Genomic DNA, 123417 nt, shown 5'->3' with positions numbered 1-123417 from the left:
GCGGGGCTTCTCATGTTGAGTTTCAGATCTTTTTTCTTCCAGTTCGATTTGTATGCATTCAAATTTTATCACGTTGTTTTTAAAGGGGTTGGGACACCAAGCTTTGAGGATTTATAAGCATTATGAGTTCTCTGTGTATGAGAGGTCGCCCACAGCAAAAATCTGCACACAACAAACCTTTTACAAACGCGTTAAATGCTCTGTCGCCCGATCGAGATACATTGTTAGCACCATTTAATTTAATGACGTATGAAGCTCGTAAGTGTATCAGTGAATACCAGTGACGTCACATCACAATAACGTGACGTAGTATCAACGACGCAACGACGCGCGACAACTGCCAGCTTCTGCTTTGGTGGTCGATAGGCTGATCGGCAGGCGTCTCCGCTGGTAGATCGGCATCGGCACCAGAACGAAACCATCTCACCAATGAGACTTCAATCTGACTAGATTTGCTTTGTACTTTATTGGAAATGCAAATAAGCGAATCAAGACCATTTCATATGCTCGCGTTTTCACACTCAGCGGAAGAGGGGAAAGAAATGCAACATTTCGGCATCTGAAACTGTTTTGATAGACTAAGCATTTATCACGAACATTCACCAATTGGGCAAGTAAGCCCAATTTGTACAACCAAAACTAAATAACAGCAAATAAATGATATTCTTTCTGCAGCCTTTTCAGTGCTCTTTCCTATTTAGAAAGAAGCCATTCATCAGTTTGCACAAATTTTCATGTTTCTTTAAGGGATTCATATTTTTATGTTTTTTTTTCGGTTTTTATGCCTCAGGGGACAAAAAATGAGAAAAAAAGTTTTTTTTTTTCAAAATTTTCTGCTTTTTTTTTTTTTTCCGAGCCCTCCCAGCAGACGACGCGTCGCACTCTTTCGTGCCTACCGCATACTCATGAAGCCGCGCTCGGTGCCGTCATATCCGGCTCTGGAAGCTTCAAAAGACAGGAATAATAACTTAAGCATGCGTGTGCTCATTAACGTAAAAAAAAAAAAAAAAAACTGCGTGCGTTAAACGAGCCAGCTCACTCTTATGAACCATTTGCCTCAGTACAGCGGCTAGGAAACTGTTCATTAATTATGCTTTGAAATTAGTAGCGAACTTGAAGTAGAAACGGTATTTCAGTAAACTTATTGGGCTCGCTTCCTTACTAAAAAATAAGTAGACTGCGAGTTTTCTGCAACTTCTCGGAACGTCGTTGCGCACAGAGCTATAATGCAATGGGCGTCACTGCGTGTGTAACTGTTCGGGTGTACTCCGTTTTACACACTTTTTTGGTTCGGGTTTATTTCGTTTACACAGTAGTCCAATAGCTTTATTTTGGAGAAAAAGGGAGTTTCTCAGCAACTCTGCGTTACCAACGCATATGTATCTTCCAACAACTACAAAAAAAGAAAAAGATGATGCTATACAAGCTCACGGGTAATGTTTTCTCACTTTTTCATTCTTTATTTGCTTTATATTGTTTTCCTTATAACCTCCCGGGCAATAATGTCACCAGTAAGCTTGGATGCCGCCTCTTGCAACTGTGCGCGTTCAGCGGAACTTGTTTGCATTCGATGCAATGCCGCGAGACTCCTCTGTAAAAGAATGGCTCAATAGCGTTTCACACATGGTTGTCTTTACACTTTTTTTTATGGTACAAATTTTTTTTTGTTTTTTTTTTAATTTTTATACACCAATATTTAGCATAGGCAAATATTGACTTTCTATTTCCATCATTCCGACATATTTGCGCCCTCATCTTTTTCTAATGTTTCATTTTTCATTTATATCAATTAACTGATCAATTGCGCGGACTAAATTTTCATAATAAGCATTATCAAGCATTGCCTTTTCATTCTAGCATTTTGACCATTGAAATTCCACGCGTTATATTGCAATCCTGATCTGTTCGGGGAAAGTAAGGGGGCGCGAAACGGTAGTAACCTTTTCATTAGGCATCCACAATAGAAGGAATGGCTACATAGTAATAGCGTTCTTGATATTGTTACGTGGCGGCAAGTCGATGACAACAGGAGAACAGAGGACAGAAATATGCCCGATGGTCGTGAGATGACGTTTAATGAATCTGTGTGCGGGCCTAGCACGCGCGCTCCTACCCGCGCCACTGCCCTCTTCTTCCTCCTTCGTCCGTAACAATATTGTGCTCATGAAATAGCATATGTTCAAACAAAAGTCAACCTGGGCAAGCGAACGGCTCTTTAAGCAGACAGAAATCACTTCGCATTGTCGGGTGCTTTTCGTTGCCATGAAAATTCTGCGCCCGATCATATCAGACCATAGCTTCCTTCTGTTGCTAGTAGAGAGATTTAGCTTACCGTGATCCGCGAACCGCCACCGCGCGTTCCACTGCGCATGCCCATATCCCCTTTATGTCGATAGATGGCGCCACATACTTGATGTCGGCACAGACCTGCCGCGCCGGGACCAATCAGCTTGTGCGCCCCGCTCACGCGCGGTAGAGGGTCACGGTGGCGGATCGCGGATCACGCTAAGCTAAATCTCTCTATTATCGTCACCGCGAGGAACTGAAAATAACTTTTTCCCTTCCTCCACACCGTTCCGGCAGCCGAAAGCACAACAGCCCGGCCCAGCCGCATGTGACGCGTATGCTTCAAAATTTGAGTCCAGAGATGTAATTCTTGCGTCTGCTTAAACATTAAGTACTGCATATACACTCCTAAAAATGCAATAGAGGCGTTTGAAGTACTTTTTGCTGAACTAATCGGCCAATATCGTGCTCGCAAGCGCAGATCGCCGTGCATTTCAGCGGCGCAGCGAGCACTGCTGGACCCTTTGGGCGGAGCTTGACGGCGAAGAGGCCACGCGCAGCCAGCCGGCCTATCGGATGGAGGGACGACTGGATCAAGACCTGTCGCTACCTAGGGAGGGGGGGGGGGGAGGGTACACGCAGCGGTGAATGGTGGCAGCAGGAGCGCGCGCTGCCCCTGTTGCGGAAGTAGTTACGAGGGACAACGCCGACGGCGACGACGACGCAAAACACAGAAACGGGCGCCAAAGAGCTGCGCTCTAAAACGGTGGATTAGCTGCGGCCAGGCAAGGTCCGGTAGCAGGAAGCGTCGGGCCGCGGATGCTCACTGCAGGGCTGTTGTGGTGCCGCGGATCACGGCGATCTTGGACCACACGTCTTCGGGGCCGCCACCGCGTTCTCCGCGTCCGACATCCCTCTTGATGCTCACTTGCCGACCACTGCCCTGGATGACCGTACCCTAGCCATGTCCGCCAGCACAGATTTTTCTAAACCAACTGCCCGGCTCGCGTTTCCGTTGCCGCCACCTCCTCGCTGTAAACAAAGAAGTCAAAGTAAAAGTGATAAAAAGCAGAAAAACAAGGCAACGGAAAAGGAACGCAAGAAAGTCTTGGTCCCAACAAGGAGCGTATATGCGGAAGGTGTCTTGACTTCAACCCAAAGTACCCTGTTCCCTGAAGTGGTGATTGTCGCTGTCGGCGCTAATATGGTGAGAGCCTGCAAGTGCCTCGAATTTCCCGCTCCCGCAGGAGGTCGAAATCGGCCCCGCCTGCGCCTGGGTCCACTCAGCCGCAAAAGTGAATGAAAGAAATGACAGGCACGAACTTTGTGACACTAATCCTCCTGGGCCACCAGCATAGAGGACAACCGCGGAAATGCCTTCCCCAACGGTCCGCTTTGTTCTGAGGTCATCAAGAACCAGAAAATTAGAAGAAACACCGGGCTGGTAGTCGACCGAGTTGGCTGGGCCACGTCAGACCACCATGTTACGGCCAACGCCTAATCTTGGCGAAAGCTGGTTCTTCCGAGTGTGCTTCTTTTGAAGTTTTCCTTTATCTTACTTTGAAAAATGATCGATGGGAAATTATTTCCACGTGTTCAGTGAAAACCTGAAAACGGATGTTCTTAAAGATGTAAAAAGGCTTTATTTTTTATTTGGGGTGGGGGGGGGGGGGGGGTATGGCGACTGCCCCCCTCCGACCGCTACTGCCCTTTGCCGAACATCACTTGCTTTATCGGTAAAAATGAACTTTTTTTCTCATGGCCCCGTGCCTCCGTTTTGCTTTCGCAGACACCCTCATGTCTTTGTCTTTGCTGCTGAGTACGTGATATACCTGGTGAAAGAGCAGTGCTCCCATTTCCAAGCGAATTCATTTGGCGAGTTTTCACGACCGCGTTTCACCGGGTTCCGTTGCTAATTAATGGGGCATATAAGGTCTTCTCCTTAAAAGTGCACATGCCATCAGTAACTAACTGCGGGCCGTTCGTTGGGCTTACCTTCTGTAGCGGTTTAACCGGCCGCGGCAGCTCAGTGGTTGGGCGCCTGACTGCTCAGCCCGAGGACGCGGGTTGAGCCGCAATAACGGCGTGGCCACGTTCTGACGTTCTCCAGAAGGTGAAATGCAAGTTGCCCGTCGACGGTTCAAATCTAATTAGTACTCGTTAAAAAACCCTAGGTAGTCAAAATAAATCGAGAAATCTCCACTATAACTTCTCTTTTTCTCTTCCTTTATCTTATTCCGTGTGCTATGTGATGTCATTGCACGTTAAAAAACCAGGTTGGTCGAAATTGCCCGGATTCTTTTACTACGGCGTCCCTCATACCCTGAGTCATTTAAGGAGTTACAAACCAAACCATCTTTCTAGCCGAATTCCCTAAGGCTCTGTTGAGGTGTCGACCGAGAAATGAGACAGTTACTGCGCCTGTCAACAAAGCCCGTTTCCTTTGCACAGCTTTGAAGCTCTGCGATTTGAACTCCAGTCCTTGCATGTCCCGGAGTCACATGCGATTACACATGTAAAGCTTGCGCACTTTTCAGGACGGGAGTACAAGCACCTCACGCGAAACAACCATGCGGTCTGAAAGAATTATCCATGGTGGCCAACAGGATAGGCCCAGGGTCGGAAAAGGACGTGCGCTTACCCCAATGGTACAGTGAGTGGTCATCGCTAGCTAGCTCGCAGTATATGATTGCCTAAATGATGGCGCAATGTATAACAAGTTTGGCGATTGTAGTGGTGAGACCACGGTTATGACCAATAAACAACTAGAATGCGTAATGGTGTGTTTGACCACTGCGTTTATTGGCTCTTTGTCGCTTCACTTTCTTGAATCGTGGTGATGCCCGATTGTGGTCAGAAAAATGCGTGCTGGTGCGCGAGATCACTTTCACATGGCACTGCCTGCTGAAAAGCATATCGATGTAAAGTTTTCATGATGTCAGTTGCGGCGGATTGGTTTCAGTAGATACTTCTGTTCCATGACGTAGACTCTGGTTCTCAGCAAAGACGATGGGCGACAATAAACACTACGAAAATTTTCTGAAAAGGATTTCGAGGCGGTTGGCGGTGGCTTGTTCCTGACGACGGCGAACACAGGATCAGGCGCCAAGTGCGGGCTGCGGATAGGGGTTTGTCACTTGAACGTGGGTGATACTGTGACTGTGCACGGTACACATGCTGACGCTTACGAATACGTGAAGGTGAACTACAAGAAAACCCGGCGGTGTAAAACAAAAATCTATTTGGGGTTACGCAGTCTCGTTACCTTTACGGTTTCGCGCGCTGCTTTCACCGTGTCAGTAAAAAAAAAAAAAAAAAAAAAAAAATGGAAGTCGCACTGTGCAATAAAATGCACAGCATACACTGTATTTTAACGAAGCTATACCTACTACACGAACGTACACCAATTCAGAAAACGCACGCCTGCGTACCCCGGCACCGGCAGATATATATATATATATATATATATATATATATATATATATATATATATATATATATATATAGAGAGAGAGAGAGAGAGAGAGAGAGAAAGAAAGCTTTATATAATGCAAAAAAGAAAAATAATAATGTAGAGCTCCCGTGGTTGGGTCCTCACCATTGCGGCAGATGATACCACTCATAGCACTTGCTGAAGGGACGCTGGTGGCTAAGTGCTATTTGCAGCGAAATCTTCGCGACTTCCCGAAACACCAAAAAGGACATCTACCAAGACTAAAACATTCCAACTTTAAAGCGCAAGATGACACTGCATGTCCTCGTGGATGCGGTTTGGAAGGCGCAGGCAGCTACGGCGTTTTGCAGAGTGAAGTTGCGTCTCTTGAAGTTTAATAGGGTCTTCTAGGACAACAAGTGAGACGAATGAAGCGATGAGGTTGAATCCCCTTTAGAGAGAGAGAGTGAACGCGCCTCCACTGAAGGCATATACAGGCGCGTATATTTTCGATGACTGGCGCGAGAGAACTTTAAATCAAACCTTTACAGCTCTGCTAGGCAATTTTTTCCTTTTTTTTTTCTCCAACGATCCATCCTCTAAGTGTTCACGGTGTCCTCCAGCCCGGACGTGCCACCTGACGACTGCACGACAGCGAGCCAGAGGCTGTACTACGGGCGTTTACTGCTTTTCACTCTACTGCGGGAGACCGAACACGGCTGTCGCCGCGGCGTTCACCTCGCCCCCGCCGTTCAGAGGTGTACTGTTTACTCCTTACGTGCGCCTTTCACTTAACTGCTCGAGTTCAACGTGGAGGTCTTACATTGATACATTGCGTTCACATGCTCGTTAATACACTCGTCACAAGGCAACGCTCCGCCTCTTTATATTTTATGAAGACAAAGCATTGGGGTCAGAGGGACTTCGTGTCATGAACGTACCGTCCATGACACGAAGTCGTACTACGTACTACACTACCGAAGTGCCGCTCTCATGCTAAACTATAACAGCATGCTCGCTCGACGTAATTGTTAGGATCACCATGTAATACAGCGTTCCAGCAGTCTTCCATGTGCTACTCTGGTTGGTCGAAGTGGATGAACTGGAGCACTATCACGCCGTACGTCACGATGGCGCCTAGCACACGGAACACGAAACCGCGCGTCAGGACGAACACCTTCCAGGCTGTCAGCTGGGCATACGGTCTCGAGAAGCGGGCCAACAGCGAAAGGGCACGCAGATGGGTCTCAGATGACTCGGCGTCTTCAGCTTCTAGCGTCAGTATCTCGACCTCGGGCAGAGCTAGCTCCGCCTCCTCGTTGACTGCAGCTGCTGACGCCGAGAAAAGGACAAAAAAGGCCACGCCGAAGCCAAACCTGATGTAGACCGCACAGCGCCGAAACCAGTGCACTCGGTTCGCTGGGCTTGAAAAGTTGTTGAGGTTGTGGTCGAAGAAGTTGTACAAATTGGTGCAGATGTCCGCCACGCAGGCAACGCAGATCCAGAAGACCATGGGCGAGAAGACTTCTTCAAAGCGCGCGGTCGCTTGTGCCAGCCGCGAGTGCAGGTGCTGCACGCGACGTAGTTCGCTGATAAACCCACCCGAGTGGTTTACGAAGCGATGGCGATACCACTGGAGGGACAACCTAAAGTCCCGCATCCGTGCTTTGAAAAGAGCACAGCAGATCGCGTACGTCATAGCCGCGTTCAAGATGTAAATGTCCGCGCTGATGGCGTACACGACCGATTCGGCTGCCCACAGTACGTCCGCTACTGCTGGCTGCAGCAGGCTGGAATTCAAGCCAAACCACATCTCGGCGAAATACGCTTCACGTGCCTTGACATTCATGTCTGGCAAAGAGCTGTGGGTGGCCGCGAACAGAACGTTGCAAAGCGAGAATACTCGGGCCATCCACCGGAGCGCATTTATTTTCCATGGCTGCAGGCTAGGAGGACCTAACTGCGGAAGGCCGCGGAATAGGGAAGCCAGCTGGTCCTTTGTCGCTGATACTTGGGCGTCACGTTGGATCATCAGCGCTGCGATAACGACACTGCACCCGATGCACAGGCATGCAAGTGCTCGACGTATGGAGGAGTGTTCCCTGTTCATGAGCACGGAGATGAAAAAAAGAGCAGTGTGGTACGCTAAGACAACGGTTAGCAGGCAAGCTATCACGTATGCCCTGACTTTTCGTTTGCACCGAGGGGAGGTCCGGCGATCGGACGTGAATCGCCTGAATCGCTGTATCTTGGCGGAGTTGCTGGCTATCGACTTCAGCAGCCGGTCAAAGCCAGATGGTAGAACAGGCCGTCCCTCAATGTGAGGGATAATTCTCGCTCCTCGCTGCTTCATATCTGCTTTCGGAGTCACTTCTTGGCTTGTATCTCGAATTATTGGTCTGCTTAAATTTCTAAACGCATGTAACGAAAGCTACTTCGCATGCTGCTGCCCACGAAACGTCTACGAACGTAGTCTGAACACGCACGGAGTGTAAGCTCGGTCGGCGGCTACAGCAACGCCCTCTTGTTGCCTGAGCTTGCATCTGTGAGCAGGCAGTCAGCCAAAGGCTGACAAGGGGGTGGAGTAGCCGTAATGACGTGTGTTGCGAACAGTGCGGATCGATGTCGATAAGTTATTAAGATTGCCGACCCATATTGATTAGCGCATGCGAGACGAGAGCAGCGCTAACATATGTCAGTGTATGCTGCTAGACCCGCGATGATTGCGGCCTATAGTTCCGTAAGCGGAGGGCTGGGAACTTCGCACAGTAAAAAAAATAAATAAAAAAAAATAAAAAAAAGTTCTGGACGTTGGTGGAGCAGTAATAACAAAAATCGATTCCGGTCGCTCTTTTTATTCAAAGTCGGGCGATGTTACGAAGTGCTTCATGAACGAGGCGGCATCAATAGGAGGTGAATATCAGAAACCTCAGACTGCTGGGCGCGGTTATGATGTGATGCCGAAAGTAAGCGGGTGGGACAGACGTATTGAAAGGAGGGGGAATTTGCGGTACTGCCGCTTGCTTGAGGAAGTTTGTGAATTCATGATTATCGGCTGGGTGCCCTTTAGGCCTAAAGGTGAAATGTAATTAAGATACTGCACGACGCAGCACAGACAAGTTGCTGGTGTGCCGAAAAGCACGTAGTATTTTTTTATTATTGCGTTTAAGCAGTCAATGGCAGTCGCGGCTGCCTCTACACACTTTTTGTGCGCATGCTTGCCCATTTGTTACGGATTTCTCTCTTGACTCGGAGCCATCGAGGCACCTTACTAATGTTGATAAGCTGGCCGCGGTTTTTTCTGTTTGAGTTCAGAGTTCGGCTGTCACCACCGAGAAATTAACAAGGCCTGTGCATGGCCTTTTTTCCTAGCAGCGAACGTCACGACTGCGGATGGCGATAAGGGTTCAACAAATGAAACTGCGCGCCGGGGCATGAGTAAAATGGCGAGGGGACACCACGTGACTCGGCTTAGGTCCGCCCTGGCAGTTTCATTTGCTGCCTTTTATCGCCCATCCACAGTCGTGACCTATAGGCTCCTGGGGTCCGCTGGTCTTGTTAAGATTACTGTGGTGATGGTTCAGCCAGCATTGACTGCCCGTCCCAGAAAGGGCGGTTTTCAGGCTTCTTGCATGGCCTTACCCGACGCAGGTGCCAGTTGAATACGCTGGGGTCTGGTTGAATGCTCTGTTTGATTTTACCATCGCACATAGAAGTTGTTTGACATCCTGCGCATCGTCATTACTGGCAGCGGAGTTGTTTCTGCCACCGTGGCGTAGAGCCTAATTCACTTAATTCACATATGCTGCAGTCCTGTGATGTCTTTTTACAGCAGCTGTGCCGATAGTCATCGGTTCGCCGGACCGCAGTACAAAACGAACGGCGTATTCTTGCTGTTCAGCGCATATGTAATGGAGAGCTGGAAATATAGGGAATTGCCCCTATAAGGCCAATTATGTGCGCTTATTTGTTGTCATTATCTTGAAGGATCGGCACGAATCGATGTAACGCGTCTATCCCAGAAAAGGTTCAACTTCACACTACTATGACGATGCTGAATTGGTTGAGTTGAAGCATCTTCATAGCCACAATAACGCACATGCAGGTAAGGACGAAACTTAAAAAAAAAAAAAAAAGAAGCTTCCCCAACTCGCCTGTTTCAGCATCCGCACTTAGTTCCTTTCTTACAACGATCTCTTTTCAGCATTCGTGTGTGCTGTTTCTTCCTAGCTGTTCAAGCTGAATCGCAAGTTTAAAGCAAAGCGCACGGCGTGCTGGCTAGCTTGAACCGGCATGCGCTCTGCTCCGTAATGATCCTAATGTACCAGACGCTTGAGGAGTTGTGAAGTAGGTACCTTACAGGGCACAATCGCTATTCCAATTGCCACGACCTCATCGCACATTCGTTCACTGCGTGCGCCGAGGCTGTAAAATGAGTCTTATATAAGTACTGGATTTCTGTTTGCCCCAGCCTATCGCATTGAGTTAGCTGCATTAGGCGAGTGTCGGTGCACCTCACTATTGCTCTGCAAACGAAGGAAGCCGATCCCCTACCACTGCGGCATGGATCGAACTTTTTTGATAGCAGGAGGACACGTCGGCTCGGACCTTTGGGGAGAGGCAGAGATGCAGGCTGGCGTACCGCTGGCGATGCCAGATTCCCGATCGAAATCCCAACACAGAGGGCAGCATTTGGCTGGCACTGACTGTCAATGGTGTCGCAGTATTACTGCGACAACGGGCGCGACCACTTTTACTTTTCTTTTTTCTTTCTTCTCTCAGGGTGGGCGATCATGATCAGGGTCGGAATTTTCCTCCCTCGCTCTAGACGATTCCGCGAGGGATCAAACTCCCTAAACATTTCAGATTTCTTTATTTTCTACACACGCATTATTAGGTAGGCAAATCGGTTTCGCTTTCTGAGCGCGCCAATATTTCGGGAGAAAAAAAAAAAAGATTCACAGTGTCGTGGCAGGGGCGACTTTTTGGCGCCTATCAACCTTGCAGAGACGTACGGATAGATATGCAAGCCATGGTGGATATATTTTATTATATTACATGTTGGGTAGTATATCTTCATTATTATAAGTTGGAAGTAATATATTACAACATTCTATTCAAGGACGACCTCAAAGATGCTGTGTGAAATCAGAAAATTAAATTCAAAACTTTTGCTCCAACGTGTTCCCACGGGTGGCACTCCGAGCTGTTAACCGTACCCGGGGATGAAGGCGCCACCGTCTCCTGCTAATGTAACAGGCGTGTGTTGGTTTATAAAAAAATGCAGTTAGGTATGATATCTCTTGACGGCACATGTGCTGTTCTCGGCATTTGGGAAAACTTTAGAACAGCGGGCGTATTACGTATTGTTTGCTGCTTCCCTCAGCCTTCTCTTCTGCCGATGCTTGAGAAGCTGCAGGTCGGAGCTTTGGTTGCACTGTTGGAAGCAGTATAATGGAGCATGTTCTTTCGTATCCTTTTTCGTTTCCGTGTATATGCTTTTTCAGAAAGTGTAAGAAAAATTAGACTGGATCTTCTGCTCTCATTTTTGAGAAATATTGCCGATTTTAGAATCAGGACAGTGTTTCTTGTGTTTCCATTTTCTGTGTGACAATGGAAGTTTCTTCACTCTTAGCGCCTAGTTGCCGATTCATTCTTCAAGTTTCAAGCCTCGTGGTCGCATAGAAAAAAAGGTTTTGAAGATAGCCTCACTTGAGACCTGCGTCGTTTTTGAAATTCCTTATGATGCGGCAACCTAAGAATCGCAGGAATAAGCCTGATGGACTTGCCTTTACCGTTAGCATGCAAAATATGTTTATCATGACTTGTATGTCTCTATCCGTACGTCACTGCAAAAGTTCTAAGCACTCCTGTGCTCGAAAATGCTGCTTCTGCCAAGAGGACATTTTTTTTTTATCCCTGCATATTAGTGCTCTCTCAAAACGAAATTCATTATTTGAGTCCTGAAACTGTGTGCGTCAGATGATGATGATGATGGTGATAATAATAATAATAATAATAATAATAATAATAATAATAATAATAATAATAATAATAATAATAATAATAATAATAATAATAATAATAATCTGAAATATTTAGGCACTTGATTCCTCGTGCAATTACCCTTCTGTCATATTGGAAGGCGGGCACCAGCGTTGCACGCTTAGCTGGATATGTATACATCAACACTCTCCGTATCTTCCTGTTGTTGGCGTCTGCGGCTAGCATGTGCGGGCCAATCGGTCAGAGCTTCCTCTGCAAGTGCAGTACCATCTGCGCCTTATAAAAAGAAGGTTAGCGCTCCGCATGCTCTCCATAGTCGAGAGCATGACTTTAGGGACACCACAAATGGTTCGCTTGTCCTTCTGTTTGAGCGAGCGGCGTTTTCCCTCTGGCTGTTCGATAGAATCGAGGTGCATAGAGCTGATATCTGTATGCAGTGCTACAAAAGAAGGCCATGAGATTAACTCTAGTTCACACAAATGTTTCCATAGAAACAAGCCACCAAGCAAAGAAACCATTTTAAGAGTTCAGTAACTCTGATTGAAATCATTCTTTGGTACCATCCCTGTAGTCAATACGTTCGTTCCTTCACATTAAACTTCTAAATTGCGAGGTTCGCGCCAAACATGTGTTTTTTTTTTTTTTGTTTCTGGGAGTGCCGACTGTGCAGTGTTGGACGCCGCAGGTATATGTGAGCAACATTTTTCAGATGTTCAGATGTTCTTCGCTTCAGCATTCTAAATGACCACGCGTGCTGGCGGCTGGACTGAAGAGATCCTGGTTTGGCCTGGCCATCCCAAACTCCCCACTCCTTGCTCGCCTGCGGCGCACTCGTGATCTTGGTAGTACTGACGTAGACCGTATACTGGCTCGCTCCGCTCTTCACTGTTCACGAGGCTACGACGGAGGCAAGGCATGGGATGGGGGTATTGACACAATCCGGCGTCCCGTGCCTCTGAAGAGAGTTAAGTCACTTTGGAGGGGATTCCCAACATGGAATAACGAACAGATCAAGAGTAATGTGTAAGGTGTATCAAAATGCTTTATTTTACACATGGAAACATGATACATAGTCGGTACATGATATGATAATATCTCTCAATCTCACTCTATCGGAGGATGGCCAAAAATAGTCATTTAGGTAGCACAAGGCAAAGATCGACACATGCGTGGTGAAAAAAGTAGCGCACAAAGCGCTAGGCCTGCGATTCACAGACCCCCACGTACGGGAGTAGTACACATGCATCCTACGCGTATCGCACACACACCGAGCTCAGAACAAACTCCGAACTTCATGTCCATCACATACATTAGCTGAACGCTCTCACGAAAGTCTGGTCCATCAGTACATCATTCTACTCTAGGGGCCAAAAAATTACATGGCGGGTGTTTATAACATATGTACCGCCTCCTCTAAACAGTGAACCAAAATCGCTCGTTAACAACAGTGCGGTGTCCTGCAAAGAAGCGCAAATCTAAAAGCACCGCGCACAGCATCACGACGTTACGTGCCCGTCAAAACACCGCCTCTTCTTTCGAATCTGCCGCCACCGCTCGCTGGCCGGCTAATCATGTCCAAGATTATAGGCGAGGCTCACAGGTGTAACTATCGGATTGTCGCTGATCGACCAGACCGTGATGATTGATTTGAAGCGCTGATTTTGCCTAACTGTGGCGGCCTATATAAATATTTTATTGGTCTGCTTTAAGTATTTATACAGATAGGCATATCATCATCAGCCACATGGAATGTTGAATGAGATATCACGCCCATAATCACACAAGTGAGTCGCTAAGGGTTCACTTTTTATAGACACGGCAAAAATAACCTTTACATGGGTAAAGAGTGATTAAAACGAGTATTAAGTAAATGACGAAAAGGCAGACAAGTTACAGGCAATAACAAAAAGCCTAGGTTCCTCCCAATATCACAGGTCTCCAACCAAGCCTGCAACCGATCGACCAACAAACGAGTAGAGACTGGTTGATAGTAATATATGTTTAGTTATTTACTATGCTCCCCAATGAAGTTAAATGACGACATAACGGTTGGCGGGGGGCGAGGAGGAGGAGGGTGGCTGCGTTGAGGTAGCTTACAGGTTCATAAAAGAAATAGGAGGTAATGAACAATCTACAAAAAGAAAGCGCGGAACGTATTTTCAAACATTTCCAAACAATTCAAAGAACTACTAATGTTTTCGTATTGTTATTATTTTCGAATCAGCGTCTCTGCGAAAGAAACCGACAGTCCTGATGAGTGCTCCTGCACGACACTACACAATATTGTATAACTTGCATAACGCCACGGTTGTGACGCGTTGCATTCGCCGCGTTGTGCTCTCTTCTGCCCGTGAAAATTTACGTGGCCAATCTTCGCGTATAACAGAGCGCAACTTGAGGACATTAACCCTCAGTTTATGAGTTCGTGGATATCACCAGCTCAACGCAGGAACTATAATTAGGTCAGACTGAAGTTGTATTCGAAAACAAAAATGGCGTGTACATTATTAAACCCGCTATCAGTTTGAATGGGCTGCCATTTGTGCTGTGCCTGGATAGCTGCAGTTTAAGCTCACTTGTGCTCGGCGACAGTATATTTCGTTATGAGCGACTTTATCAGCGAAGAACAATGGTGAAGTCAACGTTACGTGGGCACCATACGTGTATCCACCCGCAAGGGCACGTTGAACCCTCGAATCCAACCCGACGCCTTGAGGCACAGTTCATGGCCTTTTTGTGATTTCCACATCGTGCGAGTGAAATGGTGCAGGCAGCGAAGAAGGGCTCTAAAATTCTCAATATTTTTCTGCGTGCGCCTTCTGGTCGATATGTTAAATAACAATGCTCCCTATAAACTCGTTTCTCGTTCATTAACTAAGCATACCTATTGTATCAGGACAGAGAACCGAACATGAACTCTGACTATACGCAGCCGAACAAGACAGCGGGTTAGAAGAAGCCTTTTAAAAGTACGCGAAGGCGCGCGCCAGGAGAAAATAAGGAGATCGGGGACTTGATTAAAAAAATACATATAATTCAACAACAATCGCGAGATGAAACCCTCCAGGTCTAAAAATAACTGTCTCATTTCGAAAAATGAGACTTGACTTATATTAATTCTCAAACAGAAAAAAGAAAGAAAAAGGATTAGCGCTGATGACGACAAAAGCTGCAACGTCATACCGTACTGGTAGCTGCAACTGATGCTGGATGGCGTATGAATAGAAGCTTGTGGTCATCCAGGGATTGTATGCTGTGAAGGTTTACTAGCTGAACATGCAGTATCATGTGCGCTGTGCCACCAGTTGCAGCCACAGTAGACAAGCGGGAAGCTTGAATCCTTAAAGTGCAGCCTTGAACATGGGGTGGAGGTGGCTAAATCTCAGGTTGCTGGCCAACGTTTCGACAAGGCGACTTTCCTCTCCGTACCGATGATCTTTGCACTCTGATGCAGGAATCTCTGCTTAACTTCACACGTTTCTATAATGCATGATTTAAACTGTTCCTAACGCGTTGATAACAGCACGATCTCTACATTTTTTTGTACCCGCATTCAGTGATGGGCTGAGATAGTCGCCACTTGGTATCATGGAGTCCACACTGCTTTCTTGATTAGCTCCGGCAGAGGTGGCTACCAACGGGAGGAGCCGTCGTAATAATCAGGCAACAGCGGCGTAACATATGCGTCATGTGTAATAAGGGAAAGTCAACAACGGCAAGGAGACCCTTAGTGAGCACTTCCTCGTGTGTCGTGCCACACAGGCTCATTCTTTTAGCTAAGACGTCGAAGAGCACAGGAATAGGTTAGAAATGCCGCGTTTTCTACAAGAGAAAGTGTTACGATAGGTATTCGGTCCCAGCGTGGTGAGCAGACTGTGGCTGACGTTCCCAGACTGAACTTTCTCGGTTTCACAGCAAAACGCACGCCGGTACGCAGCGACGAGAGGTCATTGTCCGGTCACTGACCTAATCTCAGCATGGACTTCGTCCAGTACGTTAATAGCTTAGACGTTGATAGACGTTATCGTGGGAGGAAGTATGAGGGGCGTAAAGGGGATAAAAACGGCGTCAGGCTACGAATGTGTCCGTAAATAGATGTGTGAATATCAAGTTACGTAACGTACATGCCACCTACGTTCGTATCAATGTCCGAGTGATGTCCGCAGGAGAAATGCTGTATCTCGGAGCCATTTGTGAGAACAAAGATAAGCACATTTTCTCTGGCTTGACGAATGAATAAACACGCGGGGTGGTCGAAGAACACATCCGTTGTTTTGACTATCGTCTACTGATGTGTACCGTAGTCTTGAAGAACGTCTTAGAGTACACGTCTGAAAAACATCGGGGACTGCTGCCTCGTGTAGATTTGTGGCGCTGTAAGGGCGAGGAGGAAGAGACGGTGGTGGCTCACGCTGGAAGGAAAGGCGCGGAAACGACAGAGATGGGATGAGGAAAAAAGCTAACAATACGATCGGAGGCTTGGCAGTCAATATGGTTCGGTGTGACAACAAGGAAAAAGCACTGTGAGTGCGTGCCATGTTCATGCGATTAGAAAGGTTGTAGGAAGTGGCGCAGCGCGCACTAGAGCACTGGCGCTTTGTTCAAAGGCTCACGCTCCGCTTCTGGTCCAGAATAGAAGGGCGAATATTACGTGAGAACGATGCACGACGAGTAATTGTATGGATAAGTGGAATGGGAGATGTTTCGCGTGGAATATAACGGAAGGGATATATAAAGGAAATTCGCAGAACCCGGCGCATGCCATTTGGGGCTGTCTGTACTACGATATGGTAATGCGCTCGAGGAAGTCTCTCACGGAGCATTGTACTGAAAGATTCGGACATGTTAGGGCAGGGGGTGAAGTGATGGCGGAAACTGACAGGAATGGCTCTTAGACGAATACAACATGTTATAGGTTTGCTTTGACGGTGGCATGTTCAGCAGCTCAGCATCTGGCGAAACGAAAAGAAGAGAAATGAAAAAAAAAAAAAAAAGTCCCAGAGAACAATCACTGCTGTCAGAGGTTCAACACTCAATTCTTCAGCGTTATATTTCTAGCAGTAGTATTTCGCTGATACCGCAGAATAAGAACAAACGTCTTTTTTTTTTTGCAGTTGTCGAGTTTTTGGTAAAAACATTTCTTAAGTTCTTCCAGGGGAGCTGTAACACACCTCCACCTCTTTCTATCCCGGAGAGGTACAACCTATTTGTGTGACGCGGTATGGTGAAAGCTGCGAAGCCTTTTCACAGACAGACGGGGCTATTTGAAATACAGCATGCAGCGGATTCCTTAATTGCTGCTCTCTCGGAGTACTCGTTTACGTGGAGTAACACGCACACAGTGACGTTGCGACTGCTTGGTATATACAATGTGTAGGAAGCGGAACTTACGTCATACGTCATTTTGTGCTGGAACTGTATACGAAAGATGAACGTTTCAGGCAAAGAGATTTTTTTTTCTTTTTTTTTTTTTTAGTACAGCTTGACTACGACTACAATGGCATCTTACGAACAGTGTAAACAAGGAGCCGAAACACAACGCGAGCACAAGACGTAACAACAACTACGGACTTGTCACTACACGTTTCGCTCCGGCAAGCACCGAATAACTGTATCACTTACACAAGGCAGGCTGAGAGACTCTATCGAAAGATGCGAAGGCTGCGTGTGTGTAACATATCCTCTCATTCATTCGCTATCTAAGAATCTATCAGCGCGTACATATACACAAGGACCTGTCAGACCACCATGGTTTTCTTTCTTTCTTTCTTTCTTTCTTTCTTTCTTTCTTTCTTTCTTTCTTTCTTTCTTTCTTTCTTTCTTTCTTTCTTTCTTTCTTTCTTTCTTTCTTTCGAGATCCACTGTAATTTCTTTCTTTCCTAATTTCTCTCCTTCTTTCTTTCTTTCTTTCTTTCGAGATCCACTGTAATTTCTTTCTTTCCTAATTTCTCTCCTTCTTTCTTTCTTTCCTAATTTCTTTCTTTCTTTCTTTCTTTCTTTCTTTCTTTCTCTCTTTCTTTCTTCTCTCTTTCTTTCTTTCTTTCCTTCTTTCCTTCTTTCCTTCTTTCCTTCCTTCCTTCCTTCCTTCCTTCCTTCCTTCCTTCCTTCCTTCCTTTCTTTCTTTCTTTCTTTCTTTCTTTCTTTCTTTCTTTCTTTCTTTCTTTCTTTCTTTCTTTCTTTCTTTCCTTCTTTCCTTCTTTCCTTCTTTCTTTCTTTCTTTCCTTCTTTCCTTCTTTCCTTCTTTCCTTCTTTCTTTCTTTCTTTCTTTCTTTCCTTCCTTCCTTCCTTCCTTCCTTCTTTCTTTCTTTCTTTCTTTCTTTCTTTCTTTCTTTCTTTCTTTCCTTCTTTCTTTCTTTCTTTCTTTCTCACAAGCCAAATATCACAAAAGCGCCATTCATTCGTAGTGCGACGCAAGTAGTTAATTCCAAGAAAAAAAACAAACAAAAACGCTCATAGTCGTGGTTTGTGTCGCGTGTAAAAAGGGGCGAAGTCGCCGTGTCTTAGCGAAGGAGACGCCTCTCGCTGGCATTCGCCAACGAATGAATTAATGCAACTCCAGCAATGGCTGCGAGTAGTGAACGGGCAGGGTTGAAGACACACAGGCTTGCGCGTCTTGACTGCAGCTGCCATTTGCGAGACGAACGGGAGTATTCACGCGGCATGCAAAGGAAGCTTGGATCCAGCCGCCGAAATTAAGCCCCACACGGGTAACCGATCTGCCACTTCTATAGCGACAGACTTCCCCTCCGCAGGCAGGTGTCAAAACGGGGTCGCTGACACTCGCAGGAGTTAGTATGGCTACCGCTACTGAGCGCAATACGCTCTGCCATTTTCTCGAGCTCAGAATAGGACCCTGTCCCTTCATTTAGGCAGTTTTTTTTTTTGTTCCATTATGTCATGCCGTTCTTGCGGGAAGAGACGGCTCTGCTGTATTACCGAAGCCGTAGCTGTGGAAACTTCGTCACATACGGCACGCCGCGTTCAAGAAAGTTCAATGCATCATACATCGCGCAGTGTTGCGGGCTGTTCACCGGAGCTCGCGCTAACCTATTTAAAAAATTAGGCCTAACTGTCGGAAACGAAACGTAATTGCCAGGAACAATACCTTGTGCGTCAGGTTACGAATTGAGCAAATAAAATTTGAGTAAAATATGGTGGCGTTTCGTAAAATAGGGTATATTGAGTACGTAAAAACTAAAAAGACACAAATAAATAACAACACGCACAACACAATGTGAGCATAATCATTCGGCAAATACTTGCTCAGTTCTCCGAGAGTGTGAACTGAATAAATAGTTTCTGATGCCCCGGAAACGAGATTCAGTGAGTATTCCTCGGCGTTGCTTAAACGCCGAGTGCGCTTCTCTCTGCGTCTGAGTTTGTAAAATTTCGAGCGGCTTCTAATGCTAACGCATATCTTTCTACATAATTGCTCCTGCCGATAAATTTTAAGCAATGCGGCCATTAAAGCCGTAGTCTTTTTGTGAAAGAGCCAACGTTCTCAGCGAATCAAAGCCGCAAAAATTCATAATAATTAATCAGCACAAAGTGCATCTGCAGCATGTTCTCACAGTTGTTGGCTTTAAGTATAGATCACCTCTGTGACCTAACTCCAAAACGTGCCGAGCGCAGCAACACAAAGCTACCTACGTTCTTGCTGATGCTCGTCGGCTTTAAAAAAAGAAAACAGATCACTAATCTTGCACTTAAACTAATAAGGACAGAGATCAGCGAAACTATAGCGGTTGGCAGACACGCCTTGCTTCTCACGGTGTGATAATATCGGAAAAACTTGCGGCATCGAACAAGTTTTCACCCAACGTCTGCCGTCTCAAAGGGAAGGGTGTGTTGTGCCTCTGGCATATGAGGACACTGCTCTGGCTAACTGCCGCATGACGACGGAACAAAACAGTCAATTGGCGGAAACAGATAAGGGCACGGGGCAGACTGCCTTGCAAGAAGGTTGAGTTCGGCTGACGCGTACGGGTCCGGCGCCGCTCTAGAAACCATGTACTCGCCGCATAGGCCCGAATCACAGCACACGCGGTGGATCCGCAGAGTGCTGCAAAGCACGAAAGCTTAATCCGCGGTGGCTTCTCGGAGCGTATATGCGTTGCTTCTAGTGCGCGTGTTTCTTGGAATGAAGGGTTTGCGCTCGACGCCGGCGCTCTTGAGGGAGGCCTCACGCCCTGCGGCGGCACAGTCGGTGCACGCATGCACGGGATGCGCTTGGACCCGCGCGCACACCTGAGCGTGCGCAAGCAGGCGAGAATGCTGCAACGAGGGTTGAAGCTCTTCAGTTGACCCTGTGGCGTGCCCTCCATGCCAGAGGGAACCTCAGCTGGCGTCATACGATCGTCCCCTGACCGGTCGACGAGGGAGTCGCTGCCGTCACGTGGACACTGCACTCGGACTGCTGTAAGAGAAGGAAGGAGTGCAAGTCCATCAGATACAGCTTCGAGATATATATATATATATATATATATATATATATATATATATATATATATATATATATATATATATATATATATATATATATATATATATATATATTTGCATACCGAGAGTATATATATATATATTTGCATACCGAGAGTCTTCTCAAGCAGCACCAAACTGATGATTTGATTAAGACAGTGTTGTTTGTGGTCTTGTTACAAAGTTAAAATGATTGATATTGGTGAACAAGAGACTAATTAGCACTCCTTCGCCATTGGCTGTTTTAGAGGCGCTCAAACATTCAAGGGCATAAGATCGTCGTTTGAACATGTCAACGCTTTCTGACGCCTACTAGCCTCGTCGACCGGCTCTGTCACCACACATTCATGCAGCTAGCGAAAAGCACTGCTACAGGAGTTGACGAAGTAAAAAACAACGCAAGCTCTGATCGTTTCACCTAGCCATTTCCGTATGCCTGCGAGGGAACCAAATGGCCGAGGCCGCTACTATTTTAGTTAACCCTCCCAAGCTTGTACAGCCACATCCTTTAACCAGGCCGCTCGAGGGTCTCATTTTGGAGCTGTATATCATGCGCCGACAGTTTTACGTTTCGTTTTTGCGTAACGTGCAGTCGGTACGCAAGTTAAATATTGCAAAATGAATGCCTGAAGGGAAGAAACCGCCCCGGTGTTCGTGAAGTCTCGCATATTGCAACTTGCTGGCTAAAGCGAGAAAAATAATTAAGAAAAAAAAAAAAAACAGAGAGGAAAGAAGTAAGCTGTATACGTCTAGGGCTCCTGCATGGTGTCCGCCGATAATTATTTATTCAGCGTGACCTGTCCGCTGCTACAGGCGCAGATAACTGATGCATTGCATTAAAACCGAAGCCTACATAAACCTTTCAGTGCTGCGAATAGAAATTGCGCTAAGCAAGGGACAGGACTTGAAGAAAGCTGCGCTCAGGTTATATACGCATCCTATCACAACGTAAAAAGGTCATATTTCGACAAACGGGGACAAAGCCCGTAAATTCCATTTTGGATTTTCCTTGAAATTCTCGCTTTCCACGTCAGAGAGAAACCAAGCACCGAGGGCGAGGAGTCTAACCGAGCTGAAACTTTTTTTGGAAAAAGCGGGAGATCTCAAATACAATAAATAAACAACAAATCATATCTTATAGCAGTATGTCCTTTCGTTTACCGCCTGCCACTCCGTCAGTGGCGCAGGGTGAACAGTATGCCGGGCCAGTGAACTTAGAAGTCTTTTTTGGTGTGTGTGAAAAAGTATCTGAAAAAGTCTCGAGGAAAAAAGTCAGCCCTCGGGCATTTTCGCATTTCACCTCCATAAAAATTCTTCCGCCGTTGCCGCAATACGGTGCCGTGGCATCAGGCTCAGTACACCGAAGTCAGTAAGTCACCGTAACGGATGAAAAGCTGGTACTGATAAAGGTATGACCCGTTATTAATTTCATTGCGATACAAAGGCACGTCGACGTCATGACCACGTTGTTAAAGGGCATTGGCTCCGAACCCCAGGGGACGCAATCATTGAATATCCACCGGCAGTGAGCTAAATTTTCTTTTCATGCCATGCTGACGCAAGCAAGCAGGGAACCGCGTCGAAAAAGGCAGTGATACGCCATGAATAGAGAGTCATACAACCACCTCGACCGCTGTGTCCTGCGGCGGCGGCTTTGGCGGGGTGAGGCCGCCGTTCTCCTGGACGGGCAGCGAGTCCGCCTTGTGCGCGCTGAAGTTGAGGCGGAACGAGGGAGTCTTGGAGCGGCCGCTGCCGCGCGACGACGGATTCTCCCGGCGGCTGGGCCGCGGTGTCTTGATGCGCACTGAGCCGTGCTTGAGGAAGATGCGCTTGCCCGAGATGGGGCTCGGCCGGATGAGGAAGCTGCGCACACGAAGGGCGCGTGAAGGGGGTTATGCTGACAAATGGAAGACAGGAAAGTACACTATAAACGCAAAGTGGGCAAGATGAGTCTACCTGCACCAATATAGTTATATGCGAAGAGCAGTTAGATTACGTGGAGACTCGGCTGATATTGCTTTGTCGATAGCCTCCAAGAGAGTAACGGTTGTTATAAGGGACAAATGTTTGCGGCAGCGCGGTTTTCTAAGGACTAACCATTCCAGCCCAGAAGTTGTGTTGAACATTTTTCAATCAGGAAGATTTTTTATGAACGTATTTTTATTCCTTTCATATCGTAAGATTGAAGGATATCAATCAATGTATCCGTATATCCTCCCTCGGGACGCTTGTAGCTTTCTCATATTTATTGTCAAAAAACGCAGCCCATTGGTTTTCAGTGCCGCTTTTAGATACTCGGTGCGAGCGCAGGACAAACTTTTGAAAGGAAGATTTTGCTGCAGTTGAGAAGGCCAGATCCTTCCTGTAATTGTATTATAACAAAATACTTTATTATTCCAGAAGTCCCTCAGAATTAAAAGTTGGTTGGTTTGTGGGGTTTAACGTCCCAAAGCGACTCAGGCTATGAGAGACGCCGTAGTGGAGGACTCCGGAAATTTCGACCACCTGGGGTTCTTTAACGTGCACTGACATCGCACAGCACACGGGCGCCTTGCTTTTCGCCTCCACCGAAAAGCGGCCGCCGAGGAGAATTAAAAGTGATGTCGAAGAAAGCTGCACTTAAGTTCAAGGTAACCCGGCCGGCTAATTCCATCACATAGAAGTAAAATTATGGTGGAATATAATGGTGCCAGAGGTTACAGAGTATCGAAAGGCAACGAACGTTGGATGGTGGTGCAAGTCAGCGTGCCGATTTTCAAGGGAAGGAAGAAGCTTCCGTAATTCTCGGCAAGCACTTTATGCCTCACTGCATCTGACTGTCGCTAGTTCTATTTCGGCAGTGGCGTGGCTCACGACATCAAAGTGAAGTGCAGCACCGACGTGCTCATAAAAAATGCCAAATGGAGGCAAACAAGAAAAGACAGCCAGGAGGATAGTAAAATGAAAGAGTATGACTCAGCAATGAAGGCACAACAAATTATCCATCCCTGTCTGACAACGCGAAGAGGGACGCTGATTAACACAATTGGTTGCAACCACGGATCCAAGGTCACATGGGGATCCATGGTCAGATGGGGTGCAAGGCAAATATGCCGCCTTTTTCCAATGTAATTGTAAAGCTAGGCCCTTAGTTTCCTGTGACCTAGCACTTGCCTTTGAATGTAGTTAGTGTCTTCCAAAAAGGCGCGGCAATGAAGGGCAGCGACATACCGCTTCAACGCCGATTTGTGCGTTGCGTGTTGCGATGGAGATTTACTGCTTTTAAACTCGAAGGTAAACCAAGGTATATATACAGTGGTAGCGAAGGCTGGGCCCAAAAACGGTCTAGCGCGACAGCAGCACAGCCACTTTGGGGGGGCCGAAACACTTAGATAATGAAATTCAAAAGCACAAATAAAAACGCTATAAAACAACATAAAGAAATAAATATTTTAATGCCACGTTTTATAAAATAGGTAAACTATTTTAGCAAAACATTACTTCGCATTTTTAATTTTTTGCAACGTTCTTGTTACGCCCCCTGTTGATGAGTGTGCGGTGCATTTGCAGCTTGACTTTGCAGGCCTTGTTTCGGCACCCGGCCCATAGAGAAAGAGATTGGTAAAGAGCGGTCACTCGGCGAAAACTGGCCCCAGGAAATGACGCGCGACTTTTTGCGCTGCCGCCGATTGATGGATGGCGGCACCAACGTGCGCATGCGCGGGCGCGCGCGCGACGGCACTCGCTGCAGCGGTAGCCCGCCGGAGCAGACGACAAGAAGTTGCCGAAGGGAGCGGTTGTGTGCTCGTGCCTCGCCGCGCTTGTGCGGCACAGACCTCTCGTGGGCTGCTGCGCGGAACGACAGCGGTTGGAAACGACGGCAAGGTGAGCAACGTTTTTTGCTTAACTACGCTGCATTTCAAGCAGTTTACGCTGACCGTGCTGGCCGGTGCCAATAAGTTTCGCAGCTCGTGAACAGGCGCGCCGGCTGTTCAGGCGCAGTTCGTTACGCCGTAACTCTGGCGGTTCCCAACCACGGCGAGGTGTAATATGTTGTGTTCCCGGGAAGCAGCTTCATTTCGAACAGTTTAGCTCGTCACGCGTGACAAAGTGGCATGTGAAGGCACCAAGGCACGCCGTTGCGCCAAAATGGCGTGTTCGCCGGGCCGGTGCGGCCATGCTGACGCAGTTTGCCGAACGGCTTTAGTTTTGTTAAGTGTCGCGCTTAGCAGAGCAACGGTAAAGTGAGAAACGTTTCATTCTTGACTTTCTTGTTAAACTGCGCAGTATTTCAGGCACTTTAGCTCAGTACGGTGGTCTGCGCTTCACAAAGTCGCACGTGAAGGGCAGCCAACAGGCATGACAAGGCGCTCGCCAATATGGCTCGCCGGCCGCGATGACATGTGACATGGCGTGAGGTTTTGCGAACGGCTAGTTTTGCGTGGTGTCGCGTTTAACTGGGCAACCGCAAGGTGAAACATGTTTCGTTCTTGTAAAACTGCGAGGCATTTCGGGCAGTTTAGCTCAGCATGGTGGTCTGCGCTTCACAAAGTCGCGTATGAAAGGCAAGCCAACATGGCGTGCTCGCCGGCCGCGGTGAGGCCAGGCCGCGGTTTTGCGAACGGCTAGTTTTGCGTGGTGTCGCGTTACATTTAACGGGACAACGTTAAAGTGAAAAATGTTTTATTATGCGGCAAGCTTCATTGCTTCAGCTGTTCAGTGCTCTTGAGGAATATTGTAAGATTAGTGGCTGTTATTTTACGCTCTGTAGAAATGCATTTTCAGATAAGTTAGGTTCGCCTGCATTTCCTGACCTCTACGTTGCAAGAGTAGCTTTTGTATCCATTTTACGAATCGCAGCTTTTCTGTTCTGGACCATAACTGCTGCTCACCAAGTTTTCAGTACCCACCCACATGCACAGATGTGTGCGCGGTGCAGTGGCCTTACATTTCATTGCAACCTTCTGCATCATGTTCATTCCTTTTCCAACAGCACTGCATGGACCCACGGACTGCAGCCGAAGCACGGCAGATGCGACGAGTGAATGGTGTGGCCTTCCCTCAAGCGTCAGTACTCCTCTCTGCCCTGGACAATACAAGTTACCCTTGCTAAGGTAGCCACTACTGGGACTGTGTAGTTTATGTATAATGCCTGTTTTGTTACATATCATTTGCAATAATTCGGAAATCAGTTATGCTATTCTTTGTCTCTACCCAAGTAATGTTTCTCACCTTGTGTATTTTTATTTTTCTGTATTGTGCACATCGCCTAATGTGTGTCAAGTATTGTCAATGCATCCGTCTACATCTGTTGCATCTCTTGTGTTTTATATGCAGCAAAATAAATTCATTTCACAAAGCACTCGGCGTCTTTTCTGCAATACTGTTTTGCAAAGGCTGTGGCGCAGCTGCGGTGATGGCCAGTTTAGAGAACTGGGAATCTATTTTTCCTGTTGTTATGCATGCTGGAAATAAATAGAAACACTAGCAGGTTATTTAAAACCAAAATAAAGCGCCAAAAGGGCAGGGAAGGGCGCAGGGCATGGCTAGCATTCAAATCGCGCGCCTTTCAGCAAGACCGGAAGTAGTTGCCGCCGGCCGCTTGGTGCACTACAGTCAAATGGGCCGCTGGGCCCTATGGGAGTGTCCGCTCTTTACCAATCTCTCTCTCTATGCCCGGCCACAGTGGCCGCGGGAGCTCACGAAGCGGTTTCTTATCGCCAGTCTCGAAATGCCCCTTTTGCGAAGTTTTCGTCGTCCTTGCGCGTCGCGTCTCTGTCACCGTTTTGTAAAATTTGCACCCTGCCGCACCGCTGCGGCAGTTTTCTCGGTTTTGGTCGTTTCCTTCGACGTGCGGCCAGTGCGAAGTCTTTTTCCGTCTTTGCACGCTTCGCGCTGTTCTTTTGAAGCGCTTAGCGCTTTATTTCAAGATTAGCTTACGGCGTGTGAAGAAACGATGCGCCGTGGCTCATTGCGACAGCATGGACAGTGCCGTCGGTGTCAAGCTACACCGCTTCCCGCTGGACTTTCACAGGTGAGCTCTTGTCAGTGTCGTCTGCTACAAGGCGTCTGCTCTAGGTATGCTCCGAATGCTTTCGTTGGGCTGTTCGCTTCTGTTTCTGTAACCAGTTCGTGCGCACGTGGCTTCATTTTTTCGGGGATATTTATGTACTACACTACAGGGCACACACTAAGTGCTGAGCTGTGCGAAAGAGGCCCACCATTTGTTTGATTTATGGTGAGTTTCATGCAGCCGGCTATCACCAGCGTCAACTTGATACCGGGCTCTCAGGAGCAACCACGCGCATGCCACTGACCGGAAGGCCAATTTAAAACCAATTGTGCTGCCTGACAAGTCTGAGCACAACACTGTTTAGTTTTCCAACACCGCGAAGCCAATTTGACCCTCGCAACTGGTAGTATAAAAATTCAGCCACGTGTATATGCGCGGCCTTGAGGGTGCTTTAACTGAATTCACTCAACAGGAGTTACTGCCTGTCTTCTTATTGCTATTCTGCATATGCATGACCGTTAGGGTAACTTTAAACGCACTTCATTCTCGTCAATCTTAACCATAGAAAAGTATAGCTACCCGCATGCCATGAGGACGAGCGTACGTAACCGCACTCTTAAGCGCTGAGAGCTTGGGGCGAGCATTTACTACCATAGTTCAGATATAATGGAAATATAATGTACTGCAGTTAGCATTGACAGGAATAATGACGCATTGGCGTTTGGATTATGCAGTATTCCTTACGGCGCAATTGTGAATAACGTGCACGTTGCATCACGTCCAGGTGCCGAGCGTGGGTGCAGTTCTACCACAACGTCAGCCTGGAGAAGACACCATGGCAGCTGCGAGACTTGCGGGTTTGTTCCAAGCACTTCGAACCGTCTGCGTATCTGTCGTCAAAAAGGCTGCGACCCGAGTTGATGCGCCTACTTATGTCATGTCATATTTGCCTTAATTGAAGCTGTCTTAGCACTGTCTTCTATGCTTTTCAATTTCCTACCTGGCAGCGTTCGTGGAACTGCAGGGCTTTTTTCTATCAGCACTGTGACCATTAAGATGAATAGCCAGCTTAAAGAAACTACTTCCTGAGCTGCCTGTGACGTGTATTTTTTGTTGGTGTGCTTTATCACTGTATTTGTTTGGTTGCTGTAATAAACCATGCATATGAAAACCATACTTGCCGTACACTGTATTGCAAACTGTGCACTTGGGCCTGTGCTTTGTGCATCATACCTTGTACTCAAAAGTACTAGCACCAGTATTTCCACCAAGGTTTCCACTACGAATCATGCATGATTGCATTCTTAGCCAGCCAAGGTAAGCCAGCGTCTGAAAGTGTTGCTGCCTTTCTATGCTGCCTTCTTTGCCAGTAACTTTCATTGGGTTCCGAATTGCACATTAGCAAGGCCATAACTAGCAGGACCTCGAGCACATTTGACTGGCAAAGGTTGGTGCGCACTGAAAGGCAACCTTCATGAGATACCTGCTTGAAAAGGCGGGTTCTATAAAAAAACCACTTTAAAATTCGCGCTAAAAACATACGTATGCGTGACGTCATTCAACGTCACTCATACGTAGTTGCCCCCCAATATGGCGGTGCCCATTAAACTTCGAAGAGGAGGAGGAGGAGGAGAGAAAGATAAAGGAAACGCATAGTCGACTTTGTGATGCAGTGGGAATGTTAAAAGAATGGCAAAGTAGGAACGTGCTTTAGAATGTACAGTGATAGAAAAGTTTACCGGAGGCGAACACGCGCCAAGAACGTATTTTTTGTGTTTCCTCACTAGCCAGTCAAGCGGTATACGTTCCAGTAGATGGAGCGCGTATTCCCAGGTATGCATTTGTGCTTTTTCATTGACCTGCTTTTTCTGACGACGCAGAAATATAAATACAGCAATATTAGAAGAGTTGGAAAGCACGTTCAGAAACCACAATTCCATTTATTTGCGAAGCCCGCGAAATGCACAAACAACCATGCGAATAAGCTCATTCGCGCGTCACGATTGTGCTGCTTTCAAGTGTGGTTTGAGTGAACAAAATCAGCTACGGCTATGGCTGTATGGCCCCGTTTGCAGTGGAAGGCCGATATGTCTGCGGTGGTTTTTACGCCCGCGTGAGCCAGTCGGCGCATGTGACGGTGCAAGTTTCAGCCAGTGCGACGAGCTGGCTAAGCAAGCAACCGCCACCACCAACTTAGCCTAACGCTGGAACGGGGTCGTCGAGTCGCGGCCGCAGGTGATTTTGGTTCACTCAATCCACGGTTGAGAGCAGCACAATCTTGGTGGGTGAATGCGCTTGTCACATGATTTTTTTTTTTTGCGGACTTTTTTGAACTCGAAAAAAAGATACACCTGCGACTTTTTTTTTTATCGCAAATAAATGGAATAGGGGTTTCTGAAGGCACTCTCCAAGTTTACAAATCACATATATGTCTCAAGTCAACATTCCTTAAACTGGAATTAACCCAATTAACTAATGAATTATTTTCGAAACAAAAATTGCCTGCGGTATGCAAGACGGCTGGCAGGTGTATGAAACTGGTTTCCCTGAACTACATCTAAATATTTACCTTTAACGCTTGGCAGAAGTTATATGGTCCCCTAATATGTAATAACGTTAGCTCTTGGGCCAGTTGGTGCGTGCGTGTGTGTGTGTGTGTATGTGTGTGTCAAATGAAATTATGTAATTTGATTGGTTATTACTGGGATTGAGTGACTGGCGACTATTATGAATTATTGATGTTTCTTTGGTGAATGGCGCTGTCAAGGCCAGAGGTCAATTTTTGGGCGACGCCGGGTTTTTGTACCGATGTGGCATGTGATGCTTCCGCGTTAAAATGTTTTTCTGCGAACCCGTATTCCACAAACGTTTTTTCATAACCGCATACAACAGGAAAACAAATTAGAAGAGGGCTTTCCAGGAGCCCTCTCTTCGCGTTCCGGGGAACACAAGTGCATTGAGCTTCCAAGAGAACTTGCTGTTTCCACTCTCCTTCTGACGATCCACAACTTTTCCGCTCAGCCGTGACCTATAGAACCTCACATGGCCAAGCATGACAGCTCGATACTCCCAGTAAAGCCGCGACACATCGTTTAAGCAAATATTTTCACATGCATATTCACAACGCGTCTAAGGCTCGCGCACCCGTGGGAAGATAAATGCGACTTACATGATGTCACCTTCCTCCAGTGGCAGGTCACAGTTTGGGTTGATTATCACGTACGACAAACTGTGCCGCTTGTCCGATACCTCATCTGAAAACGATAGGCAATGTCCACAAAAGAACAAGTGTCACTTGGCAAGCGTATTACACGTGCGCCGTGATGAAACGCCTTCGCTTTGCGTGACTACATGCGTATGAAAATTTCGCTCTGCGAGTATTTGAATTAGAGCTTTGGCTCTCGGAGTCCGGGAAACGTTTTAGCCAAGTGACATTAGAGGCACGCAGATGTTGATTTTCCTCTTGATCACGAAGGCGATTTGCTAAACCTCCACAATAATAATAAAAAAAAAAAATATTAGTTCATCTGCTCTATTTCTGATACACAATGAGGCTACCGCATACCACAAAGGGCGCATACGATATCCCCCCCCCCCCCCCCCCCCCCTATGCTCCTATACATTTAGCCAGGTAGATGTACTGCTCTTACTTTGTTAGCCTATATCATGATTTTCTGATATACTGCTTTAGCGCAAAGTATCCATGCTTAATGGTTTGTTTCTTAATCGTATAGCGGAACCCTTATGACTTTTCTAAACTTAAATTTCGAAGCTCAGTCTTAATGATGCGATAAAGTTAATCGTCTCCTTCAGCAACATGGGATCCTCTTTGCATATCACTTTATAGCCGAATTTTATTTTCAACGTAAATAATTTTCGTTAAATTCTTACATGCCATAATGACATATAAGTAACGCTGCGTCTCAAATTTACTATTTATTTAATGCGTTAATAAATTTCAATTCCATGGGTCATAAGGACTTTTTTTACGAACTTGGCTTTTCTCGGCAGAACGCAGACAACTATACAGTCTTCCGTTATAATGGATCCTCAATGCTGTCGCGTTAAAAGGTCTTCAATTGTAGGAAAGAAGGTTCTCATTACCTTGCAGATATTGAGAGCTAGAGCCTAGAGGGATGGCATGAGGACTCCAGTGTACGGCTAAAAAGCTAACTATGGAGCGGGGTTGGTTTTTGGCAAAGGCGGCACGTATAAAAAATAAATAGAACGTATTTCTCTTTTTGCCCAACCGCGCCAACTAATGACCTATACAGGACCTATCAAGTACACTGTACTAAAAAAGTCCTGGTCAAAAGTCCTGAAGCCAAAGGAATTTCGTCTCATCCGCAGAATAAAACAGTCATGGTATTATTAAAGGTAATATTAGGTTTAATTTTCACCCAACTCCCGACGGATGAGCGAAAATAATGGATCATGGTAAAGTGATCTTGTATACAAAACCAAACAATGTAGCAGAGGTAAAGCCTTTTTCAAAAGTATAAAGAGCAGGGGGCCTGCTTCTGAGCCGTGTCGTGGCACTGGTTTAGCATTAGTGGAGGTCCTTCAGGTTGGAGAGCGCAGGACAAAAAAGTCCTCTTGCTATCAAGAGATTCGGAACTCCGAAAAAGCGTTACAAGCTGCACGACGTGGCTCAGAAGCAGAGGCCTAGGCTCTACACATCCGAAAAAGACTGTACATGCGTGCTCGTGCAGGTGCAACAGCCATGGTCAAGTAATGGCCGGCGGCACACTGACCGTAATCCTGAACGGGCAGACCCAGGTCCTGCATACGAGTGCGCACCAGCGTGCTGATTTCCTGGCGCTCGATGTTCTCGTTGAACGTGGCCTTATCGTCTAGGAGATCCAGAGAGACCTGTCGCCGAAAGGAAAGCCACCGCTTTAGACGGGACAGGAAGCCACAACGCGAAGCTTGGCTTCAAGCTCTAAAGGCCGTTAACGGTGTCAAGCTAAGAATGAGGCCTCCACATCTTGAAGCATGTGCCTAACGTTGCAGTTAATTCAGTTGGAACAACACAATTAAGAAATAATGAACTATTCCAGGCGTAAAAGGCCTGATTGTACACGGGTTGCCTAAATATGCGCTGCCGGGGAACCCACAATGGAGCACAGAATGCGACGCGAGCTGGCATGAAGAATGCTTCTTATACCGAGAAAAAGCAAAGATGACAAAATAGGACAGCACAAGCGCTTGTCTACAGTACGTTTCTGCTGCGATGCTTTTTCCACGATGTAAATGAACAAGTAAGCCCAAGTTTCTAGTTTTACTCTGTAGAGTATACTTACTGTGTCATACATAATGGGTGCAAAACGTCCGGCGTTAACGCGCGGAACGCAAGTAGTCGTTGGACTCCATGCGTTGGTGCGCCAGATGCCTGTGAGTAGCACTCTGTTCAGTTAAATAGCAAGCGAAAAACTGCAACCTGCTTTTTCAACATTTGCACCACATTATTAGGGGCGTCGTTAAACGACCTGTGTGATAAGGCCGATCGATAGCGAAAAGTGTGGTAACCGCTTCGTGGGCCGTGCAAGCAGCCGCACAAGTCGACCATTTTATGTGATACTGTAAAGTTTAACGCCAAGAAGGACGTTTGTGTAGCGCCACGAACGGAGCAAGACTAAATGAAGAAATGAGGTAAAGTTTGCACGTTACAAGAAATCAACATTTCAGAGGAAAATGACGTGCAATCTGACTTGCAGGCAGACAACGATGTGCGCGCATGCAACGAACAGGTGTCAGAACAATGGGCAATGAACGCTGCGGAAAAATATTGCAATAATTTTTCCAAACAAACCACAGAAGGTTTAGTTAACACGTCGAAAAAATAGGTCCACAGAAATATTTCATTTTATTTACGTATAGTATGACCTTCGTAGTCAAAGCACGTATGAAAAATGCAGTGACTCGGCAGTTAATGTATACATTGCATACCAGAAACTGCGGGTCCAGGTGACTTTGTGATAGCTGTGCCATTTCCCGCATGACATGCACTTTGACAGTGAAATTAAAAGGGGAGCACAACTTGGCGTATTTTTCAAGCGCCAGCACGGCACTCTGCAGAGCAGGCTCAGGTACTACGTGTCACTTTCAAGGCACCAGGTGCAGGCTGTTGGGAACTGGGAGCACGTGACCGCCACGCTTCGCGAAGCGCTGCAGCCGACAGCCGGACAGAGTTGGCAAAAAAGAAACAAGCACAGCCGGTTTCTCTTTCCGTGCAGGCCTTTAGGGCCGCCTGTTCACATTGGCCCTCGCCCTCAGCGGTTCTTGAAGAGCAGCGGCCACTTGCTTCCTCTTTCTCCTCTAGGTGTAGAACAGCCTGTACAATTTCGAAATACACTTCTTAAGGAAGCAAACGGAGTACACCTGTATTTCTAGTGGTTTCACTATTGTAGCTGAAATGAGCGAGACAAAATCATCATTAACAAACAAAAATAAGTTTTATTCACATAACTCTATGATGGCCCACGTAGCGCCTGCGAAAAAGAGTTTACAGTGTAAAAAAAAAAAAGAATAGCTCTCATTCATGCTCGGAGAACTACTTGGATTGGCAGCATAATTGCAGACACAGTCGCTTCCAACGTCAGCTGTCACGGATGGACGACCTTTGCAAAATAATTCACTGCAAAAGATAACCGTAACGCCAAAACAGCCGAACATTTCCGCGGTCGTAATGCCGCGTTGAGAAATGAGGCAGCAGTCCTGATTGTTTCTCTTGACTTGGTGTATGCGCACGTACATTTTCCCGTTGTGATGGTGAAAAAGTCAACAAAAATTAAAGAGAAACATGGGTACCGTCCACAGTAATTGCAGCTATGTTAAGCACCTGTACTCTACCTTCTCTTCAGCTTAGAAGCTGAGGAGAAAGCAGAGAGGCGAAAAACCGACAGGAGGGATAATGAGGAAGGATAGGGGAGGTAATATATATACGACGGCTTACAAGGTCACATTCTGGCATAGCGTATTAATTAAGAAAATGTACCACCACTCGTATACTGGTTTTCAGTTACAGTTCCGCCCCGCACATGAGCGAGGGGTCACTGTATACATACATACATACATACATACATACATACATACATACATACATACATACATACATACATACATACATACATACATACATACATACATACATACATACATACATACATACATACATACATACATAAGTACCTATACGCACGGTATATACAAATAGCATGGATGTCATGTCCAGCAGTTCTATCACCCATGAGCACTCACTATTTAGTAGTGGATGGGCGGAGAAGGGAACGAAGAGATTCGGAGAGCTACTGGGCACTGGAGGAGACAGTGTTCTAGATTGGCATATGGTGTGGGGCCGTTGGGGCAGGAGGTGACAGATCATGTGTGGAAAAGGTGCAGGCGAGATGGGCTGGGAAGGGTGTTGGGGTGAAGATAGCGGAGGATATGAGTGTGGAGATTGGTGGGGTTGGGGGGAGTCTGAAAGGAGTCACGGAGCTGTATTCAGTGCGCTATGATGATACGTTTGAGGTATGTTCAGTTTTTTCGTGTCATATTTTCTTTGTGGTAAGGAAGGCTTCAGCGGACCAGAAACAATTAACACGTCTCGGGTCTTGTGCCACATAGCACGAATTCCTCCCGCTAAACGAAGTGTGCCCTATAGTAATGTGTTAAAAGGGCGGGAACAAGCACATTCACGTGGGTTTTTTTTTTTTTTTTTTTTTTTTTTGTACCAACACAGCATATGAGTGGTGGTGCCAGTACTATCACACTGCTTGTTCTCAGCGTTTCAACATGTTATAGAAAGATACTCACTACAACGATACCACCTCAGCAAAAATTGTGTGGAGCTTCAGTAAGCACAATAGAAGGGGTAAGAAATTATTATGAAATCCAGCTACCTTTCAGTCCCAACCTTTTGTATCTGTCCTTTGCTATTACAGTTTGCCTGCTGCCCATCTTTAGAAAAAACTTGCTGGCCCTCGGAGAGCGAGAGTAGGTGGTGCGCAGAGAGGCACAGATTTCCTTTTCACAAAATGTGATTGGCTTTTTGACAAAATTAAAGATGAATTACGAATTTGCAAGTTGATTGAACACGACTGCCTTCCTTGAAGTCCAAAATGCAGCTTGATGTCTCGGCAAGGTGATCGGAGTAAGCCAGTTCACGACTTGTTCTCGATACACTAGAGGATATTAATTCTCATGTTTCGAACAAATTGCAATACATTATTTCACAGGTTAGAAAGTCAAGTTCAAACGCGTTGCGAGGTGCCGATGTGCGTGCTGTGAAAGAATGGCGGTATATGTTGTGGAAAGGACGGAACCGTCGCACGTGCGGCACCCGTGGTACTTTGAGGTGTGATCAATACGCTGAATGAGGTGCTCCGGCGTGAAGAGGACGTGCTCGGTGAAGTCGCTTTCAAATGCAGGGTGGGCTCATCAGCCTCGACAGTGGCAAAAGTTTCGTCCATATGTAGCTATTTTTGGCCAGAGAAAAAAATGACCACGGGCGTTTGCTCTGTTAAACAGTTGAAGCAGTTGACTGCGAGTGATACCACGTTATGCGTACGGACCGAGTGGAGTAGTGCGCACACTTCCGCATACTGGATAAGGTAAAACTGTGAGGTCATATAGAGGCAGCAATGCCATGGCGAAATTACAGAGTGACTATAGCTTTGTAAGGTGCGTCCTGCGCTTCTAACTAAACACCGGGGAGGATTGTTTTACAGTTATTGCAAAACAGGAAGTATACGAGTTCCATTCACCTACGGTTGAACGCCATCCGGATTCACAGGACGCACGAAATACAACGTGCTATTGTTGAACAGCTGCCTTATTGCCGGTTTCACTAGAGTCGAAGCTAGAGATGAAGAGAAACCTAACCGCGTGATCGCATGAGAGTGCGAAAATATCGGTGCGTGAATATTCGAAATTTTTGAATATCTGATCGAAAATTCCTCTATTCTATTGGCGAGGCGAATCAAATGGTACACATTCAGCATTATTCGAAACAAATCGAATACAATCTCAAGTGTTGGAATGATAGACACGATCGAAGTTCCAATCGGTCACGTTTTAGTTGCATTCCATAACTGTTTCGAAAGCAAAGCCAATTCTGATGGCGTATTGTGTGCTGCCGCGATTGGTCGGCGCACGCACGCTGTCCATTCGTGTCGCATCGTTTGTGTATGACCCCCAAGACTAGGCAATGCTGCAGGGTTCAGCCAGGTCCAGCAAGCCCTGCCTTCATGCCCGATATCAGAGGTCACCACTGTTAGGTTATAACTATTGTGCTGCTTATCAATTATGCGGAAATATAAATATTTTATTCGTAGGCATCGCCAGTAGCAACATGTAATTTCTCGACGCGCATTACATGATACATCGGCTTCGTGCTGCCTGCCCCTCGTGAAGATGTGCCGTTGAGTCTTTCGACACCTACATGTTTAACAGTTACAGCGCCGCCGCCGTTAGCGCATCTCTGATGCGCATCTCTGTTTCGCAAGAACATTGCTTTTTACGATTTTTTGATGTAATAGCGCACAGTCATGCCAATATGCGATTCGACATTTTCACTACTTGATTCGTATCCGATTCCATTTCGAAAAAGCGCTACTCGCGCACCTCGGCAAAAAGTGAAAAAAACTTAGACGCGCTGCGTAAGTCCTGCGCACACGGATCTCGCTATTTCGGGCGGGGTTTGGCGAAAAAGGAGGAATCGCGAATGCGTCGTGCTAGCGATGTAGTCGTCCCATGAGGTCCGTGCTGCGTGCGACGCCGCTGTGCGATGCATGCTGGCGGGCGCACGGTCCTTGCGTAGGGTTCCGTCCAGTGCCTGAGTGCGGTGCTGTATAGTAGCTCACCTCCTCGGCCGAGTGGACGAGTATGGGCGGAGGGTACTGGGGCAGGTAGGGCTTTCGCCTCACCGAACCGCCCCCCAGGAGCGGATGGATCTCGTCGGGACAGACGCAAGGTAGCCCCGCCGCGACCCCTGGCGCGCCGGCCGGGTACGAAGTGCGGGGGTCGAAGGGGCGGCGCAACTGCGGGCTGCCCTTGGACGCCGACTCGCCCTGGCAACACAGCGCCACTCTCGTACACCGCCGCCCCATGCGAGAGCGCCCAATATTGCCCGCGTGCCCGCGGAAACACCTAGCCAGCTGGATCGGCTTACGCGCCTCTGACCTGGGCAACGCGCTTGCCTGCCGCAATCAAATAGGCCGCGTATACAATTCTGCACGCGCGGAGGAAACAGAAGGGTATGGAGACGGTAGTTGGAGATGTACTTACACTATACTCCGTTTTGCGTGTTGTGTACGTGGCCATCATTTTTAGGGGAAAAGGTGTACAGTATCGAGCACCGCTAACGTGTATGGTGCTACTCAAGTCCAGTTGTTCCATTTTTAGCTGCACTCCTCGGGCAGGTTTTTAATAATTAAAGGATGTTTTGTTCCCTAAGCAAGCGCAGTGCCGTTGCTACCACACCAATGATTCCGTCAGACACGCATGTGGATTGTGCAAGAGCACTTGCTGTATACATGTCGAAAAAAAAAAAAAACTGTCATATTATATATAAACTCATTTTGACTGATGGTAGTGTCTTCAAAAGAATATTTTCTGTTGCTTAGAAATGTGACATCCACATATTCGGATGCACCAGCGCTTTTTGTAGCGCACAGTGCGCAGTGCTGCTCTCGTCTAGGCATTTTACCCTGAACCAGTACAGATTACAATTACGTCGCAGTCGTTAGTGTGAGGTTCAAATTTTACTGTTTGCATTCCCATGTCAAGAATAACAAACTGCAAATTTTGCAAGAGCTTTAAGAATTCACAAAGGTGACACGCGCTGCTGTTGCTTCAGAGCCTTATAGGGCGATGTTTTCACGCAATACAGAGTAAAACGACCCGCGAAAACAAAGCAAACCTTTCTTTTCAATTTGCAGGGAAGTCTATAGCTGGCTATGGCATGTTCTTGGATCAACCACCCACCATGCTATCCATGCCTAGAAAATCAGATTTTGGAGCTGCGTCGAAATCACAGTCGAAAACGAGCACATATCTGCTTGACCTAAAGCGCGCTCATTTGCACCTTTTCCTTCTGCATGCCATTTTCCAGGTCAACTGGCATTTTCTGCCAAAAACAACTGGCTCGGGCGTGTTCCTCGTTTTACACAGGCATCGTTTTTTTAGACTACGATTTAATGTAGGGCAGGTAAGAACAATTCAATATGAATGCATAACACAAGGGGTCGAGCTCTCGCTAATAAAGGTGGCGCTTCGCGCAGAATACATAAAAACAAAACTATAAGACACAACTACAAATTCACGTAAAGTACGAACTATTGTTCTAAGGGAAAAAAACGGAAAAAGAACCTGTCATCGGGGCAAGCGAAAATTGCTTGCAACAGAATAGGTAAAATGCACTTCAAGGCAGATGAAACATGAAATCACACGTAGACCGTAAGTGCAGTATATATACATATCTGAGGCGATAATTGTTGGCAAGGCAGCAAATGAATATTAAAGGAAGGAACGAAATTCATAACAGAATGAAGAGTGCGCTTTAGTTTTAGCATGCTAAGAACTGATGCAATGTAAAAAAAAAAAAAAAAAAAAAAAAAAAAAAAAAGAAGGAGAAAACATTCGATCTATTTCCGCTTCTACTGAGCCTCCGCAGCTAAGAAGCTGAGTATAACTTTAGGCCTTGGAGTGTCGGAGGTTTGGGTGAACTGACTGAGCGGGAAACTCGTGCTAATCGGTACCCACCGTTGATCCTTCGGGGTTCGTCGTGCTTTGTGTCCTGTAGATTCCAATGGGAATCTCGCACGTGGTTGAGCAAAGCTTCTGGTAGAGGCGTCCATACGTCCTTATCCACAGGTCATCTTTGGTAATTCGCATCTAGGGATGACATACGCGATAAGATTCAACTGACGGCACAAACGTAGATCTATGACTGTCGCCGTGACCACCGGCACTTTGAAGCCTTCCTTTGAAGCTTTCCTGTAAAGCCTTCGACCGCTGCCATGAATCTTAGTTTCACTTTAGTAAAAAAGTACGCTCACTGTGTGACCTCTCGACCAACGCAAAAGATTAAATTCGAAATAAGTTTAATTTAGCGCCATAAGTACCTTTACCTGCCCGTGCTCACGCTCCACCTATACAGCTAACATTTATACAAGAAACGTGTGTGCGTGACCGGAACTGTCTCCGCGCGCGCGCTAGTGCACGGCACGTGATAAGCCATGCGCATGAGTAAGTATGTTCCGGTTGCAAACGATCAGACAGCGCCAAACACTTAAAAAAGACTATAGCTGTAACAATCCTACAGCTTTTCCAATATGGCGCGAGCGAAAGGCATTTCTGCAGGATCGACTGTATAGGCTAGTATAGCTGCATGTTAGCACTGCACAACACAACACTTTGTTAAGACGAAGCTGTACCTCTGATAGTATGAGTGGCCAATATTACCACGTTCTCGTACGAAATATGAGAGCATGCCAGGACTTTCTGAACATTGCCAACGTACCGAAGATAAAAATCCTGATCCCGGGGCTTGATCAACGCCCAGAAGAAGACGCACAAAGGTTATCACATAGTCTTTGACGAAGGCCTGTGGAACAGCGAAAAGGAAAATAGAAAACATCACAATCAACTTTTTACTTTGGTCCTATAACGCTAGAACCCATGGTACATGTAGCGGATTGCCACCTGCATTAAGGTAGCATACGTAACGCCACAGAGAGTTTCAACCAAACAGTTCACTACAATCTCTCGAGAGGACATTTTGGACTTTACTGGACTCAGAATAAGCTTCGGGCAGATTTTAACGAAAGCGAACTCTCAGGAAAATGTGGAATGAGAAAGAAAAAGACTAATGTGTTCGAGAGGTGCTGAGCGAGTAGAGTGGCTATTGAACTATTGCGTACAAATTATGCAAAACCAAGTTAAAGAGCCATTAACATAAATCTGATTCAATTTGAAAGTATCAAAAAGATGAATAAAAAGGAAGAATGCAATAATGGCTGAATAACACACCGACTGATGTGTCGGTCAGCTGACCTTCGTTATGAGCAAATATTCAGTAATAAACGTGCTTTTCACTAGCTGCCCATGTGTTTGCTGACATTTTCTGCGTTTTTGATGCGTACAGAGCAAAAAAAAAAAAAAGAAAAGAAGGTAACGAAACCCAATAGCAACTAGTGTTCAGCGTTCTGGTCTATGCGGTCCGCCAGCACAGGCGCAGCACCGAGAAAATAAACCATTGTCATATGAACCTAGCGATGTGATGCAACCCAGCTCTGCTTCGCACTTTATAAGTGAGTATTGCATTTCAGATCGGGGCGGGAAATATGCTATCTGTCTTGAACAACATTTCACTGCTAGATCCAAGGAGGATTTGCTGCTGGCTATAGTTAATGTTCGACAATTTTGCGACCTGATAATCATTAAAAATCTAACCTTCAGTATCTGCGTTTGTTCAACTGCAGCTGATTACAGTCACAAAAGTATCGTGGAATTTTTTTCTCATAAATCTTAACGAAAAGGCTTATGTAAATTATCGACATCAAAACACTGCGGGGCCCAGTGTGGGGGAAAATAAAGCGCTATTTCCGCGCAGTCAGGGGATCCAGTCGCCTGAAATACGAAAGGATATGAGAATACATGTATTATTTATCATTTGGTACTACACGCTGCTGTATGGCGAGACAGCGGTGCATTTTTTTTTTTTTTGTCGAGAACACCCGCCCCACAAACGTTTGCATGCTTATAGTACACAAGTAGCGCGGCTCACGATGATAGCTCGTGAGAAACGATATTGTGAGTATATCCTAACCATTCTGCACCCCCCCCCCCCCCTTTTTTTTTTCTTTGTTAGCGTACGCCATCTGGGCGGCGAAGAAAGTTAATAGATATGTAGGTGACGTAAAAGGAGGGCCATTTTTTTGCCTCCCATCAGGAAGGTTGCCTTGAAAGGCATCAAGCCAAGCTGTTATCAATGAATTCCTCAGGAAGTTACTAGTTAGGGCCGCCAGTAGCGGGAGAAAGAAAAAAATAGAAAGAAAATCTCAGGAGAAGTCTTATACCAGTAACCACCCCTTCTTCTCTTCCCTTGATGCGGGACATATTTTTACACAAGTGACGCTGCTAAACAAGGCAATTCACTGCCTCTAGCGGCGCCTACGCCTGAAGTTGCATGAAAAAAAAAAAAAAAAAAGTAACGACCAAGTGATGTGACGAAGAGGCCCGGTGACGCGGCTTCCACGTTCAGTATATTTACGATGAGTTGCGCAGAAGTCAATTTCCAGCCTTGTCGTAGATGAATGAATTAGAAGATGCTGTTACGTTATCTGTGAAGTCTTTCAGGAGGCCGAAAATTCTCTACATAATACTCTACTACAGCATTTTCAATACTTTGTCGTATTCTGTCATTTCGTCAAACAACGAGTAATTACCCTAGGCTACACACACTTTCAAAGAGAGGCCCAATGGAGCTGCCATGTGAAACACTGGGCCTTTGATCGTATGTAGCACAGGATGGCAGTTTAGCTTTCCAACGCTCACCCGGAGTTCCGGTGAAAAACACCACCGAAAAAAAAAAAAAATCGACGCGGAAAAAGCATCCCTGGAAAAGGAGTCCCGATTCACGAAGTATGGAAAAAAATGTACCCAGATGGGCGCAATCACCGTACCGTAACGTCACGATTTCGGCCGACCTGGTGCACGGCTTATCAGAATCAGAGGGTCATGCTGCTGGAAATAGCGTCGTGTATGTACTTACTTTGCTTTTCTGTTACAGCTACGTGCGAAAGAACCCCTGCGAAGCAAACTAAGTGCCATCGCCAGTTCTGGAAGAGATTTTTTTTTTTTTTTTTGCGAGTATGTATTAAATCTGCTGCGTGTTTATGCACTGACTAGCGCTGCGGCGTAACGTTGCAAGCACGACGTTGCAAGCACTCATCCGTTGCAAGCACTCCGGATGAGTGTGCGGGTATACCCGCACACTGGAGACGATATGGCGTCTTCAGAGCGTTTGTTTTGATTAATTGCTAAGCAAAGGCTATTATGAATCTTCTTCCCTTTGGTGGATTCCGTTCAACTTTCGAACAAGACCAGTTAAATTTTGCTTTCTTGGTCAGTGTGCTCTGGCAGTGTCGTGACGCTGGGGCTACGTCGACCCGGCCTTCACTTGGTAGCGTGCAGAGACTCGGGGTTGAAGTAGGATTGAATCTTCGAAGTTGGTGAAATATGTACAAGCAGGGTTAATGGCACTTTGAGAAACTTATTTACAAGATTATTTACACGAAAAAGAAGGGTACATCAGCAAAATGACAAGCGTTAAGAGTTCATAGCGAGAAGCGACTGGATGAGCCGTTTACCCAGGGCCCAGAGCGACATTTCGTGCTCTGCAGCGTCCTTAAAAACCCCCTATGTCCAGCCCCTCTCTGAAGATGCTGACCAACCAAATCCAGGGCACGCCCCTCAGGTATCGGCATCCAATCGAACACATCACTGCACTGATGGTCTGAAGCACTGACTGGTCCGGCATTCATTCGTTGGGCGTGATCACTTGTTGGCGGGAAAAGCTTGGGAACGACGAGGAGAGGAGGTACATTTCTATTCTTCAGCAAAGAAACCACAGGCTGGTTCTGAAAAGGGGTTTTACTTCTCAGAAACCCGAGTGCACGTGGCGCCGCATAGGGCTCCCAACATGGTCCCTTTTCGACAATTGCAAATCTTTCCTGCATTCCCGGGAAATCACTTAATGGCCGTATGAGTCATGCTCCTTTCTTGTCCTGCACGTCAGCGGACATGTCACTCTGTCGTCTCCTTTGGATAGGAGGCATTCATCACTGGAGGATAGCACTTCTCGACTGGAAGGGTGAACAAAAGAAAGAAAGCACTTCCTGCTATTTCCCGCAGGGGGACGTTTCTTTGTGTTTTTCCAGACGTTCTCTTGACAGGGTCAATTTGGCATTTGCAGGTTGTCCACAAAGCAAAACATGCTTACAAAACAGGATTCCTGGAAACAGGCTCACTTAGAGCCATTGGACCATCACCACATATTCACAAAACTTATCCATGCCCACAGGCGAACAATAGAGCGCGCAATTGCGGATGCTTGGTCGTAACAGCCTCCTCCCCCGCCAGAAGAGTCTCGGAGGGCAGCAGTCCCAGCTGCTGCATGAAGAGACGACTTAATGGCCTGCACGTGAACGCTTGAAGCTCGCTGTTGCTTGTCGCGTTGTCTTGATTGTTGTAGGCCAAATTGCTCGAGCTGTCTGAAACTCAACCGCATGTCGAAGCAAGCACTCGGCTCCCGTCTGAAGAGACCAGGTTAAAAGAAAACTGCCATTGTTGTTCGAGAAAAGCCCACTCTCAAGACGTTCAGGACCCACGTATTCCTAGAAAACCAAACGTGCTGCTTTACATAGTCACACATATACAAGCGCACGAAAAAAAAAAACCTGATTATCAATTTGGATACATGGTGAGGAACATCTCGGACCGCTTAGAAAGAGCGGCTAAGCGCGTCCGCATTCCCATTTAACTTCCCCTTTTTGTATCTTATTTCAAAATTGTACTGCTGTAAAATCAAGCTCCACCTAAGAAGGCGACTGTTCTTCGATGTCGCAGTTTGCAGCCAAGCCAGGGGACAATGGTCCGTCTCTACGGTGAATTTGGCCCCTCCAAGATAGCACTGCAATTTTTGAATGGCCCATACAATGCAAGCGCATTCTTTCTCTGACGCGCAATAAGCCCTCTCTCTAGTACTCAGTTTTCTGCTCAAGTAGAGCACGGGGTGCTCATTACCGTCGTCATCTCTCTGGCAGAGAACAGCACCTAACCCTCGATCACTGGCATCACACTGGACCGTGAATTCTCGGCCATAGTCTGGAGCTCGCAATACCGGTCGGCTAATCAGCACAGCCTTCAGGTTTACGAAGGAGGCTTCCTTTTGTTCGTCCCAGACTACATTTGTCGGTTCTGTCTTGCGGAGAGCGTCGGTCAGAGGGCTAGCCAAAGCTGAATAGTTAGGGATGTAGTGATTGTAGTACTCAGTCAGACCTAGGAATGCTCGAATTTCCGTCTTCGTGCTCGGCCGCGGATAGTCTGCTACCGCAGAAATCTTAATCTCGCTAGGTTTCCTGAAACCTTGACCTACATTGTGACCCAAGTAGTCCACGGTCGCCCTTGCCAGGCAACATTTCTCGGCCTTTACGGTTAGTCCAGCTTGACGCAAAAGGCTCAGTACAGCTCTTAGATGTACCATATGGTCCGCCCATGAGTCGGAAAAAACCGCAATGTCGTCTAAATAAGGCACCGCGAATGTTTCACACCCCTTTAAAACCCTATCCATGAGTCGGGAAAAACAAAATGGAGCATTTTTGAGCCCGAAACTCATCATTGTTGGCTGGTAGCTGCCCGTCGGAGTGACGAAAGCCGCGTATCTGCTGGCGCGTTCAGTGAGCGGTACTTGCCAGTATCCTCGAGTAAGGTCCAGCGTAGTCACATATGCCGCTCTACTGACCTGTTCTACTCTCTCCTCAATATTCGGAATAGGATACACTTGATCCCTGGTGAGAGAATTTAGCTTTCGGTAGTCTACCACAGGCCTAGGGTCTTTACCTGGAGCTTCTACTAAGATCATAGGCGAAGCATAATCGCTTTCCGAGGGTTTTATTACTCCCAATTCCAGCATGCGAGTTACTTCCCTATCCAGAATTTCTCTTTGCCTTGGAGAAAATCGGTAGCACCTTGATCGCACTGGCACGTCTGAAGTCAGCTCAATATCGTGCTCAGTCAAATCAGTTCTGCCTGGCCTGTCCACGAAGCAGGCCTCAAACTGTGTTATTATCTCGCCCAGATCGGACAGCTGGGATTTCTTTAGTTCTCCTCTCTGCTCCGTCTTTTTGAGAAGCTCCTGAGCGTTGCTTCCTTTTCCGCTGAGGCAAATCAAGTTGTCCCCCATCTCCTCGGGAAGGTTTAACGTTAGATTTACCACGACTTGCTCCATAGCTAAGTCCTCTCGGGTTCCACTTAGTAGTCTCGTGAGATTACTAGACACTGGCGGCAAGAGGTTACTCTCAATAACGTCCTCATTGCGCGTCTCATCAAGCTCGCTTTCAAGTTGACTTATCTGAGATGCCTCGCTCTCAAAGTTTTCTGACCCGCTATCTTCCGCTTCGACCACTGTTTTAACTGCCGCTTCCTCCGCTGTGGAATTTGCTGGTATGAGCAGGGTAGCTAGTTCTCGCGCCTTTGAACGTGTTAAGGCTTGCACAACTCTGTCTCCGAAAAGGATGCCCCTCTTTCGCAGTAGCATGTCCGATTTGTTGGAAAACAAATACGGATAGCACTTAGGAAGCTTTCCTGAAACGGCAGCCTCGGTTGTTAACTCGCCGAAAGGGCCCTCGATGACCACGTTCGCGATCGGCAAGCACACACTCTGTTCCTCAACTACCTGTCGGATCCATGCACACTGTCCTGTATAGTCGGAAGGCGACACATACGCCGGATGGACAACATCCATCGTTGCGGCCGAATCGCGCAGTACCTTGCAAGGCTTCCCGTTGACTACTAGGTCATGCAGGTAGGGTTCTAAAAGCTGCATATTTTCATCGCAGTCACTGACATACGAGAAAGCAAACTTTTCTTTCCGGCAGTTGACGGCAATGTGACCCTGCTCATTACACCTAAAGCATGTGAGCGGCTTCCTAGCCTCAAGCTTATTCTTTGTGTTCTGCGCGTTGGTCACTTCCCCACTTTTCTCACTGCCGTCCTTTCTAGGGAATTTGCCTGAAGAAACCTTCATTTCTTCGTTTCCAACTCTAGCAAAGTGCCTTTTCTGACGGTTATTTACACTGAACTTGGGATTGCGGGGCCTATCCACTGCTGGGTTGCTGAATTGTCGGCGCGAAGCATACTCCTCAATAAGTTCGGCAGCTTCAGTTGCCGACTTAATTTCGCCTCGGTCCTGTAACCAATTTCTTTCTTTTTCTGGGAGGCAGTTATAAAACTGCTCCAAAAGAATTCGCTCGACTACAGCGTCCCTATCACTGTAGGAATCAGTGCTCTTTAGCCACTCGCCCAAATTGACTCTTAAATTGTACAGGAATTCAGGGTAACTCTCGTCCCTGGACTTAGTAGCGTTCCGAAAACGTTGTCTGAACGCCTCGGCGCTAAGCCTATACTTTCTCAGAAGGCAAGCTTTGACCTTCTCGTAGTTGTCCGCGTCCTCCTTGCTTAGCCGCGCGACAACCTCCGCTGCCTCGCAGGGCAGAACCGTCAATAATCTCTGAGACCAAGTGTCTCGCTGGAAGGACAGTTTTTCGCAAGTTCGCTCAAAGTTAGCCAGATACAGACCGATATCCCCTGATATCACATATGGCTGCATGTACTTTGACATCTTGAAATCTGCCTCCTTGTTGAGACGAGGTACCGCTAGCTGGGGACAATCGCCCGACCTCTTGCTCAACTCTAGTTCTAATTTCCGGAGCTCAATTTCTAGCTCCAGCTTTTTTGCTTCTCTTTCAATTTCACGCTCTTTCTGCTGTCTGAGCTGTTCCTTTTTTTGACCGATGAGGTTCCATGCTTCACTGAGCTCCTCATCATCGGTTCCCAGATCAGTGATTGCCTTTATAATCAAGGGTTTTCGTGCCAAACCACTTGTATCAATTCCCAATTCCTCACACAATAGCAACAGGTCCGGTTTCTGCAGCTTTTGTAGGTCCATGATCGCTCCGAGTGTCGGCTACTTCCAAAACAACTGTGCAAACTACCAAACCTAAAGGCGTTTCAACACTTTTTACCAGTTCTAAAATCTAACCCTGTTCTAGAACCTGGTCCACATCAGAAGAAAAGCCAAGCACTCACCCACACATGCGATCGATGTTCCGAGCTGCTCTCTTGTTGGCCGATTGTTGCGCCTGCTTGTTGCTTGAGATGCCACCTCCGATCACCAGATGTTGTGGCTTGTAGCTTCAGATCCACCTCCAATCACCAGATGTTGTGGCTTGTAGATTCAGATCCCAACGCTGGTCACCAGTCGTTGTGCTTGTAGATTCAGACCCCACCGCTGCCACCAGTTGTCGTGACGCTGGGGCTACGTCGACCCGGCCTTCACTTGGTAGCGTGCAGAGACTCGGGGTTGAAGTAGGATTGAATCTTCGAAGTTGGTGAAATATGTACAAGCAGGGTTAATGGCACTTTGAGAAACTTATTTACAAGATTATTTACACGAAAAAGAAGGGTACATCAGCAAAATGACAAGCGTTAAGAGTTCATAGCGAGAAGCGACTGGATGAGCCGTTTACCCAGGGCCCAGAGCGACATTTCGTGCTCTGCAGCGTCCTTAAAAACTCCCTATGTCCAGCCCCTCTCTGAAGATGCTGACCAACCAAATCCAGGGCACGCCCCTCAGGTATCGGCATCCAATCGAACACATCACTGCACTGATGGTCTGAAGCACTGACTGGTCCGGCATTCATTCGTTGGGCGTGATCACTTGTTGGCGGGAAAAGCTTGGGAACGACGAGGAGAGGAGGTACATTTCTATTCTTCAGCAAAGAAACCACAGGCTGGTTCTGAAAAGGGGTTTTACTTCTCAGAAACCCGAGTGCACGTGGCGCCGCATAGGGCTCCCAACATGGTCCCTTTTCGACAATTGCAAATCTTTCCTGCATTCCCGGGAAATCACTTAATGGCCGTATGAGTCATGCTCCTTTCTTGTCCTGCACGTCAGCGGACATGTCACTCTGTCGTCTCCTTTGGATAGGAGGCATTCATCACTGGAGGATAGCACTTCTCGACTGGAAGGGTGAACAAAAGAAAGAAAGCACTTCCTGCTATTTCCCGCAGGGGGACGTTTCTTTGTGTTTTTCCAGACGTTCTCTTGACAGGGTCAATTTGGCATTTGCAGGTTGTCCACAAAGCAAAACATGCTTACAAAACAGGATTCCTGGAAACAGGCTCACTTAGAGCCATTGGACCATCACCACATATTCACAAAACTTATCCATGCCCACAGGCGAACAATAGAGCGCGCAATTGCGGATGCTTGGTCGTAACAGCAGTGTCATAAGATCTGCTAGCTCTCCGGGTTAGCTCAGTTTGTAGAGCGACTGCCTCGGATAGGCGGCGTTCCCGGGTAAAGCTTTGCTAAAATTTGTAGTCTTATGGTCGGGCTTGGGTAAACGCTAATAAACTTATAACTACACTTTGTGCTGATCCCGAAAGGCATCTGCAATGAGTTTAATTTCCCGTAGGTAATGACTGCAACCGATTTCCTGAGCGTGCTAGACTCTTTATCGCAACTGTGTGCTCTTTTCGGTATCGCGTCCGCGCTATGGATAAAACGGTCAGGGATTCTTGGATGTCCGCTGAATAACAGCCGATGATTTGCAGGAGTTGTTTCCCATTAATTGGAAGTCCGGAACAGCTTACAAAATTCGCCGCTGCCTTCAGCAGCGGGAATGGTCAGTCAGCTCTTGTCCTCGTAATAATTTCTCCTCCCTTACGTCTTCCGGCACTGCAGCGCCAGGCTGCCGACGCTGGCAAGATATTTATTAAAAAAAAAAAAAATGCAAGGCTCTTTACTGTCACTACGCTGTCACGAGAGCCCAATACAATATTGAGTAATATAGTAATATTGCTCCTTCCCGAGGCTGTTGAACATTACCTTAGTCGTCCGCATATTGATTTTCAAGCCTACCTTTCTACTTTTCCTCTCTAGGTCATCAATCATTATTTGCAGTTCATCCCCCGAGTTGCTTAGCAAGGCAATGCCATCAGCAAATCGCAGATTACTGAGGTATTCTCCATCTACCCTTATCCCTAACTGCTCCCATTCCAAGTCTCTGAATACTTCCTCTAAACAAGCTGTGAATAGTACTGGGGAGATTGTGTCTCCTTGCCTAAACCGTTTCTTTATAGGAACTTTGTTACTTTCTTTATGCAGAACTATATATGGTTGCTGTGCAGCCACTATACATATCTTCCAGTACTTTCACATAAGGCTCGTCTACATCCTGATTTCGCAGTGCCTTTACGACAATGCCTGTAAACATGTCAGGAACCTAGAACACCCAGATTCCATACAATGGGTTACATTTATTCTCAATGTAAAGAAGGAATTCAATAAAAGGTGCAATTTTTTTGCAAGTGAGTTTCCGAAGACATCATTCTTAGAGCAATTTTTTCCTTGGGGACGTTTTTTCCTAGAGGCCGCTTCCTCAGGGGCCTTTTCCTCCGGGGACATTTTTTCTAGAGACGCTGTTAACTACACTGGCTCAACCCATTTCCAAATAAGCCGTTTCCTTTCGTAGTCTCACGAGCGCGTGGGAACAGCCAAAGCCCAGCGCACTTGTGGAAGATGTCAGTGACAAAATCCCCCCCCCTCCTTTCTACTCTTTCACGACTAATATCGGCAGTTGGGCCTTCGTGGGGACTTAATGCAAAAGTAAACATTCGCGAACAATCGCGGATATGAAATAAGCTAAGATAAGCCTCCTGAAAGGAGCGGTTCTTATTACTATAAACATAGTATTCTACAAGCTGACGTGCAAGATATCGTAGTATTGCAAAACTGGCACACCGTTCTATGATAATCTGCTAAAGTCTTTCAAATTCTATGCCTTTTTCAAAATTCAACGACATCTTTTTTTTTTCTTTTTTTTTTTTTTACCAGCAATCCTTTCTACAGGCTTCGTTCTAGATAGCAGCTCCATCCACCTTCATCACCTCTTTCCTTGAAGACCTTGAGGGATCATTTTACGTGAAAAAAGATCAATAAATTTGATTGCAAAAAAAAAAAAAATAGAAACACGACCGTCTCACCCGAGGAAGTTAGAGGGAGAAGGCAAGGGGGGGGGGGGGGTGTAAGGGGAAGGTCCGGATACATAGTCGCATGCCACTTATTCAATGCCGTAAATGCGTTTCAGAAGTGCGGTCTAGCCGAAGCACGTACCTGGTACAAGAGAGTGTCCAGCATGCTCGCGCTGAACACATTGCCCGCGGCGAATGGGAGTCGAAACATGTACGATATGTGCGAACCACGGTCCCTCTCTCTCTGCGTGGTATTTAGGGAGGGGATAGAACACAAATCGAACAAAGTGTGTTGGAAACCTGAACTCTACAACACTCACATAGATAAGAAGCGTGCTGCAAGACATGCGAAAGTGTGTGTTCGCGAATCAACATAGGCACACTGGCATCTGACAGGCAACTTCGTGAAGCATATTATAACAGTATCTTTTACGTTGTATTGTCTCATGTTTTGACAAGCAGGATATTTAGTGCGCACACGCCAAAGAAAGCAAACACGACAAGTAATTTATTACTAGCAACGCGCGCTGGCGCGGAAAAGAAGGAATTCAAAATGTCACATTCTTCGTTGCTCGTAAACTGCAGAAAAAATATGCGAAAAATAGTGCGTCAGATCGTGGGCTAGATATTAGATCGTAAAAAATGGCCCAGCACAGAAAACAGTTGCTAGCAGTAATGCGAACCACGTGATAGAAACCGGTATACTTGCATGGCTGGCAGTTTCTTTCAAGGCGTCTGACAACGTTGCTTTGCGTCTGCTACTCAGAAGCGCGCGAAAATTTGCCAATGTCGAGGAAGCAGAATAAAGATAAAAATGACAATATATTACGTTTGCGGCCGGAAGGCTTTGCAGAGGCTAAAAAAGAAAATTGTTACAGGCTTTGAAAGCGCCAGTAGCATTCAAGAAGCAGTTGGTTAAAGAAAAAAAAGAGGGGCACGGCGTCTTTCCTAGCCTCTCTGGGCTACAAATAGCGCTGCTACCAACGCCTCTGATCAGCAAAAACATTCTAACAAAAATTATGCGCCGCAAGCAGCAGGTAGCGATAACAAGCTCTAACTTTACAGCCGCGGTGGCCACTGCGCTAGCTGCCAGCCACAGACGGTAACTAAGACCCTCTGTCAAACTAAGCAAACTATTACGCTGTTAGCTGCACCTGAGAGTGATTACGCGCATGCACGGGGACAATACACAGGTAGGTAGCAGAGCGTGTGCAGCCAAAGTTTGAAAGCATGCAGCAGCACTTGGCACCTTCCATTGGCATCAGAGGGGATGCCTGAGAAGACCTGTACGTTTTGAAGCAAGGTATTAGAAGATTTTCTTTTTTTTTTTTTTTTTTTTTTTTTTTTGCGACGCCTGAAAAGAAAAAAAAAATGGCCTCGTTGAAATATGTACTCAGCTCCGGCTACATTAATGTCACCCAGTTCTTTGTACCGAGATGCACTTCAAACTCCAACTTTTTTCTTTATTCATCGGAGAGTGTAATTAGTCTGCCTCACGAATTCCTGGACGTCATCTTTCTTGATCCCTGCCTGAAAATTGCAGAGCTATCTTTTTTTTTTTCTTGAGAAATAAAATGTAAAACAATTAAGTCATACCGAGTCTTGTTTTATTCAGCGCGAGTGTTAAGTTTAATATTTTTTATTATTAGCGCCTTTTGAATATCGTGTTGCTTTTTTAATGTCGCTTCGTGGTTCTTCTTTCCGGTGTTTTAGATGCGAAAAATTGAACGTGTATCGCAGTGCGAATTTCTTTGACAATCAATGTACTTTATCCTGCTGCAGTACGCATGTCTTCCATTTTTTTTTTTTTTTTTTTTTTTTTGCACAGTGGTCCCTTTTGTTTTCCCACTCATTTAAGAGCCTAAATAAAGTCTGTTTTAAAAAAGTTAAATCAATAAACACTGATACGGGCCTTATCATTTTTGCGAGCAATATTAAGAAATTGCAAAACTTCTAAACGTAATTACCTCTAACTGCGCGAAGATATAGAAAGAACGAGCTGTAGAAAGAGTTTGTTGCAACCTACCACAGTACGAAATTAGCTTTCTGCTCAAACCTACAGCCCGCGGTCACGGATGTTCAATTGCACGTGCTGCTTCAAGGAAATTGCAAAATCCCAGCGTGAAGCGAGCTTAGATGAAACCAAAATAGAAACATTAAAAAAAAAAAAAAACAAAGCAAAAAGAACTACGGCTGCGTAGGCCTGTTCTTTTTATAATCGTGTGTGTTCGCTTTTTACCTCAGAAACATTTTTCCAGTCACGAACTTCTCTTGGGGCCGTTTGGGAGAGTGATCTCTTAATACGTAATAAAATGCCAGACACCAGAAGCATGCAACCGACGAAAAGAAGCTCCTAAATGGTGGTATAGGCCCAGCTGGCCAGCCCATTCATGGTGCGCGTCCCTTAATCGCTACGCTTTACTCCGGCCGCTGTTAAAAAAAAATAAAAAAAAATAAAAAAAGCACTGTTCGCGTTCAACAAAAAGGTAACGGGATGGCAACTGCGAGAGTCCGCAACTATTCGCCGCTAGGTAAATGTCGTCGAGTTGGGTTTTATGAGGAATAAGCGACCATGGTGGGAGGGAGGTACTGTCATGAGGAAATATGGGGCAATTATGTATGTCGGAGCAGGGGGACTAAACGTCTCTCAGGCTGCAGCCTGCTTGAAGCGTTTACTTCTTTCTGTTCGGCACTTATACAATGAATTTTCCCCTAGAAGCAACCTAGAATGGAACGTGCGTTTCATAAAATTGTACGAGGTACTTTTGCCTCGTAAAATGCCCAGGAATTCAGTTTATAGTTTCATTAACAAATAAGATTACGAAACGAAAGAAATTAAACAAAAAAGGAGCCGCGCTATGGGAAGCAGCTGCCGTAGCACGCAGGGGGTTCTTGTAGAGAAAAAAAGAAATTAGGGCGACGCTCAAGCTTCGATTTAAGGGTAAACACGATAGCGCCTTTAACACCGCCTTTTCATTCCCCGAATTTCTTAAAAATATATTTAGGTTTATGTTCTCGGGATTTAACGTCCCAAAACGACTCAGGCTCCGGAAATTTCGACCACCTGGGGTTCTTTAACGTGCACTGGCGTAGCACAGCACACGGGCGCCTTGCTTTTCGCCTCCGTCGAAATTGGCCGCTGTGGCCGGCAGTCGATCCCCGCATCCTTGGGTTCAGCAGTCGAGCGCCCTGACCACTGAGCCACCGCGGCAAGGCTTTTAAAACTATTTTTGTTGAATAGGGTTTTGGGGAAGATGGAGACGCAACATCTGTCTCACTCTTCGCTTGATACCTAGGCTCAATTCGCAAATTAATCTATAGGAAAGTAAAGGCGCAGTATCTGTCCGCATTATCGGCGAACAAGTGCACCGCGCCGTACGGGAAGGGTCCTTGCCTCAACTACAGGCCGCCATTTTATCTACCACGAACACTTCCAGCAACACTCGAATCGAAATTGGGGCATGGCGACAGCTTTTCGACCGAGCAAGCTGTACACGCTCTCACGTAATAAGAGTGCTTTGCATGAAAAAAAAAAAAAATAAAGAATGGAATGCGGCGCGTATAGCAGCGGTGAAGCAGGTGTCAAGTCCAATAAGTGACAGAAATTCCAAGGGTGCACTCGAGTCTGCTTAGTTGTAGTAATGTGAAAGCATTTCTCTTACTGTTGCCGATTAGGTTGCTGCATTTTCGTTTGTTTATGCAATTTCCGTTTATTGCAGGCGTTTTTCGCTATAAAGCAAGGGCAATTGGAGGCGCATTTGCTGCCCCTGTCGCACGAGACTACCATTCACTGTCTTTGTTTCGAATTTTGTATGCGCACATTTTGAAACACGTCATAACCTATACTCATAGACAGATCGTTAATTCTTGTTTTATTTTATTTATTTTTTATTAATTTATACTCCTGCTGTCCTTTCCCGCAGCGCCCTCCAGAGTCTTACCGCTGAAGAAGGCGCTTACAAACCCGTTCTCAGGAAATGGCAATTAAAAATTTAGACCGTAATGGGTTATTTGGCCGTTAAACTCATCACCACGAATTTACTATTCGAGGGCGTTCACAGCTGCAATTATGTTTATCTGGAAGTGTACCCTTGTTTGCAGCATGGGAAATGTTCAAGCAGGGGAATTAGGTGCTATAACTATTGAACTTGGCTCTCTTAAATCATTTAATAGGAAACATCAGGAACAGGCAAGTTAGTAAAAGCTTGCGCAACTTGTATGAATAGGAATGTGAAGCCCATGGCTTCTATACAGATGAAACTGCTGACGTCAAAAGTGAGTTCCAAAGGCACGATGCGGAGCCATCGAATGATTCCCTGGTTTGAATTCGCTGCGAACGCCCGCCGCGACAAGCTTTGCTAGATGAACGGCGTCATGCGACTGCAAAGCTGATTTTGTGATTGATGTGTAATGGCACCAGTGCCTCTCCCGATAAGCGAAACCTTTCTGGCGTTTCACATCACTGGCGACACCTTTATCAGAAGATGATTATTATATTATATTGGCGCGGCAGGGGGTAGGGCAAGCAATTTATCAGTTACCTCTCTCAAAAACGCCTGGCCCTAATGAGATTTTGAAATCTACAAATCTTTTAAAACCGTTCTTGCCCCTATCTTGTTACACATCTTGGCGATGAGTTTTGACGTCGAGGTCCTTCCTGAGCCTTTTACAAAATGTCGCACAGTCTTACTTCCAAAGAGTACTGATCAAGAGACACTACGCTCAGTGGAAGGCTATATGCGCATCACGTTGGCAAATTGTAACTAGAAAATTTTTCAATTTTTTTTCCAAATCGCCTAAGTCCGCAGTATCGGTTCTCATTGGATCTCACCAGACTTGCGGCTTGAGAGGCCTCGTTATTCAAAGTAATGTACACATTGCGCGTACATTCCTTGAATCATGCTACTACTCCCATGATCAGATTTGCTTTGCTTCAGGTCGACCTCGCAAAAGCATTTGAGCGTGTTCGCCACTGATTCCTGCTTTCTCTTCTAGAGCGGCGAATGTAGAGTCTGCTGTACTAAAGTAGGTGCATCTTTGTTACAGGAATTGTTCGACTCCCTTAATTGCAAATGGGCCCGCGTAACAATCCACTCTTCTGTGAAACTAGTCTGTCCGATTTCTTCGCTGCTTTTCGTCATTTACCTAAATAGCAATATTCATGGCTTCTTTCATTTTGGAAATGATGTAAAAGTGACTGCATATTCTGCCGATCTTGCTTTTTTCTTCACTGATAAGCCTATAGCATCGACAAAATTGCATTCACAACAGAAAACATTGGCATCGTCTCTGGTGCTTTGATGAATCACTCCAAAAGGTCTGGCCTTTGGTTTGGTTCGTGAGGCTTGACACCGCCCCTATATGCAGGAGTGGAATGGTCATGTATGCCTCCAAAAAATGCCGGCTTTCCACTGCATGCATTTAAATTAAGTGCCCATTACTGAAGAGAGCGGGTTCCGGTCATTCAGCTTTATTATGCTCATTTGTGCCCCACCGGCTTTCAAACTTTGGTCGGGTCCAGGCCTGCAGCATGTTTTTGGCGAAAACAATTTATAATGCGTTCCAAGTCCTGTGCTGCGCGAGACGTCTCATCGAATATTTGCGCGAGACGTCTCATCGAGCGTCTTCATCGAATATTTGGAACGTTTATTCGATCATCAAATCTTGAGTCGGTCAGACGAGATAACCTATTCAGGCCTGTTTGTGCGGGACGATTGGACTTAGTGCACCTGTATTTGAAGCATTTAGTTGCCCGATTATTGTTCTTTCGTGATTGTTACCATCCGATTATTAGAGCGTTCTTGCAGGTGAACTTTTTGACTCTGCTTCCGAACCTAGTGTTTTCTTCACGTTTTACTGACCGCCCCTATGTACCAGGATGTTTATCTTTCAGTGAGGTTTTTTACAATCATGCTTTGATTGAATACTTATATTGTTTCGCGCAAGTTTATAGAGGGAACTTATAACGATGCTCTCCCCATCCACCTTTGTACCGTTCTTTGTACTCTGGTCTTAAGGGGCCAAAGTCTGCTGAAGCGAATGCTCAAAAGGCCGATTTCTTCTCGCAAGAAAATGTTTTTCTTTAAATCAAACTACACATCGAAGCTCTTCCTGTGAACGTATGGCTCCATAGGGGGGAGAACAAATTGTATGTTCGGCCGACTGCCGTCTGTGTGATGTACCGGAGATAATTGAAGATTGTTTCATTAAATGCAAAGATTTAATTCTTCTTTGGGCCATGCTGAAAACAACTTTAAATAAAGACTTGGTTCTAAATTCGTAGTCTGCGATACCTTATAAGTACTCAACCTGATTACGAATCTTATGACATGAGTCTCCTTATTGGACTCCATGGCTCGTGGAAGACGCACATCTGGATCGCAAAGCTGAGCCTGCCGTGCCACCAAGAACTTACTTTTGCCGAATTATGCCCTAACTAAAGGACATTTATGAAGGGAATGACTTTTAGTTGCAGTTTCTTTGAAGATAGTGGAGTGGAAGGACGTTGGTTTGATTACTGGTGGTGACACGATTTTTTTGCTTTAGTGCCGACCCATTTGCGGAAACGTTTGCCGACAGGCTCAGACTACGTGACTGATCAGCCAAGGAATGCTTTCGCATTGAAATCAGACCTTCATTGTTTTCGCGAAGGACTATCTTTTTTGACACTGTTGGCTGATATGGTTCTTGCGGAAGGATGGAAGTGCTCATGCATCACGATTATTACCCACACGAGCGCCGAGGTCCTGCATGCACTGTATAGTAGCCATCTACATCTAGGAGCACTCAAACGGATCTTCATGCACAAAACATTCTAGATCAGGAATTTACACAAACCTGTAAGTTGACGTCCGCAAATGACGTGTTAGTGATTGTACGTAACGACTTGTATGGCTACCAGCGAATTATATTACATTAAGATATGATGGTATCTAGTTTTACAGCATCTGTCGTTCCTACACGTACTTAATAGAAGACACGTACTTACATGAAAGTTGTCCAACTTCTAATTTTTTTCTTCGCAGTAACCTCTGTTTGTTCTTGTTTCCATCGAGGCCTCTGATATCTGCTCCGAAACACCTAAAAGCGGGGTTGCGTAGATTTTTATTTTTGTGTTGACCGCGCAAAATATTTCGCGTTCGTCACAAAATACTTGCAGCTGCACGAGCTTCCTCAGATGTTTGATATATTCGAATAATAATTGCTCGTCTTTTCGGACCAACTGCAGGTAATTGACCAACGAATGTATTCACTGACCGATCTCACAAGTAGAAATTAGGATGGAAGACTTGACAAGCGAACCATCCTGGGTCTCTTCTCCCAGCGTTTTCTCAGCAATGAAAAGCAATCTCTGTTCAACGCTACTTTTTCTTTTCAGGTGTCATTTTTAGGGTCAAAAAAAAGGCAGCACATACCTATGTTGCGTTGCATGGGGCAATAGCTGCGAGAGAGCTTAGCGCTAAGCCGAGACAAAGCAGGTGTGTAAGAGCACGTTTCAGATGCACAAAAAATGCCAGAGTAGCGGGCGCAGTCATTCGGCGCCTTTTGCACGTCTCGTCACTCTCATCGCCAGTGTTTTGGGCCGAATGGAAGGCGCCAGCCACGTAAGCATAGGATCCGGCCACATTACCTGGTTGAGCAGGCTCACCTTCTCCATCTTGGAAAGGTGGAGCGCGTACGTGTCGAACGCCCTGAACTGCATGAAGCGCATGTTGCTGCTTTGACTCAACTCGGTGATGATGCGCACACTGGGAAAGAATCTGTCCAGAGAAGAGGGAAGGGGGACAAACTTCAGGTGGCAGACAAGCGAAGATGCAACTGCGCTTCTATAGTATCGTCGGTGTTTTTAGTGGACGTACTAGAGAGGGCTGGAGTGGTAGCGTGGGATAGAAAATAACAAAAACTATACACCGCGTGTCTCTGCTAAAAGTCACCAAGTTGAAAAAAAAAAAAAGGCAGTGCCAGGCGAGTAAAACCAACTGAGTGCCGTTGAGAGTCGCGTGGCCTAATGAGCAGTACTTTTTTTTGTTCTGCAAATTTAAATAGTCAACACAATCGGCTCAATCTTAAATTACTGGTGTAAATAACAAAGTGCCGGTACGAAAGTTGTAGATCGCCATGAAAAGCAGTCAGCAGAAATGTTTGCACCAATATATATATATATATATATATATTGTTACGTGAAAGATTTGCAGTCCCAAAGCTGTCCGCACAACTAACGTTGATGAGGGCACCGATTTCACAACACTCAGCGTCGTCGTCTTCTCCGAGTCTGTTGCACTTCTTCATCCTCATCACGAACAGCGAATACAGTTAAGTAACACTACCCCCCCTCCCGCGGGAAAAGCACAGTCCCGGTGCGGTCTATGTTAGCGAAATAGAACGTGGATGATAGGGCTTTAGACGGGACACATGCACTATTTCGGAGGTTGGAGCTGTGGACGGGGACTTCGGAACCACAGATTCAACTTCGTAGGTGACGTCGGTCACTGGGCGCAAAACACGGTAAGGGCCAGTGTAACGGGGCAAAAGTTTTTCACACAAGCCCACTAGACGGCACGGGAGCCACAGCAAAACGAGAGATCCAGGAGTGTAGTGGACATCACGGTGGCGGCTGTCGTACCGGATCTTTTGAGAGTCTTGGGATGCAGAGAGCCTGGCATGAGCTATCCGGCGGGCATCATGAGCGCGGGTGACGGCATCACTGGTGTAAGTACTGGTGGCGTCTGCCGCGGGTAGAGAGGTGTCGAAGGGTAGTAACGGGTGTCGGCCAAATAATAAATAAAATGGGGAGTATCCAGCGGTAGAATGGACAGATGAATTGTAGGCGAATGTGACAAAGGGGAGATGAACGTCCCAATCTCGATGGTCGTCAGACACATACATGGCCAGCATGTCTGTGAGGGTACGGTTTAGACGTTCCGTGAGGCCGTTGGTCTGGGGGTGATATGCGGTGGTGAATTTGTGGCGGACGGAGCACGAACGGAGAATTTCGTCAACCACTCGCGACAGGAAACAGCGGCCACGGTCAGTTAGTAGTTCGCGAGGAGCACCATGATGAAGAATTACGTTTTCTAGAAGGAAGTCAGCGACGTCTGTGGCGCAGCTGGTCGGGATGGCTCGGGTAATAGCGTATCGAGTAGCGTAATCGGTGGCGACGGCGATCCATTTGTTCCCCGAGGTGGAAACTGGAAAGGGGCCAAGGAGGTCAACGCCTATACGGGAAAATGGGTCAGTTGGTATGGGTATTGGCTGCATATGACCTGAAGGCAAAATTGTGGGCTTCTTCCGACGCTGACACAGTTCACACGCGGCAGTGTACTGCTGGACAGAGCGGTAGAGCCCCGGCCAGTAGAAACGTCGGCGCAGGCTGTCGTATGTGCGAGAGACACCCAAGTGGCCAGCCGTGGGAGCATCATGGAACTGTTCAAGGATGGTGGAACGCAGGTGTTGTGGAACGACGAGCAAAAGGTCTGTGCCATCTGGTCGCATATTACGTCGGTATAGGGTGTTCTCGTGGAGCACAAATAAGGCGAGAGATGGGTCAGTGCGGTCGGAGGTAAGACGGAGGATAATGGAGTGAAGAGAAGGATCTAAGTGCTGTTCCTTGGCAATGTTGGCAAAGGCGGAGACAGACAAGACATATGCATCATCGTCAGAGTCTGTAGGACTAGGGGAGTCGACGGGATGACGTGACAAACAGTCTGCATCTTGGTGAAGCTGGCCGGACTTGTACACGACGGAAAAGGTGTATTCTTGTAATCGCAGCGCCCAGCGCCCCAAACGGCCAGTAGGATCTTTGAGAGAGGAAAGCCAGCACAAGGCATGATGGTCTGTTATCACAGTAAAATGGCGGCCAAACAAATAAGGGCGGAATTTCGTAATAGCCCAGACAAGCGCCAGACACTCTCGCTCTGTAATAGAATAATTTTGTTCGGGTGTTGAGAGGAGGCGGCTGGCATACGCAATCACCCTTGTACGGCCGTGTTGTCGCTGAGCGAGTATAGCTCCTATTCCATGGCCACTTGCGTCGGTACGGAGTTCAGTATTGGTGGAAGGGTTGAAGTGGGCCAAGACTGGTGGCGTAGTTAGAGCAGCAATAAGCTCTGAGAAAGCTGCAAGTTGTTCAGGCCCCCAATATAATGAAACGTCTTTCTTGAAGAGTTGGGTGAGCGGACGAGCAAGGACTGCGAAGTTCGGGACGAATCGTCGGAAATAAGAACATAGGCCAATAAAGCTTCGGACATCGCTGGATGAACGCGGAGTGGGAAAATCTCTGACGGCACGTATCTTGTCAGGGTCAGGCTGAACACCGGAAGCATTAACCAAGTGACCAAGCACTTTGATTTCCCGATGGCCGAAACTGCATTTCTTTGAGTTGAGTTGAAGGCCGGCGCGGCGGAATAGCTCGATAATGGTAGAAAGGCGAGAGAGGTGGCTGTCAAAAGTGGACGAGAAAACAATGACGTCGTCTAAGTAACAAAGACAAGTCGTCCACTTGAAGCCGCGCAGCAATGAGTCCATCATCCGTTCGAAAGTTGCAGGGGCGTTACATAGGCCAAAAGGCATGACTTTGAATTGATAAAGGCCGTAAGGGGTGATGAACGCTGTTTTTTCACGGTCTCTCTCGTCGACAGAAATCTGCCAGTAGCCGGAACGAAGGTCGATGGATGAAAAGGAGCTGGCTCCGTGCAAACTATCAAGCGCGTCGTCGATGCGCGGAAGAGGATATACATCTTTTTTGGTTATCTTATTCAAATGACGGTAGTCAACGCAGAATCTCCAACTGTTATCCTTCTTCTTGACCAACACGACAGGGGATGCCCAGGGGCTACTGGAAGGCTCGATTATGTCGTTCGCTAACATCTTTTCGTCCTCCGTTTGAATGACGCGTCGCTCGGCAAGCGAAACGCGATATAGGGCCGCCTGTGAATAGGACTGGCGTCACCGGTGCCAATGCGGTGGGTGACAACTGTCGTTTGACCCAATGGGCGGGTACCGAAGTCGAAAAGGTCACTGTAGGTAAACAAAAGCTTGTGTAACACAGCGGCGAATTCAGGTTGCAGATCAGCTGCAATCATGCTGTTAAGCGGATCAGGGCGCGATGTGAACGACGAGGGGTTGTTGGCAGGGACGGCAGTTGTATGATCTGTAGACAGAGCTGAAATGGCACAATCGGTAATCGGGGACAGCGCAGCTAATGAAATTCCCTCGGGCAGAACTTGAGTTGAAAAGCTGAAGTTAAGGACAGGGAGAGTGGTGCGGTTCTGGGAGATGTGCACAATTAGATGAGGAAGGGTGACGTGCCGCTGCAGCATGACATCAGTAATGGGACAAGCGAGATAATCGCCATCTGGGACGGGTGGAAATGGCGACATAGGGATGTAAACGGCAGTTTCAGGAGGAAGGCGGCTAAATTGTGCTGATCGAAGGCGGGGTGAGCAGGAGGGGTCTTCAGAGCAGAGCGGAAGGTCCAAGCGAAGTAGGACGCTAGAGCAGTCAATAAGGGCAGAGTGGGCTGTTAAGAAGTCAATGCCAAGGATAACGTCGTGGGGGCATTCATGTAGGACGGCGAACAACACTGGGGCATGACGGTCAGCAATTGTAACTCGCGCCGTACACATGCCAACCACGGCAGCAGGGCTGCCATTGGCGACGCGAACTGTGGACGAGACGGCTGGCGTAAGGACTTTCTTGAGGCGACGGCGGAATGAGGAGCTCAGAACGGACAGTTGGGCGCCTGTATCAATTGGAGCAGAAACGGGAACTCCATCCACAAGGACGTCGATACGGTTATTTTGTAGGGCAGGGGTCAACAGAGGTTTTTCGGTCCGGGTCATAAATGCAGCGTCACCTCCGGGAGCTGCATTGACTAGTTTTCCGGTATGTGGCCAGAATATGACGGTGGCGAACTGCGGCGAGGAAGAGGAGAACGCGAACGTCGTGCTTGCGGGGATGGTGAACGGTTGGCAGCACGGACAGTGGAACCGGGATCAGCAAGGGTCTGGTCGGGGCGAGGTGGGGAATAGCGAGGGGCATAGTATCCGCGGCGGTCGACGTAGGTGTAGCGACTACGGCAGTGGCGGGAAATGTGGCCAACGCGAGAACAAGTAAAACAGATGGGGCGATTGTCGTGGGTACGCCATTCATTTGGGTTGCGGTAACGATATCGGGGCGAGAAACCGGCGTTGGTTGAGGTGGCAGCAATTACTGGAGGGGCAGGTCCTGAATCCGTGGTGTCGGTGGTGCTGGTAGAAGGGAGGCCCATATTCGCAACCTCTTGGCGAACAACAGCCTTAATAAGCGATATGGTAGCCAGGGCGCTGTCGGGTGTATGCGACAGCGAGGCCACGGGAGTCATTGCCTCAAGCTCTTGGCGGACAATGCGTGTCAAAGTGTTCTCGTTAGCAGGCGGTCGAGGAGTCTGGATATCGATACAGGAGGAGCTAGCAGCCGTGTTCGGCAGCCGGTCGAAACGGTGAGATATGCGCCTCTGTTTCGCCTGCTCGAAACGTCGGCACACCTGTAGCACAGAGTCCACGGTGGAGCAATCCCTGCACTACAGGAGGTTGAACGCATTGTCGGCAATGCCTTTTACTATATGGCCGACTTGGAATGGGAGCAGTTAGGGATAAGGCTAGATGGAGAATACCTCAGTAATCTGCGATTTGCTGATGACATTGCCTTGCTAAGCAACTCGGGAGATGAACTGCAAATAATGATTGATGACCTAGACAGGAAAAGTAGAAAGGTAGGCTTGAAAATCAATATGCAGAAGACTAAGGTAATGTTCAACAGCCTCGGGAAGGAACAGGAGTTTACATTAGGTAGCGAAATACTGGAAGTAGTAGGCGAATATATCTACTTAGGACAGGTAGTAACCGCAGATCCGGACCATGAAAAGGAAATAACAAGAAGAATAAGATTGGGATGGAGCGCATTTGGCAAGCACTCGCAGATTATGACTAGCAGCTTACCGGTATCGCTCAAGAGGAAAGTATACAACAGTTGCATCTTGCCTGTACTCACCTATGGGGCTGAAACGTGGAGGCTAACCAAGAGAGTTCTACTTAAGTTGAGGACAACCCAGAGGGCTATGGAACGAAAAATGGTAGGGGTAACATTAAGAGATAGAAAGCGTGCAGAGTGGGTCAGAGAAATAACTCAAATTAACGACATTCTAGTGGAAATTAAGAAGAAGAAATGGACATGGGCAGGACATGTAGTGCGAAGAGAGGATAACCGATGGTCGCTGAGGGTAACAAACTGTATTCCAAGGGAAGGAAAGCGTAGCAGGGGGCGGCAGAAAGTTAGGTGGGCGGATGAGATTAAGAAGTTCGCAGGGGTCAAGTGGATGCAGCTAGCACAGAACCGGGTTAAGTGGAGAGATATGGGAGAGGCCTTCGCCCTGCAGTGGGTATAATCAGGCTGATGATGATGATGATGATGATATGGCCGACTTTATCCTCCTCAGGCATGCCTTGGTCGACTTTGCGGCATAGAGACAGGACGTCTTGGATGTAAGTGAGAAGACTCCGTAGACGTTTGAGCGCGAGAGGCGAGCGCTTTTTTTGGCGGCAATGTGGCGGCCAATAGGCTTTCCGAATAGGTCCTGCAGCTTCTGTTTGCAAATATCCCAAGATGTTAGCTCGTCTTCGTGGGTTTCAAACCACACCCGCGTGGTCTCAGCCAAGTAAAATATTACATTCGCGAGCATGAGTGTGGCATCCCACCTGCAGTGCTTGCTCACGCGCTCGTATAGGGATAGCCAGTCGTGTACGTCGACGTCGTCGGTCCCACAGAAGGTTCCGGGGTCACGGGGGTGGGCCATTACAACAGCAGGTGCGGCGGTTGTAGAGGTAGAGGCGTCGGTAGTCATCGTGGTGGTTCCGATGTGGCGGCCGCTGCGGAGATCCAGCTTGTGACGGGGGATCGAACAGATTCACCTCCACCAAGAGATGTTACGTGGAAAAGTGGAAAATTTGCAGTCCCAAAGCTGTCCGCACAACTAACGTTGATGAGGGCACCGATTTCACAACACTCAGCGTCGTCGTCTTCTCCGAGTCTGTTGCACTTCTTCATCCTCACCACGAACAGCGAATACAGCTAAGTAACAATATATATATATATATATATATATATATATATATATATATATATATATATATATATATATATATATATATATATATATATAAATATATTTTTTTTTACCGGCATTAAAAAAAGTCCGCCAAATTAAAAAAAAAAGAAAGGCGACCACCTAACAGATGTGCTACTTCACCGTCCCAAGAGGCGTCTCAGAGAAAAAGCCCGATACTCTCAGGACCGCTGTCCCTGACGTGACTTGGCATGTGCACTGGGTGGGAGGTAAGGCGCCAGCAGCTGTCATGGAGTAACATTGTTTTCGAGGCCTTTGGTTTATGACCGCTAGATAAAGCTACGTTAATTGCACTGGTATTTAAGCTCGCAGTTTTAAAGGATGATCTAAATATTCTCCATTAACACTTTATTCTAGAAGCCACAACTTTAAAAGTCACCTAATCAGTATTTATTAGTTAATCAGCTCGGGAAAACAAAATAAATCAAGCAGACTACAGGCCAAGCGACTCTCAACAATATCCAGTCGGGATCGCTCAGCTAGGACACTCCGTCCACATTTTAAAAGCTTAGTGACATTCCGCTGGGGCGCCCTCTATAGTGGACGAATGAAGCCTAAGTGATGAGGTGCAGCCTTTATCAAAAGTTGAGGCTTTAATAGGTCTGTTTTTGGCCAATACAATGCGACCCATTACGCATCGCCAACTCCCAACTCTCTTGAAATTGAGAGAAACTTTCAGTCTTCATCACTCCGAATTTTAACTCGGGCGCTGCAAGAGAGCCCCACTACACGGCTGAGAAGCCAACCCGCCGGACTTGTTACTTTTGACCAAGACTGTACATACGAGGTCGCAAAAATAGAAAGGAAATTAACAATGATGTGGCTAATGTTAACTCATAGAAGCGGTTATCTGACACCTAACCTTGCCAGCTCTACGGCGATAAGCGAAATGTTTGGAAATGTAAAGCGCACCGAATAACTTCACCGTTTGTTTAAAGAATTCTGAACATCCCTTTTTGCGCGTATACGCACGAACGCAAAATTAGCGCCCCGCCCGCACATGGAACCAGTGCCCCTCTTACTCGGCCGCCTATTCATATGACACTTTGGTTGCTGATTTATTCAAGGGACAGTGCTCGTAGCGCCCTAGCGACCGCCGTGTTGGTCCTATAGTTCGCGCCTGTCGTGTCAAAGTGCAGTGCCAGGGCGGCCTTACTTGAACATAGTCTGAACTGCAACGATGGTGTTGCAGTCAGCCAGATAGTCTTCTTCGGCCGAGTTGGATGATTCCTTGTTTACTACTACGACGCTGTCGGCCAGGTTGATGCCTGCTCGTAGCAGGTCGTCCAGGCTGAAAAAGGCAACGTGAAGTTGCATTGATCGTTTTAGCGGGATCCCTACCTATGCGATCGTGTTCAGCGCCAAAAGTATGATAAAAAAGAAATAAGCAGCTCCACTCACTCGTCTATAGAACCCTGCATCCAGTACACCAAAGGGAAACATGAAATGGCATCTAGAAACGCCGCGTGAGGTCTGAAAAAGAAGCATTACGACTGAAGTTACAACCAGTTTTAAAAAAGCTGTAGCACGTTTAAGAAGAATGAGGTCTCCCAAAATGAAGCAAAGGTAAGTGCGGAAATGAACTCATCTGCATGACCCAAGCAGCATGCGCTTAAGCAGCAGAGCCTGCAGTTGCCCGCTGAATTTTGACACAAATCTTACATTCTTGAAAAATGGTGTTCATTCTAAACAAATAAAAAATTTGTTCCTCATGAGTTCGCACGCAAGTATACCATTTAGTTTTAAGTAGTGTAGGCCATACATTTCTGCAGTTTCACTGCACGTTATATCAATAAGAAGTAAAAAGAAAAAAGAAACCAATGTGGCCAGTTACAAGTGGAATTGGTTTTATTTTAAAACTGTCATTATTTGCTGCGCACAGAATATCATCAGTCGTCTAGCAAGCCAAAAAAAAAAAAAAAAAAGAAGGAAAACGCAAATGTTACTTGCTCCCGCAGGCTGCACGGATAATTTCAGAGCCCAGACTTTCTTGGCGAATACGGCCACAATTAGACTGCCTGCAGGCAGTCTGTGTAGTCTGCCTGGCCCTCATCACGGTAGAGTAGGCCTGGCGTAAAGCTCTCCTCGCACGGCGCTCCTCAAGACAAGGATACGTGTCTAGCTAATTAGGCGCTTGAAGACAGCGGCGTACAGCATCTGCTTGTAAAAAGACGGCACATCGAATAATCCACATTTGTCATTTCGAGCTGGCTGCGTTACTCTCAGTTTTTGGTTTATTTGAAAGGAGGTGAAAGCCATGGGCCGTTCGAGACTTGAGGGCCCTTAAACTGATCCGCTTCAATTTTCCTGCCGACGAAGCTCGAATTTTCGAGCGGCAGCTCCGCGTGTACTAATCACTAGGTTCACTTGCTTCGAAAGCTCGGCCGTCTACTTTTCACGCCATTTTTGCTGCGTAAGGACTCGAATGACTTTCACATTCGCCGGTGTTAAGAAAAACAAAACTTAAGGTTGCAGAGATTCTCGTATCTCTTGAGGGCTCTTTGCTGACGTATTAATTGCACACAGTGACGCTCACAGTGTTCCGATTCACGAGAAGGAAACGAAATAAAAACAGAGAAGGCAAGAGACAGAAACATCCGAGTAATTACTTCTTCTCCAGGAGTAGCACGATGGGCCTTAGGCTGTTGGGACTGTGAAAGTGTGCTCGCAGAGGCACAATGAAGTTGTAGATGCCCTTGCTGGCGAAGTCTGCTGCCAGGATAACGCATCGGTTGGGCCAGTTGTACTGTTTCGCGTTGTGGAACTCGCAGTGGTCGCATTGCTGCACGGTGACAGAGGACATGTCATTCAACAATCGTAACGCAAAATGCATAGAATATCGTTTGAAACATGGCTGTCACTCGGGATACAAATGGTGGATGCATGGCAGCGATATAGAACGGCATTTGCGTTATGCTGGAAAGCATGATTCTTCTTATCGTAGAAGATAAGGTTAATCCTCGCAATTCTTGCGTATTTGAAGATGATTGTGCTTTTGTGTTATTAATTTAACAGTGGTCCGAAACACGCGTACGAATATAGGAAAGAAAGCAAAATGAAATAGCTTGGTTTATGGGGTTTAACGTCCCAAAGCGACTTCGGCGATGAGAGACGCCGTAGTGGAGGGCTCCGGAATTTTCGACCACCTGGGGTTCTTTAACATCCATTTACACCGCACAGCACACGGGTGCCTTATTTTTCGCTTCCATCGAAAAGCAGCCGCCGCAGCCAGGATGCGATCCTGAATCCTTGGGCACAGCAGTCGAGCGACCTAACCACTGCACCACCACGCTGCGGCCGAAATAAAATTAAAGCTTTCATAAGCCTTGGTAATGGTGTCGCTTTTGTTCATACGCCCACTGAAAATCTATTTCATGAAAGAAAAACGGCACCTGAAACCGATTGTTTAAGTTCGCGGAACTATCTATTTATGCTCCCAGGTATTTTTATTACGAAGTCGAAAGGGCCCGTCTGTTTATTTGTTACTGTCGCATACTTCGTCAAAGCCTTTAGTCGACCTTGACCGCAAGCGTCCCACGACAATGGGCTTACCTACCACTGTGTGGACAACACAGCTGGCGTTTAGCATGTCTGCAATGTGTGTGGGCGCCATTGTGGTCTTCGCGGTCATTCACGATGCGGGGAAGCCACACGAAACGGGGTAATTCAATCAGGTAAAGAATAAAACTAAATGCTTGGAATAGGTCTCTCCTGATCATATACGGCAGTAATCTTCATGAACTCCTTTTCTAGGCTCCGAAGATCATGCCGTCCTCGGAAGAAGCGGCTACCCGCTGAAAATCGATGCTATATTATATTCGGGTGGTTAGCCTATACTTAGCCATAGTCGGGTGCTTGGGGCTCTCGGTGCACTTGCTTAAGGTGCCATGAAGGGATAAGGATAGCTGGGAGAGACGTGTTTCTTGATTTGTAGCCGTGATTTCTAGGTGATGAACCGGGTGGGGGCCGCAGTGAAAAGGGCGAGCGGTGGCATTTCTATCGCGAGCACCTTCATGTGATGAATTAACCTCACGAAGCAGAAGCACATTGGTCAAAGTAGCTTCAACACCGTTCGGTGCTGGAGATCGAATAAGTGAGGTTGAATTACCTTTGCGATCCCGCGGCGGAACCAAACTAAACTGCACGCGGCCCCTGAGAATCACAGCGCGCGGACAGCGGGCCGTGTGCACTGAGAAAATCCAACAACCGTGGTAAACCCTTGCAAGTGAAGCTCACTGCATGCACAGCTCCGCGTGACATCGTTCAGGAGGCCATGGCGGAGGTGTACGTGCCGGAGTGAAAACTTTCTCGTATCGACGACAAAGTGTGCTTTGCCGCGGTTTCCTATATCCCTTTGTAGAAAAATTTTAATACTTAAAAAACAAGGTATGTACTTGAGCTTCTATGGGGCTTCTAAGGGGACTAGAAATTCCTTTGTAACCATATTGTTTTGTTATAATCAGTTTCCTTGTAGAGGTGTGACTTTATAGCATGACTTGCGTCACGGGGGATATTGCACTGAGTAACGAGGCACCGATACTCAAACGAGCACTTGCCTGGGCGAGCTGCATGCAGCACAGTGGTTTCTTGTCTCTAAGCAAGTAGCAGAGCTTGGGGCTGACGCCAATATACGGAGTCACCGGAGGGAACCCTTTCACAATCCTGCACAAAGAGTGTCATTTCCGGTCAGCAATAACACAACACATTCTTCCTTAGGATTTCTCCTCCCACGAACGCGAGGAGAATGCTTAAGGTAAAAGATCTGGAAACCGTCGAAATCAGATGACTTACGTACTTTGCAGCTAAACTGCTTAAATATCGCTGCAACACCGAGACACTGACATTTGATCTGGCTGGCTGACACGAATGCGATGAAAACATAAGACTCGCCTTTCTTCGCATTTGTCTCCCAGAAAAAAAAAAAAATAAATAAATAAAAAAATACTGGTATATGAAAAGCGTAGTGCCACGAAGTGCACTTTAGTTTTCATCAAAAGTTCATAATTTGTAGTCCTTTATCATGATTGGGAGCCCCTTGCGCATAAGCACTCGATTACCACCCACTGGCAGTTACAACAGAATAGGCAGAAAGACAGCGCGCTTAACAACGTAAAAAAAGAAGAAATGGACAAGGCTCCTCTGGGGAACTATCAGTCCAGAAAGCCTCCGACAATTGCAACCTACGCACTAACTTCAGTATTCCGCTGCATTTTTATTTGTGGGGCAAATGCGAGATATTGTAAGATACTGCTATGTATGTACATGCTAATGGCAGTTACCTTAGCGTCCGATGCGCGACCCAAATTTACTTTTATAGTTTTCCTTGCGTTTGCAGCGAGTATTTAGAACTGCCATAGAAAATCAATGGGCTGCGTTTTTTTTTTTTTTTTACAATAATTATGAGGCAACTGTGAGTTTTTGTGAACTTATTGATGGTAAACAGTGTAATCTTCCGACACGTAGTAAAATGTGGTTACCTGCAGCTCACCGAAGGAGCGCCCTTCGCAACTGGCTGCGAAGAGTTGATGGACATTACACGGAAGAAGGCGCATATCATGCTTCTGGTTGTCACGAATGAGCTGCCATGCGTCGAAATGCTTGTGCTAATAAGCACATTTGCGTCGTTTACACAGCAAGGTCAACGTAGGCATACACGCACATGCGCGGAGAAATTCTCGTGCCCCCAAAGGTGGCGGAAGCGTTAAATACGGCGAAGGGACCGCGAACCAAGCCCCTAACACAAGTGCACCTGTAATGATTCCCCCGTGCATTTACCTCCTCCCTCAAAACCTAACGAGAATTGAGGAGTTGTACCTTATACAAGTATTAGGGCTGGGCCGGCCCCTACTCCGTCAGTGACGTGCTGATGGGGCTCTAAAGAAGATGCAATGTCGAACACATGACCTGAGTACCCAAGGCTGGCCGCCAGGCGGATCTTCTCCACCTTTTAAGGACATGCCCGAGGATACAGCCATTAAGAACAAGACAACTACAAGAGGTTGGACTGCCGGCTACACGGAAGGAAGACCTGCTTGTGGTTATTGGACAACATTAGGAGCCGGAGCTTGCGCCGGTTTCTTGAAGACAATAGACTACACGACTTACTTTAGGTTAAAGACAGCCCCTTTCTATGTCACATGTCAAGTCTGCGAATAATAAAAAAGGGCATCCTCACTCACTCGGACTCCTCGGCGGGCGTATTCCAGGAGTTTTCGAGGTACTTCTCTTCCTCGATGCCGAGTGCGTCGTCCTCGCTGTCCAGCTGCGTGCCCTCATCGCTCTGGCCGAGGTCAGGCACGGGCGCGATGCTGGGCCGCCGGCCACGCGCCTCTTCAGGCTTCGGAACCTCCAGGTGCTGCTTGCGACTACGGAAGTCAAACCGCGACTTGCCGCTCTCTGCAAGAATAAATTATTGGTGTGTGCGACGAAAAATGTACAGATTCACGACACAAGATCGCGAGCCAGTGCTCGGCCATGGCCGCCGGAACCCACGATGAGCATTGCGATTTTAAATATATATGCTGTGCAGTCGCGTGAAAACTGCAATTGGGGTTAATCCTAATTAATATCAGTCAGAGCCATTCAGCGTTACTTTGATTTGGCAGTCACGTCCCATTTATTTTGTTATCATCAGCCCTTTATTTTCACAAAGAGCATTGTAGTTGGTTCTTTGATACTGTCCGCGTTTCCTTTTGCGTAAGGCATTTGCCTTACGCAAAAGCCAACAGCAAACACCATAACGCTGATAAAATATAGTAGTGGTTCCCAGTGTAAAATAATAATTGTAATTTCTCGGTTTCAGGCTGTGCAGTGCTCCGCTATCGGCGCATTGTGGGGGGTACTAAGGTAAAGTAAAATCATCTGCACATTACTCAAGAACGGAGAGCGCGTTGATTTTCATGCCTGCTTCAAGAAATGAGAAACAAAATTGGTAGCAATTGTTGAAGTCCCTAAGCTTAACGGCGAATATTACAAGACGCTCCTGCGTATCACTTAACCAAAAACCTTCACAAGTCCTCTTGGAAACGGCGCATAGTGAAAGAAAAATGAAAGTGCCCACGATTAAATGCATCCACGCCGAGGATGTCCAGTTTGCAACTCCCAGAACGTCTCATGCCGCGTAGCAATACTGATGCAGACATTCACCACTTGTTATGGGCGAATGTCTGCCTCAGTATTCTGCCACCGAAGCCGACGAGAATTCGGCATCTGGTAGCAGTGGGTTCCTCGCCGAACAACCCTTCATCTTATATTCCTTGGACGCAGGGGCCACATATTATTCGCTCTTGGACTTTATTAGATCGGCCAACCTATTCTCATCATTTTATTACACCTTTTTTCTTATTTTCATTTCACAAATTCATTTATGACCTGAGATATAAACAACGTTGTCACAAAATATGTATCAGTTTTTGGAAAAATTTGTTGTCGGGCTAGTTGGTTACTATCTCATAAAACCATAAAAGATTAGATTGAGCAAAGAAAAAAAAAACGATTGCGATTTTCTCTCCACCGACTGCGGCATTGCCCGTGTCCACACGGAGGAAGCTGAGTGTACGTGGGTATAAATAAATAAATAAATAAATAAATAAATAAATAAATAAATAAATAAATAAATAAATAAATAAATAAATAAATAAATAAATAAATAAATAAATAAATAAATAAATAAATAAATAAATAAATAAATAAATATTGTAAGAGATGTGTGACCAGTGTAAAAGCAGAAAGAAGAGGAAGACAGAGACGTCACGCGCCGAAGACAATGAAGTTGTGAAGACGACAAAGCGGACGACGCTCGAGCTGCCGCTGTGAACGCTGGCCTTCGTAGCTGCTACGATAAGATAAATATATTGCTGTGCAAACCATCTAAACCGCTTCATTACAATGTATATATACATATTGTGTTCGACGGCTGGTATACACAGCTCTTAAACTTGACTGAGTATTCAGAGAAGTTGCTGAAGTTTTGGCGTCCGCGTATACGAACCTGTCTTAGCCTTGGCATCGGCGGCGGCCTTTTCTGCGCTCTCTTGGGGCTTGGCGTCATCCCCAGCGGCGGGCAGGAAGGCGCTGTTCTCCTCTTTGGTGATGTTCATGTAGAAGCAGATGTCTGATCCCTTCATGATGTAGGCCGGCCCTGGATTGAGTAGCACCGGCCACTGGCCGTGCACGTCCGTCTGAACCCCCACCAAGGCCACGCCGTACCTGCGAGAAGAGGATTGCGACGTCGACCTACTTTCCTCTAGAAGACACAACACGCTTTTGGGGCGCAGGTCCGGCAAGTTAGTCGTAGAACACGCCGCCGTATCCTGACGGGTAAACTACCAATGATAGCCAGGCACAGCGCTAGAAATTTACAGTGAGTACCCGTTGGAAAAGTTCCACTAGTATGCAGCTAGGTTTTACTCAGGCTGTTTGATACCACGTAATCATCCGGCTTATTCAAGGTACGTGAAAGTGGTCCGGATGATCTGCGGGCAAAATGACGAATTTAGTCGTTGTTGCTTGTTTCTGCTTGGTACTGAGATAGAGCTGCCACGCAGAACCAGGGTTGCGACAGTTGGCTCAGCCCGAGGTCGTGGGTTCGACTCTCAGTTACGGAGGCTGCCTATAGACTGAGCATAGCGTCGAACACTGTTCCAGCTCGTACAGTGTCTGAAAGCGCTCGCCGGGTATGCGTGCTCGCGGGGTTCACGCTAGCGCGCCAGCTAAAGTAATGCGTTTACTACGCACAATTCACAGGACTACTCAATGCGTTGAACATACGCATATATCCAGCACGAGAAAGCAGAGAGTAGAAGATTTGAGCAACGCCCTTGGTGACGTTCTTGAGTGCGGATTCTCAGAGACCTGGACTTTACGTTTGTCAGTGGCAGCACCAGCATGCGTTCTTCGGAAACCCGACGCTCACCACGAGGCGCTGTCACCAGTGCTCTTTTAGGCCTGCGGCCAGAAGAAGCGTCGAACGATCGTTCTGGAGGTAACTTCATATGCTCGCGTGCGGGAGGCAATGATGGGATAAAAGAGAAAGTATTAAAAAAGAAAAACACAAGCCCGCTTACTTCCTGTGCGAGTGGAAGGATGCGTAGGTGAAGCTCTTTCCCTCGTACTCGCCGAAGAAGCGGCTGTCCGCCAGCCGGATGTGGTAAATCTCGTTGCCCGAGCACTTTCCGTACAACCGGTGCCACTCTTCAGCTGACGTCTGGCCCTCCCTGCGACGGGGCATTCAGAAGGGAGCGCGCAGCTGAGGAAAAACTCGGCGTGTTTCAGCTAGCGCTGGAGAGGCAAGCACAGTTACCGCGCTATGGAATTGAAGAGAGAGAGAGAGAGAGAAAAAAAAAAGAGGAACAGGTTGGGAGTGAGCAAAATAATTGTTGATGTCACTGCAAGGCGTACCATTCTAAAGTTCGGACCATTTGGAAAGGCTTAAAGTGATGCAAACTGTCGAAGGCTATCACGACGAGGGTCCTGCCTTCGCTTTTTGGCACGGTTATGCGCGGTATGGCAATCGTGCGAAGGTGACTGGCTTTCCTGCACTACTGAGGTTGATCAACGTGTTCTCTCTCTGCGCTTGTGGACTGTCGTTACTTCGTCTTCTGCAGATGCACCTGCCTGCATAATTATGTAATGAATTCTCTTATGACGGCGCGCATCAAAGCGTTTGGATGTCTCCCGCCCCAACAGAAAGTCTAGAACGACAAAAAAAAAAAAAAAGGCGAAATAATATATGCCATCTGCAGAAGACACTGACCCCTCACAGCCATTCATCTGCCCACATTTCTTCTTTGTTATCGGAGTGGCTTTCGCCTAATCTTTCGCCATATTAAATACCTATTATAGAAATGCCCTTCACCTACACCTCCTAATATTAGACAGACTTTGCACCTTCGTATACGGTAGCGGTGCCCCTAAAGCAAAGCGACACACGCGAACGAAAAAAAAAACAACAACAAACAATTATCCTCGAGGCGCGCTCTTCCAGCAGATGGGCGTGCGTAAAGTATGAGTGTATGCGGTAAACATGGCAGCTGATAATGGCCGCACTTTTGAAATTAGCCACACCAGCAGCCCTGACGAAGCAGTGCAGTTGTTCCAGAGAGCACGCGTTCCAGTAGGGACACCTGTAAATGCGCAGATTACACGGTAACCACTGCCTAATCGCGAGTGCGGTTGGGCAAGCATGGCAGCGCGTAACCATTCTGGCCGTATACTAGCCGCATGGCTGGGCTAAAACTCTTTACTATTCGGATATTTCCGGTCCGTGCTCCCGATGATCGCTTTCTAATCGGTCACACTTCAGCCAGAGCGTTCACTGTAACCTGCGTAAATGGTTCTAGCGAAAACACTTGTACTGTCGTTACAACTGATGAACAGAGCGATAAATACTTCTCAAAGGAGGAACTTCGACCAATGGGGTCGACCGACTGTCATGACTCCGCGGTTAGTCTCATTTCGCGGACGCACCTGTCACTCTCCCGCCACTTCACGCCAGGAGATTAACCACGCCATGAGAACCGATCAACGCTATTGGCTGAAGGACCTCATTTGAGGCGCGTTTTGCGCTGCATTATTCTGCCCCCCCCCCCCCCCCCCCCCCCTTTTTTTTTCTGATTGGAGACACTTTATCAGCCGGGAGGGGTGCGGGCTGCACGCCGACACTCCACTACGCACAAAACGGCCACGCATGTCATCACTAATAATTTCCCAAGTGGAGGCAAACACATCTAACTTATATGTTATTTGAACTTAGCTCCGGTCACCAGTACTCTATGTGCCATAGAGAACAGGCCTGACAAATCAACAGCTCTCAGTTTACCACACAGAAACAATAAAAGAAGTGGCCATTTTCCTCTGTAAGCGTGTGTTCGTACCCTGTCAACGCCCCATCAGGCGGGGGTGCGTTTCAGAGCCCGGTGGTTTTTACTCAGAGCACCCTAATAAATTATTCATCAATGCTTCTTGAAAGTATGCTACTAATTTGTGTGAGCCACCGTCTACTACATCTATTTCCATTAGTTTGCGAATTCGTCGTGGTGCTTTACGAGCTTAGACAGACTGTAGGTGGCGGTCCACAGAAGTCATTATTTGACAAATCCGCGCTTTCTGGAGGAGAATAACTCATTTTTCTTTCTGCGTTGTGGTTTTTTAGATTCGTAGGCACTTTTCGGTGTTGATAAAATTTCTGACGGGGGATGAGGCCTTATTGTCCGTGCCTTACTTTCTTTACGACGAGCTTCCTTCAGTTCCCGAATTCTTGAAAACTTATTCTACAAGTCATTCAAAACAGCCAGATTCTTTTAAAAGAACGCGTCCTTTACCTGTAAAAACTGACAAAAAAGCTTGGAAATTTCCTACCCTCTCACAGCAGCCCATTCAGGGTCAAACACGCGAGCAGTTACGCATGACGCCGGTGCTTTTCTCTCGCTCGGGCTATTTAACCGTTGCCAGGCGATCCGCCGCACGTCGTGACGCAACAAAAGCGTTGCCCCCCCCCCCCCCCCCCCCCCCCTTCGTCTCCTTTCCCCAGCTTCCCGGTTCATTCTAAGTTACAAGGGCAGCAAAGAGAAAATATAAGGCGATGAAGATACCGTAGTTGCGCTTGTTGCTGCAACTTCAGCGAGAGTTAACGCAAGCTTTGTCAATTTCTTTTTAGGTTAACCATAAAACGCCCATTATCGCAGAAAATGTCCGGCGCAGGCACGCGAAGCCCCCCTTTTCCGGACATCTTTCTGGCCCAGATGGTGCATCGGAAGACTAACCCAGAAGCCTCTCGACACGGCAAGAGCGCGGTGAAAACAACAAAATTCAAATAAGTAGTTGTATCGTCTAGCAGTGTAAAGCTGTGTGCAGTAGACGCAAACGGCAAGCAGACAGTAAAGCTAACACGTACACCGCTGCATGAATCGGACTGATCGCCTGCAGCTTTTTTTTTTCTTTAAATCTCTGCCCACCTCAACACTTCATCAATCCCTACGTCATCCGGGTCTCCACCCCCTGTAAGACGGCTACCGCGCCTTTCAACGTAACTGCTTATATAACCTCTACTAAGAAGTGCACTCTGTCTAATTTCGGCAGAGCGAGGGTGCTTGTGCTTCGAGCTGTGATCGAATCAAGTGTCAAGGGCGAAAAAGGGATAATATTGTCCCTGTGCTACTGTGAGGCGCTGAGAAGCTTCCAAGCTTTTTTTTTTCTTGGTCATTTGTAACTTTCAAAACAGGCTTTCTTTTAAAAAGATCTGGCTGTTCTGGATGACTTGTACGTTAAATTCTCAAGAATTCGGGAACTGAACGAAGCTGTAAGGCACCAAAAATAACATCCTATTCTCCGTCAGAAATTTTGTGAATCTCGAAAACACGGCGAATCAGAGGAATGAATATTATATATATATACGATGTTCCAGCTAACTTGGACCAAGGGTTAAAAAAATTTTAGATAGCCAGGGAAATCTGTTGCATACATGCCAGCCCTCTTGCGCATCAAAGGAAAATTTTTGTTCAAATTATGTAATTAGTTAATTAGGTTATTCTGTTTAATTTACTTAAAATTGACTTTAGACAATAAATGCGATTTGCATAGTTGGAGAGCACCTTCAGAAACTCTCATTCCATTTATTTTGCTATAACAAGCCTCACGCGTGTCTTTTTTCAGAGCTCCGAATAAAGCCCACGAATTACAAAAACAATTACGTGAATAGGGCATTTGCACGCCACTATTGCTCTGCTCTCAACGGTGGCTTGAGAGAACAAAATTTGCGATGTTTTAACCAATTGCAATTCGGCGGGTCATTACAACCCTTTGGGGCAATTTTTAATGTGTCGGCACACCACAACTGCACCGGGTTCTCTGTTTAATGAACGGCAGCTTAAAGTTGTCACGTGAAATGACAGTACAAGGCGCAGTTAGGTGCTCCAAAAAAACGGTACGCGGAAAAAGGCGAATTAATTATTCTCGCTTTCAACGTCTACCGAAGACTAAAAAAGTACGCATATATTTACATTTAAGATATTACACGGCTAATAAAGTGTACGAGTACGAGAAAGCACAAAAGGCAGCACCTTTGCAAACTGAAGCGACAGTGACTACCACACTTTTAAAAGTGAAAACTTCTATACTCCCCCCTGTAGCTGCTTTGCCGTGTGCGCCGTGTACGCGTATTTGACCATGCACCGACGAGAAACCACGTGACAGCTATGAAGTCATTCATCCGCCGTGTGCCACCGCCAAAACCGAGGCAACCGCGCGTTCGCTTCTGCCTAGTCGTGCACGTAATAACCATGACGTCACTCAAACACATCTACGCTGGAGCCGCGACACTCACTCATGCTTGCTCTGCTTAAATAGCCACTGCTGCCTCTTAGCCGGTGCCAGCGGATCGCAACAGCTCTCGACAATTTAACGGCAGCAGTCGTCATAGGCGATACAGGCGAGACGACGCGTGAATTGTCCGCGTTACAAGTTGCGAAGACGACAGGTCGGAACCCCGTCCGTCGAGACGACGGGTCGAGTGAAACGTGCCGCCGCTTTCGCTTGGGTTACTTGGGTTTAGCACGGTTCAACCTTTGTCTGCTTTCTGTGAAACAGTGTGGAAAATTGTCAATCGCTCGGTATTTCTTGCCTGACCTATAGTTTTTACGCGGGTTCTACACTGGTTGACCGTATACAGCTCTTTTCATACCAGCCCTCTTTTGAATGCCAGAGAGAAATTTTGCTTGCCGCTTGCTAATTATTGATACATCCTTGAGATAAGAGGCTGTTTCGCTCGCACGCGGTTACCACCATCGACAGACAAACGCAAGATTTTGGTAAAATGTTTAGACTAGCCTCATTTTACTTCCGCTTACCTTAAGATTACTTATCCATAACTTAGCCATATCTAGGCCGCGAAAATCACCGATAGTGAAGACGGCTTTGAGATCTCCGGCGATTTTTTTAGCAGCGGCCTACAGGGTCACTAACAAAAAGAAATGAAACAAACACATAATCGAAAGAATTATCGCTACTCTCAAGACAGCCGCAGAGTTCGCCCGGACTGTGGCGGTTGACGCATTCCCTCGGAAAATGGAATCCGCGTAATTTATGTATGCCAGCACTTAGATTTCTAGCGATGCGCTACTGTTCGCAACGGTCGCACAGAACCATTAAAGTTTCATTTAAGGCCCTTTCTGAATTAGAAAGTGATGCCCGGGGCTCATCTAGCAGCACAAAAGTATTTTTGGAAGCATTACAGATGGTACCCGCTCCATTATGATCCGGCTGCATTTTGCGGCCGCAGGAAAAAACCATTCAGTATTAATGACTAATAAAAAGTATATTGAATCAATAATGTGTTCTCAAGGCTAGAACCTGTTTTCTGCCTATAGATACATCTTGTGTTGTATAGGCGCGTTTCGTTTAATATTCAAGTATTCGGGAAAATTATTTGTGAACGTGTGAAACGTCTTCCGCCGTCCCACTTTTAAATTTTTGATTGCGGCGCATGAAGACAAATGCGCACTACAGGAAGCGCAGTAGCCCGTGATATGGTCTAATACGACATTAATCTGTTGATTAAGGAAGCCGAAATTTAGAAAGGCCCATTCAAATTTTTCGATTTATTCACTTAGAAGACAGTGCCGGCCTTAATTTAAGCTTTCGGCAAGTGGGCAAGGTGATATACATGAACATTATGATGAGTAAGAAAAATCATTACAAAAATAAATTAAAGGCAATCAATCAAATTATGAAAGAAATAATTTCGCTGAAAAGACTGTACAGATTTCACCAGACAATGAAACATTCCTAAGTCACCATACGTTGTGCACAGGAACCCCCGACAAAGAACGGAAAAATTGTGTGTGTGTGTGTGTGTGTGTGTGTGTGTGTGTGAGAGAGAGAGAGAGAGAGAGAGAGAGAGAGAGAGAGAGAGAGAGAGAAAGAGAGAGAGAGAATATTCGGAGGAGGGAGGGCAAAAAGCGGTTCGATAACAACAGGAAAAGGCATGCCATTTATACTGGCATGCATAGCAACACAAGGCAGGCTTGGTCGCTTAAGCAGTGAATAGTATCTACCGACGATAACGACGGGCAGGCGAGAGAAGCAGACAGGGCAGGCATCGCGTATAGTTAAACAAATTTAAGGTAGTACTGTCGCGTTTCAACGTTAACGTAATAATGTTAAGGGTCCCATTCAGCGGATAACTGGGCGTCGTATTTGGCGTCGGCCGCGTCAAGAACATCCGGACACAGAGGAAAAATGTCACGTGGAATCGAAAGTAAACAAAATACGAGATAAAATGTAATTATAAGGTCTCAACACGACTCAAACGTCACTGGGACATATAAAACTACAAAGGAAATTAATTGCTCTGAAAAGGGCATTGAGATTAATAAAGATGGGAATCGAACCTGTCAACCAACGCATCCGAAGATAGCCAACAGCCACTGTCACAAAGTAAAGCACAGGGTATTTTTTGGCGACTGGTTAGTGAGAAGTTACAATGAAATCGTGAAGATAAACGATTAGAAAGAAAAATGAGAAGCTATCACATGCCGTTGGTGGAAACCGGACAGAAATTCGGCAGTCGCGGATTCGAATCCTTGGTTGTTTACTCTCCTACTTTCTAATCACTGACTACGCTATTATTTCACCTTTTCAACACAATAAGTTCTCTATGCTTCACTTGAGTCGCGAGTCAGACACTCTACCCCTAGGCGATTGAGGCACGCTCGTTCGCCTTGGTTAAAAGGAAGCCTCGTGTGTCTTGTAGCGAATAAAAATGATAACATTAGGAATATATATAAATGACACGAAAAATAAAAAAAAAGTAAGAATGTTTGTGTCAGCGAATTGATGTGCCAAGAGGACTACAGACCGCTGAAGGGGCCATTCAATGCTGTCCCGTTACACTCTTAACGAGGAGCTCAAGTGTCCCTCGGAAATTTTTGTTGAGCATGTTGAGGAACGTCTGACGGTCGGGAATTCTATTATACTGGTGATGAGCCCATTCCATTCACTTATCGTCGGTAGGGGAAAAAACAAAGAAAAAATGAAATTTTAATTACCCCGTTTCTGCAAAAAAAAAAAAAAAAAAGAGTTATGATTTTATTAGATCGCGTCGGACGCCTGTACAGTAACAAATAACATGCATACCCTTGTCCATATCCAGCATATGACCATAAAGTAAATACATGACGCACTGCCTTATTTGCAACCGTAGCTTGGCGCAGACATTTCAATAAGGTGCTTTTCGACACTATCTACGATTTCACAATTGAAATTTTGTTGCCAGCGCCAGTAATTGAAAAAACTTAGATAATTAGTCTTTACTAATGAATAAACTTGGAAGAAAAAACAAACAAACACTGCAGTCTATGCCATCGAAATTTCAACGTGTGTTTCACTGACCTGAGAAACTCTGTCTATTGTGAAAGTTTGGTTGCATTTCGTTGGGGCACTTGGTACATTAAGTAGATAGAAGCATGCCTAAAAACACAGCATATATGTTCACTTCTAAACTGGGGCCGAGCATTGACGCAGTAATCAGTGACTGTTACACGGCAGTATTTATAGGCACTAGAAAAGAGGTACCAGAATGCCCCTCAGCTAGAAACCGAAAAGGGAGGAGGGAGAAATGTGGCGGAAAAAGAAAAGAAAATTCAAAATTCTAACAGTAAACTCTGGCACTGCATGTTATACCCTTTCGGAGTTGCGGACCATCCTTCAAATCGTGACTGTACATTGCGATATCACAACTCACCTGCAAGGTTTGTGAACATAACAAACAGTTTCACGGGATCCTCCACGCAAAAGAGTCAAGCTAACCGCCTTGATATGATAATAAGCAAATTGACAAGGGATGTGCGATCGTTATCACGAATAGAACCGGTTACAGTATAAAGCAGAAAAGTAACTATCAGACAAATCATTCTATAAACCAGTAACGGAAAATAAAACCGAAAAGTTTGAAGATATCAAGGAATTCCTTAGGCGAGCTTTTAGAAGACTACAAAATCAATGAACGTGCAATCTGTTCTCATTTGCCGCTTAAAGCGGTGCGAGTTACCTTTTAGGCTCGGTAAAAAGATACTTTACAAAAATGGTACACAATATTGCAAACTTTTCTACCAGCTGTTTTTCGAGGCCATTTGCAGCTTCGGAATTTACAAATTATTCTTGAAGCCAACAATTGAAAAGCTACCAATTATTCTAATTAGCAAATTGTTAAAATATGGACAACAAAGAAGAAAAGAAGCCAGCTTAGGGCACGGGACTATCAACAGCCCTTAGTCGGTTTCACTGGACTAGTACACTCTGCCTTCTTAAAAGCTAGGTTACCTTTAGCTGGTATGCAATATCCGACGTACCTAACTGTAACAGATGCAGTGGTCCAAACTTCGTATTTACAAATCTCGATTAATGTGCTGCTGAACTGAATTAGTAGGGTACAGTTCATGCCGCACAGCTCCAGCCGTACCAGTGGTACCCGATCGCACAGCCACAAGTGCTCCTCGTAGCGATGGACCGGGTACGTATAAGCTGTCACACCTAAAGCAACCTGCTCATGCTGGTAGCCTGTACAGCGCAAATTATTGTACTGAGCTAAGAAACATTTTTTCTAATTTTTGAAAGCGTATGCTGGTAGTTCCTGAACACGTCATGAAGTACCGGCTCCGCGCAGCGCAGTGCGACCTGCACGGAATCACTGGCAGCACAACATATGTGCCTCTGTTTGCTCCCGAAGCGTATCGCAGCTGTGCTGGCCTTTTCATCACTTAAAACGTTCATCGATTCATATTTATGACACCGATTGCACTGTCTTCTCTAGTTTACGTAAACGTTGCAATTTTTTTCCGAAGCCACCTATCACACTGTATCTGTTGCTCAGCCTGCAACAGCTTTGAAAGTCGTTGTCAAAGAAAAGAAAGCCGAATGTACAGCATTTATCAACGCTGCATCGTTTGCTTATTCCACGCAGTGGAACATTTTTATCTCCTTTTAAGCAGCAAATCTCTGTGAGGTAAGGAGAAACTTTGTCCTCACCTTTCAAGGCCTTTTCATCAAGGAAACCGTAACGGCTCCACTATATAAGTGCGAAGCCTACCCTGCAGTCGAGTTACTTTTGGAAAAGACTGTACATGAGGACAAACTATCAAGGTACTTAGACAGCGTCTGTTACCTACGTGGTGAGTGCGTTTGTTCTCAACTGCTGGCTTTCTTCGCTGAATACGTGAAATGCTGGCTTGGCGATTAACAGCGCATTCTGGGCTATTAGCCGCGATTTTAGACCGGTTTGTTCGATCCATAGCGTTCGAAAGACATGCTTGCACATCGATTACACCCTGCCCCTCCTTTAGAGTTAACTGGAACTGCAGAAATACACTGACCGTGGAGAGGCTGCCTTTTCCTGGCTACAGTGTGAAATGAGGGCAGTGAAAACGTCACAACAGTATAGGGCTCCATCTCCGGAGGTCTTTCTCCTTCCTTTCCTCTAAATCTAGGGAGGGAGAGGCGCGAGGGAGCACTCACTGTCCGCGCGACGTATGCAGCAGGAGCGTGACCAGCGTAGAGGCACCGGGACAGAGGCAGTTGTTGGCCAACAGGGCGTACTTGAACTCGTCCTCACACACCACATGTTCTGCGCACCGAGGGGAGAAAAAAGAAGGGGAAGGGGGGGGGGACATGTTAGGTAGGCATATTAATTAAGGCGAAAGCCTTTAATGGCTCATGCTCGCGGGCACGATTGTGTCCGTCCGTTCGTAACGGCTTCGTTAGTGAGAACTAATAAAGATAGAAGAAAAAGAAGGGTTGCATCAGGTAGAGGAGAAAAAATAAACCTAGAAGCCATCTTTGATAACTGTAAAGAAATGAGTTAATTAATTGTAGTAAAAAATGTCAAAGTTGCGTCGAAATAGCGCGGATTTCGATATAACCACGGGAACGGTGTGACGTCCGATCCACCGGAAGTCGTCTCCGACACGTCGAATAACCGGAACTGACGTCACGATGATTTCACATGCGACCATGACGTCACGACTGGTCATGCACGTCACCAGGCGATTCACGCATATACGAAGCTGACCGCGCCGGGCGTCTGACCAAGGTGTCTGTGTGGCGCCTTTCATTTGCCGCTTGCTCGAACGCCGCACCACACGGCATACAGAAGCTGACGCAGTACAGCAGGCATCAGCGGCGTTTAAAATTGGTTTACAGGAAAGAAAACGCAATATTTGTCACAATTCTCCGCGGACACCTTAACGGTGCCGCAAGGAAAATGAGGAAGGTGGGAGTGAAAAAAGAGAGAAAGAGGTACCGTAGTGGAGGTCTTCGGACCACCACGCAATAGCGACTTTCGCCTCATCGTAGTTTATTGGTCCAAAGTGCCCCCTAGAATTTTTGCACACGCTGCCATCTCGCGCCGTCGGTCGCGGCGGTGCGTGATTGCCGGCCCTCCTTTCTGCAGGCGTGTTCGCGTCATGGACACAATTACGACCATTGCACATTTACGAACGTAAACACCGAATGCAATTCAATGTTGAGATTTAGAAAAAGACGCAAAGGGCATCGAACGCTTCTTTCACGAGCTGTGTTTCTTCGGCTTCGTTTCTCATAAATATTTTCGCTCTGTTGCACGCAACAATCCGTTTCCACAAGTGCATACGCACGCAAGTTGAATGTAAACAAAACTACCATGGCTAGAGTGCGATCGCGCAGGTATTTTGACGGAGTGGCTCCATAGAGTTGTCCGTCCGAGGTTGTGAGCGATAGTGCAGTGCCTCCCCGACATCTTTATTACTGGAGGAAGAGCGAGTGGCCGAGCGGCAACGATCACTTCGTCGCCTTACGGCTAGTCCCGGGTGCCTTGTTCTCGGAAGTTCCGCAAAAGACGACTGTCGTGACGCTGGGGCTATGGCGACCCGGCCTTCACTTGGTAGCGTGCAGAGTCTCCGGGTTGAAGAAGGACTGAATCTTCGAAGTTGGTAAAATATGTACAAGCAGGTTTACTGGCACTTTGAGAAAACGTATTTACAAGAATATTTACATGAAGAAGAAGGGTACATCAGCAAAATGACAAGCGTTAAGAGTTCATAGCGAGAAGCGACTGGATGAGCCGTTTACCCAGGGCCCAGAGCGACATTTCGTGCTCTGCAGCGTCCTTAAAAACCCCCTATGTCCAGCCCCTCTCTGAAGATGCTGACCAACCAAATCCAGGGCACGCCCCTCAGGTATCGGCATCCAATCGAACACATCACTGCACTGATGGTCTGAAGCACTGACTGGTCCGGCATTCATTCGTTGGGCGTGATCACTTGTTGGCGGGAAAAGCTTGGGAACGGCGAGGAGAGGAGGTACATTTCTATTCTTCAGCAAAGAAACCACAGGCTGGTTCTGAAAAGGGGTTTTACTTCTCAGAAACCCGAGTGCACGTGGCGCCGCATAGGGCTCCCAACATGGTCCCTTTTCGACAATTGCAAATCTTTCCTGCATTCCCGGGAAATCACTTAATGGCCGTATGAGTCATGCTCTTCTCTTGTCCTGCACGTCAGCGGACATGTCACTCTGTCGTCTCCTTTGGATAGGAGGCATTCATCACTGGAGGATAGCACTTCTCGACTGGAAGGGTGAACAAAAGAAAGCACTTCCTGCTATTTCCCGCAGGGGGACGTTTCTTTGTGTTTTTCCAGACGTTCTCTTGACAGGGCCAATTTGGCATTTGCAGGTTGTCCACAAAGCAAAACATGCTTACAAAACAGGATTCCTGGAAACAGGCTCACTTAGAGCCAATGGACCATCACCACATATTCACAAAACTTTTCCATGCCCACAGGCGAACAATAGAGCGCGCAAATGCGGATGCTTGGTCGTAACAGCCTCCTCCCCCGCCAGAAGAGACTCGGAGGGCAGCAGCCGCAGCTGCTGCATGAAGAGACGACTTAATGGCCTGCACGTGAACGCTTGAAGCTCGCTGTTGCTTGTCGCGTTGTCTTGATTGTTGTAGGCCAAATTGCTTGAGCTATCTGAAACTCAACCACATGTCGAAGCAAGCACTCGGCTCCCGTCTGAAGAGACCAGGTCAAAAGAAAACTGCCATTGTTGTTCGAGAAAAGCCCACTCTCAAGACGTTCAGGACCCACGTATGCCTCGAAAACCAAACGTGCTGCTTTACATAGTCATCTATATTCAAGCGCACGAAAAAAAAAAAAAAACCTGATTATCAATTTGGATACATGGTGAGGAACATCTCGGACCGCTTAGAAAGAGCGGCTAAGCGCGTCCGCATTCCCATTTAACTTCCCCTTTTTGTATCTTATTTCAAAATTGTACTGCTGTAAAATCAAGCTCCACCTAAGAAGGCGACTGTTCTTCGATGTCGCAGTTTGCAGCCAAGCCAGGGGACAATGGTCCGTCTCTACGGTGAATTTGGCCCCTCCAAGATAGCACTGCAATTTTTGAATGGCCCATACAATGCAAGCGCATTCCTTCTCTGACGCGCAATAAGCCCTCTCTCTAGAACTCAGTTTTCTGCTCAAGTAGAGCACGGGGTGCTCATTACCGTCGTCATCTCTCTGGCAGAGAACAGCACCTAACCCTCGATCACTGGCATCACACTGGACCGTGAATTCTCGGCCATAGTCTGGAGCTCGCAATACCGGACGGCTAATCAGCACAGCCTTCAGGTTTACGAAGGAGGCTTCCTTTTGTTCGTCCCAGACTACATTTGTCGGTTCTGTCTTGCGGAGAGCGTCGGTCAGAGGGCTAGCCAAAGCTGAATAGTTAGGGATGTAGTGATTGTAGTACCCAGTCAGACCCAGGAATGCTCGAATTTCCGTCTTCGTGCTCGGCCGCGGGTAGTCTGCTACCGCAGAAATCTTAATCTCGCTGGGTTTCCTGAAACCTTGACCTACATTGTGACCCAAGTAGTCCACGGTCGCCCTTGCCAGGCAACATTTCTCGGCCTTTACGGTTAGTCCAGCTTGACGCAAAAGGCTCAGTACAGCTCTTAGATGTACCATATGGTCCGCCCATGAGTCGGAAAAAACCGCAATGTCGTCTAAATAAGGCACCGCGAATGTTTCACACCCCTTTAAAACCCTATCCATGAGTCGGGAAAAACAAAATGGAGCATTTTTGAGCCCGAAACTCATCATTGTTGGCTGGTAGCTGCCCGTCGGAGTGACGAAAGCCGCGTATCTGCTGGCGCGTTCAGTGAGCGGTACTTGCCAGTATCCTCGAGTAAGGTCCAGCGTAGTCACATATGCCGCTCTACTGACCTGTTCTACTCTCTCCTCAATATTCGGAATAGGATACACTTGATCCCTGGTGAGAGAATTTAGCTTTCGGTAGTCTACCACAGGCCTAGGGTCTTTACCTGGAGCTTCTACTAAGATCATAGGCGAAGCATAATCGCTTTCCGAGGGTTTTATTACTCCCAATTCCAGCATGCGAGTTACTTCCCTATCCAGAATTTCTCTTTGCCTTGGAGAAAATCGGTAGCACCTTGATCGCACTGGCACGTCTGAAGTCAGCTCAATATCGTGCTCAGTCAAATCAGTTCTGCCTGGCCTGTCCACGAAGCAGGCCTCAAACTCTGTTATTATCTCGCCCAGATCGGACAGCTGGGATTTCTTTAGTTCTCCTCTCTGCTCCGTCTTTTTGAGAAGCTCCTGAGCGTTGCTTCCTTTTCCGCTGAGGCAAATCAAGTTGTCCCCCATCTCCTCGGGAAGGTTTAACGTTAGATTTACCACGGCTTCCCTCTGCACATAAGGCTTCATAAGATTGCAATGATAAATGCGCACTTCTTTACGCCTACCGGGAATTTTCACTGCGTAGTTAGTGTTAGAAAGCTTTGCAACGACTTCAGCCGGTCCTTCCCACTGTACTTCGAGCTTATTCTGCCTTGAACTTCTCAGCAACATCACCTGGTCCCCGATACAAAACGTCCTTTGACGGGCTGACTTATCATAGTACACCTTGGAACGAGCCTGGGCTGACTTCATGCTGGCCTCAACGAGTTCCTTAGTGTTATGTAAGCGATTCAAAAGGTTCAGAATGAATTCTACTACTGTTGGGTCTTCTCCGCGCCCCTCCCAGGCTTCGCGCACCATTCGCAAAGGTGAGCGCAGTGACCTTCCGTACACCAACTCGGCTGGGCTAAATCCAGTGGATTCGTGCGGCACTGACCGCAAAGCGAAAAGCGCTGCAGGCAGGCAGGTATCCCATTCGCGCTTGTTTTCATAGCACAGTCCCCTCAGGACTCGTTTGAGAACAGAGTGCCATCTTTCTACGCTGTTGCTCTGCGGATGATGGATCGAGCTATGCACTACCTTAATGCCGCATCGCTCGAGAAATGAGGTGGTGAGGACACTCGTGAAAACGCTACCCTGATCACTTTGTACCTCGGAAGGGAATCCAACTCGTGCAAACACTGACAGCAGCGAATCCACTACACTCTCGGACGTCACCTCGCGCAGCGGAACAGCCTCTGGAAACTTTGTGGCTGGGCATAACATAGTGAGGATATAACGGTACCCTGACTCGGTCACAGGAAGTGGCCCAACTATATCTATTACTAACCGGTGAAACGGCTCGGTAATGATTGGTACTAACACCATCGGAGCTTTCCACTTATCTTGCGCCTTTCCAACCCGCTGGCACGTGTCGCATGACCGTACAAAATTTTCCGTGTCCTTAAAACATCCAGGCCAATAGTATTCTTGCAACAGCCTCTGCTTTGTTTTCTTTATTCCAAGGTGACATGACCACGAGCTGCCATGGGAAAGTCGCAGTAAGTCTCCGCGGTACTTTTGGGGAACGACTAATTGGTCCCGCTCTACTCCGCGCTTATCCTTGAATAAGCGATACAGCACTCCCTTTCTCATCTCGAAAGAAATATTGTTTGCTGTCTTAGTGGCGCGGTGGCGCTCCCTTATCTCCTGTATATTGGGATCATTGGCTTGCTCTATAGCTAAGTCCTCTCGGGTTCCACTTAAAAGTCTCGTGAGATTACTAGACACTGGCGGCAAGAGGTTACTCTCAAGAACGTCCTCATTCCGCGTCTCATCAAGCTCACTTTCAAGTTGACTTATCTGAGATGCCTCGCTCTCAAAGTTTTCTGACCTGCTATCTTCCGCATTTACCATTGTTTTAACTGCCGTTTCCTCCGCTGTGGATTTTTCTGGAATGAGCAGTGTAGCTAGTTCTCGCGCCTTTGAACGTGTTAAGGCTTGCACAACTCTGTCTCCGAAAAGGATGCCCCTCTTTCGCAGCAGCATGTCCGATTTGTTGGAGAACAAATACGGATAGCACTTAGGAAGCTTTCCTGAAACGGCAGCCTCGGTTGTTAATTCGCCGAAAGGGCCCTCGATGACCACGTTCGCGATCGGCAAGCACACACTCTGTTCCTCAACTACCTGTCGGATCCATGCACACTGTCCTGTATAGTCGGAAGGCGATACATACGCCGGATGGACAACATCCATCGTTGCGGCCGAATCGCGCAGTACCTTGCAAGGCTTCCCGTTGACTACTAGGTCATGCAGGTAGGGTTCTAAAAGCTGCATATTTTCATCGCAGTCCCTGACATACGAGAAAGCAATCTTTTCTTTCCGGCAGTTGACGGCAATGTGACCCTGCTCATTACACCTAAAGCATGTGAGCGGCTTCCTAGCCTCAAGCTTATTCTTTGTGTTCTGCACGTTGGTCACTTCCCCACTTTTCTCACTGCCGTCCTTTCTAGGGAATTTGCCTGAAGAAACCTTCATTTCTTCGTTTCCAACTCTAGCAAAGTGCCTTTCCTGACGGTTTTTCACACTGAACTTGGGATTGCGGGGCCTATCCACTGCTGGGTTGCTGAATTGTCGGCGCGAAGCATACTCCTCAATAAGTTCGGCAGCTTCAGTTGCCGACTTAATTTCGCCTCGGTCCTGTAACCAATTTCTTTCTTTTTCTGGGAGGCAGTTATAAAACTGCTCCAAAAGAATTTGCTCGACTACAGCGTCCCTATCACTGTAGGAATCTGTGCTCTTTAGCCACTCGCCCAAATTAACTCTTAAATTGTACAGGAATTCAGGGTAACTCTCGTCCCTGGACTTAGTAGCTTTCCGAAAACGTTGTCTGAACGCCTCGGCGCTAAGCCTATACTTTCTCAGAAGGCAAGCTTTGACCTTCTCGTAGTTGTCCGCGTCCTCCTTGCTTAGCCGCGCGACAACCTCCGCTGCCTCGCAGGGCAGAACCGTCAATAATCTCTGAGACCAAGTGTCTCGCTGGAAGGACAGTTTTTCGCAGGTTCGCTCAAAGTTAGCCAGATACAGACCGATATCCCCTGATATCACATATGGCTGCATGTACTTTGACATCTTGAAATCTGCCTCCTTGTTGAGAAGAGGTACCGCTAGCTGGGGACAATTGCCCGACCTCTTGCTCAACTCTAGTTCTAATTTCCGGAGCTCAATTTCTTGGTCCAGCTTTTTTGCTTCTCTTTCACGCTTCTTTTCCTCTTTTTCCCACTCACGTTCGCGCTCCCTTTCCTCTTTTTCCCTCTCAAGTTCACGCTCACGCCTCTTTTCCTCTTTTTCCCGCTCTTTCTGCTCTTTTTCCCGCTCCTTTTCCTCTTTTTCCCGCTCTTTCTGCTGTCTGAGCTGTTCCTTTTTTTGACCGATGAGGTTCCATGCTTCACTGAGCTCCTCATCATCGGCTCCCAAATCTGTGATTGCCTTTATAATCAAAGGTTTTCGTGCCAAACCACTTGTATCAATTCCCAATTCCTCACACAATTGCAACAGTTCCGGTTTCTGCAGCTTTTGTAGGTCCATGATCGCTCCGAGTGTCGGCTACTTCCAAAACAACAGTGCAAACTACCAAACCTAAAGGCGTTTCCACACTCTCTTTACCAGTTCTAAAATCTAACCCTGTTCTAGAACCTGGTCCACATCAGAAGAAAAGCCAAGCACTCACCCACACATGCGATCGATGTTCCGAGCTGCCCTCTTGTTGGCCGATTGTTGCTCCTGCTTGTTGCTTGAGATGCCACCTCCGATCACAAGGTGTTGTGGCTTGTAGCTTCAGATCCACCTCCAATCACCAGATGTTGTGGCTTGTAGATTCAGATCCCACCGCTGGTCACCAGTTGTCGTGACGCTGGGGCTATGGCGACCCGGCCTTCACTTGGTAGCGTGCAGAGTCTCCGGGTTGAAGAAGGACTGAATCTTCGAAGTTGGTAAAATATGTACAAGCAGGTTTACTGGCACTTTGAGAAAACGTATTTACAAGAATATTTACATGAAGAAGAAGGGTACATCAGCAAAATGACAAGCGTTAAGAGTTCATAGCGAGAAGCGACTGGATGAGCCGTTTACCCAGGGCCCAGAGCGACATTTCGTGCTCTGCAGCGTCCTTAAAAACCCCCTATGTCCAGCCCCTCTCTGAAGATGCTGACCAACCAAATCCAGGGCACGCCCCTCAGGTATCGGCATCCAATCGAACACATCACTGCACTGATGGTCTGAAGCACTGACTGGTCCGGCATTCATTCGTTGGGCGTGATCACTTGTTGGCGGGAAAAGCTTGGGAACGGCGAGGAGAGGAGGTACATTTCTATTCTTCAGCAAAGAAACCACAGGCTGGTTCTGAAAAGGGGTTTTACTTCTCAGAAACCCGAGTGCACGTGGCGCCGCATAGGGCTCCCAACATGGTCCCTTTTCGACAATTGCAAATCTTTCCTGCATTCCCGGGAAATCACTTAATGGCCGTATGAGTCATGCTCTTCTCTTGTCCTGCACGTCAGCGGACATGTCACTCTGTCGTCTCCTTTGGATAGGAGGCATTCATCACTGGAGGATAGCACTTCTCGACTGGAAGGGTGAACAAAAGAAAGCACTTCCTGCTATTTCCCGCAGGGGGACGTTTCTTTGTGTTTTTCCAGACGTTCTCTTGACAGGGCCAATTTGGCATTTGCAGGTTGTCCACAAAGCAAAACATGCTTACAAAACAGGATTCCTGGAAACAGGCTCACTTAGAGCCAATGGACCATCACCACATATTCACAAAACTTTTCCATGCCCACAGGCGAACAATAGAGCGCGCAAATGCGGATGCTTGGTCGTAACACGACCCACTGACGCGATCATATACTCTTCTGAAGTTTATTTCCGAATATCTCAGTTGATGCCGGCCCAGATGTGCGTGACGTATGCGGCTAGAACCTTGCCACCCGAGTGTCAATGCCGCGGTGCTTTCTCAAAGCTGACTGTGTGCTTGATTGGGGAAAGAAGACAACGTTGCTGGGAACACTGCCTACTCAACGGTATCAAGGAGAAACAGCGCATGAGCACAAGTGCGAGAGACGAACGGAGAAGATGCAATCTATACTATGATCTCCAATGCTTGCGCAGCAAGTACATGTCGGCACTCAATAGTGTTATGGCTATAAAAACCAACTAGTATGTCCTTCCCATATCAAAGCCATAATGGGGATCAGCTGCATGATGCCGATAGAAAACGATCAAAACGGAAGCTTATACCACAGAAATAAAGAAATAAACAGATAATTCTTCAGAACTACTTTCATTTACCTTAAAACACATTAGCCCTAGATTTGTATTCTTTCTTTGCTTCGACTCTCGTCAGTGTTCGCGCTCGGCGGCTGGCGCTGAGGGATTAATTAGCCGCCGGTATAACGCTTTTTCTGCACTTCGCGTGTTCTGTACACACTCTTAGCACTTATATTTCGTACTACTGATAAAAACAGGAATATAGTTTTGATGCGGGGGTGCTTTGTTTTCCTTTAAGGAAGGCAACGTGGGGAGAACAAAAAACCAGGAAGACGCCTATTTTTCCTCAAAACAGTATAAATTAGACCGGGTTGGAGCCAATGCACTTTTGTATTTAGAATTACACGAATTACATGAATTCAAACACCAAATAAACCGGGAGCCGTGTTCTGTGAGGAACCGTTCATTCATTTCCAATTTTGCATCTATTTGCTTTTTCGGAATTGATCACTGCTGTTGGGTAATGGAGCCATGACTTTCAAGCATCCGTGGAAAGCGAGCGGATAATTGGCTCATTTGCATGACCCAGCTAGTGGCTAGTGGCGATGACTGTCGTAGAAAGTGGGGCCGGTTATTTCATGATCTTTGTGACTCACCGCTTACTGTTTTCGTCTGATGTTGCTATCACGCTGTCGTAACGCCAAGTGAAAAAAAAAAAAAAAAAAAAAAAAAGAAAAAGAATAGTGGGTTCTTGCGGAATACGCCCTCTGGGGATGCATTGTATAGACCCTCAAAGTTGAACATGCTTGAGACTTTGCGCGAACTTCGTTGGTCCTGGTTTCTCGGGTGTTTCACGTGGTGTTTTCATGTAATATGTCACAATAATAACTGGCGAACCAGTGTACACTGTGATAACATAATCAAGTGGTCCTTACTCAACAGCACATAACGACACAAAAAATGCTGTGTTATGTGGTGCGCTGCAGTTATATAAAAGGGTCCCTAAGATACATTCAGGCCGCTATCAGATCCCTTCTATACTGACTTATAGAACTGACTTCCTTGAATGCTGATATCTGTTGGAAAAGTCAGTGTACAAGACATGAGGCGCAACAAAGAAATACATTTGAGGCGGAAATGGTTTCTAGTTTGAGCTTCGAACATTGCCTGCATTCGTCTCGTCGTGTCCTGTGTTTCTGCAACCGGCTTTCGCACTGCTGATCTTGGCTGCCTGAAAATTCGGCAGAGTTAAGCCCAGCTTCTTCTCACCACTTTTTGCATCCCTTAAGCATCTGCTTTCTTTAATGACACATACGCTGGCGTCAGCTGCCTGCACGTTTTAAAGGAGTAGCGGGCCGGACTGGCTACGAAAAAACGAAGACACATGAGTGGCTGGAGAGAGGATGCACGTACTCGGAAGATATTAATTGCGCGCAAATTGTTTCGTGCACAAACGACCATTTCCGTGAAATAAATCCATAGCGAGCACGCCGTTCGTCTGTCCAGTCATCCGCGTCTCTTGGTTTTCTCGTGGCCGATCCGGTCCATTACTTCTCTAAAAATCGTTTTTTTTTTATATATTAACGCTACTGGTATCTTCAGATCATCACCACGTTCAAGATTGGCTAAATAAATTAACGTCACTCTTCATTTCATTTTGGACTATACAAAACTTTATGCAAATCTACCCCCTCGAGCGTAAGAAAAAATAATATACTTAGAGGGTCCGATAGAACCGAGTGCTCAAAATGTGTTGTCTGGCTGCAGAGTGACATATGTGCATGAGGACAGAGCCGCGCAACACCATAAATCATGTTATGGCCGCGCTTACCCGCAAAGGCCACGTGCACTTTGTTTTCTGGACGGAATATCTGAATGTACTGGGGAACATTGGGTGCGAAGTCGCGTACGGCCCAAGACCGCAGGATGGTGTGCTGGTCCTGAAAAAAAAAAAAAAAAAAAGAAGAAGAAAAAGTAGCGTTATCATCATTGTCTCATCATTTTAATTCTGAACATATCTTAACGAACGGCGTCATAAGTCACGCTATATCCCGCCACGTGCATTTTGTTAAACACGAAGGTAACCTCGAATTAGCCTATCTGAACGCCGTGTAGTCGAATATTTCCTTCAATTCACGTGAGGTGAGCTCACCTCGGCACCCGCTGCGGCAGCACTAAAACGTATGCAGTTCAGCGGTTGGCGCACACACGGATGCAGAAATGAGCGAAGCGCACTTCTACATTCCCCCGGAAAAACGCACGCCGAGGACATAACGGGAGCGAGCAGGGGAAAATGAGAAATGTTCTTTGCTTACGGCGGCTGCGAGGTCGGCGTAATTTCGGGCTGCCAGCATGAAGCACGCCTCGGCTGCGTTCATTCTGCGTGAAGGAAGCGGGTGAGGGGCAGAAACAAGTAAAGGGGATGAGCACGGTCTTCTGCAGAACGAGCGCTCAGAAAAAAACAAAAAAAAAAAAAAAAACATCAGCAACAACAACAAAACGCAGGACACACTTCTCTTGATGTGTGCACTGCGAAATTCCTGATGACGGGAAAAAGGAATAAACGAGTCAAGATCTTTTTTTTCCCTTTGTGAACGACCGTTGCAGAAAGACATATAGAAACATGGGATAAGCGAGATTACCCGCAAACGCATCAACTCCAAATACCGGTGTAAAGCAGAGAAGCAAACGCACACAGTGCGCAGAAATGTGCCTTATTCATTCATTATTTTAATGTGCTTCTTTTGTGCGGTAGGTGCTTGAAGAAACGGGCAAGTAACTCAGTCGTCTATGTGGGCCAAATGGTCCAGCACGAGAAAAAAAAAGCATAAAAGGGCACTGGCTTCTCGCTAAACGCTTATTAACGCTCGCATAAGTAAATGTCACAAGCAAATGCGATAAGTAACAGCATAAGTAACAGTGTCACAAGCAAATGTGATAAAGATAACAGCGTGGAGTAAACGAGACAGAATTCTTTACCATTATTCGTAGACAGTGTTCCGAGCACTTGGAAAGTCAGCTTCCGTCCTATTTTGAAGACTCTGGCAGTTACTCCGTACAAACAATGGTATAACGTTAGAGGTTATAAAAACTGCCGCTCGGCCATTCGTTAAAGCTGCCTTGGCAAATTAAGCACGAATGTCAATTGCTTTGCGGAACCGGGGCGGGAACATACAGAAGCGCTGAAACAAACGGAGTGGAAACGGAGCGGTTCTCTCAAAAGCAGATGACGGAGTCGAAATCATACATTCAGGACTTACAGAAAGAACAAGTGCCACTAAAATGAGGACTACTCTGAAGAGCGAGTTGACGCAGCTGCGTTTTGGTTGGTGGATTTTGCAGGTACTGCTTCTTGGGCATGGGCGTGTACAGGCCGGAAAGCACGCCCAGCTCAACTGAATTGTAAACAGTGAAAAGGCCTGCATTCGCGTAATAGAATCTGCAGAGCTGGATGGGGCGTGGTAACAGGGGCTCGCAGCCACAAGCGAAAAAAAAAAAAAAGTAGTTTCTACTATTCTCGAACCAAGCTTCACGGGCGTTAGCCATCAGCCAGAGCCGTAGTCGCCCCTGTTAAAGTGAGCTAGAATTCCCCTGTCGCTCTGACTTGGCTCACTTACTTGCTTGGTAAGCTTCTTGGCAACGGGCTATAGTCTGGCTTCTCGCTGTTCGATGTTTGCGGCAGCCTGTCTGGCACGAATGCGGTCTCTGTCTTCAACGAGATGGCGTATGTGTATGGCGTACGCGTATTTACGTAGCTTAAATGAAAGAGCAGCGAAGATGGAACTTAATGAAGACGACGATGTATACTGCACAGTGCGAGAGTGTGTTGCGTGATCGGCTGCGGCGATAGTATAGTTCTCTCGTGCAGGGGCACGATGACGGAGAAGACTATGTTTGCTGCAAAGCGCCACTCAATTACGCGGCGCCATTTGCGGAACGCATGAGGTACTAGGTGCAGAAAAAAAAAAAAAAACGCGTTATTTCTCTAAATGAGCGCAGTAGAGGCAATGCTCTACAACGTTTATGTTTGATTGCGACATCATTTGGTATGGAACTTTGCACGAATCCTACCAATACATGTGTCACGGGTTCTCCGATTTACGGGATCTCGACTTCGCACTTGCGCAGTCCTTGATTTGCATGGTTTGTACCGCTCTCAGGATATGTGGTATAGCTGGTTCAAGGCAATGATCGATAGTATCATTACAATGATTTTTTTTTATCTGCTAACACTAGCAGGGCAGCTATTGTAAAAAAAAAGAGGGCCTCTTAGATATTCTTTAAGAGGAGAACGGACGAAAGCCTATCTTTCCTTTTTTACTCCTTTCCAACAAGTTGCGGTCATTACAAGTCGTCGTTGGACATATTGGTTGTTTCGTAGTCATTAGCAGACATGATGAGTCATGCCTAGTCATTTTACTCATTACCACGCATCACTAAGCATTTCTACTCATTTCCAATCAGTTGTGGTCATTACAAATCGTCGTTGGACATATTGGTCGTTTCGTAGTCATTAGCAGTCATGATGAGTCATGCCTAGTCATTTTGCTCATTACCACGCATCACTAAGCATTTCTACTCATTTCCAATCAGTTGTGGTCATTACAAGTCGTCGTTGGACATACTGGTTGTTTCGTAGTCATTAGCAGACATGATGAGTCATGCCTAGTCATTTTGCTCATTACCACGCATCACTAAGCATTTCTACTCATTTCCAATAAGTTGTGGTCATTACAAGTCGTAGTTTTTCATACTGATCATTACAAGTCATTTTTAGTCATTATCAATAAGCATTCTTAGTCATTAGCATTATTCATTTACTCTATCGATATCTATAACTTTTAATCATTACCTATCACCATCAATCGTGTTTATTTTTAATCTTCCTCTTCACACGTCCGCTATTTGCAAGTGATACATTAGCGCACAGATGTGAGGCACAGATGTGACGCACAACTCACGCGCACAGATTTTCGCTCTTATGAGCCAGAAAGGCTTTCGCCTTAGAAGATACTATCGCGCTGCTGCTGCCTCTCTATGCAATAAAATGTCGCGTAACTGCTGGATGCACGTGCTAAGGCCTTTGGATGAGGTAATTATTTCCAAGGCTCACACGGGCGTGATGCAGCATGCTATGCGCAGTGCCGAAAAAACAGTTTATGGATTACGCGTAAGGCATTGCTTTAAGAATGAAAATCGTATCTTGGACCCTTCAAACTTCAATTTAATTACGGATCCGACGCAATGCCACTGAGGCGTATGGGCACTAAAAATATATTGCTTGGAGTAAGGTATGCTGGTCTACGCAACATATTTTGTTTCGTCGTTAACGCCTGCCAAATTCGTCCAAATCCGCGGCAAGGCTAACCACACCGTCATCACGCTGAGTGTTCTCTGAGTAAATGAACCCACAGCCTCACAGGCGTCACCAGACAGCTCCAATAGGCAACGAACGTCACAGATGAGGGCGGCACCTTGTATCCTTTGTTATAGAAACACCTGAACAGCGGCCCTGGAACTCAGTTACGCGCACTTTTTTTAAGCGGCAGCGCAAGAGTGCTGCGTTGCAGAAATTTCGTCGTCGTCGATGTCGGCATCGTTGGACGTGAGCGAAAAATTGTGATTGATCGACAGGGTCATTAAGCTCATGACCACGCGCGGGAATTTCAAGCCCCCCGCAATGCTCACGTTTAACGTGACGTCGCGGGCGGATTGAAATTGATTGAAACATGATATGTGATACGAATGAAAGGGCGCGCATGCCTTAAGTAATTTACAATTGCCTCGTAACTGATTTCGCTTTAAAAATTTCAAATATTTTAAGATTTGCACCATATTCGAACCTACGATACTGCCCTTAGTTGTGAGCCAGACACGTTAACTAATAAGGCACGCAAGGCAGGGCAGTACGGCTTGGGAACGAGCGGGAGTGTTTATGCATGTAGGGTGGTCATTCAAGCAAAGTGGCACCCCACTTCCGCATGTTAATCAGTATGCGTGTTAATAGAGAATATCACAGGCCTCTATCGAGTCACATCCTTAAGCCGTGGCTCAAGTTCCACCAGAATTTTCGAACAGTGGTCACAGCGGCTGATGACGTAGTTATACTCTTATACTCTTGCATACTACAGACCAATCCAGACAAAGTAAAAATGCTTAAGTGGCGGTAAGCTATGAAGTTGGGGTGATGGGAAAGAAGGCGTTAGGCATAAATTGATCCGAGGAGCCGAAATATGTCGCCTTTCATGGATTACAGAGCCGCTGATATATAAGTGACATATATATTTATACTTTGCTCTCTCTATTGGAAGAAGCGTAAACTTTATTAGAACAGCCAAATCTTTTTCTTTCATTTAATAACCCTCTAAATGTTTTTGTTTACATATTCCATTATGCCCTGAGGCAATCAACAACGTTATTAAAAAAACAGCGTCAACTATAAGACACGTGCATTCGTCCTCTTGAGCATCTTTCATATGCAAGCGAAAACGCCAGCGATTTCTGCCGCGGCGACGTAAAAACCTGTTTCCAGCTGTCGCGGCGTATCGAGCGGCCAGAGCGACGCCGTTCCAACACACTGGAAATTTTTAGTTTCCAGCTGTTGCGGCGGCTGGAGCGGTGAGAGCGACGCAGTTCCAACACGTTAAATTTTTTTAGCCCGGTCGCTGTCGGTCGCTGTCGCTCGCCGCTGAGTTCGCTCCATCGCTTGGATGTTAACTGGCCTTTAGAATCGCGTCGGCTTAGGGCGGGGTACTGTAGGCATGTGCGAATAGTACTCCTCGAATCGAAAGCGAATAGGACAACTCAGAATCGAATGCCTATCGAATAGTTGCGGCACCCAGTCAAATACGAACCGAATATTTTTACTAACAGTCGCTATATTTGCGTAGGTAATCGGCAGTACGACCAATCGCGCAAAGCACTAAAACTTCAAGAGCGACGTTCTGGCACAATGCTATGACTTATGGAGTCAAAGCATAGTTGTTAAAAACGCGACACCGGTCTCCGCTACGGGGTCGCTACAAAGCCAGTATATACATCAACTTTGGGTACAGTGTTCTAACTTTGTCACTCTCATGTTATAGATATAGTGTTACTGTTGATGACAAAAAAGACTTAACTAGGGCCACACCTTAGGACGAGACTGATGACAGATATGTATGGGAGTTATGACATCAGTGTTAGGGCATTAAGGGAGGGTGTGCTGAACTTCCCAGAGCCGCACCATCCACCGTTATCGATGACGTATAAGCATTATGAACGCCACCACAGGAATGGATCACTTCGAGGTGCTGAATGCTTTATCTTGCGCCTTTACTGGTCGTGACAGGATGGAGCGCGGCGTCGGTGTAGACGCTGTTATTAATACAGTCGTGCAAGAAAAAATGCGATGGGTCTTATTCGAACCTTGTGCCAATTAATCGAAATCTTGAGAGCATATTCAAATGGTTTCGAATAAATTTGAAAATACTTTACTTAAGCCGTTGGAATAGTCGAAAAGAAAGGTATTCAACTCGCTATGGGATTCTTTTTTTTTTTTTAATATTCGCATACGCTCTCCTATGTAATAAGGAAAAAGTGAACGTCTGGATGATGTGTTATTTATTGAACCGTCGTTGGTATTACTACGTTCGTTCAATCTTCAAAGACCAAAACAGAAGAGAGATATCAAAGGCGCGCTTTTGATCTGGCCTCCTGGAGGGTGATAATACCTGGCCCTGGTGAGGTCAGTGTCCTTGAGCGCAGATCCCTGGATGTAGATGACCCTTTGCGCCCACATGGGAATCTGGAGAATCATCTTCATCGTCGCGTCCACTTCGCACGGCGACAGCAGTACGACGTAGTAGTCCTGCGTGTACGGAGTGTCCACGGTTAAACAGCGCAACGTAAGGAGGGTCTACGAGAACACGCGAGTTCTGTAATTTCGGCTGCTCACCTCCGGAGCTGCAAGATATGCTGCCTGAAGTTTAGCAACAGCGAAGTTATCGGAACGAAAGAAGAAAAGGAAAACTTGTAAAATAAATTACTTTGGAAGCTGACGTTCATGTTCGAAACAGGATGAATGAATCAGTATGTCTGCCATTGCCATACTGTTAAGAGCTTTCTCCTATAATTCCTTCCAGGTGCGGTTTCTTGTCAATTATCCATCCTTGGAAATTTATTCTTTGCATTCCACTCGCGTTTTCACCCTCATCGTGTGGTTTTTCGACGGTGTACACGTGCGTATGATCATAAAAGGCTCAATAGACGTTTAGTGGCTAGTACCGCCTTGTGTTTTCTCTACCGCTGCTTGTTTGCTTTTGCAGTTACTCGTCTTGTAATGACGGTCGCAGCAAGCAGTTAGCGCTTGTCTCATATCAGGAGCATGTGATGAATTGCAGACCTATAAATTTTTTGTTGTCGTTAACTGGAACTGCTCTTCGCACTTCGAAACCTAGCAGAGAAAATGAAGGAACACCGAGGTCAGACAGCCGCGGTGTCCCCGGTGTTGTCAGTAGAAACTAAACAATGGGCCCACTGGCAAAGCAAAGAGCGCAGACATTATGAGGGCCATAAAGCGTCAAGCAAAGGATATGATGTCAGACCTGGACAAACAATCGGAAACTATAAGCTACAAATGCAACGCTTTCTACATTTGTGAGTTCCAGTGACGAGACGTGTGCTTGCGCTTAGTCAGGGCGCAAAACCTAGCTCCTCGCCCTGCGAATGTGAAAGACCAGATAGGTGATTAACGACCAGGCACCAGCGCGACGTTCGGTCCTCACCATATGAAAGCGGGCACTCGTAGCGCGCTGCTTGAACTGGCGCTATGTGACGGCGGACTCGGAAACGTTTTACTGTAGAAGTGTGGCTTAAAATTGAAGGTGCGGCAGTCTGGATGAGTCGAATGCTTTTGAGAAGTCTAGAATAGCGCGATATCCGCCACGGCGCAAAATGCAACGATGAACACGTGCTTCCGTTGGCGTACTTGCAGGAGTGGGTGCGCGTAGAACTCGTTAAGGAAGTCCATGACGGTGTCGGCGCGCAGCGTGGTGGAGCAGACCACCACGTGGCGCTCGCTCTGGGCGCGGTGCATGCTGTAGGTGCCGCCCAGTTTCTGGCGCTCCATCCAGGTGTAGGCGAGCTGCTCGAACTGCGTCGGCAGCACGATGAGCGCCGCGCAGATCATGCCCACCATGAATAGCTGCGAGGGCCACACGTCCGGTTTGAAGTCGCCGTAGCCCACCGTGGACAGCGTCACTACGACGAAGTAGAAGCTCTCGAACAGGTCTACATGCTCCACACCTGCCCGCTGGAAGTGCTGGAACCCACAGACGCTGCGACCAAGAAAAAAGCTCCTGACACTACACTCCAATCCAGGTATAAATGTTATGAGCAGTAATGACTTACGAGATGAAAGTTACAAAAAGAGCCGTTTTGGTAATTCCTTGCTGGTGTAAAAGCAACGACACCTGAAGACGGACGATTTATATGCTATTTTGGAAAAATATGCGCAGTAATTTATACATAAACCGGTTCTACAAAGTAATATGTTCCTTTTACGGTAACTTATAGATGGTTTAGCGATTTAGCCGGCATAAAAAAAAAAAAGGAAGAGAAAGTATTTTCCTTCAATGCCAGCTGCCTCAAGTGCGACGACACACTATTATCGCCTTTCAAGGCGCAACTGAGGAGACGGAGAAAGGAAGGATTTTTTCCTCTGGAGCCGTACTATTTTCTCATGCCCTCGTCTATGTTATGCCCATGCTGTCATCATTGGGAGATACATGTGTATGCGCGGCTCCGGAGCAGCAATTCGTGATTAGGGCTACGTTGCTGTTATGTCCTTCGTGCGCCCCCAGAAATCACGGCCGAGTATCCACTCCGACGGCTCGACGTCGCTGAATAGGGCCTATGCGGTGAGGCTGCCATTACACACTTGACAGTAGCCAGGTTTGTGGTTTTTGAAGAAATCCAGTTGCTAAGCCAACTTTTCGTGTTGAAGCGGCTGCCCATATTTACTGCTTAACCCATGCTTCGAGACTCATAACGAATTGTTTTTTTTTTGTTTTTTTTTTAACTCGTACGGTTGTGTGACCTTAACAGAAATCCACCAGCTATCAAAGACTAGTTTCCCTTTAGCATGCGGCTTACTTGCATGGCGTCGTTAGTTAGCTTGCGCAATTTTCAACCTGCACAATTTTTTATCATGCAGGAAAGCGACTCCGCCCTTTTACTCCCTTTGGTTTACATGACTTCAACAATTAGATAGATCAGTGCGTGCGTGTGTGCTGAGGGCGTTACTCAAAAGGTTCACATTTTTCAGTGTAAAACTAAGGTATTTATTTCACTACACACTAAACAAATCTGCTGTAACTCCATGTCCACAAAGAGACAGGCATACCGTAATAAAAATGACTAGCTGAAAAAAAAAAAATTCAGTCTCTGTATAATGCTTGTTTGGTAAAAATAATTAGTTAAAGCGTTACTCATTTTGAAAAATCTTACGTATTCACTGTCGCTTATTCAATCAATCAATCAATCAATCAATCAATCAATCAATCAATCAATCAATCAATCAATCAATCAATCAATCAATCAATCAAGCAATCAATCAACCAATCAATCAATCAATTGATCGATCAACAAATCAATGTATCATTATTCAAACATCGTAAGATGCTCAGGGGTGCAGAGGAAAAGCCATAAGGCTTACAGAGGGAAACGTGGGATGGTGCAAAACAGGCAACACATTTGCAGAACGCAGATGCTCACAAACAATAAAGCGTGCAGAATGACAAAAACTTAATTCAAATAACAAAGGCAAACAATCTTAGCATGGGATATAGGAATGATGCTGGGCACAACTATGAAATATGACGATTATGAACCTGGGGGACATCGTTTTATCGTGACAGCTACCACTCTTGCTCGAGACCGTTACTCGCATGGTGATTACATAGAAAATGCACCAGCTCCCAGCTGATGCCAGTAATGAAGTGAGTAAACTAATTGTACCATAGATGCCTTGACAAACTGTCCGGCAGCGCCAGAAGCGCCTTCAAGATGTCATGTCTTGCATGCCGATAGCACAGTAACTTGACCCCCCTTTTAAATATGTATAGCACGCCGGTAATGAAGGCATGTACAAGCAGCACTCACCTGGTAAATATGAGGCAGAGTAAGGTGGCGGTGAGGATAAGCAGACGCTGTGATAGTGCGGACTGGGACTTCTGAAGGGCTCGATGTAAATCGTTCTGCAAAGGAGGTGCGTGAGCTCTGTAACCTGTGGGCACAAAGCTCGAAAACAAATATTAGGGAAAATTTATCGATCTTCAGAGGCGGTTAACGCAGAACAGAAATGGCGCGCATGCGCTAGGTATACTGACACCACATGCAATATTTCCTGAATAGTTTTAAGCTATATTCTCTGAACGGCGACCGAAGACAAGGCACGTTTAAGAAGAGCCCAACGTGAAGCAGGCAGCGCGAGCACTTATCGTCAATCTCTATACCTTCACAGAAAGCAGCAAAAGAACAAAAGCAGTAAGTCAAATCTTTCTTGAAAGAAACAAAAAGCGAATTTCGTCTACCTGGGCCAAGGACCGGTCAACGAAGGTTAGCGGATATCACATAAGGTCGCTCATACAGTCTTCGTATATGAGATGATCGAACGTGAAAATACATGTTTCGAGTGGATCAATGCCATTATCCTTTTCGTATCAACACCTTGTGCCCACAGTTGGTAGCATTTATGTTCAACTTCAGTAAACAAGGACAAAAAAATCGGGTACAGGAAATAAATGATGCGAATTTTGGCGTTTTCGGCACCAGGGGTTTGCTTTCTTCGTGGCATTGTATGTTGCTCGCGAAAGCAAATGAGTTAAAATGCATGGTAATTTGGGCCGCTATCTTTCAGATGAACACACGATGGTTAAAAAGAAAGACAAAATTGTCGCATACTTACAAACATGTTCTCGAGTACAAACTTCGCAAGCCAACAGTTAAGAAACACTGGTATAAATACATTCCGTAAAGGTGCATAAAATATCTGCAAGAAAAGAGCAAACAATTAGTGATAAGAATGATAACTCTTAAAAAACAATGTCACAAGTAAAGAAGAAAAACTAAGTTCTGTATATGTCCGCTCTTTCATTAGGAATAACGAAAGCTCGATTATTGAACACGAAACAAAAGCTGCACGCTCACTTTTCTTTTCTACTTAGGTATCAATAATTACCACAGAACGATGTACTCGGTCCAGTCAGGCGCTGCAAAAGGAATACGTGACAACTACTTCGCTATGTGCTGCACGCTTCGTGACTGTTAGCACGTCTTAGCAGCTGTTTTGTGATGTAATCTGGCAATGCTGTGCCAAATAAAGGGCTATTCTAACTCGATATGCTTATTTTACAAAGTTGGTGACGCTCTTAAAGGAAACATGTTAAGCATCCGTGTTTTGCATGTTTGCTAAGCACGGATGCTACATGCTAAGCATCTGTCTTTTAAAGCGTCGCGCGTTCTCTCGAAAGGATGCACATGCGGAAGTCAAATACACACTCGTTCCGTGGGCCAGTGCTGGAGCGAGTGCATGTTTGACTAGAATGCGGCGATTTTTCTCGGGAAGAAAATGGGAGTGCGAGTACGTGAATTAGTCACAAGTCCCACTCGTCGCGTCTCCTCAGCCTTCGTCTCGGCACGTAGTGGTGGGAGCGCCTCAGAAGCGCAGGTCAGACTTTTAAAGCTGAGGAGACCAGGACTTAATGAAGGCGGTCGCACAACGCATCGTAACGATGGAGCGAGTTCTGTTCGGTCTGCCTTACAATCACGTCCATAATTGCTCGTTTACGAGGAAAGGAAATGTCGCAGTAACGCATCGAGGGAAAATTATGAAGGAGGGAGTGAAAGCGAGAGAGAGAGGTGTGGTGTTGCGGAGGGCTCCGGAATATGTCGACCACCTGGGAATCCTTGACGTGCACTGGCACCGTACAGCACGCGACGACCGACTTTCATGCTTCGCCTGCGTAGAAACGCGGCCGCCGCGGGAAGGATTGAACCTACGTCCTCAGGCTCAGCAACTGAGCGCACTAACCATTGAGCCACCACAGCCGGACGAGAGATTGGCATATTCCATTCGGCAGAGACGAAACGCGAAAATAATAGTGAACAGGGCACGAAATTCAAAATGATCGCGTAACCAAGGTCAATGACAGACCTAACTTCGTTTGAGGGTAAAAAAAAAAACAAAAACAAAACTGCCGAATTTATGGAGGGCCACATAATAACACAGTACCCACTTGTGTCTGAATGCAAAATGTCTAATTGGATTGGGACCATAAACGTCGTGTTGGTGGCCAGCAGCTAAGACTGTGAGCGTTCACTGCAAGACTCAGTACTGAGTTCATTGTGGGCCCCGCTGCGGCGAGCGCAAAATACGACGCCTTGTAATTTTCAATGTCATTAAATGTTTTTGTATTCAAAATTAAGCGATCGCTACCTATTAAATGAGACTCATTCCGGGACGGTATAGCAAACAATTCTTTACCATTTATTTGCTGACGTCTGTTTAGCTGGAATAGAAAGCGATGTTTGCAAATCTGTATCGCGTTTAGTCCCACTCACCCTGCTTCAAGCGTTAACGACGCGGTGAAGGGAAGGTACTCCACATGCGCGAAACGATGGTTACTCAGCACTTGTGCAGGGTCTAGAGCTTACACTACAATGTTTTTGTTGAAGCTTGGTGGGGTGTTTGAAGGTGGCATTGCTTTAGGATGCAATTCCACATTGTGCTCGACACCCGGCACTTCATTATATATATATATTTGCTGAAAGGTGTTCAGAATCGGCTACGCTAGTCTGCAGTACTTACTTTTTTTCGTTCCCTTGCGCTAATTAATATAAAGAAGTAATTATCTAACCTTTTATTGATTGGTGTCAGTAAGAAAGTGTCAATGCAAAAGTTGTATAGACTCAAGAAACGGCTATATACATACATATACATATACATATATATATATATATATATATATATATATATATATATATATATATATATATATATATATATATATATATATATATATATATATATATATATATATATATATATATATATATATATATACATGTCTGAACACGTGAAATGCTCAAGCATGTGGTCTGTGGTCTACCCTAGCGTGCTCGAAATCACCAGACCAGTGGAATAAACATAAGACCACCGATGCTCGCGCAATTGCATGCTAATACAGACGATGCGGGAATCGAAAACAAAAATTTCTTACTCACAGTGACTATAAATGGTACATTGTTGACAATCTCCAGAAGAAAGCGGAAAGACAGGAGCTGTCTCCAAATATTTCCCTGCAAAGAAAGACAGAGAGAGGCAACGACATTAATCTTAAGGAGACTGAATATCCGTCAAACATTTTAATAACTCATTTCCACATTTCCAGTTAATAATAGAGACTTATCTTCTACAGCAGCAGGAGCGCCTATGAGGCCTGCCATAGTGGCGAGCTCCGGATTAATTTTGCTGCATTGGATGCTTGAACCCACGCACAGAAAAGTCGGTACACGAGCATTTGCGCATTTCATTTCCATCAAAAGAGGTCACTTCGACTGGGCTCAACACGGATGCCTCGCTCTCATTAGCAGAATGCAGCAACCACAGAGTCAGCGCGCAGGGATGCAGCTGTATCTTTTAAGCAAATACCAGGAAGCTCCGCTTAAAGAGCCACAGCTATCGAGGCTTGATAACACCGGGCTCTGAGCATAAATACATTCTCCAGTTTCCCCTTTTCTGGGGAGTACATTTCCCATTGGGCCTAAGCCTACAGATTATGTAGATGGGTGGTTACGTCAGCAGGAACGGACCAGGAAAACAAGCGTTATACAAATATTTGGATATTTTTGGATCATGTTTCTGAAGTTGTTTGTTGCCGATCTACGGGGGCCTTTACTATAAGAACTGGGAGAAGCTTCTCTGCAAGCTGTCATAGTAACAAAGCAATGATCTGGTCGTTTATTCGTCACTATGCCCTACATTTGTATCACACGGGCAGTTAAACAGAAGTTGTCAGTGTAATATTTCATAAGCTGAACTTAAAATTTTAGCTTTTCTCCTATATTGACATTATTCGAGACAGAAATCTGCTAATATGTCAGTGTAGTTGCCCAGCTCCATTTTGGTTGGATTAAGTGTGTCAATATTCATTTCAACAGCATTTTTTTATTTGAAATAATAATTTTACAACAATAGATAATGCACTAAGATTAGTAAGGTTCTCGCGTAGTTACACTCTAAAGAAAGTGCCTTGATCTAGAAAAGCAGCGTATTAATTACTTCGTTTGGTGGACGACAGATTGCGCAAATAATAAAAACGTTTCGCTTTACGAGTAATCTGATAACAACGCATAAAATTTCCGAGTTTTCACAGGCAACTCACAACTTGCTCAGTAATCTAACTATTTTTACAAACATAATGACACCACAGCCACGTCTAGCTACAAAAGTGATAGGAATGATTACCGGGTAGTTTGCACATCTTAAATGTGGCTTTATCAGCGTAATCGTAGACAAGATTTACATGTCTGCCTATTCATGATGTTCAGACTGGTGAACAATTGAACAGTGGTAGGTTACAATTATAATAAATATATATTCTTTCTTTCTTTCTTTCTTTCTTTCTTTCTTTCTTTCTTTCTTTCTTTCTTTCTTTCTTTCTTTCTTTCTTTCTTTCTTTCTTTCTTTCTTTCTTTCTTTCTTTCTTTCTTTCTTTCTTTCTTTCTTTCTTTCTTTCTTTCTTTCTTTCTTTTTGGTGTTTACAAGTATTGTTTTCACCATTTACGTCTCTTGGCAAAGGAAGCCTCATGTGTGTACTTCCGCGTTATTTTCGTTACAAATAAATGTTGATAAAAAACGTTTTTTTGTTTTGCATGTGCCTCCATGCAAGTGCGTGTTTTGTTACAAATGCCTAGCTATGCACACCTTGGATATGACAACCAGCGTACTGAGCGATGTCGGATATATTTAGCATATGATGCGGAATCAGCGCTCATGCTTCATACCGCCATTCATATCCACGCTGACATGCAAAAAAAGAACAAATTCAGCCCAGAAGTACATGAGTAATTTTTTTCATATAATCAGACACGTTCCGCAAGAACGGCTTTAAAGTCACGGGGAGAAGGATATGTGGGAAATCTTAGGGATTGTTGTGGGACATTTACTCCACGGCCAAAAAAGAGTTTCGTCCTTGAGGACGCAGCACCTTCAGGTGGTTGCTATAGCATTAGTTCGGAATTAGTTCCATGGTATTCAATCCCCGCGTCACCCTGCTTAAAATGACCTCGTATGGGTTCAATTCATGGGGATAAGCAACTTCAAAATCGGGTTCGAGAACCCTGAAATCTATGGCACGAAGCGGAGGCTTCTTGAGAACACCATTAGTCTTTAGGAACACCCTCTCCGTCTGTTGCTTCCCATTTTTTTTTCTTTTGCGCCAGAAAACGCCGATAAGACAGGACTCACAGCACTAATTCAAAATCTGCAGTGAACCGCAGGAGTGCGTCAGAAAATTTGTTGGAACTTGAAGGTACAGCTAGAAGAAATATGAGAGGGAACATGGGAGCGCATGGCCTTCGCTTTTCGCAAAGCACTGCCACCAACAGAAAACGAGAATGGGTGGCACCGGAGGCATGCTCGGAAAGAGCAACCGACCGAGGTAACTTTGCATGTGCCTTTACCGCTGATTCTTATCACGTGTCGGTGGCACCGCTTTACAAAGCATAAAGGCCACGCTCTCCCGTGTTCCCTCTCATATTGCTTCTAGCTGCGTGCAAATTACACGATCTAAGCTTGCGCTTTGAATGCTCAAAGCGCGCGGTTTGAGGTCAGACACCTTTTCTATCGCATACCGAGCCGCAGAACAGAGTGGACACGCAAGCACGAGCGACAATTCGTCGTCCTTCCCGCTTCAGTCATGCGCCACCTAGGTGGCAATATTGAACTAAACTATGCGAGCGCGGAATAATTTCACCACTTGTCCCCTGATTTGCTGCCGTCAGCTGCTGATGCCACCAGAGACAACATACGTAACAAGCAAAGCAGCAATGGGGGCTAGTTGGTTTACCATTTCAAGAATTTGTCCTACGTGGTTCCGCTTTCTTGTGTATCTGTGTATATCGTAGCGCGAAAATTCTTGAAATACGTAACAACATACGTGCTTTCCAGCTTAATTAATGTGTCAGGCAATAACTGTGGGTTTTTCATGCATTATGATTCCGATTATGAAGCCCATATTTCAATCACACAATGCCTGCTGACCTAACTTGGCGTCGGAGTCTATTCACATACGAGTACAATTCACGGTTCTTAATTCAAAGAAAATATTGGCCCGTCTGCCCCTCGCCTCAGACGCGTGCTTCCTCAAAAAACAACAACAACAAAAAAACTTCGTTCAGGTCTTCATCCAATATCTAGTTTCTTTCCCACGAACACTTCCATCTCGCGAATGCACTCAATCTTGAGCGCTTCAATTTTCTCGACCCCGGAAAAAGCAGCCGCCATGGGGCAACCAAAGACTTTGCTCTTGCTCCTCTCGGCTTCTGGGAAATTCGCCAGTCCGTGTCGGGCGGCTTTGATCCTTACATGCCCGTTCTCGGAAGCGTATGCGCTTATAAGCTGGAAGAGCGAGCAGGTCGAGAAATTTAATTAAACGAGGACTTATTTCAGAGATACAACGACCTGAACAAGAGACAGGGCGTCAAAGGACCCAAATCTTTTGCTGTAACACAGCAACGACGGCGGCTGTGCACGGTCCTTTAGTAGATTTATACGGGAGAGAAGGCTCAATTTGAATATACCTTTTTATATTAGATTCATTGACCTTTCTACGTTCCCAAAATGCTTGTTACAATTGGTGGCTTGCGCTTTACGGGGGCACTCTGGGGTTCGTAACAAATTAGGTTGCAGTGGAAATGCTTCAAAGAAGGGGCGTCTCCCCCATAACTCCTGTGTTCCTCGCCCCCCCCCCCGACACAGACACACACACACACACACACACACACACACACACACACACACACACACACACACACACACACACACACACACACACACACACACACACACACACACACGCACACGCACACGCACACGCACACGCACACACACACACACACACACACACACACACACACACACACACACACACACACACACACACACACACACACACACACATCCTCCTCTCTTCCTCGCATTCATTTTGCCCTGTAATGTCGTGGCGCCAACGTGATATGTATGCCTGCCTTGCATCAGTGTGAACAATAGGGGGATTGGAGTTGCTGAGAAACCTAAGGGGTTCAATGCCCAGCTACCGGCTTGGAGAGTTACACTTGGTTGCCCGATGCTTTGTGTTTCCTTTTGCTACAGAAAAAAAAACAAAACGAAGTGTGATATGCTGCCCAAGTGTGACAAACAGCCGTCACTGTCTGCATATACTAATATACGATGCAACATTACGATATTACTCTGAGCGTAGTCCAGACACTCTCCCATCTTTCGATCCTTGCCTCGTAATTAATTCACCGCTCTGTGCAAGTTCGAAGATCCGCCCTGCCTAATTAAACTGTATTCAAATAGAAGTCAGGAGACAGTTAAGCTGACGTATTCGTGATGAAATCATTACTATGTAGATTGCTCGTTCCACATTCTTGTGGAGCAGACAAAGAAATATGCGAGCTTCGATTGTCAAATGGTAAATGGACTTTGCTTTACACGTTGACCTGTGTTGGATGCACTAATGACAAAATGCCACGAACGAAACTGTGGTATGTCACCGTGTGTTATATTGCCAATCTTTACAGGATTCAGGTTTGTGAGTGAAAGCTGGCAAAGGTTATGAAAGTAGTTCGACGCTTTCGCTGATTGGCGATGGGCGGCCCGCCGGCTGCAAGCCACCCCGGAAGTGCCGCAAGAGTTGCCGGCGAAAGAAAAGGGCCCCTCGTAGTCTCCGGATATTCGTCGATGACCAGCTGCTGATCGCAGAAGCGTGCGCACAGCTTTTCATAAAAAAAAAAGCCTGTTATGGTCCAGTAGTGTGTAATTTTGTTTACGCTTCCTATAAGGAACCCGTAGCCACGCATTTTTTTTCTGAGGCATTATCCAGAGCGACAGCGGCCTCGGACATTGAGGCATTTCCACTTCAATGGTCGAATTAAGCGGCCGTTCACCGTATGAGTCAATCAAGACGACAGAAAACGAACGAGCACGAGCATTGCGATCAATAAAATTACCTAAACAAACGGCATCGTGAAAACGAAGGCGTTCTGGGAACTGAAGAAAATGACAGCCGATAAAAAGAGGACACGAAGAGGGCAATCAGGAGAGCCAGGGTACGAGAGGACTTTCTCACCTAAATGGTAATGCAATGAAGTGGAGGAAGGACGAAGGGGAAGAGGGGGGGGGGGGGTGCGTATGCAGCTGTGTGCCGGAAAACGAGGCGTCGCCATGAATTCGGCGGGAGACACGAACATCTGCTGATGGCTTTTGTGGAGAGCCAGCGCTGAAGAGGATAAATGACTGGTCAAGAATGGCGTCCTCCTCTCAACGACATTTACGTCGTCTTGGGCAAGCAGGAATTGCGCAAGGGGGAATAAAAAAATTCTTGCCTCCATAAGCGCACGGCGCGCGACATCCACCATTCGTCACCGTCGGCCGATATGCGCTATTCGTTTTTTTTTTTTTATTTTTTTTTTTTTTTGCTCTGTGCTTCTGAGCGCTCAAGCATGAACTTCATGCGTGCGGCGCCACTGTCTGGCGAGGCCGCGTCTCCCGCAGCGTGTAGGAAAAGACGCTTCTAGCCTAGCGTGCGTCCATGCACTTAGCAGCCTGCGGCCACGTTTAACGCGGAGAGGAGCAGCACATGAACGATGTGATGCATCGCGTTCCACTCCTCGCTTGGTAGCGTAAAGCAGCTGCCATGACAATATGGGAAGTCGAAGTGGCAGTCAAGGAAGTAAGCGGCAGGAGGGGGAGGGGGGGGGGGGGGGGGGCAGTCGGTTGATATTGCACCGCAGTGCGCTAAACTAGTGCATATTTCAAACAATTGCACAGTCCTTTGCTGCACGCACCTACGGACTTTATTTTATGGATGATTATATTTCCTCTTCATCGGAGGTTGTGTTTCGGGCAGTAAAGACGCCCCGTGAACAGCGTAGAATATATGGTTATAAGAATGCGAATAACAATGCCAGCACTAGCAGTGTTCAAAGCGATATAACGGGAGTAGTAGCAGAGCATGCTGGACACTGAAAAGGCAGCAATGTTGCTGTAGCCTTGGAAATCATGGCATCTGAGCAAATAATTCAACGATTTCTCGAGGTGTCCGAAATTTGGGCAACCGCAAATGTTCTGTACGTCCTTGTTCTCACGAAATCTCGCAGTCATTTTTTTTTTCTTTTAGCCAACGCTTCGAACGAAACAGTTCGCAACTGGGGCAGCACCAACTGTTTGACACGGACTGTCCATTTGTTTCGGAGCGGTATGAACCATCAGAGCACGGCAGCTATACAGCGCGGGTATTGATTTTGTCCCGTGGGTGACAGTGACAAAACGTTGGCTACGGATTCAATCTCGGGGTCTCAATTTCGTTCTTTTTTCTTCTAGTTGTGTAGTGTTAACACCATATCAATTTCTTCTCTTTTTGCAAGGGTTTCTGCTTCATAAATAAAAAAAAAAAAGTCTACGGCGACTGCCCATCACATTGAGCATGGCTGCACATTTTAAATACTTGTTGTGAGGTGGATTACAGCTGCTACCTGTAATCCTAGAAGAACTTTAACAAAGGCAGTCTCTCATCACGCTCATAACAAAAAAAAAAAAAAAAAAAAAAAAAAGTAGCGCCCCAAGTACTCCCTGTATCCGACTTTTCGACCGTCTTGCACCGCTAAGCTGAACGATGGAACCGGCGAAACACCGCAACTCTTTCGGGGAGAACCTTAAACAAGATGGACCGCGCAATTCTCTCACACGTGGCTATGCGATGGAGCCCATTCACTTTGCAGCAGCGAGATACGGGGACAAGCTAACGAGCGGTATAATGGAAGCAGAGAAGAAGGACAAGGCAGAATTGAACACACACGCACATTTATGTAGTGATGTTCGGTTTGGGGCTGACGCTGAGGTTAGCGCAAAAGTGGCGAGTGGCGAGTGGGCATGCAGAGCGAGAGAGAGAATTACTAAAATTACGAGGGGTGTCAAAAAAGGGTCCCTCTTTGTTTTTGTTTTTTTTAAACGCCGTCCATTCGAAATTTATACGATTCACAAGTATTGCATCCGCTCATCTGCTGTGCCTATAAGCTGCAATCTCGCTCAGCATTTGTCCCACGATGAATAAGGGCATGAGTGCGTATACGCCGTACTTATGACTCCGGGAGTTACTGCTCGGCCATGCCAGCTGCTCGGCCACGCCTGCGGGCGCCATGGTCAGGATTTTTCGCTCACAACGCCGCCGCCGACGCCAGATTTTCGGTGAGCGAGGCTAATATACGTCTTCTAGATATGCGGCTGTATGCAAATATCCGGCAGATATGCGGGTGCAAACGAGCATTTTTTTAGTTTCTCGTGCGCTCACGCCGAGTAGCTAAATCTGCCTTTGAAAACGAGTGGGCTGCGTTTTTGCAAAAAAAAAAAAAAAACAAAAACAAAAAATACGCGGCAACTGCGGGATATTGTAAGATACGCTTTATTAATATTGTCACGTGTTAATATAGTCATATTAATTCCCCAAGCTTCGGATGCGTATACCAAAAGTCTGCTTCTGAAGTTTGTCCTGCCATCACAACGAGTAAAAACACTGCGCCTAAAATTAATTGGTGCTGTTTTTAAATCGTTGTGGGGCAACTGTGGAGTACTGTACGATACTTTTATGAACATAGAAAAGCTCGAATCCTCCGATGCGTAGCAAAATTTGCTTCGGAAGTTTGTCCTGAGCTCACAACAAGACGCCAGACGGCCATAGAAAACCAACGGGGCAAGTTTTTGAAATTTAATAAAAAACAAAAAACAAACTATAAGCCTGCCCAGAAAAGGCTTGCAAGTATATTGATTGTTATCGAGAAGCTATAATATACGAAAAATTTGCGTTCAAAACCGTTTTCCCAGAAAATGTCCAAAATTTCTGCGTACTTTTGAGAACAGTACTTTTAAAAAGCTTTCCGCAGTCCACTTCTAAGAATAGTTGTCATTGCTTTCCCGAGACATCTGGTATGTTTTGTGCTGTTTCGATTATTGAAGTGAAATTAAAATAGCTGTCTGATACGCTTAGACATTGCACAATGTTCAGATCGCTCCGTTAAAGAACCCGCAAATGCGTGTACTCTGCCTGGGACATAGTGGGTTATGAATAAGGCATTCCTGATGGGAGACGAAACCTAATCTCTTTTATTCAGCTGGACGACGTCCTCGTTATTCGCGACGTAGAGGCAGCACTGTAGTGCTGCATGAAGTAACTAATCTATAGGTAGCTTTAAATTGTTACCGCTCTCCTTGCGTCTCATTGACCCATCTTTCTGCGCAACACTTAATCGTAACCTGCACCAGTTAGATCGAAATTTTATCTTGAGTGCACTAAGTGTTTATAGAAACCGTGTGGGGCTTACAATGCCTCAGTGACTATATGCGTAATCCCGAAAGCTTCCTCTCAATGAAGAACCCACATCGCTACGAAGGAAACTGCACAAAAGATACAGGTTAGTGCTTATCGTTGTGTCCTAGCACACTTATTCATTAATCGACGCATGTTAGTATTCGTGCTGACGGAAAACGAAGACTAGCTTACGCAGAAGTGGCATGTCTTCTTGGTAAAAAAACAAAAACAAAAACAATATAAAGTATATAAACGGATAAGCACCAGCCTTCATAAAAAACCATGGTGAGCGAGTGACTCTCGAAAAGTTGCCCAGGGTTCCGCAAGAATGAGAAATGCTGTTTTAAACCCCTGAACGTGACAGGACACTCAGTCAAACCCGCAGGCACCCCTTCCACTGAAAATTGTTCAAGAAGGCACCGAGAAACGTGGTGTAAAGAACGCACCGGCGAGAAGAAGCGGCAGAAATGAATATATAAACGAGAAGGTTTCCGGGATGCAAAATCACCGAGGAGAGCTCGCGATACCAAACGCTTCTTTTCATAAAACTTCAATGGCAAAATGCCGCGATATTTATTGCAAGCTATACAGGTCGTGAGGTGTACTTTAGCGACCCGCAGCATTTTTCTTGTCTAGAGATGGCGCTAAGCCCAAGGTTCCGCAGGGTGCGCATTCCTCTTTAGAGACATGGGATGAACAGGATACCGAGAGCTGTTTTCTTTGTTATTTTCACACAAACGCAAGAGAGGAGGGGCCGGTGGCTGACAGCGGTTCTGGCTATTTATTTAAGAGCGAAAATTAAAAAAAAAAAAAGCCCCAAAGAGCTTCTCGGAAAGCAGTCGAAGCCCCTCCTGACTGCAGTCGCGCAAGAATAAAAAGGAAGACACGGAGGCGCTGTCGTGAAGCATAGAAGCCTGTTAGCGATTGCACAAGGGGCTCATTGTTCAATTCAGCGACCGTGTAGCTCGCTCAAGACGCCAGGCACACGCGACATTACTCAACACTTGCTCTTGCGGTTTCCTCGTAAAACCACTACTACTCTGTCAGAAAGGAATACCCTATTATATTCATAAATTGTTTTCTTTCATTTTTCACTCTCTATATATCAATTTTTGCTGTTTATAAGCGAGTACTTCGGGGAGTAATTAAAGTGTAATCCTTAGGTTTCAAGCAATAATTACTTTCATTAGCCGCTGCTATTCCTCCCTCGAAGTGAACACCATTTTTATTAATTAAATGTAATGAAATGAAGTATATCTTGAAAACCTTGTCAGACATAGGGCAACTCACAAGCGCCTCTTTATGCCTATGTTTAAGAGAGAAAATTTAAATTACGATTACCCTTTGCTGTTCGTTTCTCGTTTTCCTATATAAATTCAAGACTTCTGAAGTTTTCAAGACTACTATCAAAAACTTCTTTTGTCAAGCCGCCCACCATTCATGCAAACTTCTACACAGGGACATTTGAGGTATGAATAAATAAATATATTTATTGCTCAGTATTTTCTGTGAACTTTTTGTTTTTTTTGTCTAATTGAGTTCCCCACCTGATATATTATTCAGTCCAAAGGTCCAAAGTCAGTGCTACAACTGCGATAGACAGAGAATTTCATTTAGTTCTATGTAATGGTGGCATTATTTAAAAGGTGGAATATAAAGTTTATGAACTGCTCTACATGGTTGAGGAAAGGGTTGAATCGTTTACCATGAACACATACTATTTCAACGCGATAATCACTTTATTGATTTGCTTCTTGTTTTGTTTTGTTTTCTTGCTTTTCCGGTCCTGGCTGGATATCAATTTTGCCGCCTTTCAGTACCGTTAGGTTTTTTTACACTCCCTGTCTTTTTCTACCGCTTTCTGGGAAGAAACAAGAGTCGCCGACCAGTGAAAAAACATTTCTGTTGACGGTCCGGCTCTCAGCATGAGGACGTTGTTCACAATGGAAGTAACCACCAGAAGTTGAAGTAGGTCGTTTTTAAACAGGTTTCAATAATCGCCGCGAGGACCGTGGGTAGATCGCGTTGAGATTATCGTAATTTCTGTTTAACATGAGTGACGTGGTCTGTATGATTGGTGATTCCAGATTCATTCGTGAACCTGTTACTTTCTCGGTGGTGACGATTCTTGCCTGGTCCCAGTCAATGTTGTGGCTATTCAGGACGGCGTGTTTCGTCAAAGCGTTATTCCGAGCTCTTGTTTCTAAGGTTGCGAGCGCGCGGCTGCAGTCGGTTTTTGTAGTCCCCTGTCTCTCCGATATACACACCGTCGCAATCTGCGCTGCGGATTGCGTAAACAAGTCCAGAGAATCTTTCCTTCGCCAGCTTATCTTTCACAATTCTCAACTGATAACGCATTTTTTTTTTTTTTTTGAAGAGACATGCGCCTCCTGCACGTCATATTGCCGTATAAGACACGTGCAATGCATTCACTTGTTCCCAGAACATAGCCCGTTTATTGAGGGGAGACGAAAAGTTGGTCGTCCAGATAGACCTTACGACTCCCCGGGCTGGTAGACGAAAGGTCAGTGAACTCTGTTTTCTCACTGGTCAGTGACTCTGGTTTTTGTATATTTCATCTAGCGTTTAGGTGAAGTATGCGTGTGGGGTACGTTCGTAAAAAAGCACTAGAAGTACTACTCCATAACCGCACCGCACAAAGAAGGCCAGCTCACGCATATCTCCTTTCTCGTGGATGCAAGTGGACACTGCGGGGTGCCGTAGAGCTCGGCGAGCAGTGTCGAAAAATTTCTTTTCTATAGCGCTTGCTGTGAAATGCTCTTTGTAGCTGTCAAGGTGGTCGAGTAAAGAAAATGAATCAGTGTAAGTCCCTCCTTGCTTCTGAGAACAACAAACACAAAATACAAATCAGATACCTGAATTTCCCAACCCTGGTTCCGACCAGTAAATGTGAGTAGAAAGAAGCGAAGACAAAACAGCAAGGAACCAAGGTGGCGGTGCACCCGATGTAGCATTATTCGTCGCGTGGCAGGTGGCCCATACTTGAAACTGAGTGAACGTCTCTGTTCAGGTCAGCGGAACAGACGTCAGCTGGCATTGACAGCCGGAAGCAACCGCAATAAAAGCCTGCTTTCCGTTCCAAATGACTCTACCACTACTTATTTTAGGACAGGAAAGGAAATGAACTTACCTTGTAGGTAAGATATACAACCAGACAGGCCTCGGAGAAACTTATTATAGCCAGGATAGTCTGAAAGAGAGGCAGAGAAAAAACAAAGACGATAAAAGTTGTACTGCATAGCTCTAGGTAAAATGTTTAGTCAGAAGTGAACCATAAGCAGCGTTTGTATAAGACAGGACGTGCTCATGCCGTTTATTCTAGAAAAACTTGTGCAATTATGAAAAGGGAAGATGACCTTGCCACCTTGTTGAAGTTCACTGTATGCACTATAAAAGTGCATGTATTGCTCTCATAAAGATATGCAAATTGCAACGTGGATCATTTACCGGTTGAATGTAATTACCAGTTGCTTTCGATGGAAGGTGAGGTGTTTCAGTTCACTAGAAGGGCCGTTTTTTTCCCCTGAACGGTAAACTCGAGCAAAAACTGGCATGAACGGGTTTAACCATGTGATGTGCTCATGAGCGGCGTGACACAATAGCTCTTGCATAGAGTTCCTTACACTAACTAGAGGGAAAGCTGAGGGCGCTGCACTTCAGCCACCATGGGCGCGCTAAGAATCATGGGTCGGTGGGCTACTTGTTGCGGGACAGTCGGTTTTTCTCGGGTACGTGGAGTGGCGTTACTGCAATGTTTCTTTCTCGTCATCATCATCATCTAAAGCTGCGTACATAGACCTCGAAAGCCATAGTAGCGAAGGCGCAAAAGCAGACGTCGCCAATAAATGGTTTCTGTTTCCCGAAATGCCACTGAAAACTTTCTTAAGTGATCGCACAACCATAAATATTTTTATTACGTTTTTTTATTTCAAAGTTTGCGTATTAAGTGCGAAATATTGGTATTTGTGCTGCTCAAAACTAAGCCAATAGGAGAAAGAGCCATCGCTTATATTGGATAAATCTCACACTGACATGCTGTTTCTCTCTCTTTTTGTAATTTATAGTCACAATATTTAATCTTAGGACGTTATTTACGGTAGAACAACGTTTATCTTTGCATTAGTTTTGGCCAAAAGTTGTAGTTCTGCACTCGGTAGCTCTCCGGCCCATGATGCTTTGAGCGCTCATGGTGGCTGAACTGGCCGTCTGGAAACTCCATGTAAACTCCCATAGATGGCAGCAGAGCTTTCCCTCTAGGTAAGAGTAAGAAACTCTATGACCTCTTGGACCAGCGGAAGAAATGCGCTCTGCAGCGTCGCATTTGTGGTTGTCCTCGTAACGAACTCAGTGTTCTGAATTAACATCGCTGCAGGAACGCACTTGACGTGTTCCTGAATGCGTCACAGCTTCGGTTGTACAAGAAGCTGCATCGAACAATTGCTGGTTGCGGCAGTGACACAGCGCCGGCTTAAAGCTTAGACGATGCCGCAACTTCCCTCGCAGAAGATGAAAGATGAAAGATGAAAGTCGACGCAGGAAGCATACAATTCTTTAATGGCCTGTTTTTCATGATATTACGCACAAGCCACAAATAAGCTTGTACTATTGTATTTAGTTATACGCTTATCTTATGTGTTTGTCTTCTATGTGTGCACCCCCCCCCCCCAACTCGTAATTACAAAAAAAAAAAAAAAAATGTCATGCACCAACCAGCACAACAAGAAGTTCTTCAGTGATTCGTCTGTTGGCGCCCGCGTGCAGTTCGACATGGTTCGACACTCGGCGACAGGGGTCTCTCTTGCTCACGACAGGCCACAAATATTGCAAGGGTGTTAATAAAAAAAAAAGGAAGGATATACTTCTTATATGTAATGATTCATTTCTTATATTTAATGATGCATATATTCTGAAAGGGAATTTCAGACGAAAGCGCTTACGCTCCGGACGTCTGGTTGGGACCAATATCACAGGGCAAGAGCACACTTACGTCATAGAATTTCTATCACCAAGTGTGGAAGCTGACGCCACCGTCCATGCGACTCTCTTAAATTTGCATTTACCTGCAGTTACCATATGCGTTCTAAGAATCTCGGGCCGACTGCAGAACTATAAATTTTGGCCTCAATATATTGCAAAAACAAACCATGTTTTGAATTCGCAGTTGTCCTAACATTCAACACGCTTGCAAATTGCAACACGCATAAATTGCAAAGAACGAGCGAAAAGCACGTGAATGTACAATTTGCCAAAAATAAGCGATGACCATCTCTCCTAAAATATAGCACACCGTTGAAACCAACTTTCTTTTTTTGCTTCAAGTCACATTTTTCAGCCAAAGTATGTTTTAAAAAATCTTACCATTAAACACTGTAAGGTCTTTTTATTGGTGCTTGAGAAAACAAACTTTTCAACAGTGTCAGATGCTATAACGTTTTCGCGCTATGATTTTCGCCTACTACGTTCAATCCTTGAGAAGTCATCAGACAAAGTCAGGTTAACCTTTCTCATTTTGTCCTGACGCTGCGCGTACGGATTTTGAGAAGAAAAATGTGAAATATGAAGCAGCAGCCAGTCCTATATTACAAGTGATGGCCGTGTTCATGTTGACAAGCGCAACATAGAAATATTTCTCATTAATTAACTGATTAAGCCGCTTCTAGGCGCAACCACCGTCTAGCTTCGAAGTCTTGGGGTGACACAACTGTCGTTTGTCGAAGGACCCTGCGTTATGAACCGTGAACGACCAAGGCTGCCGCCTACGCATGGAACCAAATTGCGGCCTTGCGCCTACTTATTCTCTTAACCACAAATGATAAACTTCTCACACGGATCCTCAAGTACCGCCCTTGACTGAAACGTTATGTCGGCGCATGTACTACAAAGGAACAGCGCTTTTGGAGTGCAGACATCTAAGTAATGCCACTCTACGGGCGCTTGTAAACGTCTGACTGTTCCGCACCAGCTACGGTATCTGCCCCACGATGCTTAGATCATCCATGGTGGCTGGACTGCAGCACCGCCAGATTCCCCTCTATAGACAACAGTGAGGAATTATTTGACTCCCGCACTAGTAAGGATATCTCACTACTATATATAGCAGCTACAAAACAAGGGTATTCGCTCAGGTGCGATCAAGAGAGGAGGTCATAACCATATGCTTTCGAAGGCTTAGAAACATACCCAACATATATCATACGATGTATACCCGAAAGAGGAGGTCATAACCATATGCTTTCGAAGGCTTAGAAACATACCCAACATATATCTTACGATGTATACCCGAAAGGGGACAATGATAATTGCTCCCGTTTCCCGGCTCTCCTTGTGCGTCCTCGTTCGTGTACGTGAACTTTTCCACTCGCCTAATTACTATAATCTCTTAATTTGTCCGCTTAATATCTCACACATAGTGCTCTTAAGCCTACAGTCCTATGTAAAAGGCCACCCAACACAGACATAAAGCGTCGCTTAGCCAAGTCTTGCGAACATGCCTGTTAGGCTATAGGGGTAGCATGTCGGACTCTGTATGCCTGGAAGGCTGGATTCTGATCTCACCCGCCCATCTGAAATGAGAGGCCCGTGCTAGCAGTTCCCGTCAAATCAGCCATGTTATGTGCCGCGTGACGTCATAAAACTGTAAGATCAATAAGTGCCTGGCCATGCCAGCCGACAACTACGTTCCTAATTTTTCGCTTACAACGCAAAAGCCGGATTTCTCCGGAGAAAGCGGCATTTAAAGCAATCGCGTTAGAAACAAGGCCATTTTGAGTCAGACAGCTCTCGCTTAACTTGCCATAAAGAAGCAATGCCGTCAACATAAAGGATCTAATGAAATAGCACGCTCTGGCCGTATATGACGATCGGCGTCGCTGTTAACGACGCTGCTGTCGTAATAGTAATAGCATGCTATTACGTGGTCACAGCGATGATAGCGTGTAATGATGTACTTGTGCCAGATCACAGCAGTCGCCTCTAAGCAAAAATACGTGTCATTTACGAAGAATAAGACAAAAAAACAAAACAAAGTCATTCACTGGAAATTCCATTACAAGTCATTTTCATTTACTAGAACCGTGAGCCCGAGTCGCATGCAGATGATGGTCTGCGTGTGCCATTTCCGCTATTCAGAGTGCAGTGGTCCCATCCTACTAAACAAATTGTGGAGGTGAGCGGCGCTGCGCGGCATGAATTGGCCTACTTCGACAAATATTCAGCCATTGCACTGTTTGCCATCGCGAAGAATGCTGCAACTTTTTTTTCGAACATAATATTGTAATAAAGGGCGCAGAGACAGAGAGAGAGAGAGAGAGAGGGAGGGAGGGAGAGAGAGCGGAGACACTCAAGATCCGCATTTAAGGGTATAACGCGACGGCTTTAATAGTTCCCTTTGGCTTGAGTTTTCCTGGTGAATCCTCTTTCCCCTACAAACCCTTTACTACTCGCATGATCAGTAACCTTTTAATTACTCATTAGTAAACAATCGTAGGATACCACGTCACGTGAAAGTGCACCCGATACCTAGAAAGCTCAGCTTTAACCAAGTCTTACGAGCGTGCCTGCGTGGCTGAGGGGCAGCGTGTTTAACTCGAGGTCGAAGGTTGCTGGGGGACTGGTTTCCGATATCACGAGAAGCCCGAGTTGGTAGCGCCTGTCATCTCGGCCACGTCACGTGGACTCGTGACGTCACGGAACCCGACTACAAGTCAGTGCATGGCCTTGTCACCTACCAACACACCATAGCAATGCTAGCATTCAGCACTATCGCGTTGAAAGAGTGGTTTTGTTTAGAGAAGAAAGCAGGCAAGAGAGGCCGGCCTGAATGACCGTCATCTATCCTGCCACTCTACACTTGGGAAGGGGTACAGGAGAAGAAAGGGTCATGAAGGGGGATGACGTGAGTAGTAGAGAAATGGTCACACACAGTTTAAGTCCACTTCAGGAGTGCGCCTGATCACAATTTCACGAGTCGAGGCACGTGTTGCGAAAGAAACGAAGAACCACCCGCATCGTCTAGGTAGCTTTTCTCAGGGCCAGCGCCCAGCACAACGTCCTCCGTGAGGGGTGTTCACGAAACGTTACCAAGGGAGCGCCCAACGTCAGCCTTTCGCGGGAATATACGAGGAATATTGCGTTTACATGGTGCACAGCCTTAGAGATGGGACAAAGCGCCCAACGCCAGCCTTTCGCGGGCATATACGAGGAATATTGCGGTTACATGGTGCACAGCCTTAGAGATGTGACAACAATGGCGGTTTGAATAGCCTACTTCTACGATTAAAGGCAAATACTGTACCTCGAAAACGAATGCCACGAGTAATGCTAAAGCACATGCTCGGATCGGTCCTTCGAGGATGGGGTGTTTCATTGTGCGCAATTGCCTGCTTTTCCATCGCTTGCAAAACCGGAAAGAGGGCCGGAGGAATCCGGTATCGGAAATGACACCACTGTTCGTACGATAATCCCGGAGGAACTCTTTGCTTCTGCGTCGGCATGCTTATTTTCGTGCAACATGCAGTGCTCGAGATTCACAGAACCCCAATATGACAATGCGTTTTTCTTCTGGGGATGGTTGAAGCTCACTGACGCCTCATGTGAAGTACTGGCTTTGCCATAACCAACGTTGCAGAATGTTTATCACTGACACGTAATAAGAAAATGTGCACTACGCTTGAGGAGAGTCTTCAAACGGACGCAATGAATGGCTTCTCGAATTACCACTAGCTAGGCACCAGTTGAAATGTAGCGGTGGATCGTCTGCTGAGACAGTCAGCCTTTCAGTGTATTCTCCCTGAGTGTTCATGGATCGCTGTAACCGCTGGGGGAGCTCCATGGCCAATATGATGTCGAAAGATATGGTCCCCTTTTGCGGTAATTTTAGGATATTGAGGTGCAGTGCATCACACAACTACAATCTCCTTCCTTCTCAGGGGCACTTTAAGACGCCTAGCTTTGAACTAAAAACAGAGTGGGACAAAGGCTTCCACTGCTATCGGGGCAGAAAGCGGGGCTAGTTGGCGTCTCATGTCTAATAAATAATACTATATAGCGCATAGGATCGAGAGAGAATATAGGACGGGGAGAGAAATAGAAAAGAAAGGGTCAGCGCTCGTCCTGTCTTTATTATTTCTTTGTGCCCATGCAATGCGCTGGTCGTTTTAATAACTCATTCCTATGCAAGACTGACACTGTACTACTGTCCCATGCGCCATGTGAGGACAGGCATTACTGTGAGCTAAATACGGCATTTTGCACGGCACACTGAATCAATGTGAAATGATATTCGGGATGATTGGTGGCCTGTTTAAAAAAAAAAATATATGAGAGAGCGCACCACCAATTCGGCGTTCGACTGAACAGCGTTAGCTCAGTCTTTTCAATCAACTCACATAATGCATACCTTATTAAACGATGTCACTAAACTTGCTACGACCCTCATTTCACAGCTGCTGCTTAAGATGCTACCCCAAACCATTTCAACCCTGACAGTACATTCGTTTCATCATCTAATCACTCTTTATTCAGCACACCAATCCCCCTCCATGGCCGCTTCTTCACTCTCTTCTTCATCGTCCACACTATACTTAACTAACGCAAACACAGCATAGTGATCACAGAAGTAGACCACTAGTTCGGCCGCCACGGCGCTCCGAGGGTCTACGACGAAGTGGCGTCCTTCTGCGACAACTAGTTCGACCGCAATGGCCCTCCGAAGGTCGCCCTCATTACGGTTTCGAGGACCAAAGGTCGTCGGCGCGAATCCCTCACATAAGCTGGGTCCTAGCTGGACTAGTGATTCTGTGCTCCATATCGTACCGAATCGTCTGCAACCACTACGGACCCTCTGCGCCGTCAAATGGGTGGGTTGTATAGCGACATATATAAAAAGGGCGTAGGACTGCTAGCCCGGCGGCCACGGGCGCGCGAGGAGGATCCTGTGGTGATGTCACAACATTGCCACCCAATCATGTGATATTCATAACCTAGTTACCTGATTACGTCATAACACAACTACCCATGGCGGCTACCTGTTACGTGATGACATCACAACATATCTACCCACGGTGGCTACCCTTGTTACGGGATGACGTAACAACATTGCTACCCTAGTCGTATGATAA

At 46.3% G+C, this 123417-nt stretch overlaps 1 protein-coding gene across 1 annotated transcript; it reads right to left on the bottom strand.

Annotated features, from left to right (window-relative positions):
• Nucleotides 1-18076: 18076 nt before the first annotated feature.
• SLO2 (slowpoke 2) lies at nucleotides 18077-104987 on the bottom strand. Its single transcript, XM_084587610.1, has 23 exons — nucleotides 104913-104987; nucleotides 102595-102678; nucleotides 101790-101884; nucleotides 99616-99964; nucleotides 98360-98496; nucleotides 92963-93026; nucleotides 92479-92587; nucleotides 81688-81796; nucleotides 72246-72395; nucleotides 71171-71388; nucleotides 69360-69576; nucleotides 67737-67842; nucleotides 65790-65962; nucleotides 64582-64653; nucleotides 64337-64471; nucleotides 56668-56779; nucleotides 49162-49263; nucleotides 38722-38805; nucleotides 37962-38093; nucleotides 30953-31070; nucleotides 29368-29452; nucleotides 21832-22069; nucleotides 18077-20141 (listed from the first exon to the last, which is right to left on the bottom strand). Exons 2-23 carry the CDS (start codon nucleotides 102598-102600, stop codon nucleotides 20073-20075), a joined length of 2880 nt encoding a protein of 959 aa, XP_084443736.1. The 5' UTR covers nucleotides 102601-102678; nucleotides 104913-104987; the 3' UTR covers nucleotides 18077-20072.
• Nucleotides 104988-123417: the final 18430 nt, after the last annotated feature.

Source organism: Amblyomma maculatum, chromosome 1 (genome assembly GCF_055883805.1).
Source record: "Amblyomma maculatum isolate TAMU_Amacu chromosome 1, ASM5588380v1, whole genome shotgun sequence".
In the NCBI taxonomy this organism is placed as follows: Eukaryota; Metazoa; Arthropoda; class Arachnida; order Ixodida; family Ixodidae; genus Amblyomma; species Amblyomma maculatum.
Note: the sequence above shows the minus strand (reverse complement) of the source record. Positions and strands in the feature narration are given on the sequence as shown.

Coding starts and splice junctions, on each gene's coding strand:
- SLO2 (XM_084587610.1), bottom strand. Junction 98,497..99,615: donor ACGCGCACCCACTCCTGCAA/GTACGCCAACGG, acceptor CCGTACACGCAG/GACTACTACGTCGTACTGCT. Junction 29,453..30,952: donor TCTGCCCGTTCAGGATTACG/GTCAGTGTGCCG, acceptor TATCGTTTTCAG/ATGAGGTATCGGACAAGCGG.